General features: G+C 45.5%; 4 protein-coding genes across 4 annotated transcripts; 1 reads left to right on the top strand and 3 right to left on the bottom strand.

Moving 5' to 3' along the window:
- Positions 1–3,423: 3,423 nt before the first annotated feature.
- On the bottom strand, positions 3,424–9,617 carry LOC139554705 (F-actin-capping protein subunit alpha-1). Its single transcript, XM_071367764.1, has 10 exons — positions 9,494–9,617; positions 7,599–7,662; positions 7,427–7,478; positions 7,269–7,332; positions 5,728–5,934; positions 5,556–5,635; positions 5,268–5,346; positions 4,977–5,048; positions 4,598–4,660; positions 3,424–4,481 (listed from the first exon to the last, which is right to left on the bottom strand). Exons 1-10 carry the CDS (start codon positions 9,530–9,532, stop codon positions 4,341–4,343), a joined length of 861 nt encoding a protein of 286 aa, XP_071223865.1. The 5' UTR covers positions 9,533–9,617; the 3' UTR covers positions 3,424–4,340.
- On the top strand, positions 9,618–41,891 carry LOC139554701 (suppressor of tumorigenicity 7 protein-like). Its single transcript, XM_071367750.1, has 15 exons — positions 9,618–9,825; positions 10,640–10,722; positions 10,931–11,090; positions 11,227–11,281; positions 11,804–11,919; positions 12,132–12,210; positions 12,356–12,444; positions 12,569–12,669; positions 13,144–13,258; positions 13,756–13,828; positions 14,067–14,169; positions 19,807–19,957; positions 20,094–20,186; positions 20,308–20,447; positions 39,561–41,891. The coding sequence occupies exons 1-15, from the start codon at positions 9,618–9,620 to the stop codon at positions 39,654–39,656; spliced, it is 1,662 nt and encodes a 553-aa protein (XP_071223851.1). The 3' UTR covers positions 39,657–41,891.
- A 4,538-nt stretch (positions 41,892–46,429) lies between these two features.
- On the bottom strand, positions 46,430–60,895 carry LOC139554688 (protein Wnt-2b-A-like). Its single transcript, XM_071367723.1, has 5 exons — positions 60,168–60,895; positions 55,640–55,860; positions 52,628–52,905; positions 52,059–52,323; positions 46,430–51,198 (listed from the first exon to the last, which is right to left on the bottom strand). Exons 1-5 carry the CDS (start codon positions 60,335–60,337, stop codon positions 50,963–50,965), a joined length of 1,170 nt encoding a protein of 389 aa, XP_071223824.1. The 5' UTR covers positions 60,338–60,895; the 3' UTR covers positions 46,430–50,962.
- Positions 60,896–69,295: 8,400 nt separating this feature from the next.
- Positions 69,296–117,264, bottom strand: LOC139554694 (CTTNBP2 N-terminal-like protein). Its single transcript, XM_071367736.1, has 5 exons — positions 117,151–117,264; positions 107,046–107,153; positions 83,155–83,388; positions 73,293–73,400; positions 69,296–73,197 (listed from the first exon to the last, which is right to left on the bottom strand). The coding sequence occupies exons 2-5, from the start codon at positions 107,142–107,144 to the stop codon at positions 71,911–71,913; spliced, it is 1,728 nt and encodes a 575-aa protein (XP_071223837.1). The 5' UTR covers positions 107,145–107,153; positions 117,151–117,264; the 3' UTR covers positions 69,296–71,910.
- Positions 117,265–125,407: the final 8,143 nt, after the last annotated feature.

A 125,407-nucleotide genomic window follows, 5' to 3' on the forward strand; every position in this document is an offset into this window, starting at 1 on the left:
GCGGCACACAATTGGCCCAGCGTCATCCGGGTTTGGCTGGTGTAGGCCGTCATTGTAAATAAGAATTTGTTCTTAACTGGCTTTCCTAGCTAAATAAAGGTTTTAAAAAGTCCTGTTACTTGAAAGCTGCAGCTCTTACCCTTAAGCTCAGTGAAGATGTTGCCTGTAATCCATGGCTTCTGGTTGAGGTATGTACGTACAGTCACTGTGGGGATGACATCATCAATGCACTTATTGATGAAGAAAGTGACTTATGTGGTGTACTCCTCAATGCCATCAGAAGAATCCCGTAACATATTCCAGTCTGTGCTAGCAAAACAGTCCTGTAGTTTAGCATCTGCTTCATCTGACCACTTTTTTATTGACTGAGTCACTGGTGCTTCTTGCTTTAGTTTTTTCTTGTAAGCAGGAATCAGGAGGATAGAATTATGATCAGATTTGCCAAATGGAGGGCGAGGGAGAGCTTTGTACACATCTCTGTGTGTGGAGTAAAAGTGGTCTAGAGTTTTTTTCCCTCTGGTTGCACATTTAACATGGTGGTAGAAATTAGGTAAAACGGATTTAAGTTTCCCTGCGTTAAAGTCCCCGGGCCACTTGGAGCGCCACCTCTGGATGAGCGTTTTCCTGTTTGCTTATGTGTCAGCGATTGGGTGCAGAGATGTAGCGGAGTCAGGCGCAGGACACAGTTTAGAGTAAAACAACTGAGTTTACTCAATAAAACAAACAAGAAATATTCCAATAAGGAAAATACAAACTAACACTTACAACAACCACTAAGACACCAACAATCACGGACAGAGCAGAAAGGTATGCCAGAGGGTTAAATAAGGAACATGATATGGGAATTGAAACCAGGTGTGTGTAATACAGACAAAACAAAACGAAAATGAAACATGGATCGGTGGTGACTAGAAAGCCGGTGACGTCGACCGCAGAACACCACCCGAGAGGGGCCGACTTCGGCGGAAGTTGTGACATTATGGCCGTATACAGCTCAATGAGTGAGGTCTTAGTGCCAGCATCAGTTTGTGGTGGTAAATAGACAACTACGAAGAATATAGATGAAAACTTTCTTGGTAAATAGTGTGGTCTACAGCTTATCATGACATACTCTACCTCAGGCGAACAAAACCTTGAGACTTCCTTAGATACCGTGCACTAGCTGTTGTTTACAATTATACATAGACCGTCACCCCTTGTCTTACCAGAGGCTGCTGTTCTATCCTGCTGATACAGTGTATAACCCGCCAGCTGTATGTTATTCATGTCGTCGTTCAGCCACGACTCGGTGAAACATAAGATATTAATGTCCCGTAGGTAGGATATACGTGTTTGTAGTTCCTCCTATTTTATTATCCAATGATTATACGTTGGCTAATAGGACCGATGGTAAAGGCAGATTACTCACTCGCCGCTGGATCCTTACAAGGCACCCCGACCTTTGTCCTCTATATCTCCGTCTCTTTCTCCTGTGCATGACGTGGATGAGGACCTTGTTGGGTGTCTGGAGTAAATCCCTCTCATACGACTCATTAAAGAAGATTTCTATGTCCAGAAGCTCTTTTTGGTCATAAGAGACGGTAGCAGCAACATTATGTACAAAAGTTACAAACAATGTGAAAAAGAACGGCAGCCATCCCCTCCGGCACCGTTATAGTGAGTGACATTTTTGGTTTTCTTGCTGGGGAACGTAACACAGACTCAATTACAACCAATTGATTACAGCAATACCTCAAAAATGGAGGCAGTGGGAGAAGGTAGGGAATTGGTCTTTCTGCCCAATACAAAGAATCAAAACTGGCAGAGGAAAAATAATGGCAGAAATAGGACAGTATAACAGTTCCATTTGTGGACCAGGATATGAACCGCTGTGCTATACAGATTGCAAAATAGCTGAGAAGAAAATAAATACACTGATTCCATGGCACAGGATGTATGAGTTGATATATAAACCGACGCAAGATTCAACACTTCGTACAGTTCCTGCTCAGCCCAGTCAAAGCTCTCCTCTGTCCTGGCACCCCCTGAAGCTAGGACAGCAGAGTCCCTGACCATCTTCCAAAAACATCTGAAACCCCACCTCTTCATTTTAAATAATCCCACAGCCCCCCCCAAAAAAAGTGCCTTCCGTGATCTAATACTTGCACTTGACTCTTTCCCCCTACTAGTATGAGGAAAATGTACTTAATATGACTAAGATGTGTGGTTGTCCCACCTAGCAATCTTAAGATGAAAGCACTAATTGTAAATCGCTGTGGATAAGAGTGTCTGCTGAATGACAAACCTTTATGTTAAATAAATATGCTCATCAGTCTTTATTTTCACATTAATTTAATGATAATCCCATCAACTACAGCAGTGGAACTGTGTGTAGAAAATGCTCATAATATCAAGGCGAGACCCAAATGCAGACACAGGAGGCAGATGGTTGGTCTTACAATGTTTATTAATCCAGAGGTAGGCAAGAGAATTGTTGTGGACAGGCAAAAAGGTCAAAACCAGATCAGAGTCCAGGAGGTAAAGAGTGGCAGACAGGCTCGTGGTCAAGGCAGACAGAATGGTCAGGCAGGCAGGTACAAAGTCCAGAAACAGGCAAGGGTAAAACCAGGAGGACTAGAAAAAGGAGAATGCAAAAAGCAGGAGAACGGGAAAACCGCTGGTTGACTTGGAAACATACAAGACGAACTGGCACAGAGAGACAGGGATAAATACACTGGCACAGAGAGACAGGAAACACAGGTATAAATACACTGGGGAAAATAAGTGACACCTGGCGGGGGTGGAGACAATAACGAGGACAGGTGATACTGATCAGGGTGTGACACATAATGCAAATCACTTATGTCTGATCTAAAACATGGAGTTCTAAGTTCTGTGCTTAGTATTCTAAGATAACTGATTGTGTTGTCTGTCACCTCTTGTCCTGTGAATTGTGTTATTTAGTAATATTTCATTTTGAAAACCTAAAATAAAAAATTATACAATCTAAAATGGGCCGTAAATGTTTTCACTAAAGCAGCACAACAGCATGTGAAGATAAGATTTATCCTGCCGGTAAAATGAAGGTATGGTCATATTGAAGCGTTCAGAGAAAGGGACTGAAAGCAGAGAATAATTGTGTTTTTGTCCATCAACACGGTTTTACACATTGGACACAAAATGTACAGACAATGCAGATGAAATATACCGACGCAAAACGTCAAGAGGCGCATTTTAAGGTGCGCTCCATTAAAGTGATATACAATAATCTGTTTCTTTATTCAAATGTCCCTTTTACTTTTTGCTGTGCTAGCCAGCATTTACACACAAATACACATTTGGCACCAAATCAGATTATTTCCCAATCAGCATATTTCTCCATACTGGTAAGTAAAACGCTATTTATGGTTAACGGTTAATGATGACAATAGTTACAGCATAGTATTTGGTGCAACTTCTTTATTCCTTTGAATTATACATGTTCTTACATTTTGTATAAAAAAATATAGCAAAAAGCTGAAGGAAGGCATGTGGGAGGTAAGGAGGAATATAGGTATATTATATATTAAGTTGGCCTCATCACTGATAGTGGATACTGATGGATACTGATGGTGCTCTGCTTGTTTAGGCCTGATTAAACCATTGTACAAGTACATCTCTTTCCAACGGGAAAGCTTGCAGGGGACAGAGCTGATACTTGGGACTTTTTTTTTAGGGGTGTGTGCTAAATTTTGTCATTAAGGAGTATACACCTCACTTGGAGGAGACCTTGGGTTACAGATAAAATATAGGTCATGATTCAATCCAACGACCTGCGCACAGCGATAGGCTTTTAAAGGCAATTTCCCAGACATCACGCAGCGGATGGCAGCTCAGTCAGAAATCGCCTTTAAAGATTAACCACAATGCACCGGGTCGTTTATCTGCATTTGTTTGAATCCCGGCCATAGTGGGTTACGAAATGGGCTGAAACTGATTACTACCTGAGGCCCCCAGACACAAAGTCAACCAAATGAGGGGCATGAGGATATGACTCTGATTTTTTAAGCATCGGTGTGGGAGAGCGAGGTTGACCCATGTAATCCAAACTTTCAGTGTCACTAAAGGCATTTTGTTCAAATGAAAAATTTGCAAATGAGCCAGAGCTAAACAACCCAAAATGTCCTCTTAAAATGAAGCCATCCCTCCTAACGCGCCTGAAGAAAGCATACCAACTCCATACACCAAATCAAACCGTGGCATAATTTAACAAAGACAGAATAGAGTATCATTTTTATTCCCCTTTGATGCCTCTTTTCCTGATTTCCCCTACCCTCTCGGTCTTTGCAGTAACACAGTAACAATGGCCGACACACTGTCCTCTAAGCATTCTGCATCTCCTTGCCAATCTTGTAGCTGAGGATCTTGTTCCAGTCAATCTTGGTGCGGGTGACAGGAAGCTGCCGGCGCAAGGCTTTGAATGTGGTGTCAGACATGGTCTGGTAGTTCTCACTGATGGCCGTCTGGAAAAGGAAAACAAATGTTTAGACTCTTGCCCCCCTCATTGAGGGGAAAAAAATACATTCAACTGATTTATTCCAATTATGCTAATATTACTGTGAGGAAACATGTTGCATACCTGGTATTCATTTTCTGCATCCTCAATGATTTTCACAAACTCCTTTGCAGTCTGAGTCTCACTCTGCCAAAACAAGACAATGAATGCCTTTGACTATTGAATTGCCTGTAAACTTGACAGATTGAAGACCATCTCTCTTTATCATAAAGGACATTTCACTTGTTATTTTACTTCTTCCTACTTCTCATGCACTAATGAACAGCACTAGGGTTGCAACATTCAATACATTTTGGAGGATTCCCGGAATCAGGATGGAATAAGCAGGACATCCGGAATTCTACAACCAGGATTTCTGTAAAACCAGGAAAAGGTTTTACACCCTTCTCCCTTTCAATGCTTATGTTCAGGTCCAAAATATCCTACTGAAAGGGGAACTCACATTTACAGTGAGAGATTCCTGTACTTCCTTGTGGCTGACCAGCTGCACATTTCCATCCTCATAGTAATGCACCTGCAACCACAAGATGGCGGGTGAGGGAGACAATATACCATATGACAAAACAATATCCATTTTCAGTTCATCAATTTAACTTGCATGGGCCTGTGCCCTAGCCTCGTATGAACCATCCTGATCTCGCAAGCTAACATTCTGCAGGCTACCTGTGCCCAACCAGTTGTCTTTGAACAGGCTTTGGTGGACAACCCTTGGCGATGGACACTACTAGCCTACCTGTATTTTGAGGACTCCAACGACTTGAGCTGTAGATTGGGAGATGCTGAACTTCCATTCAGACCTACAACGACCATTCCTGAGAATAGAAATCAAATATTAGTCCTTTCCCAAATTTATAGTGCATTTGCGTTATGTCTAAGGCACTATTATAGACAGAATTACATGTTTAATACAAACAATGAACATACAGTATAATGCTTCAAAATGAACATTTTAGTATACTCATTCCCTGATAAATTAAAGGTTAAATAAATAAATTATTGGTAACCATGAGACTACACTTACCAGAAGTTCTTTGGTTGAAATTGATGACCTTCAATGCAAGCAATTATGGTTTGCTGGCCATCAATAGTTTTCCCATAAACCTGTGATAAATAAAACAAGGTCCTGTCATTGTTTAACATGCTCATCTTAAAGATAACGTTATTTTATCATGCAGGTGAAAGACGGGACGTACAGTGCAGACGCCGCTGGGGTAGTGCTCCTTCACATAGGCCCTCAGGGCGCTGTCACACGCGTCTCTCCAGGGTCTGAGAGCTGCCTCTCCCTCGTGGGGCTGGGGGTCACTGGCCTCCTTCCTCAGGTGGTCGAATTTGAATGACCGCTTGTTGCGGGGGTCAAAGAAACGGCCATTGCCCAGGTCTCCATGCTCTGTGATCAGCACCTGGAGGGGAAATGGATCACAGGAACACAGATACAGTTCCTCAGTTGCTGCACTGATCTTACAGGGATTTTTCTGCCATAATAACTCTTGGGCGGGCCACCTAAGCGTTTTTGCGGGACACCTAAGTCCAAACTGTAAAAATGTTTTTATTTTTTTATTAAATAATATATATATATATATTAATTAGAAAAAAGTTTTTTTTTCAGGATGGAAAAACACTTTCAGTGTGAATTTAAATGACTAAAACCAGATATAAAAGATAATGGACCTATATTTTTTATTATAATATAATATTTGAGAACTAAAACTACCAAGATAAAAGCTAGACAGTCAGTGGAATTGAAATCCAAAAACAATGACTAACAGTATTGATTTTGCTATTATGTCTGAGCAAAGGAACACAGCATTAGCCATGGCAAAATGCACAGGAAAATAACTTTAAATTGCAAAAATCTCTCTCAGTTCCATTGCAGAATATGTAGAATCCCTGGAAATGTGCTTTAAACTGCAAAGATTTATCTTGGCTCCATGGAGAAATTCAGAGAATTCCAGGCTTAAAAACGCTTTATCACCAAGATGGGGGGCATTAAAACTCAAAAATGTTGCTTTCGGCAACCATTGCCATGCCCCCTGCCACGCCCACCATCTAAGCCACCTTTTGATCCAGAAAAAAAACTGTATTTTAATGATGCGTTCAATCTACACTGACTGTAAAAAAAACATTAAGGAACCCTGCTCTTTCCATGAAAAAGACTGACCAGTTGAATCCGGTTTCACTAGGTGAAAGCTATGACCCCTTACTGATGTCACTTGTTAAATCCACTTCAATCATTGTAGATGAAGGGGAGCAGACAGGTTAAAGGATGATTTTTAAGCCTTGAGACAATAGACATGTGTTGTGTATGTGTAAAATTCAGTTGGGGAATGGGCAAGACAAAAGATTTATGTGCCGTTGAACAGGGTATGGTAGTAGGTGCCAGGCGCACCGGTTTGTGTCAAGAACTGCAATGCTGCTGGGTTTTTCACCCGCAACAGTTTCCCGCCGTGTGTATAAAGAATAGTCCACCACCCAAAGGACATCCAGACAACTTGACAAAACTGTGGGAAGCACTGAAGTCAACATGGGCCAGCATCCCTGTGGAATGCTTGACACCTTGTAGAGTCCATGCCCCGGCGAATTGAGGCTGTCCTAAGGGCAAAAGGGGATGGTGCAACGCAATATTAGGAAGGTGTCCTTAATGTTTTTTACACTCAGTGTATATATCACAGTATGAAACCAACAAGACTCAAAACAGCTGGGAAGGAGTCACAGCTCAAATGACTGAGCATCTTACCTGATCATCATACCCTTCAAGTTTGGCAAGGGTGAACTGATCCATGTTGTACTGGGCAAATGCACTGTTTTCCAATGGAGAAAAAAAACAAAATACAGCAAGTTAACACACAAATTTGCACAACAATACAGTAAATAAATCAACAAAATACTACTCACTGTGCTGCACCCTCCCTGAGAAGATTGTCATTGTTGAGCAGTAGCCGCACATCTGAAACCAAGAGATTGCCTTATCAAGAGATTGCCAACGCCTTAACAGACTATATAACAAATCAAGTGTATTGGTAAATAAACAAGCAGTACAAAGAATAAGATTTTTAAGTACACTCACCATTGAAGACTTCATTGAATTCTCCAGGTGGAGCATGGACGACAAAATTAGCCGCAATGCGCACCTGAGGGAAAGAAAATACGAGGTAAATAGGCTACTATCCACTTTTTGGCTAGACAGCTTTTACACCTGAGTGCCAACGGAACATTTTTGGTACTATATGATAAAATGTTTACTCTATTCTACCGAGCCATTTGCTTTATGTTCATATTCTTATCTTTTCTTATTTCTTATTGATGTTGCATTGTCGAGAAGAGACCTGCAAGTATGCATTTCATTGGATGGTGCATACCATGTGTATCCTGTACACACGACTAATAAAACTTGAAAAGATATTGCATATGCAGTATATGAATATTTCTACCACTGATATGAGACCCAGAGAGTGTAATTATGCAGCCAAGTCATTATTACACTGGCCACTAGGGTGAAGCAGAGAGCGGTGACTAACTTGGCTTCCTGACTAGCCTACCTCTGCGCTGCCCACGCCACTCCTTAGACGGCAAGAGCTTTTCTTAGCAGCTGTAATGCATGTGTAAGCATGTGGTGTCAGATCAGAACCAAAAACAGTGAAACGGGGAGGGGGGCTAGGCAATCTTCATTAGGGCTTCCCTGAACCTGAATGTCTAGAGTTGCACTGAAATCAGTACGCAGAACGTCATTATTTTAGGCCCTAATGTATGTTTTCATGTCCAGAAATAGACCCAAAGGTTGTGTGGGTTACACAGCTTAATTCAACAGTAAAAGTATTTTTTGCAACACTTCACTAGGACATTGTAACACTACCAACAGGTTCTGGAACTTCTGGTGTGTGTGTGTGTGCTGTTGCCATACAGTTAGACGCTCCCAAACACTGTTCCTTCCCATGCTAAGTATTGTATTTACAAAATACCTATGCACATTCTACTGGTCTGCACATGTATCTGACCGCATCCCTGCTGTGGGCCTGCCACTGAAGCGGCAGGAATGCTAGACACCAGTAGGCAGCCTCAAACATGTATCTATGTATCCATGCTGCTAACAGCAACTATGGTCAAACCCAAGCTCTCATATTAAGGTTGTTCAGTTTTTGGTGATTCAATCTCAATTGGTTGAAAATGCCCACCATCACTTTTATCGTGTATGACCTTCAGAAGTCTTGTGAATAGGGTTGTATGGATTTGTGAACTTTTTCATTAAATCATGACTTCAATGATTCCTACACCAAATAATTGGTCAATCGAAAGATTGTGTTGTAATGCGTTACAATCAATAGGCCAGGGGCCATCCCAAGACAGAAAATGGGACTATAAAGTATGCCTAATATATTCAGAGTTGTTTCTAGCAGGGTGTGGAGGCTGTTGCAATCAATACAGGAAGTAGTGGCCTTTTCTAGTTAACTAACGTTAGTTAATAATATGTTTTCAGACTAAAGCCATTTGCAAATAACCCATGAACAATTGTATGATCATGTATTGCTAGATAGTAACTACCTGACTCAGGGGGGCAATTGCCATTGTAATGTTAGCTAGCCACCGTGCAAAAGCCCAAATGTGGCAAAGCCCAGCTAAAGTCAGACTTGACAATGCTAAGTACTAGCTAATATTTGGCTAAGGAACATGGCTAACATTTACAAACATTTTAGCTAGCTAGCTAAGCAGTAAGCAAACTGCTTTTTGTGTATGGTATGTTTTAGCATGGTGTATGGAGTTGTATCTAGCTACTGTATCTAACTAGGTGATACAATGTATTCCCGTGTCAGTTTGTTCGCTAACTGTAGCTAGAGTGTAGTGTTAGCTTAGCGAACTAGATGTAGCTTAGCAGACTTTTTTGCGGCCAAATATTTGAGTAAGGACACAAACAACCGAATTTACTAAACGTCGTAAAACAATGAGCAAAGCTTCTCAAGACTATACCTTCTCTTCCTCAGTGAGCTGTTCTTCGAAATCGGCCATCTTGGCTCATGAGACAAACCTCTTCTGATCCACGACTGACTGCAGCCGACAGTGAGGAAGCGGATCTTGACAGTGCCACTGGCACATGATTCCTCTGTTTACAGCACAGCCATCCGTTAAAAACATGGAGGACGAGACCAGCAGTAATCCTCAATCTCTTGGATTTACAGATAAATTAAAATCATGGTTGTCCTGGTCATGGACATACATATGTGCCGTTTGGTTTGCTATGGTTTTAACTATGATCTATGTTCTGCGAAGCCCCTTGAAACTGCAGGACACTCTTACCTCAGGTGAGTTAGCTAACGCTAGCTTTCTAAGAGTGGGCTAGCTAGCGAACGTAATGTAGCTAGCTAGCCAGCCTTCTAACGTTAGCGAGCTAACAAATAGAAATCGAGAGACAGTGGAGGAACTGAACGTTTGACAGGAGGCTGGCTAACTGTATGACAACACATTTCACAAAAACATATCCCAGGTTGGTTTATTTATTGAATGGTAGCGAGACATATGAAATAGCTGATGTGGCTACTAAGCTATCTACGTTAGCTAATTTAGGTAGCTGTTAATGTTACGCTTGTGCATAACTAGCCAGCTAGCTAACATCATTTAAACAATGCATAATGCTAGCTAGAATTGCATTTTTTTTTTAAACTTTATTTAACTAAGCAAGTCGGTTAAGAACAAATTCTCATTTCCAATGACGGCCTAGGAACAGTGGGTTAACTGCCTTGTTCAGGGGCAAAACGACAGATTTTTTCCTTGTCAGCTCGGGGATTCGATCTTGCAACCTTTCGGTTACTAGTCCAACGCTCAAACCACTAGTCTACCTGCCGCCCGCAGAAGTTTATTTGTCAGTGTGTCTATTAGCTTGTTACATAACATTGGCTATATCTTCATCTGTCTATATGGTCATGGTACTTCAACATCACTACTGTAGCTAGCTACAGTACACACCGACTCAGTCAGCATCTGTTAGTGTGGTGGGCTCTGTATGATCGGCAAGCTACTAGCTACCTTCAGAGTTGACAGTCTGAATCTCTGTTAGGCAAGTGTCATTCATTTTTGTGCGATGCGTTTGATCTAACATAGCGTTCATTGTTGTTTCAGCATCTGTGTTCTTGAATACACTGACCCCTAAATTCTATGTGGCACTCACTGGAACATCCTCTCTCATCTCTGGCCTAATCTTGGTGAGTTGTAATGATCACAGAGTTATTTGTAGTTTGATTGTAGACACTACATTTGGAAATGTGGATTTCAAATACCAACACCAAAGGTAGCATGTATTCATTGTACAGTTAGTGCACAATAATGATATGATAATCAAATAAATTGTTTAGAAGATTTGTATACCAGTACATTGCTCTCTGTATGACTGTCCCAATCCCCTGCCCCCAGATATTTGAGTGGTGGTACTTCCGTAAGTATGGAACCTCATTCATCGAGCAGGTGTCTGTTAGCCATCTGCGACCCCTCCTAGGTGGGGTGGAGAGCAGCTCAACCACTGGCCTGTTCTCCTCAGTCAACGGAGAGGCTGAGCCCAGACCCAGTGTCTCAGGTAAACATTCCACCAACTAAAATGTTTCCCCATTTTGCAACAGAAAACTAAAATGGCCGTGGGTTGAATATGTGATTCAGGTTTGCAAGGCCATCAATGTAACTAAGTAATGATACAATGACACTGTCTTTTGCAGAGTGTAAAGTTTGGAGGAATCCATTAAATCTATTCAGAGGAGCAGAATACAGCAGGTAGGATGAGGAGCCACAGAATGTCACTGTCTTCATGTTGTACTTCAGCCTAACACTGTCTTCGTGTTGTACTTCAGCCTAACACTGTCTTCGTGTTGTACTTCAGCCTAACACTGTCTTCGTGTTGTACTTCAGCCTAACACTGTCTTCGTGTTGTACTGCAGCCTAAGACTGTCTTCGTGTTGTACTGCAGCCTAACACTGTCTTCGTGTTGTACTTCAGCCTAACACTGTCTTCGTGTTGTACTTCAGCCTAACACTGTCTTCGTGTTGTACTTCAGCCTAACACTGTCTTCGTGTTGTACTTCAGCCTAACACTGTCTTCGTGTTGTACTTCAGCCTAAGACTGTCTTCGTGTTGTACTTCAGCCTAAGACTGTCTTCGTGTTGTACTGCAGCCTAAGACTGTCTTCGTGTTGTACTTCAGCCTAACACTGTCTTCGTGTTGTACTGCAGCCTAACACTGTCTTCGTGTTGTACTTCAGCCTAACACTGTCTTTGTGTTGTACTGTACCCATCTAAAGGTACACCTGGGTGACTGGAAAGGAGCCTTTGACGTACTACGATATGAACCTGTCTGCTCAAGACCACCAGACTTTCTTCACTGGTGACACTCAGCAAATCAAGGCTGAAGATACTGGTTAGAATCCAAACTTTTTAATCGGAATATCATTGAAAAGTTTTAGCCAAAGTGTAAATGTCTGCGAAGGAATAGAACACTTTAATTATTTTTGAAAGACTGCTTTGGTCCTCATCGGCCTCATTCCTACTCCTGTGTTGATATTTTTCTGGATCCGTCTCTCTGTATTGCATTCAGTACAGTATTTGTTGTCTGGTTCTGGCCTGTTACAGTGATGCAGAAGGCCTGGAGGGAGAGGAATCCCCAAGCCCGGATAAGAGCAGCTTACCAGGCCATAGAGATGAACCACGAGTGAGTTCCACCGTTAACAGTTTCTGTTTAAAAGACTGCATGCTCATTCAGGAAAATCCCAAATTAAGTTTCTCATTCAGTAAAACAAGTATGTATATTCTTATGAACTAGATTGCATAGCAAATGTCTTCCCTGTGGTTTTTAGGTGTGCTGCTGCCTATGTGCTACTGGCAGAGGAGGAAGCCACCACCATCACAGAGGCTGAGAGGCTGTTTAAACAAGCCCTGCGGAGTGGTAAGCGAGAACAGAGAGTACAGGACCCCGTCACAAGCCTCAGGCCTCTGACCCTTAGTTTAAAAGCATTAGTCAGGGATGCAATTGTTATAATTACATTTATTAATTTTCCTCTCTTCCATAGCTGGCAAAGACATCAACTTGCTGGTGTACATCAAACGCAGACTGGCCATGTGTGCACGCAAGCTGGGACGCATCAAGGAGGCAGTGAAAATGATGAGAGATGTGAGTGTTGCCATTTCCTTAATCAGGGGTGTTCAAATCAGGGCCTTGAATTCTGCATTATGGCTGCTTTTCTTTGCTCCCTAGTAACTGATGTCATTGATTGGCTAGAGGGAGTGTTCACACACATGTTGTCCCAGGTCTGAACCAGTCGCTGTTTAGAGAATAGAAGAACAACCAGAAGTATTGTGGAACTGGAGGCCCTGGGGCGCAATCAGCAGGACGCAACGTTTTGGAGCCTTTGGATAGAAATATGCTATGTAGAACAAACATGCCTCTGACATGTAGAATGACAAGGAATCATGACGGCTCTATTAGAATAATTTCCATCTGCAACGTTCATGAATGTTTGACTACTGAATGTAGCCCTGATTTGTCTAGTCCTGTCTTTAGTCCTTTTCTATGCTCCTTTAATAGTGGTTAGTCCTGCCATTTTTTTGATTCCTTCGTTCACTCACTGTTCCTTACTTCTCCCAGTTAATGAAAGAATTCCCACTGTTGGGAATGTTGAATATACATGAAAACCTCCTGGAGGCGCTACTGGAGCTGCAGGCCTACGCTGATGTACAAGCAGTCCTCGCCAAATACGACGGTAAGATATATGCCATGTAGCAGATGCTTTTATCCAAGGCGACAGTAGTGAGTCTGTGGCCGGCAGTGGGAGTGAAAGCCATGATCGTGGTGTTGAAAGCATCATGCTACCAACTGAGCCACGCAGGACCACATCAGCAAAACAGGATTCAAGCCAACTAACTACTACAACTTTGAACCAGTCCTGTGTCACTTTACCCCTACCTACATGTACAAATGACCTTGGCTAACCTGTATCCCTGCACATTGACTCGGTACCGGTACCCCCTGAATATAGCCTTGTTATTGTTTTTTTTACTGTAATTTATGTAGTAAATATTTTCTTAACTCTATTATCTTAACTGCATTGTTGTTTAAGGGCTTGTAAGTAAGCATTTCACATTAAGGTCTACACCTGCTGTATTTGGCTCATGTGACAAATTTGATTTTGATACTCATGATTTCCAGACTCCTCATTTGAGTTTAAAGTGAAATAACCGTCATGTGTTCTCGTTGTAGATATCAGCTTGCCAAAGTCAGCCACTATATGCTACACATCTGCACTGCTGAAAGCACGGGCTGTATCAGAGAAGTATGTCCCTGTGGAAAGACAGAAATGTGATTTAATGTAACATTTTTAAGATATAAACAAACAGTATGATCTATACTTGACATGGATGTATCGGTCTTTATAGGTCAGACTAATCTTTAAGGCTTGTTTGTGTGACATCAAACCCCCTATTTGTGCATGATATTTCCTCCTTAAAGCTGTCCTGACTCCTGTGTCTTACCATGGGTGTGTCTTCTCTCTCTCTTTCTCTATCTATCAGGTTTTCTCCTGAGGCAGCATCCCGGCGGGGCCTGAGCACTGCAGAGATGAACGCTGTGGAGGCTATACACAGAGCCGTGGAGTTTAACCCACATGTGCCAAAGGTCAGTCCAGACCCTCAGTCACAGATCTAGTATCAGTTTACCCAATCCAAATCCTAACCTTAACCATTAGTGGGGAGAAATTTACAGATCTAGGATCATCTTAGCGTATCCTATCTAACTCCAGACCTGAACCAATGGTGGGGTTAACACGACTGATATACGACATTGTCTGTATATACAGTTTGCTTTATTTGAGCAAAGTCTCATATTTTACACACACAGGTGATAGCTATTTAGTTGTCTCTGTACGCCATACTCCTCTTGAATGATGGCTGCAGAGATCAACTTCTCAACCTGAAGCGAGCTGACTTTGCTCCACTGTATTACCTGTAGTGACCTATGTTAGCCAGTGGGTGTCAATATTGCACTGCATAGTAAACGTAGCTGCTGTAGTCAGGACTGGACCTGTGAGCCACTTCTACTCTCTCTGCTGCACAGAAGAACATGGTACCATACACTTAGTGGATTTTACTAAAGGAGACAATATTAGTCTAATTATTATTCCGTTGTCATGGCTATCCATCAGTGGACTAAAGAGTTCATAGTGAGATCTGGGTCGTGTTCAGTATGGCACATTGTAGCAAAATCTTTTGCAATGGAAAATACAAATCTGTGTTATTATTGCACAAGGTCAGGTAGTACATCCCCAGTTTCAAAACGTTTTCTACCTACTGAACAGGAAGTGCACCCTCCCTGATCATGCATCTGTCTGGGCTCTGGGCGACAACAAGGGGCCCCTGCCTCTCTGATGTATCTCCCTGCAGTAGACGGACAGAAACAATTCCTGCACATCTCTTCCCACAGGGATTAGGCTTGGATGTCCCATATTAAAACACACTCTCTCTCACACTCACTCATATGCACACACACACAGATCGCAGTACCCCCTAGAGCAAAATGTAGTCTGTGTGTGTTGTATCCTGTGCGCTCCTTGTGTGTGTGTGTGTGTGTGTGTGTGTGTGTGTGTGTGTGTGTGTGTGTGTGTGTGTGTGTGTGTGTGTGTGTGTGTGTGTGTGTGTGTGTGTGTGTGTGTGTGTGTGTGTGTGTGTGTGTGTGTGTGTGTGTGTGTGTGTGTGTGTGTGTGTGTGTGTGTGAGCTGCAATGTGTGGTAGTCACAGGCAGAGAGGGGGAAACTCAGCTCTTTGATCCAGGCTTTGATGACAGGGCCCTCATCCTGAGTGTCACCCGCCCCCAGGGGCACTGCTGCCCCCCCGCTACGGCGTTGACATACACACAGGGAGGGTCAGACTATAAAGTAGTGATCCCAGAGATAGTTCACATCTACAGTACCTCTGCTTTCAACTGGTGATACCCTAGACCGTTGAGGTAGGAGAGACTAATCTCTTCTATCTGTCAATCTCTGTCCCATTGAAGCAGAGCCTCTCCCTCAGTCTTTCACATGGGCTTCACGTCTCATAATAGACAGGCAGACAGACCGGCTGAGCTCTGAGTCCGAGACACCCCGAGGAGGAGGAACTCAGCTGTGCTGTCAAAATGTCCGCTGACATGCAGCGCTGTTGATGTGATGACCTGTAAAGAGTTGTGTCGGTCGGAGTGTTCTCGGGAGTGAAGCACGTTCTGTGGCCTCACCGTGTCAACTCACCTCATTGACTCCACTAATGTTCTTATAGTGAAAGCTTTTGGCTGTTGTTGACTGAAATTTCGCAGTTAGTGGGATTATTTCCATTTATTTGTGTCAGACCTGTCTTTCTTTATTTATCAAGTTGAGTCCCATTGAGATCTTCTGTATCTCTTTCACAGGGGAGCACTGTCTATGTCGGTCTAAATGGTCAGTGTGTGGACCTGTAGCCGTAGAGCCTGAGGCATGCCTGGCGTGGGCTGTTTTCTGCCCAGCAGCCAGTATTCACACACAGATACCAGTGGTTCACTGGACTGGAGCGAGCTGCTCTGGCTCTGTTGTGGGTGGGCTTCCATTCCCAGCAGCTTCCCCACATTCTCTGCTTCAATCAACGAGTAAGAACCCCCCTCCCCATCCCCCCCAATTCCTTTCTTGCCCTTGGCAACGTGACCCCTCAGCAGCCAGCTAACACCCCCCCCCCCCCCCACCAGCCAGCCAGCCAGCCAGCTAGCCAGCCAGCCCCCCAGCTAGCCAGCTAGCCAGCCTGGGAAGGGCAGTGTAATGAAGGCAAGATTTCTGGGTTTTCTGGTTCAGTGTTAGGGCCAGCATTGCAGCAGGCCCGAAGGGATTATATATGGACATCACGCTACATCACATGAACAGACGGCACTAAATGCTCCACACACCCAGCTGTTTCAGTGGTCAACCGCCAAGCTTGCTCCACCTCTCTTTAGCCTGTCTTTCCCAATCAGTCTCTCTCCCCCCTTTCTTTTTCCCTCTCTCTCATGCGCTCTCTACCCCCTACCCCAAGGTACGGTAGAAAGGTTGAGCAACCGGACTGAGGGCAGCCTGCTGGTCATGTGTTAAGGACACCTGAATGTGTTTTAAATTTAGCACACTCCTGTGGTAACAATTCCTCGCGCCTTTGGAGTGTGCTGCTTTGTGCCTGGTAGCCTGTGTTGTGGCGATGGCCACCTTGGCCTTGTTCAGGATTCAGGGGGATGGAGGCTTCACATAGGTAGTAGCAGGTGTGACACAACACCTGAGACCGAGAGTAGTAGTTATAGACTGACTCTAGTAGGAAGAAGCCTTAGCACAGATCTAGGACCAGCTTCCATTCACCAGACCCTAATCATCGGATGGAACCATTCAAACCTGACCTAAGATCAGTGTCTATGGTCAATATCATTCTCCTATTCGGCATCTGTCCTGTACTGTCCACAGATGCCTGAGGGTGACCTAACATGGTAGATGGCCTCAGAGGTCATCTGTATCCTCACCAGCACCGTGAGCCAATGAGACGATGGCTAAAGGATGTCATTATTGTCGAAGTGTTCCATTGTGCTAAATGCCGAAGATTAAAATCTGAGGGAGGCTTATGAGTTAAACTCCAGTTCATCAGTGTTTCAAGATAAAAGGGGAGTGTCAATGAAACGCAATCTCTTCATCAAAGAGGTGACTGGGGATGGGCTAGGGGGGTGTTACCCACCCTTATGCCAGGCAGTACAGCTGCCAGTCAAATGCTTTGGTTAACATCACCTCTACCCTCTTATTAAACACTGGGATACCTGGGTAAAGGTGCTGTTCGCAGCAGTATAGAGAATGACCAGCACCCGTTTGCAGTATATGCTGACCTACGTTAAAGTCTCAACTTTGGAGAGGACATGAGAGTCGCACGACTTGGCAGTCAAATAAAACACAGCAGTGAGGAGTGGTGTGTGCAGAACACATTTGAACACTTATCCAAGCATACCCATCACCACCACATTCACACTGTAGCCAGCTAGCTACCATCACCTAACTGTCCCTGAGAGAAGAGCAGAGCAGAAGGTTGGGGCTTGTCTCCCTCTCCTGCCCCTGGGTGCGCCCCAGGCGAGCGTGGTGGCTCTGCTCTGGGCGACTCTGGGCTGCTCTGCTCTGGGCTGCTCTGCACTGGGCTGGCTGGTTGGCTGAGCTTGTGACCATGGGGGGGATTAGACAGGATTAGCTTTATGGTAACCTTCCCAAAGTGTCAGACTGAGACTCATAGTCCTGTGAAGCAGGCGGCCTGGGAATCCAGCAGGCCCAACGCCAATGGCCCCCGCGGCCTCCACAGCCCAGGGGACCAGTTCAGAGGGGATTAACGCCTCAGCCACGCCGCCATACACACACACACATTGTCTGCTAAATAACTATGATGTAAATGCCTTTGACCTTAATGTTATCTAATGGTGTTACTTTCGTGTCTCTGTCTAGTTTTTATTAGAGATGAAGAGTGATCCTGTCTCCCTCTGTCTAGTATTTATTAGAGATGAAGAGTCTGATCCTGTCTCCCTCTGTCTAGTATTTATTAGAGATGAAGAGCCTGATCCTGTCTCCCTCTCTGACTGTAGTATTTATTAGAGATGAAGAGCCTGATCCTGTCTCCCTCTGTCTAGTATTTATTAGAGATGAAGAGCCTGATCCTGTCTCCCTCTCTGACTGTAGTATATATTAGAGATGAAGAACCTGATCCTGTCTCCCTCTGTCTAGTATTTATTAGATGAAGAGCCTGATCCTGTCTTCCTCTGTCTAGTATGTATTAGAGATGAAGAGCCTGATCCTGTCTCCCTCTGTCTAGTATTTATTAGAGATGAAGAGTCTGATCCTGTCTCCATCTGTCTAGTATTTATTAGAGATGAAGAGTCTGATCCTGTCTCCATCTGTCTAGTATTTATTAGAGATGAAGAGCCTGATCCCGTCTCCCTCTCTGACTGTAGTATTTATTAGAGATGAAGAGTCTGATCCTGTCTTTATCTGTCTAGTATTTATTAGAGATGAAGAGCCTGATCCTGTCTCCCTCTGTCTAGTATTTATTACAGATGAAGAGTCTGATCCTGTCTCCATCTGTCTAGTTTTTATTAGAGATGAAGAGTCTGATCCTGTCTCCCTCTCTGACTGTAGTATTTATTAGAGATGAAGAGCCTGATCCTGTCTCCCCCTGTCTAGTATTTATTAGAGATGAAGAGTCTGATCCTGTCGCTCTCTGTCTAGTATTTATTAGAGATGAGTCTGATCCTGTCTCTCTCTGTCTAGTATTTATTAGAGATGAAGAGCCTGATCCTGTCTCTCTCTGTCTAGTATTTATTAGAGATGAAGAGCCTGATCCTGTCTCCATCTCTGACTGTAGTATTTATTAGAGATGAAGAGTATGACCCTGTCTCCCTCTGTCTAGTATTTATTAGAGATGAAGAGTCTAATCATGTCTCCCTCTGTCTAGTATTTATTAGAGATGAAGAGCCTGATCCTGTCTCCATCTCTGACTGTAGTATTTATTAGAGATGAAGAGCCTGATCCTGTCTCCCTCTCTGACTGTAGTATTTATTAGAGATGAAGAGCCTGATCCTGTCTCCCTCTGTCTAGTATTTATTAGATGAAGAGTCTAATCATGTCTCCCTCTGTCTAGTATTTATTAGAGATGAACAGCCTGATCCTGTCTCTCTCTGTCTAGTATTTATTAGAGATGAAGAGCCTGATCCTGTCTCCATCTCTGACTGTAGTATTTATTAGAGATGAAGAACCTGATCCTGTCTCCCTCTCTGACTGTAGTATTTATTAGATGAAGAGTCTAATCATGTCTCCCTCTGTCTAGTATTTATTAGAGATGAACAGCCTGATCCTGTCTCCCTCTGTCTAGTATTTATTAGATGAAGAGTCTGATCCTGTCTCCCTCTGTCTAGTATTTATTAGAGATGAAGAGCCTGATCCTGTCTCCATCTGTCTAGTATTTATTAGAGATGAAGAGTCTGATCCTGTCTCCATCTGTCTAGTATTTATTAGAGATGAAGAGTCTGATCCTGTCTCCCTCTGTCTAGTATTTATTAGAGATGAAGAGCCTGATCCTGTCTCTCTCTGTCTAGTATTTATTAGAGATGAAGAGCCTGATCCTGTCTCCCTCTGTCTAGTATTTATTAGAGATGAAGAGCCTGATCCTGTCTCCATCTGTCTAGTATTTATTAGAGATGAAGAGTCTGATCCTGTCTCCCTCTGTCTAGTATTTATTAGAGATGAAGAGTCTGATCCTGTCTCTCTCTGTCTAGTATTTATTAGAGATGAAGAGTCTGATCCTGCCTCCAGAACACATCCTGAAGAGGGGGGACAGCGAGGCGGTGGCCTACGCCTTTTTTCACCTGCAGCATTGGAAGAGGGCCGAGGGAGCCTTAAACCTGCTGCACTGCACCTGGGAAGGCAGTACGTACTAGTTGTAGGACATTGATTGATTGATGAATTAGTGGGTTAATTGATGAATTGGTTGATTTAGTTAAAGGATTATGTACTCGCATTAAAAGTCATAGATGTGTTTTTTTTATGCATTTCTCTCCTGCAGCTTTTCGGATAATTCCCTACCCTCTAGAGAAGGGTCACCTGTTTTACCCCTACCCTGGGTGCACAGAAACAGCAGATCGGGAACTGCTGCCGAGTATGTAGGATAAGTCACTACTATACAGTATACTCAATGCAAAGGTCAATTCTGCTGTCCACTCATGATATGTGCCTCTCTACCCCCACCCCACCTCTCTCACTCTCCTTCTCTTCTGCAGCCTTCCATGAGGTGTCTGTGTACCCGAAGAAAGAGCTTCCCTTCTTCATCCTCTTCACAGCGGGCCTTTGCTCCTTCACTGCCATGCTGGCCATGCTCACACACCAGTTCCCTGAGCTCATGGGCGTCTTTGTCAAAGCAGTAAGTCCTGCACTTCTCTTCCACTGATCCTAGAATAATTGTTTGATATTGGACTGGATCTGTTTAAATTAGAATTTAGAGTTTTAATGGGAACAATTCAATTATTAAGACATGTATGCATGGCTTCAGTGCCTCTCATTGCCAAATACACATAGCATCAGCAATCCAGGGTTTATACACCGTTGGTTGTATGCATGTTATTATGTACTCTGACCCGGTTGACCTCTGGTGTAGTCGCTGCCTCTCGTCTCTGTCAACAACGAGGCTCATGGGATGCCTGGGTCTGGTGGTCGAGGTGCCGGTGTGTTTCACTGCACATTCACTCCCTACACCTCAACTGCTGCTCTCCATTAACTTGTTGTGCACAACAGTTAAGCAATCTAGCCAAAATCTTGTATGATTTAATATCTTATTTCATGGGTCTGTTTTGTCTCCAAGGTTTGAGAATGAAATGTAGCCTAACCATATCCTTTTGTAGATTTCAAGAGTACTGTATGACTTGGCGCAGAATAGGGATGGCACAATTACCGTATAATTGTGTATCTGACAATTATGGATGAAGACCATAATGAAAATAAATAACCGCCATAACCGGTATGAAAAAAAATTAACTGGAACGAGCATCTGACTGACGACGGGATGGCCGGAAATTTGTGCGGTTGAGTCCATTTCCGTGGTAACATGGACTCTTTACAACGTGATGAAAATGTGTTGCTCCTTGCTGAAGCAAGCAAGGTGTTGTAGCAATCAAGTCTTTGGTTTCCTAGGCAACGTCCCCCTCCCTGCAGTCAAGAGTGGAGGGGGGGAAAATGTGCGTCTTAAATAAAAAAAAAAAACAGACAATTATAACGGTGACCTGCGGTCATTTGACTGACAAATAACTGTCCTCCAAAATTCCATGAATGTCACAGCACAGAAGCAGCATCTCCAACTAAGCTCTGTCCCAGCCAGGTAGTTAGTAGTTCAGTTCACTGTATTGGATAGCAGGACTTGAAGACATTTACATTACATTACATTTAAGTCATTTAGCAGACGCTCTTATCCAGAGCGACTTACAAATTGGTGCATTCACCACCATCCAAGGATCAACAGCTAGGAGGGCCACTCTGGGTACTAGTTCAGATCTAGGATAGTAATAGTCTAACAGGCTAGTCTTGCATTGCCAGTTCCAAGTCTCGTGGGAAAGATGGAAATGTTGGTTCAGAACAGGCGAACAACACCTCTGTTCAGCAGCACTGTACTTGGATAGTATATCAGACCTGAGAATGTAGCTTGCTTTGATGATGCCAGTTTTCCACAGAGCCGCACCCTGTCAGGAGGGTCTCCAGGGAATGTGGAGGTTCAGCTTCTGGATGATAGTGCCTGTCACTACGACAACAGGCTAAAGGCATCAGCATGCTTCAGTTAGTCTGGCGCCTAGCTGAACTCGGCTAGCCGAACCCAACGAGTGTTCTCACATACTCCGTAAAAAGACCTTTGCTTGAAAAATGAGAAAAATCTGCATTACTACTGTTTGTCCAGTTTGAGGCGCCATAGCCAGTATACACGTCCTCAAAATATTCAGAATTCATCTAAGATAACTCAAGAAATCTTAGTCGGGCAATTTTACATCTAACTAAGATGTTTAGTGCAGTATTTTTCAATGAATAAACTTGCATGAAAATGAGTCGTGTCACGTTGAATGATAACAGACTTTTGAAAGAATTTTGAAAGAATGTTGTTCATTAAACAGACAAGACACACTTAGGCTACCCTGATCACAGTCAAAACACATATATTTTATAATATGTTAAGAATATAATGAAATATAACAGAATAAAATACAAATCATATTTTTCCCACACAACTTTTGTGTCACGGCAACATTTGGAACCACTGTCATATAAAAAAGTGATATTTTGAAACAAGCCCATGCTTTAAATGTTTTTAAATCCACGTTTCATCTGTTTCCTACCCTCGCATTCGCTTTGTTAGGGAGCAGGCGTAGGGTCTTACATTGAGAATATCATGATACCCATAGAAAATAATAGCAATCTATATTTTGAAAAGCATTTGACTCGTGTTTCTATTCCACATCTCTGCAGGCTTTTGGAGTTGCCTTTACGAGATCGAGCAAAATAATAGGCCTACACTTGATTAAGACTACATTATTGCATGCTAAATGGTTCTGATCAGCGATAGATGAGTAAACAAATAGATGAGCTACCACCTCCACTTGTTTGCCAGCCAGAAAATTAACCAAATATACAGATGCAGAATCAGTTAAAAAAAAATCCCATTGATTGATTAAGACAAGTACAGGCTTTTGGTCGCGTGTAGGCCTAGGCTACTAAGCGGCTGTGAGTGAAGTGAAAAACAATCCACTTGTTAAACTACATAACATGCTGACAAAATGTTTTGATCAGTGCTAATGAATGAGCCAACTCGACATTTCCACAGCCTAATTGTAGCCTAACCTATATCCAAACAGAGATTCAGTAAAAATACAAATCTGACATTGATTGATTTATCAAGATGACTCTCCACGCTTGTCTAAAAGCAGCAGGAAATGGTGCTGAAATAGTGAACACACTGGCAGGCTATTGCTTCAAATGTATTATAACATGTGGATGACTTTGGGAGATTCATTACACAACAATTTGCCTTCCACTTGCATTCGCCTACTTCATTCCTTCCACTTGCATTCGCCTACTTCATTCCTTCCACTTGCATTCGCCTACTTCATTCCTTCCACTTGCATTCGCCTACTTCATTCCTTCCACTTGCATTCGCCTACTTCATTCCAATATTTACGTCAACCAGTGATATTTATTCCCCAAGTAATTATTTATGGATCCATCCAGTTGTGGTTAAGAAAACAGTGCAAGTGTTGGACTATGCGAAGAGACGGGTGAAGTGACATGCCTTGCAAAGTTTAGAACTGGCAGGAGGATAGTAGTAGCGGGCGCTGCCTAGCAACCATCAAGAGCTTAAGAGCGTAGTTAGTGCGTGCCAATGCCGCCTCAGCATTACGAATACATTTCATACTAGGCCGTAGGCAGAACTTTACAACAGTCATGACTAGGTTGGTTGCTGGAAATACACTGAACAAAAATATAAATGCAACATGCAACAATTTCATAAGGAAATCAGTCAATTTAAATAAATTCATTAGGCCTTAATCTATGAATTTCGCATGACTGGGCAGGGGCACAGCCATGGGTGGGCCCGGGAGGGCAAAGTCCACCCACTGGGGAGCCAGGCCAAGCCAATCAGAATGAGTTTTAGCCCCACAAAAGGGCTTTATTACAGGCAGAAATTCTCATCAGCTGTCCGGATAACTGGTCTCAGACGATCCCGCAGGTGAAGAAGCCGGATGTGGAGATCCTGGGCTGGCGTAGTTACACGTAGTCTGCGGTTGTGAGGCCGGTTGGACGTACTGCCAAATTCTCTAAAACGATGTTGGAGAGGCGGCTTATGGTAGAGAAATGAAGAACATTAAATTCTCTGGCAACATCTCTGGTGGACATTCCATTCTAGTCAACATGCCGATTGCGCGCTCCCTCAGCTTGAGACATCTGTGGCATTGTGTTGTGGGGCAAAACTGCACATTTTAGTGGCCTTTTATTGTCCCCAACACAAGGTGCACTTGATATACCACACCTGTCAGGTGGATGGATTATCTTGGCAAAAGAGAAATGCTCACTAACAGGTATGTAAACAAATTTGTGCACAAAACTGGAGAGAAATGTTTTTTTGTGGGTATGGAAAATCTCTGGGATATTTTACTTCAGCTCATGAAACATGAGACCAACATGTTTTGATGTATGTGATTTAGTCCCATTCTTATGTATTCATAAGACACGTGTGGCACTCTGTTTCTGTTTTTAGCTTCTTTGGCTAGGCCCTCTCTCACACTAGGCTAATCCTCTGTTTACAGTGGCCCTGTTTATTAGCTCTCACTTTACACAGCAGGGCTATTAGCCTGGGTAAAAGCAAGCCCTCAGAGACCGTCTCATGCTCAGACTTTTGTTATGGGAAAGGCTACCTCTAGATAGTGGAGAGCCTGGTTTTTACATCACGGCGGAGAGTCTGGTTTTTACAGCGCGGCGGAGAGCCTGGTTTGTGTAAGGGCCAGATAGAGGCACTACATGAAAGCCTCAGAGGCTGGAGGGAAGAACGGCCAGGCCCCCACCATTCTCTGAGGTTAACCTCCCCCTGGCTCCCTCTTATTCACTCCTATTCCCACTACATGTAATCTACTCCTAGTCACACTACATGGTAGGCATAGCTGTCCTCAACTAGGACTGGGCGGTATACCGTATTTTACTATATACCGGTATTGATGCACGGACCGGTTTGGGTTTTTACTTTACCTTCTATAACAAATGTTTGGTTTGTTAAATGTGATATGCCATGTGTAACGTCCATTTTTATTGTTTACACTGCTACAACTTAGACCGCTGCGCCACTCGGGAGCCCTAAGGCACTGCATCTCAGTGCTAGAGGCGTCACTACAGACCCTGGTTCGATTCCAGGCTGAATCACAACCGGCCGTGATTAGGAGTCCCATAGGGCGGCGCACAATTTGCCCAGCATTGTCTGGGTTAGGGGAGGGTTTGGACGGGGTAGGCCGTCATTGTAAAAATGTTTTACTTAACTGACTTGCCTAGTAATAAAGGTTAAATAAAAAACATTTAAAAAAGAATAGCTCTCCATGCCGCTTTCCTCACATACTTAGCCCCGCCCCCTATCACTCAAGGAGCGCATTTGTTGTTGCTTGACCACCAGACACCTGCGTTCAGTCTGCATCGTCAATGAAGCACATGCAACAATTTTGGTGACATTTGCTTAATATAAATCCACAAGCGTTCTATAATTACACGTTGTTTCTTACATCTGCAAACATCTAGTTTGTCTTTTCTTAGCTAAGCTAAATCGTGTTAGCCGCTAATTCTAATCGTTAGTTAGCTGGCTAGCTAGCTAATAAATGTACTGAGTCAGAGCAAACGTAGCTAGATAATACAGACAAAGATTATAGTGTCCCCTAGGAAACATTGATGATCACGTTGGTTCCTACCCTGTCACAATAACTCCTGCCTGGCATTTTCATTCATTGTCATGTCAAACAACACTGTATTCAAAGTGCCCACTATTATATTCTAACTACAGAATTAGAATGATCATTCTATTTCCATGATTCCTACAGTTCACCCAAGTGTTTTGACCTAAATCGCAAGTCAAATTGCAATTGCAATATTTGGTTAAAAATAAGGCCTAGTTTTTCCCCCCATATCGTGCAGCCCTACATGGCAGTGTGAAAATTACCTAAAATAAGTGCAGTAAATGCAAAAATTTATGGAAATGCAGGAAATTGAATTGAACAGTATAAAACAATCAGAATGGAGAAAGACCCATTTGAAATCACTTAGAATGTATGTGTTGCCACCCTAGGGTCACACTACTCATAAAGCAAGTTTAGAACTTTTATTATTTAAAAAAACAAAAAATACCATCATACTGTCAAAGAAAGGGCTACCTATTCTGTAGATCATTGGTGGCAGTTGGTCAGTAGAGACTAGCCTAATTCAATGTGTGCTTTGTAACTCTCTCCATCTTATGGAGGATGGATGTTGTTTTCAGTCTTCAGACTACAGTGGCTTGCGAAAGTATTCACCCCCCTTGGCATTTTCCCTATCTTTGTTGCCTTACAACCTGGAATTAAAAATAGATTTTGGGGGGGTTTGTATCATTTGATTTACACAACATGCCTACCACTTTGAAGATCCATTTTTTTAAATTGTGAAACAAACAAGAAATAAGCCAAAAAAACTGAACTTGAGCGTGCGTAACTGTTCCCCCCCCCCCCCCAAGTTAATACTTTGTAGAGCCATCTTTTGCAGCAATTACAGCTGCAAGTCTCTTGGGGTATGTCTCTATAAGCTTGGCACATCTAGCCACTGGGATTTTTGCCCATTCTTCAAGGCAAAACTGCTCCAGCTCCTTCAAGTTGGATGGGTTCCTTTGGTAGACAGCAATCTTTAAGTCATACCACAGATTCTCAATTGGATTGAGGTCTGGGCTTTGACTAGGCCATTCCAAGACATTTAAATGTTTCCTCTTAAACCACTCCAGTGTTGCTTTAGCAGTATGCTTAGAGTCCTGCTGGAAGGTGAACCTTCGTCCCAGTCTCAAATCTCTGGAAGACCGAAACAGGTTTCCCTCAAGAATTTCCCTGTATTTATCACCATCCATCATTCCTTCAATTCTGACCAGTTTCCCAGTCCCTGCCGATGAAAATCATCCCCACAGCATGATGTGTCCACCACCATGCTTCACTGGTTGGATGGTGTTCTTGGGGAGATGTGAGGTGTTGGGTTTGCACCAGACATAGCGTTTTCCTTGATGGCCAAAAGTTAAATTTTAGTCTCATCTGACCAGAGTACCTTCTTCCATATGTTTGGGGAATCTCCCACATGCCTTTTGGTGAACACCAAACATGTTTGCTTATTTTTTTCTTGAAGCAATGGCTTTTTTATGGCCACTCTTCCGTAAAGCCCAGCTCTGTGGAGTGTACGGCTTAAAGTGGTCCTATGGACAGGTAATCCAATCTCCGCCGTGGAGCCATGCAGCTCCTTCAGGGTTATCTTTGGTCTCTTTGTTGCCTCACTGATTAATGCCCTCCTTGCCTGGTCTGTGAGTTTTGGTGGGCGGCCCTATCTTGGCAGGTTTGTTGTGGTGCCATATTCTTTAAATTTTTTAAGAATGGATTTAATGGTGCTCTGTGGGATGTTCAAAGTTTTTGATATTTTTTATAACCCAACCCTGATCTGTACTTCTCCACAACTTTGTCCCTGACCTGTTTGGAGAGCTCTTTGGTCTTCATGGTGCCCCTCGCTTAGTGGTGTTGCAGACTCTGGGGCCTTTCAGAACAGGTGTATATATACTGAGATCATGTGACAGATCATGTGGCACTTATATTGCACACAGGTGGACTTTATTTAACTAATTATGTGACTTCTGAAGCTAATTGGTTGCACCAGATCTTATTTAGGGGCTTCATAGCAAAGGGGGTGAATACATATGCATGCACCACTTTTCTGTTTTTTATTTCATATAATCTAATTTTTTTACATTTTCACTTCACCAAATTCAACTATTTTGTGTATGTCCATTACATTAAATAAAAAATAAATTTAAATTACATGTTGTAATGCAACAAAATAGAAAAAACGCCAAGGGGGATGAATACTTTTGCAAGGCACTGTAGGTGACTGAGTGATATGACGAAAGAGAAAGTTGTTTCTTTGTAAATCTTATCTGATTGAGTGTCTTTAAACACTTTGAAACATCTGACTCCTCGTCACTACACACGGTTCTGTTTGCGTCTGGGTGGACGTGTCTGTAGATTTCTGATTATTGAAATGTTTACCAAGAGACGTGTTTTTATAAACACAAGCAAATAGTTGGCCAAAATACACTTCAACAAGGAATGTATGAAGACCACACTCCAGATGAAAACTTGCAGTCACAACTTTGCAGTCTATAATGTTGTCTACCTGAATGTGAAAAACAATGATCAATTGGGCTGATATCTTAAAACCATAATCAATTAAGCTGATATCTTAAAACTATGATCAATTAAGCTGATATCTTAAAACCATGATCAATTAAGCTGATATCTTAAAACAATGATCAATTGGGAAGATATGTTGAAGCCTTGATTAATTAAGCTGATATCTTAAAACCATGATCAATTGGGTTGATATGTTAGCGTGAATTATAGACATTATACATTCCAGTTGTTATTCTAGGCATAAAGACTAGCCTATGTTATCATATTGTGTGGTGTCGTCGCTGTATTTTGCACAATTTCCTAATTACAGTCCTCTACTTCATTAAGGATTGTGTGTGTAGGCTTGGGCGGTATACCGTGTATATACCGTATACCGAGGTATTTTGAAATACCGTCAGACAGTATGATTTTCAATACCGTTTGGGGTGCCCTAAAGCTTGAGGGGTCCGTGCTACGCCCTTGCTTAACTATCTTAGGTGTGCCAAATAAATTATCTCCAACTCAGGGCTCCAGCTATGCGTTTGGTCACTACACACTGTTCTGCTTGTGTCTGGGTGGACGTGTCTGTAGACCTGGAACTATTGAAATGTTTACCAAAAGGCTTGTTTTTATAAACGCAAGCAAATAGTTGGCCAAAATACACTTCAGCAAGGAATGTGTGAAGACCACACTCAAGATGAAAATTTGCAGTCACAACTTTTCAGTCTATAATGTTGTCTACCTGAATGTGAAAAACCATGCTCAATTGGGCCGATATGTTAACATGAAGTATAGACGTTATACATTCCTATTGTTGTACTAGGCATAAAGAATAGCCTATGTTATCATATTGTGTGGTGTTGTCGCTGTAGGTTGAGACTGTATTTTGCACAATTTCCTCTACTTCATTAAGAAGTGTGTGTATATGTTAGGCTTGGGCAGTATACCATATACATTTTGAAATACCAACGGTATGATTTTCAATACCGTTTGGGGCACCCTAAAGCTTGGGGGGGGGGGGGGGGGGGGTGCTACACCCTACCTTTAAATGATTTGGCAAATCTAAGATAGTTATCTCCAGCTCAGGGCTCCAGCTATGCATTTGCTTTGCTAACTTGCTAGCTAAGTGACTCTCTTGCAAAATCCAGCTTCTTGGTTACAGTAGAGACAATCAATCCCCTCCTGGATGAAGATCCTTACTGCTTAAATTTGCTTTGTGAGTAAAAAAAATCTGTAAAAATGTTTGGAAATAAACAGCGGCCCTTGTGTGCGCTGCCGGTAATACCGTATACCCATGGGACTTCCCCCATAACATTTTAATAATGATAATGAAACCTACAATTCTACACTGTTGCTTAAGAAAATAACAATTTTATTTTGGGGGGGGGGGGGGGGGGTTTGCCTCAATAAATAATATTGAAAAAGGGTTTTAATGACTAGATTACTAATCTCCTCTCCTGAAAATCCCACCCCCAATAATTCATTGACAGGTGTGAAACCCTACCAACTCTGTGACTCTCAAAAATATCCTGCTCCTCCCCTGACAATCCCATCCACAGTGATCGATTGATAGGCCAAACTGTTAAGAATGTGGCCAGGATAAAAAAAAAATTGCAATGAGGAAATAACTCATGGTGTGATTGTGGTAACGCACAGGAACACAAATCCTTTTGTTTTTCCGATCTGGAATATTTCACCATCAAATGCCGAGCACATTACCTCCCGAGATCATTTTATTCTGTTATCGTCACGGTCGTGCATATCTCCCCCCCCCCCCCAAGGAACTAGACTGGACTTTGTGCAAACTGGAAACTGCATATCCTGAGGCCGCATTTATAGTAGCTGGGGACTAATAAAGGAAATAAGAGGAAAAAGTTAACAAAATTTTATCAACACATCTCCTGTGCTACTCGCTCATCGAGCACTCATGACCATTGCTACTCCCCCTTCTGGGATGGCTATAAGGCATTGCCCCCCCCCCCCCCCCCCCCTTTCCTTCGGCAAATCAGATCACGCATCCATTTTGCTCCTCCCCTCCTATAGCCAGAAACTTAAACAGGAAGTACTAGTGGTAAGATACTGTTCAACGTTGGTCTGAGCAATCGTAATCTATGCTTCAAGATTATTTTGATCATGCGAACTAGGAAATCATCCAGGCTGCCTTTTGAGAATTGTATTGATGTACACATTGACTCGGGGACTGAGTTCATCAAGAAGTGCATAGAGGATGTTTCCACTGTCTTGATTAGGACCAAAAAACGTGGATAGATGGCAACATTCGTGCAAAACTGAAAACGCGAACCACTGCATTTAACCACTGCAAGGTGACTGGGAACATGGAAGTGTACAAACAGACCAGCTATGCCCTCCATAAAGCAATCCGAGGCGCAACAACAGGGACAAAGTGGAGTCGCAATTCAAAGGCTTGGACACGAGACGTATGAGGCAGGGACTCCAGACAATCACAGATTATAAAGGGACAAGCTAAACACCACTTTCGCCCGCTTCAAGGAAAACTCAGAGCCGCCAACGTGGGCCGCCGCCACTCACAAGGACTGTGTTCTCGTTCTCCGTGGCCGACATGAGTATGACATTTATTGCATGTTAACCCTCACAGGGCTGCCTTCCCAAGCCGCGTCCTCAGCGCATGTGCAGACCAGCTGGCTGGAGTGTTTACGGACCTATTCAATCTTTCATGATCTTGTCTGTTGTCCCCACTTGCTTCAAGATGTCTAACATTGTTCCTGTACCCAAGATAAGCGACAGTCATTTAGTTCAGTTACCATCACCCTATAGCACTTACTCCTGTCATCATGAAGTGCTTTGAGAGGCTAGTTAATGTTCGATCCCAGGCTGTGTCACAACCGGCCGTGACCGGGAGTCACATAGGGTTGCGTCCGGGTTAGGGGAGGGTTTGGCCGGGGGAGCGTTACTTGGCTCATCGCGCTCTAGCAACTCCTTGTGGCGGTCCGGGCGCCTACTGGCTGACTTCGGTCGTCAGTTGAACGGTGTTTCCTCCGACACATTGTTGCGGCTGGCTTCCAGGTTAAGTGGGCGAGTGTTAAGAAGCGCAGTTAGCCGGCTCATGTTTCAAAGGATGCATGACTCGACCTTCACTTCTGCCGAGCCTGTTGGGGAGTTGTAGTGATGAGACAAGATCGTAATTGGATATCATGAAATTGGGGAGAAAAAGGGGGGTAAAATACACACAAAAAATCAGAATGCTGTTCATTGACTACTCAGCCTTCAACACCATAGTGCTAGCTCATCACTCAGCTCAGGGCCCTGGGTCTGAACCCCGCCCTGTGCAACTGGATCCTGGACTTCCTGACGGGCCAACCCCAGTTGGTGAAGGTAGGCAACAACACCTCTGCCACATTGATCCTCAAAACAGGGGCCCTACACGAGTGCATGCTCAGCCCCCTCCTGTACTCCCTTTTCACCCATGACTGCGTGTCCACGCACGTCTCCAACTCAATCATCAAGTTTGCTGACGACACAACCGTGGTAGGCCTGATTACCAACAATGACGAGACAGCCTACAGGGAGGAGGTGAGGGCCCTGGCGGAGTGGTACCAGGAAAAGAACGTCAACAAAACGAAATACCTGATCTTGGACTTCAGGAGACAGCAGGGAGAGCACACCCCCATCCACAACAACGGGGCCGCAGTGGAAAGGGTGAAAATCTTTAAGTTCCTCTGCGTGCCCATCACTGACAACCTAAAATGGTCCATCCACACAGACAGTGGTGAAGAAGGCTTAACAGTGCCTCTTCAACCTTGGCCCCTAAAACCCTCACACACTTCTACAGATGCACCTTTGAGAGGATCCTGTTGGGCTGTATCACCGCCTGGTACGTTAATTTCACCATCCGCAACCGCAGGGTTCTCCTGGAGAGAGTGGTGCGGTCAGCCCAACGCATCACCGGGGGCGCATTGCCTTCCTTCCAGGTCATATACAGCTCCTTGTGTCACAGGAAGGCCAAGAAGATCATCAAGGACCTCAGCCACTTTGGCCACGGTCTGTTCACCATACTACCATCTAGAAGGAGGAGACCGTACAGGTGCATCAAAGCTGGGACAGAGAGAAGCTGTTTTTCAGTCTATCTCAGGCCATCCGACTGTTAAATAGTCACCACTAGCCAGCCTCTGCCCAGTACCTTGCCCTGAACTTAGTCACTGTTACTAGCTGGCTACCACTCGGTATTCTGCTCTGCACCTTAGAGACTGCTGCCCTACAGTTTTTCTTCCTTTAAAAGTTATGACCGTTAGTGGTAGATGGTGGCATTCTGTCATTGCACCACACTATCACAAGGGGGAGTTAGAACGCTGATCTATCGGTAGTCTAAACTGTGGCAATTAATGGAGGTGTTTTCGATCTGAGAGTCTCCTCTGGCACTAGAGTTTTCAAAAAATAGCAAAGGTGGGCTTTTGGTTTCTCTCCCTCTTAAAACAGAAATAAATAACAAACTGGCTTTATTGACAAATTAGTAAGAATGTCTCACCCCATGTTCAAAAATGACCTTTTAACCTTTATTCAGATTACAGTTGCTCACTTGAAACAAAATCATCTCCAAAATATCGTTATTTTTTAAACAAGCCTTAGAAAGTTGGTTGCAAAAAAAAAGTGAGGAACTTGCCTGTCGGCCCTGCATTAAAGACTAAAATTGGTTAAAGAAAATTGTGATAAATAAAAAATATATACCAGTTTCATTTAAGGACCAAAAAATTGACAGCAGTGCCATTATAGATATTTTCAATGTACCGATTCCATGGCATATGGTTTATGAATTGACATGCAATTTTCCGCTCCTCATGAAAGCCCTAATATTAAAAACAGTCAAATGCATGCTCTCCGTCGCCCACACGCACTTTAAACATTTGGATAATAAAGCATTTAAAGGCTAACATTAGTTGATTTTAGTACTTCTGACTGCCAAAATTCTTACTCCACCCATACCTTTTGGACTTTTAAACATTCCCTGAAGGCATGGATTATTATAACCTACTGCAGGCCTAAAACCTATGGGTGCAAACAACGTTTCCATGATGGGCTATTAGCAGGACACGTTCTTTACAAAAGGATAGCTCAGGCTAGGTGTGAAAAAAATAAAAAATAACTTGCAATGTAGTAAGTACTCTAAAGTTTTACGTTTCTAACTACAAAAATCATGCAACTGCAAAATGTCGGGTAAAGCATATACTGTACAGTATTTCTTCATCAACATCTTAATGCTTTCGTTAATAAAATAATGATAAAAATACTCTTTCAAAATGTAGATGTTTATTTAAACTATCAGCAGGATAATAGACTCTTGCGGAGTTTAGGGACTTTAAATATATTAATGGATCCATAACGAATTACTATGGGAATAAATATCACTGAATGACATTACATGGGGTCTGGTCTTGATAAATCTATCATGGGCCTATTTATATAATGAATATGAATTCAGAGGGCAGAAATGATTAAATATTAAAGCATTAGACCTCTCACTAAAGGCGTCAGTCATACAAAAGTAATACTTAAATCCGAACTGGTTTTGCAGTTTGTCACGAATCATTGGGTCGAAACTACAGAACAGTACAAAACAAGAGAACACACATGGTTAATGTTCTGGAAATAAATAGAAAATATAATTTAAAAAAATATATATATATACAATCTCTTACAGAGCCTTTCCATAAGTCCACTCAAGTTTCTTCAACTGTGATTCCAGATTGCCTTTGCCGATCGCTCATCATCTTCAACAATCAGTGAGTCGATGGCTTGAATAGTCTCGCTGGAAATGGGATACCACGGTAGATGCTGTGTTTTTGGTTGGTGGCCAATATATTAAAAACAGTCACATGCAATTGTGATTTCAATCGCTTTATTGTTTAACTATTTAAGGCTCCTTTCACCTCTGGAGTTCTTTTAAGAATAAAGTCGGCTAATGAAGGCAACAAATTGTTGCTTACTGGAACACCCAAAGTGAAGTCAACTATTTCAGCACTGTTTCGAGCTTTTAGGATTATTTAGGATTATTTTGCCCTTTATTCGAAGTCACTTAGTACCCTACTCCCGACCGGTCACGTTGTACAGCGTCAACTTTTGAAAGCCAGTCACCACTTCCCCCCCACCCCCCCATGTTAAAACTTGTTCTCTCTTTCCTATTCTCCTATTTTCTTCTCGCTAAATAAAATGTACTGTAGTTGCCCAGATACTTCCCACCTTTCCCTCAGCTATACATCCATGGCTCTTCCTATAACATCTGCCTCCATCTAATCCTTGTTTAGTTTTACTGAATCAGGCGCTGTCTGTCAGATGTATAATTTTTTGTTTTTCTTGGAATAGAAACACCATTATATTAATCAAATTAATTAAGCTAAATTCCTTAAAATCAATCCCATATACTATGTTTTTACAAAAAAAGGTTTTAAATTCTCTAGTACAGCCAGTATTAAAAACAGTCAAATGCTGCTCAAAGATGCCCTCTGGTGGTCAAACTAGCACTAACTAGCATTAATGGCAACAATGGCTGACACTTAAATAACATGCCATAGAATTCTGCGGCAGCCCGCAAGCTGTGCTGCAGTACGAATCACTGTATGTACATAGTCATTGAACACTGGTCACTTTAATTATGTTTACATACTGTTTTACCCACTTCATACAGTGCATTTGGAAAGTTACAGCCTTATTAAAAAATGTATCAAATTAGATTTTTTCCCCCTATCAATCTACACACAATACCGCATAATGACAAAGCAAAAACAGGTTTTTAGAAATGTTTGCAAATGTATTACAAATTTTAAAAAACTGAACACATTTACATAACCAAGAAGGCTTGAATACTTATGACTCTACAAGCTTGGCACACCTGTATTTGGGGAGTTTCTCCCATTTTTCTCTGCAGATCGTCTCAAGATCTGTCAGGTTGGATAAGGAGCGTCGCTGCACAGCTATTTTCAGGTCTCTCCAGAGATGTTTGATCGTGTTCAAGTCCTGGCTCATGATCGTGTTCAAGTCCCGGCTCTGGCTGAGCCACTCCTGCGTTGTCTTGGCTGTGTGCTTAGTGTCATTGTCCTGTTGGAAAGTTAATCTTTTGCCCCAGGTACTGAGAACTCTGGAGCAGGTTTTCATTAAGGATCTCTCTGTACTTTGTTCTGTTCATCTTTCCCTCTATCCTGAATAGTCTCCCAGTCCCTGCCTCTGAAAAACATCCCCACAGCATGATGCCGCCACCACCATGCTTCACCGTAAGGATGGTGCCAGGTTTCCTCCAGACGTAACGCTTGGCATTCAGGTCAAATAGTTCAATCTTGGTTTCATCAGACCAGAGAATCTTGTTTCTCATGGTCTGAGAGTCCTTTAGGTGACTTTTGACAAACTCCAAGTGGGCTGTCATGTGCCTTTTTAATGAGGAGTGGCTTCTGTCTGGCCACTCTACCATAAAGGCCTGATTGGTGGAGTGCTACAGAGAAGGGTGTCCTTCTGGACAGTTCTCCCATCTCCACAGAAGAACTCTGGAGCTCTGTCAGAGTGACCATCGAGTTGGTCTCCTCCCTGACCAAGGCCCTTCTCCCCGATTGCTCAGTTTGGCCGGGCGGCCAGCTCTAGGAAGAGTCTTGGTGGTTCCAAACTTCTTCCATTTAAGAATGATGGAGGACACTGTGTTCTTGGGGACCTTCACTGCTGAAGAAATGTTTTGGTACCCTTCCCCATATCTGTGCCGCGACACAATCCTGTCTCGGAGCTCTACGTGCAATTCCTTTTTTATATAGACAGGTGCGTTGCGTGCCTTTCCAAATCATGTCCAATCAATTGAATAGGTGGACTCCAATCAAGTTGTAGAAACATCTCAAGGATGATCAATGGAAACAGGATGCACCTGAGCTCAATATCAAATCTCTTAGCAAAGGGTCTGAATACCTATGTAAATAAGGTATTTCTTATTTTGAAGTTTTATACATTTGCTAAAAAATCTATTTAAAAAAACGTTTTTGCTTTGTCATACTGGGGGTATCGTGTGTAGATTGATGTGGGAAACATTTAATTGAATACATTTTAGAATAAGGCTGTAACGTAACAAAATGTAGAATAAGGGAAGGGGGTCCGAATACTTTCCGAATACGCTGTATGTAAAGTTCCTTCAGAAATTCACACCCCTTGACTTTTTTCACATTTAGTTGTTTTACAGCCTGAGTGTAAAATGTATTATTTTGAGATATTTTCTGACAATACACCTTAATGTCAAAGTGGAATTATGTTTTAATTTTTTTTTTTTTTTTTTACAAATGTATAACTTAAATGCTGAAATATCTTTTAGTCAATAGGTATTCAACCCTTTTCTTATGGCAACTACAAAAAAAAATAGGAGAATGGGCTTACGTCACAAGTTGCATGGACTCACTGTGTGCAATAATAGTGTTTAACATGATTTTTGAATGAATACTTCAGTCGATCAGTGAATTTCAAACACAGATTCAACCACAAAGACAAGGGAGGTTTTCCAATGACTCGCAAAGAAGGGCACCAATTGGTAGATTAAAAAAAGAGCAGACCTTGAATAGCCCTTTGAGCATGGTGAAGTTATCAATTACACTTTGGATGGTGTATCAATACACCCAGTCACAATAAAGATACAGGCGTCCTTCCTAACTCAGGATTAAAAAGAAACGGAATGGAGCTAAGCACAAAATACTAGAGGAAAATCTGGGTCAGTATGCTTTCCAGCAGACTCTGGGAGATGAATTCACCTTTCAGTAGGAAGATAAGCCAAATCTACGCTGGAGTTGCTTACCAAGAAGACAGTGAATGTTCCTGAGTGGCCGAGCTACAGTTTTGACTTAAATCTGCTTGAAAATCTATGGCAAGACCTGCAAATGGTTGTCTAACAATGATCAACAACCAATTTGAACTGTGAAGTTTATTATAAATAAATACATTTAGTCACCGAATCTGCAATAGAAAGAATAAAATGTAGCTCCTGTAATATGGGTCATATTTGAGCAGTTTGAGATCGAGCAGGGGTCTCCAACCTTTTTTCTTTAGGTAATTAAATTAGGCCATTATTTTAATTAGGCCATTAAATACTAAAACATTTTTTCACAAGCTACTCATTTACAGCCTGCATATTTTGTTATTGTGTAGGCCTAATTTGATGAATAGAAACAAAGTAATGTAATTGCGTTTTGGTTTTTAGAGCCATGCATTTTTTATTCATTACTGATTTTATGAATCATTGCTACAGTTATGATGTGTATATAGTGCCATTTCTGTTGTTTTATGTATTACCATTTTCATTGTTTTATTTTTACTTAGTATCCGAGCTCCAACATGTAGGACTAAGATGTTTACTGTACCCTGCAATCACACCTGCAATCCTGTATATGTGACTATTAAACACTGAATCTGAATTATGAGAACAAAAATCTTTCTACTGCAGCCTACCTTGAGAATCTTGGCTTTTTTAAGATGAGTGAAAATTAAACGGTTTTACGTTTGAACAAATCTGTAGCCTGCAACTATCAACAACAAAAAAAAGTGGCCTTTTTGAACAACAACCACTGTGAGTAGAATATAAACAGAATAATCATGAAAAGTCTGAGTATTAACAAAAGTGTAGTCTCAGCAAGCCCATTAATTGATGTTTCGCTTTAACTCCGACATGGACTTTTTATGGTGCCATTGTTTGAAGCACTGTCCCCATGAACATGTTTAAATTTAACTTGTCTCAGCACCAACATATTTGATGAGAAGAGGGTCTAAATTGCTTATTTGGTCGAAATTAGTTACCAAACCAAGCAGAGCTGTTTTATCGTGATACAAATATCCTGTGCTTTTTCATTTGGGCATAGGTGCATATAGACAAAGCTTGGCTACATTGTAACGCTGAAACGGCCACAGTGCGCTGGCTTATGGGGCTCACCCAGGAAATGATACAATGAAAATGATATTTAACAACACCATAGGACCAAACACTCTGACATGAAACAACAATACAAATGAAACGACAGCGCAACAAAATAGATAGAAATAAATATTTAGCAGGTCATATTGAACACCAGCGGTGTAACTAGTGCTTTGTAACTTTACTGAACCATCACAGAGCACGCAGGAGTGAAGACTTTCTATTGGTCAATACCATTCATCTTGAGGCGACGAGGAGTGGGTTCAAATTGTATTATTATAGTTTTTAAAATTATTTAACCATTATTTAACTAGGCAAGTCAGTCAAGAATAAATTCTTATTTACAATGACGGCCTACCCCGGCCAAACCTGGACCAATTGTGCGCCGCCCTATGGGACTCCCGATCATGGTCGGATGTGATAAAACCTGGATTTGAACCAAGGACTGTAGTGACATCTCTTGCACTGAGATGCAGTGCCTTAGACCGCTGCGCTACTCGGGAGCCCAAAATGCAATCTGTTAAATATTATACAGTGTCCTATATAAAATGGACATATCTATTTTAATACAGACTACTTTAAAACATTACTAATCATTGAAAATGACATTACCCAATACATCATGATCATTTTCTGGTAAAAAAGTGAGGGTACAAAAACATACGTTTGCCACCCTATTTTGAAAGTGTGGGTCCAGCTGCTCCATTGCTCAGGCACCTATACGTATACCCCAGTATGGTACAAGAATGGTATGAACATCTGGATACCACCCAGCCCTAGTTTGTGTATCTATTAAGTGAGGGTTAGAACTGGAGAAGAGAGACCCATCACATGACATGCTTGGCCATAGTTCCACATACTAGAACAATGCTGTGGCCTTGCTTCCCATATCCTGTCAAAACCATCTGTTCACCTCGCGAATGTATTGCTTCATAAACACAAAGTGTTGTTTATGGTGGATTGAACTATTGGGGTTGAACATTTTTCAGATGTGTGATCGTGGATGATTTCTATTTGTTTAAGCTGGAGAGGGAGAGGCCTCAGCAAGGGTTATGGGTCTCCTCTCTCTACTTGCTTATTTGTTTTCGGAGAGCATTTTATAGAATTACACCTGGGTCCAGAGTGTAGTAGTGATACAAGCTCTGGTGTTCAGCCTTAGATGAAGGGTACATTCTAATGTGCCCCCTGCCCTCAATACAAGTCACCATGCTTCTGCTGGTAGTGTCACTTTCATTTATCCTCCCTATATATAACCTTAATTTAACTAGGCAAGTCAGTTAAGAACAAATTCTTATTTACAATGACGGCCTAACCCAGACAAACCCAGACGACGCTGGGCCAATTGTGCGCCACCCTATGGGACTCCCAATCACGACTGGATGTGATGCAGCCTGGATTCAAAACAGGGACTGCAGTGACACCTCTTGCACTGAGATGCAGTGCCTTAGACCGCTGCGCCATTCGGGAGCCCAACTATATAATGCTCTAAATACCACAATTCATGTTGTTAAATTCAAAAGAATACAACATAAAAATTGCTGACACCATTCAAACCAATGAGGGTTCAGAATTGGCCAATTCTCAGAATCTTATTTTTTGCATATAGAACCGTATATCTCCATCTGTGGATGGGTTGTAGGCTATTGAAAGTGGTGTATTGAAATGACTTTGTTTTGTTCCTCAGTTCTTCAGCACCCTCTTCACACCCCTGGGTTTCTTCGCAGACAAGATGGAGAGCTTCATGCCGTCCAGTTTCTGGCATCAGCTGACTCGAATCTGACCCCATCTCACACACGTACACATACACACCCCTCAGACACCAACACTCCAAAACTACAGACAGAAATGTTTGCTCTCCTGTCTTCAGCGTGCACACATACTTGTTGTTTTGGTACTGATTATGTTGGCCAAGTCTTGTATCAACATCCAGACGCAACTCAGAGATGCATCTGCTGAAGAAGCCAGGTTTTTAAAGTAAACATTTACCAGATATTCACGCAGTTATTCGTTTATTATTATTATAGGAACTTGAAGTTATGTTGAGTTATACAGAACGGTAAATAGAAAGTATTTCAACCTACATTTTACTGCCAAGTCCCACCTCTAAATTAGGTCTATCTCTTACAGTTCTGAATTAAATGCTGAAACAATAAATGTATTATTAGTTCATGGTTCATTATTGTGAAGGCTAACACTACAGTTCATGGAAGTAGTATCCCTCTGTTCTAGTTAGGGTTGCAAAATTCCAGGAACTTTTGATAAATTCCCTGATTTTCCTGAGATCCTGGTTGTAGAATTCCAGATTTCCTCCTTATTCCCCTACTGATTCTGGGAATCCTCCAACTGGGATTTTGGGAAAAACATGGAATTTATTGAAAGTTCCCGAAATTTTGCAACTCTAGTTCTCGTGTTGCTATTCATAATATCTGGCCAAATGTATTGTCTGTTAGCTGGTGCAGCAAGAGACAAATGGATATATATATATAGAAAAGCATACTAGAAGGCCTGTTTTCCACGATCGCATGTCTGAACAGACACATTAATGTTCACTAGAATAAGGTAGAGCCATGTATTTAGAGAGTTGGGACATTGTGGTTTTTGCTTTATGATGCATTGACATGAGACAACAATACATGGCAGCCATGTTAGCGGCCCATTTACATTACATGGGAAATATGTCTATAATGCTATGTAACAATGTCTAGAATTAGAACAATATAATTTTTAAAAATCTAAATACATGGCTCTGGAATAAGGTATGTGTGTTATGCCAGTTCAGATGGGTTAAAACAAAGCATAGCCTTTATGGTACATAGTCATCCTATGGGGCTAAGTTTAAGTCTGTGAGACCTTCTAAAAACAGATCCTTGATTTACTGCTTCACTCTGTCTGTAGTGTATACAACGCCTGCAGTGTTTTGCCAGTTGTTGCTACAGCATGCCACCTCCGCGCTATATCACTGGCAACCTGCGCCCCCTCAAACGTAGCATAAACATTTAAGTGGGATTATGACCGGTTACGGCATGGGTAGTCATGGCATCACTCACAGCCAATCACATAACTGAACGCTGCGTTTCCAGGTCCTCCTCTATGAGTTGTAGTCAACTCGTATTGCTCAGGTGTAATCAGCCAATCACAACAGGACGCTTTGTTTGAATCGCTGTGTGATTTCACCGTAGCCTCAACAGCAAATACTCTGAACCATGATCTAAGACTAGTCAATAACCTACAGTATATATTGTGGCAGGACTCGATATTTGATCATGAATATCATAAAGGGCATTTTGTTCCTCACTGGCTCAACAGACAGATTGGATTTAAGCGGCTTGATGAAATTAAAAGCTATTTCTCACAATACTCCCAGATATGTATTGTATTGATGAACCAATGTTTCGACACACAGTGAATTCAGAGCCTGCTCATTCATTTGCTAATTCCTTCAACTGTATTATGTATTTTAGCATACATAAACCCAATTATGAGTAAAGATGGCAGCAAGAGCTGACTGTTTATTGGTTGCTGGTAGTGCATTGCATCCAGGGCCGGACTAATGCATTTTGGGCCTCAGGGCCCCAAAAAATATATATTTTGGGAGGAGAATACAGCTAACTTTCTGCATTTCAACATGTGCCGTTTTATAATGCAATTCTACACATTTTGTTACGTGCCCGTTCGGTAATCTGGCCCTGTTTGAATAATGTGATATTTGTGCACTGTGCTTGGACAGCACTTATAATTGGTTTGCTACTTTCATTCAATTTATGTGTCAGAGCCATCAACACTCCTACCTGGCTATACTGTGCAATATCTGGGTGTAATTACTGAACACTATTTTAATTCCATACTGTTGGATTATATTTGGGATAGTCCAGAATAACAAGATGAAATGCTGAAGACAGGAGTCCTAATATTTGAGTTAGATAGCTCACAATAAATTGGTTCTTGAATGTAAATCTAATGCGTTTGTGTTTGAATTTTTGTTGTACTTTGCGAACAAATAAATGTAAAAAACAGATTCAAGACTGATTTGTATGTTTTGGGGGTGTGGCCTAGGCCCTATGGTTTACCTTAGACCGGGGATGCCCAACCCTCTTCCTGGAGATCCACTGTCATGTAGGTTTCCAGTCCAACCCTAATATAGCATATCTGATTCAGCTAGTTAAGGTCTTGTTGAGCAGCTAAGTAGAATCAGGTGTGTTAAATTAGGGTTGGACTGGAAACCCACAGGACGGTATATCTCCAGGAAGAGGGTTGGGCAGCCCTGCCCTAGACAGTGAACATACATGTAAGACAAGCTGAGAGTACCTACATTATACGTCCTTACCATTTCGCTATATTTGGTGTTTGGATGAAAACCAGCTTTGACATTATGACCCACATCAATGTTCCCTTTCCCCCACACCGCGAAAGAGAGCCCATCTCCTAACACTAGACCAGCGGTTGTTCAACTGTTATATTTACATTTATACTTGCAGTTTGGTGCTTAGAGGAAGTTGGCCACTTATTGAAGTTGTATCAGGTCCAGGGGTTTGTGACAGTTACTAATGATGATGTTTGTGTTTGAACCAACAAACTGCTGGTGAACGTTCCTCAGACTCTGGGGCCGTGACAACAACAGCAGGGACAAAACACTCTCATCGGTCCCCTATAAAGATACACAAACAGCCACTTTGTCTTTGTCAGTAGAGATACACAGAGACTTATAGAGAGTGGTTACCATGACTCATTGGCTTGGAGCATGGTGCTTGGGTTAGGGTTAGTGCTTGCAACACCAAAGTGGGGGGTTTGAAACAACCCTTATCCCCTCTAGGTATTTGTGTATATCTGAAGGGATTGGGTAAGCATTACTACACAATCCCACTTCACACTCCATACCCCCAGATGGCAGTAGCTATACTGTTAAAGCTACTGTTCTCTATACTCTCAAAGCTACTGTTCTCTATACTCTCAAAGCTACTGTTCTCTATACTCTCAAAGCTACTATTCTCTATACTCTCAAAACTACAAAACTAGTTTGGGACTTGTGGAGGCTATGTGGTGGGATAGAGATGGACGTTTGGTGTGCTCCTGCACACGGAGACTGGATGGACTGATGTGGGACCCAAGTCCCTTTGATGAAGCTCATCATTTATTGTATATACCTGGTATCACCTCATCTACAAACCAAACAATACAGGAGCTGGCTGGCTTAGTCAACTCTGTTAATCAGAGGTCAGAAGCTGGAGAGGAGAGGGTAAGCTGACTATCTCGGGGTAGACAGACTGAGGCATATAAGATAAACCACTAGCCTGGTCCCAGATCTGTATGTACTTTAGCAAATTCTTGTCTGTTGCATATGTAGGCTATACAACAATAGTGAGAGGTGTTAGTTTAATACAGATCTGGGGCCAGGCTAATAATCCACCAAATGGCAGGGAGAATAAAACCCTTGTCACACTACTGAGTCAAACAAAGGTGGCCTCGTTTCACATTCACTAGAGTTGCTGGAACCGTACTGGAAGAGACAGAAGAAATCTGAGCCAGCACAGTGCGGTTCAGGTTAATCTCTCGTAGACAGACTACGTCAACATAAATGGTACACAGATCTGTCATGATACAACGGCATGCGTGAGATAACCAGCAGCATTAGTCGTGAGATAACCAGCAGCATTAGTCATGAGATAACCAGCAGCATTAGTCGTGAGATAACCAGCAGCATTAGTCGTGAGATAACCAACAGCATTAGTCGTGAGATAACCAACAGCATTAGTCGTGAGATAACCAGCAGCATTAGTCATGAGATAACCAACAGCATTAGTCGTGAGATAACAGCAGCATTAGTCGTGAGATAACCAGCAGCATTAGTCGTGAGATAACCAGCAGAATTAGTCGTGAGATGACCAGCAGCATTAGTCGTGAGATAACCAGCAGCATTAGTTGTGAGATAACCAGCAGCATTAGTCGTGAGATGACCAGCAGCATTAGTCGTGAGATAACCAGCAGCATTAGTCGTGAGATAACCAGCAGCATTAGTCGTGAGATAACCAGCAGCATTAGTCGTGAGATAACCAGCAGCATTAGTCGTGAGATAACCAGCAGCATTAGTCGTGAGATAACCAGCAGCATTAGTCGTGAGATGACCAGCAGCATTAGTCGTGAGATAACCAACAGCATTAGTCGTGAGATAACCAGCAGCATTAGTCGTGAGATAACCAGCAGCATTAGTCGTGAGATAACCAGCAGCATTAGTCGTGAGATAACCAGCAGCATTAGTCGTGAGATAACCAGCAGTATTAGTCGTGAGATAACCAGCAGCATTAGTCGTGAGATAACCAACAGCGTTAGTCGTGAGATAACCAGCAGCGTTAGTCGTGAGATAACCAGCAGCATTAGTCGTGAGATAACCAGCAGCATTAGTCGTGAGATAACCAGCAGCATTAGTCGTGAGATGACCAGCAGCATTAGTCGTGAGATAACCAACAGCATTAGTCGTGAGATAACCAGCAGTATTAGTCGTGAGATAACCAGCAGCATTAGTCGTGAGATAACCAGCAGCATTAGTCGTGAGATAACCAGCAGCATTAGTCGTGAGATAACCAGCAGCATTAGTCGTGAGATAACCAGCAGTATTAGTCGTGAGATAACCAGCAGCATTAGTCGTGAGATAACCAGTAGCATTAGTCGTGAGATAACCAACAGCGTTAGTCGTGAGATAACCAGCAGCGTTAGTCGTGAGATAACCAGCAGCGTTAGTCGTGAGATAACCAGCAGCGTTAGTCGTGAGATAACCAGCAGCATTAGTCGTGAGATAACCAGCAGCGTTAGTCGTGAGATAACCAGCAGCATTAGTCGTGAGATAACCAGCAGCATTAGTCGTGAGATAACCAGCAGCATTAGTCGTGAGATAACCAGCAGCATTAGTCGTGAGATAACCAGCAGCGTTAGTCGTGAGATAACCAGCAGCTTTAGTCGTGAGATAACCAGCAGCATTAGTCGTGAGATAACCAGCAGCATTAGTCGTGAGATAACCAGCAGCGTTAGTTCCGGTTCTTTGGACCATTCACTATTTCACAGGTGTTAATATCTTTTGAATTTCGGAAGGGGAGGGGCTATTTGGCCTATAGACTTGCCCGTAACTTGCGAAGAGAGAGGGTGGAGCTCCTCGTTCCAGTTCCGATCTCTTCTCGGCCCAGAACATAATTGAGCATCTGACTAATTACACAAGACTTTAGTTCTAGGTCGAGCAAGATTTGGCCTGGGTCAGCACATTCGTGTAAAAAGGGTTGGCCTATAACTGAGCAGGCGCTATCTTTGTATCCATCTTCTGTTCATCCTCTCTACAGCAACAGACAGTTACACAAAAACTTGGCGAGAGACGCATTCTTGACAGTTGACTCACTAGATAAGGGTTTTCATGTGTTAATCCTCTGCCGCCAGCCCGGTAATCTCACCCGGACAGCGAACGTGTTAATAGACCATGAACCTCGCCTGGGAACTTTGCCATACATGTCCCTGAAGGTCACGTATATATATTACAATTAACTCCCCTTTAAATCTGCCCCAGGGACCTATCACTGGCACTGACCCTAAGCCTGCTGCTATGCTGCGCTGTTGTGAACTGCGGTCGGCTCGGACAGACAGGTAAGTAGCAAGCACATGGCTCAACCAAACACTGACCCACCACCCAACTCTAAAGCAGCCCCCTAGATCGCAACGCAGTGGGACCAGGTGTGGGATGTGTATTGACTATGTATGGGTTTACGACAATATGCTATGATTCATATCGTGTTGAATTTATGACAGATTTGGCAAGGAGTGCATATTGAACCGCAGAGGCCCCCAGTAACTTTTTGTAGTAAATAAATAGAAATTACAATAATTCATACTGATAAAGATGTGTTTGCATGTAAACTAACTGTTGTATGATTTAAGAAGTTAATACACTACGATACTTATTTATTTTTATTGTGTCACTGAGTGCATTGAGGTCTTCCACCCTCAACTTTCTTTCCACTGGGACAATTTTAGAATGATCATCCTGTCACTAAATAGATGCCCATTAGATATCACTATGATGGAAGGAGAATGCAGGCAGTGACAAGCTGGTTATTTTAAAAGACTGATGTGAGAAAGGCAGGTGTTTCCTGTTCCATGTTCACTATATGAGATTTGGCAGGACATTTCCACAAGGACACAGCTGCACTGCCCTTTAAAAAGATTTACAGACCAATAAAAGCTTTTTTCGAAAGTGATTAATATGACTAATCATTTTACAATAATGCTCTGTGTAAAGAAAACAGTCTGCATAATATCCCCTGGTTTATACAGTCTATGAAATAGAGAAATAATTCCAACTTCTGGCATTGGTGAGGAGTACTCTGTTGTAATTGGAGGGCCTTCACCACGGATTTGGCGAGTGCTGAGTCTGGCGCTGACAGTAGGAGGATTATTTACCTATCTTCATTTAATGAATTACTCAAGAACAGTGTGGAGTAGCCTACATTCAGTGAACATCAGCTCCTGTATCTCAGTGACATGGGCAGCAATAGGAGGATGGAAGAAATCTGATGTGAATGACAGAAGGAACAACAAGGTTTAATATAGAACAAGTGTGGTATTTTTGGGTCTTACCCAAGGTGACAATAACCCTTCAACTAACATTATAAATACAACTTGGCCCACCACTCCCAACCATTCGAGAACATTGCATTAAAATTATATCAGTTACCATTTACACTTGAAAATGTTGATATTTTTAACATAAACTGACACCTCATTCAGCGTAAAAAGTAGTTATGATCATCACATGGATTTTACTGCTTTTGTTCAATCTTGTGTTCCATGTTGTTCAATCTTTGTACCATTTGTCCAGTCTCCAATGGCCTGACTCTACTGGCCCAATAGTCCTACATGCACTTCTGAATGTTGATTTGAATGTTAAATTCTGGTTCTCAGCTCCTCTACGTTGTGTAAAATCATGGCCTAGTTTCAGAAAGTACTTAATTTCCCCCAGATCGGTCAGAACAACTTGTAGCCTACAACACAACCCTGAAAGTGAACTGGCTGTAGAGTTGCATACGGATGCAGAATACATTTGCCCCAAAGTGAGAATGATAACTTGGGAGATTCAAGTATTTAGACCTTTACTTTTTCCACATTTTGTTACCTTACAGCCTTATTCTAAAATGTATCAAGTTCTCACAATACCCCATAAAGACAAAGTAAAAACAGGTTGTTAGAATTTTTTGCAAATGTATTACAAATAAAAACCTGGAATATTACATTTACATAAGTATTTAGACACCTTTACTCAGTACTTTGTTGAAGCACCTTTGGCAGCAATTACAGCCTTGAGTGTTCTTGGGTACGACCTTACAAGCTTGGCACATCTGTATTTGGGGAGTTTCTCCCATTCTTCTCTGCAGATCCTCTCGAGCTTTGACAGGTTGCACAGCTATTTTCAGATCTCTCCAGAGATCTTTGATCGGGTTCAAGTCCGTGCTCTGGCTGGGCCACTCAAGGACATTCAGAAACTTGTCTTGGCTGTGTGCTTAGGGTCGTTGTCCTGTTGGAAGGTGAACCTTCGCCCCAGTCTGAGGTCCTGAGCGCCCTGGAGCAGGTTTTCATCAAGGATCTCTCTGTACTTTGCTCCATTCATCTTTCCCTTGATCCTGATTAGTCTCCCAGTCCCTGCTGCTGAAAAACATCCCCAAAGCATGATGCTGCCACCACCATGCTTCACCGTAAGGATGGTGTCAGGTTTCCTTCAGACGTGACACTTGGCATTCAGGCCAAATAGTTCAATCTTGGTTTCATCAGACCAGAGATTCTTGTTTCTCATTGTCTGAGAGTCCTTTAGGTGCCTTTTGGCAAACTCCAAGCGGGCAGTCATGTGTCTTTAACTGAGGAGTGGCTTCCGTCTGTCCACTCTACCATAAAGGTCTGATTGGTGGAGTGCTGCAGAGATGGTTGTCCTTCTGGAAGGTTCTCCCATCTCCACAGAGGAACTCTGGAGCTCTGTCAGAGTGACCATTGGGTTCATGGTCACCTCCCTGACCATGGCGCTTCTCCCCTGATTGCTCAGTATGGTCATGCGGCCAGCCCTAGGAAGAGGCTTGGTGGTTCCAAACTTCTTCCATTTAAGAATGATGGAGGCCACTGTGTTCTTGGGGACCTTCAATACTGCAGACATTTTTTGGTACACTTCCCCAGATCTGTGCCACGACAAAATCCTGTCTCGGAGTTCTACGGACAATTCCTTCAACCTCAGAGCTTGGGACCTTATATAGACAGGTGTGTGCCTTTCCCAATCATGTCCAATCAATTTAATTTACCACAGGTGGATTCCAATCAAGTTGTAGAAACATCTCAAGAATGATCAATGGAAACAAGATGCATCTGAGCCTAATTTCAAGTCTCATAGCAAAAGGTCTGAATACTTATGTAAAAATGGTATTTCTGTTTTTTATTTGTAATACATTTTCAAACATTTATAAAAACCTGTTTTCACTTTGTCATTATGGGGTATTGTGTAGATTGATGAGCATTTTTTTTGATTTCATCCATTTTAGAATAAGGCTGTAACGTAACAAAATGTGAAAAAAGACAAGGGGTCTGAATACTTTCTGAATATACAGTAGAAGCTAGCAGCTTCAGTAATTGGAAACCAGTGATAAATAATAAGAGATGACAGCTCCCATCCATCACACCGTATACATTTAGGAACACGTACAATAATAGATTGATAGCACATACTGTAAGAGTACCTGTCACACTGAAGAGAGAGGAGACATACTATCCATCTCAGTCGACAACGTTTGTTTCACTTAACTCTTGTAACAGAAACATTTGTTTAAATGAATTTAGCTACAGTAACAGTCAGCATTTTGGACACCTACTCATACCAGGGTTTTTCTTTATTTTTGCTATTTTCTACATTGTACAATAATAGTGAAGACATCAAAACTATGAAGTAACACATATGGAATCATGTAGTAAGCAAAAAATTGTTAAACAAATCAAAATATATTTTATATTTGAGATTCTTCAAAGTAGCCACCCTTTGCCTTTATGACAGCTTTGCACACTCTTGGCATTCTCTCAACTAGCTTAATGAGGTAGTCACCTGGAATGCATTTCAATTAACAGGTGTGCCTTGTTAAATGTTAATTTGTGGAATTTCTTTCCTTCTTAATGCGTTTGAGCCAATCAGTTGTGTTGTGACAAGGTAGGGATGATATACAGAAGATAGCCATATTTGGTAAAAGACCAAGTCCATATTATGGCAAGAACAGCTCAAATAAGCAAAGAGTCCATTAGTTTAAGACATGAAGGTCAGTCAATCCGTGCAGTTGCAAGACCATCAAGCGCTATGATGAAACTGGCTCTCATGAGGACCACCACAGGAAAGGAAGACCCAGAGTTACCTCTGCTGCAGATGATAAGTTCATTAGAGTTACCAGCTTCAGAAATTGCAGCCCAAATAAATGCTTCACAGAGTTCAAGTAACAGACACATCTCAACATCAACTATTCCGAAGAGACTGTGTGAATCAGGACTTCATAGTCGAATTGCTGAAAAGAAACCACTACTAAAGGACACCAATGATAAGATGAGACTTGCTTGGGCCAAGAAACACGAGCAATGGACATTAGACCGGTGGAAATCTGTCCTTTGGTCTGATGAGTCCAAATTTGATATTTTTGGTTCCATTTGCCATGTCTTTGTGAGACGCAGAGTAGGTGAACGGATTATCTCTGCATGTGTGGTTCCTACCATGAAGCATGGAGAAAGAGGTGTGATGGTGTGGGGGTGCATTACTGGTGACGCTGTCTGTGATTTATTTAGAATTCAAGGCACACTTAACCAGCATGGCTACCACAGCATTCTGCAGCGATACGCCATCCCATCTGGTTTGCGTTTAGTGGGACTATCATTTGTTTTTCAACAGGACAGTGACTCAACACTCCTACAGGTTGTGTAAGGGCTATTTGACCATTAGGTGGAGAGTGATGGAGTGCTGCATCAGATTACCTGGCCTCCACAATCACCCGACCTCAACCCAATTGAGATGGTTTGGGATGAGTTGAACCGCAGAGTGAAGGAAAAGCAGCCAACAAGTGCTCAGCATATGTGGGAACTCCTTCAAGACTGTTGGAAAAGCATTCCAGGTGAAGCTGGTTGAGAGAATGGCAAGAGTGTGCAAAGCTGTCATCAAGGCAAAGGGTGGCAACTCAAATATAAAATATATTTATATTTGTTTAAAACCTTTTTGGTTACTACATGATTCCATATGTGTTATTTAATAGTTTTGATGTCTTCACTATTATTCTACAATGTAGAAAATAGTAAAAATAAAGAAAAACCCTTGAATGAGTAGGTGTGTCCAAACTTTTGACTGCTACTTTACATTAGTGTCTATAGAGCAGCTCTCTGGCCCGCGGTAAACGTTGATCGTAAGACTTTCTGCTGTACATCCATCCCAATGCACTTTACCAGTAGGGTAAGGCATGATGTCCACCTTTTTTAAATATTTCTTTTACTCCTAACAACTGAATACAAGTCAGTCTTTCCATTATATCAAGCAGAGTACAATTTCAGTTCTTCATCTCTTTCTATTGACAGACCAATGAAACACTGAACAAAGTGATCACAGATTTAGAAAGAGAACATAGTCTTAAACAAAGCAAAAAAACAACAACACATACACCACCCAACAATCCTAACTCAATCTCTGGTGTGCTCACAGTACAATGTCCTGTTCTGCATTTCCACAACAGATACTGTGTGAATGAATGTCTGTAGAAAAATAGTGTCCTCGACACCTTGGAAGCAGCACACGATCAACACAAACAAACAAAAACATAAATAGGAACTATCCCCTCTCCCAGCCCAACCATTCTCTTAGACAGCCTTCCCACAGAACAGTCCCATACAGTACTGCACCATACAAACCAAGTTGGGATACGGCGCCTTGGGAAAGGTTCTTTAGGATGTCACTTTATAAGGGGCTGTCAGAGGTAATGGAGGTCCGAAAGGAGTCAGGGGTAGGAAATACATATCCCACAATGCAGTTGGCCACTGCTATGTCCTTTGAAAGAATGGGCCTCAGCGTCTGGTTTGGTCCAGCCAATCGGGTCGCCTGTGGGGCTTACAGGTGTGAACGTCCACAGTGTTCTCACAGTCCTTACACTCCACGGCGCAACACCACTTGAACTTGCACTCGCACTTGGTGACTCGCTTGGCGCGCATTGTGTCGTAGCCCCGTCCGCAACACATGACCTCGCAGCTGTCTGTGCCTCTAGAAGACTTGTTGCAGACTCTCCCTGCCGTTCCCAGGGAGCCTTTGGAGAGGGCACAAGACAGACGCCATGGTTAAAGACAAGCCGGCCCGTGAGTGAAGGGGTGTGAGAATGGGTGTGAGTGGAGGTTTTCCCCTTGAGCATTTGGGAGTGGAGCTTAATAGGGACCAGAGAAGGATTTAAAAAATTACCCTGTTGTATCCTTAGGGTGTGAATTCCTATACAATAGAGATTAGCGGAGAAGAGAGCTATAAGCCCTTTAAAATCAGCCCTGCTGCACCTTGAAGTAGTCTAGGGGCGTAGTGTAGCTTCTCTTCTTACTTAACATCAGTTCACTACGTGTCAACCTATAACCATAGGCCTAACAGAGATGAGGATGATACCAGTAACACACAATACATCCAAAGTATCATAACCAGAGCCTGTTAGCTGTTCTAGAGCTCTATGGACGCTCTGCTGAAGTGATGGGACATGAGGGGCGTGAGAAACAGAGATTACCAAGGCAGAGAAAACACAGTTGGAATTAGAGAGAAGTTAAAGGTCAAATAATTGAACTCTAAGCTATGCAGGTATGCAGGCCTTCGGCAGATGAGTCTGGTATTCTCATAGACGTATTTGAGGAGTAGGCCGCTGTATTATCTACCTTCTGGGTAACAGTCTTGACTCAGAGCAACTAGGTTTCTGATGGCAAAATATACGTTTGGTGATAAGTACTAGAATAACATCAATCAAACTATGTATGACTAAATGTGATATTATTCCGAATCATATACTCAAATTTTTGCATAAAGAGATTTCCTCTTAGCCATTGCTAAAACATCTGTGTTTTTCTCTGTCAGGTCATGTGTTGAAGAAAAACTCCTGGCCCTACCTAACACCCTTAACTGCTTGAGTTGACCCACCTGCTGCTCTGTCCATGAGGCAGTAATCAGGGGAGTTTTCTACATACACCAGCTCATTCTTGGTGGTTCCCTTGAAGTCCTTGTCAGCCACCATGAACCCGGTGCCATCCTGGTTCATGGTCACCTCGATGGCCGTGTTGTACTTCTTCCGGAGGTAGTCCCCGGTCCTCCGGAAGTCCGACATGGCCAGCCAGCAGGTTCTAAGGGCACAGGAGCCGCTGACGCCATGACACTTGCACTCCAGTTTCATAAAGCGCTTCACTGCCTGAAATCGAAATGGTTGGATAATGTCATTGGTGGTTAAGACACAGGCTCACTTGTGACCAACCCAGTACACTCACTATTCACGTCTAGAGCATTTACAGAATGTCTGTTCAACAGTGGCTTGAATTTTACCAGCAATGTCGGTTCCATTGTAGTAACCATGTTGTTACACAGTAGTTATAGCATGCTCTGTTAGTTGAAAGGGACTGCCTGTCAGCCAGTTAGCTGTGTGTATCAAGTCCAGATGCATCACAGTGCACATTCCAAAAAGTATAATGCCCCTTATCCCCTACGCCATTGCTCACCATTCGTCCACAGCGGTTGTTGTGTAGATTCATCAGTGCCCGAGCGTCCTTCACCATCTTTTCTCTGGCATCAACAAAGGTCTTGGTGAACTTGATGCCATAGTTGATGTTGTCGCTGCAGCCGCCCCAGTCAAATTCGCCCCTGTCGTCACTAGCCTGGCCCCGCTTTTGGGCGTCGCAGCTGCAGATCTTGAGGTCCCCCTGGCTGCAGGCCCTGGTAATTGCATAGACCACGCCTGCCGAGGAGATGGCGTACACAAACGCTGCCTCCCGGCTACCTGGGGTGATATGATGGAGGAGATTATGTGTTAGAAGATGCCATCGTTAGATAGCCTCTGTTAAGGTCGGGGAAGGGAGGGGCAGATGTGTTCCCATAGCTGAGGGAAGTAGTGGTGCTGCAGCACCCCCAGAATTTTTAACAAATAATAATAACTTTATTTTGTTTTTTCTTTGTTTTTTGGGGGGTCAAAACAAAGTCAGTCTTAAACAGGCAAAACAAAGTCAGTCTTAAACAGGCAAAACAAAGTCAGTCTTAAACAGGCGGTTACACTATACTAGCAGAGTTTGTTTTGTTGTAGTAATCATGTCGTTACACTGTAGTTACATCAGTCTAGAGCCAACTTCATGCTTTGAACACTAACATATGCCCAACTGAAAGCTTTCGACTTGCATAGTCCAGATGACATTGCACAGAAACAAACATGCCTATATTTGATTAAAATCTGTTTGTGTGCACTATATCCCATGCAATCTGAATTTAAACAGTGTCTACGGTCCTTGGAACTTGGGCATGTTTGCCTCTGTACAATGTTCCTGTACAATCCGTCCATGTACAGCAGGCCTATGGTGGATAGCTAGAACAAAGAAACATGGCTACCAGCAGCCCATTTAAGGTGCCTCTCGTTTTCACCCTTTAATTTGCACAGATGGCAGCTTTCTCAGTCACTAGGTATCTTTTCATCTGAGAGGAGAGCAGATTCAGGGTTATTTGGTCTGCTTTTCCCACCCACCTCTAGTTTTCATTCCTCCTCACGCAATGAACCAGAACACAGGCGATATGTCAGGGAGCACGGCTTTGTCTGCCTGCCAGAAACATCTACCCAAATATTTACATCTCCTATTACTGTTTAGACATCACCATGTGGATCTCTCTGTCTGCTACCTGTCTTCAGAGAATACCAACTTTCTGCAACTCTCCTCATTCTTGGAGAAGGTGAAACTATTACTGAACAAAAATATAAACACAACATAATCCCATTTTTCATGAGATGAAATAAAAGATTCCAGAAATGATCGATACACACAAAAAGCGTATTTCTCTTAAATGTTGTGCACAAATTTGTTTACATCCCTGTTAGTGAGCATTACTTCTTTGTCAAGATAATACATCCACCTGACAGGTGTGGAATATCGAGAAGCTGATTAAACAGCATGATCATTATACAGGTGCACCTTGTATAGGGGACAATAAAAGGCCACTCTAAAATGTCCAGTTTTGTCACACAACACAATGCCACAGATGTCTCAAGATTTGAGGGAGCGTGCAATTGGCATGCTGACTGCAGGAATGTCCAACAGAGCTGATGCCAGATAATTGAATGTTCATTTCTCTACCATAAGCCGCCTCCATCTTTTTACAGAATTTGGCAGTATATCCAACCGGCCTCACAACCACAGATCACGCCAGCCCAGGACCTCCACATCTGGCTTCTTCACCTGCGGGATCGTCTGAGACCAGCCACCTGGACAGCTGATGAAACTGAGGAGTATTAAATACTAGTTTCATCAGGTGTCCAGTCAGTTAATTGAAATAAATAAATTAGGCCCTAATCTATGGATTTCACATGACTGGGCAGAGACACAGCACTTGGGAGCCAGGTCCACCCACTGGGGAGCCAGGCCCAGCCAATCATAATGAGTTGTCCCCACAAAAGGGCTTTATTGCAGACAGAACCCTTGCACGATTATCTATTTCTTCTAAAAGAAGTTGAAATGTAAAAAACTTTTGATGTTCACATTTTTTTGTATTTGTTTGATTTACACAGAACCAAGAAATGAATTGGAGATTTTTCACTTCATAGTAAAAAATTGTGAAATTATTAAAAATTCAAATTCATTGGGTTGGAGGCAAGTTATCTCGTTTACTATGTAATTTATCTCACCTGTGGTAAGTTGCAGGTGCTTACAGGGTAAAAACAGCCATTCCATTGAAAAGATAAAACAGAACATTCTGCTATATTGCACTCAATTGTAAAGTACAAGGGGTGCCAATATATTTGACCGCATCTGTACATAGAGATGATAAACTGTTGTATGAAGTGTTGAACTGTGATATGTATATAACATGCATATACCCTTAAAGGGAAATTTCACACCATCAACATATGTGAAATATCATGTTTTTATGTTTTGTAAAAAAAAAAAGATAGAGGAAGATCTGTGTTTGCAATGACATCAACCAATTAGTAGACATTAACAGGACAATTAGTAGACAATTAGTAGGCAATTAGTAGGCAACGACTCCTCATAATTGGTAAAAATCACACGATGCACACCAATGATGTCATTGGAAAAACACATATTCCACATATTTTTTACTAAAAAACATAGAAATGTGCCATTTTCACGTATGTTGATGTTAGAGTGGTGCTGGAGATGATGAACATGAAGTTGAACATTGTTGGACATTTCCCTTTAAGGCTGGGATGTCTGTAAGTCTAAAAGGAAACTGAGCGGTCCCGTTATAGTTCTGTAATAGTCTACAACAATCCATCACTTTTATGTACTGTATCAAATTCATGTAGTGAATGTTACATCCAAGATTCAAGTGGTTGAATACTAAACCTCTTAACACACACACACACACACACACACACACACACACACACACACACACACACACACACACACACACACACACACACACACACACACACACACACACACACACACACACACACACACATGGAAACACACACACGCAGACGCAAACACGGACACACACAGACTTACTGCGCAGCATGACCCTGCCAAAGACAGTGTGGTCTCGGTCCAGCGTGCTGCAGTTCCAGCGATGGTGGCGGAACTGGTGCTGGCACTCGCGGATCCACTCCTTGGCACCCTCCCCAATAGACTGCATGAGGTCCGGGTGGCGCTGGCACAGCTGGCGCTGCTTGTTCACCAGGCCTGGAATGTTGTCACAGATCACCCGTGCACCCAGGGCTCCAATGTACCTGCAGATCAGATAGACAGGTGCACTGTCAGTGGGAGGCCAGGGAAACTTCCAGGGACGATTATTATGCAAACACAAATGTGTTTTTATCTAGTTTTCTTTGTATATTGTGAAGTCAGGTCCAGTCAGATGCGTGACAAGCTATATTCTTCAAGAATCAATGGGTATTCATCGTCAGTTTAATTGACTATTGGACAGCAGGAATTCTTGCACAGTGTGCATTTAACCATTCTGTCGCGCTTCATTGTAATCCCATGCTGTGAAACATGCCATAAAAGTGTTATGAAATGTGAGATCTTCAGAAGAACTTTCACAGACAGGGAAGAGTCCACACAGTTAACTAAGAGTGACCCCTGACCACTGAGACTGGAATAGGAACACAGAGTGCAGTGACGCAGCCATACAGTGTGACATGGTCTCGTATAAGTCACCCATCTCCTATAAGACTCCAGTCTCCTATCAGACTCCAGTCTCCTTTAAGTCTCCAGTCTCATAAAGTCTCCTACAAGACTCCAGTCTCCTATCAGACTCCAGTCTCCTTTAAGTCTCCAGTCTCCTATAAATCTCCAGTCTCCTATAAGTCTCCTAAAAGACTCCAGTCTCCTATCAGACTCCAGTCTCCTATAAGACTCCAGTCTCCTATCAGACTCCAGTCTCCTATAAGACGCCAGTATCCTATAAATCTCCTACAAGACTCCAGTCTCCTATCAGACTCCAGTCTCCTATAAGCCTCCAGTCTCCTATAAGACTCCAGTCTCCTATAAGACTCCAGTCTCCTATCAGACTCCAGTCTCCTTTAATCTCCAGCCTCCTACAAGACTCCAGACTCCTATCAGACTCCAGTCTCCTATAAGTCTCCAGTCTCCTATACGACTCCAGTCTCCTATCAGACTCCAGTCTCCTATCAGACTCCAGTCTCCTATCAGACTCCAGTCTCCTTTAAGTCTCCAGTCTCCTACAAGACTCCAGTCTCCTATCAGACTGCAGTCTCATATCAGACTCCAGTCTCCTTTAAGTATCCAGTCTCCTATAAGTCTCCTACAAGACTCCAGTCTCCTACAAGACTCCAGTCTCCTATCAGACTCCAGTCTCATATCAGACTCCAGTCTCCTATAAGTTTCCAGTCTCCTATAAGTATCCTACAAGACTCCAGTCTCCTATCAGACTCCAGTCTCCTTTAAGTCTCCAGTCTCCTATCAGACTCCAGTCTCCTATAAGTCTCCAGTCTCCTATAACACTCCAGTCTCCTATCAGACTCCAGTCTCCTATCAGACTCCAGTCTCCTATCAGACTCCAGTCTCCTTTAATATCCAGTCTCTTGCAAGACTCCAGTCTCCTATCAGACTCCAGTCTCCTATAAGACTTCAGTCTCCTATAAGACTCCAGTCTCCTATCAGACTCCAGTCTCCTATCAGACTCCAGTCTCCTATAAGTCTCCAGTCTCCTATAAGACTCCAGTCTCCTATAAGTCTCCAGTCTTCTATAAGTCTCCAGTCTCCTATAAGACTCCAGTCTCTTATAAGACTCCAGTCTCCTATCAGACTTCAGTCTCCTATCAGACTCCAGTCTCCTTTAATCTCCAGTCTCTTGCAAGACTCCAGTCTCCTATCAGACTCCAGTCTCCTATAAAACTCCAGTCTCCTATAAGTTTCCAGTCTCCTACAAGACTCCAGTCTCCTATCAGATTCCAGTCTCCTTTAAGTATCCAGTCTCCTATAAGTCTCCTACAAGACTCCAGTCTCCTATCAGACTCCAGTCTCCTACAAGACTCCAGTCTCCTATCAGACTCCAGTCTCCTATAAAACTCCAGTCTCCTATAAGTTTCCAGTCTCCTATAAGTCTCCTACAAGACTCCAGTCTCCTATAAGTTTCCAGTCTCCTATAAGTCTCCTACAAGACTCCAGTCTCCTATCAGATTCCAGTCTCCTTTAAGTATCCAGTCTCCTATAAGTCTCCTACAAGACTCCAGTCTCCTATCAGACTCCAGTCTCCTATCAGACTCCAGTCTCCTATAAGTCTCCAGTCTCCTATAAGACTCCAGTCTCCTATCAGACTCCAGTCTCCTATAAGTCTCCAGTCTCCTATAAGACTCCAGTCTCCTAAAAAACTCCAGTCTCCTATCAGACTCCAGTCTCTTATCAGACTCCAGTCTCCTATCAGACTCCAGTCTCCTATAAGACTCCTGTCTCCTATAAGTTCCCAGTCTTCTATAAGTCTCCGGTCTCCTTTAAGTCTCCAGTCTCCTACAAGACTCCAGTCTCATATAAGTCTCCAGTCTCCTATAAGTCTCCAGTCTCCTATAAGTCTCCAGTCTCCTATAAGTATCCTATAAGTATCATATAAGTCGCCAGTCTGTTTTAAGTGTCCGGTCTCCTATAAGCCTCCGGTCTCCTATAAGTCTCCGGTCTCCTATATGTTTCCGGTCTCCTTTAAGTGTCCGGTCTCCTACAAGTCGCTAGTCTCCTACAAGTCGCCAGTCTCCTATAAGTCTCCAGTCTCCTATAAGTATCCTATAAGTATCCTATAAGTCTCCAGTCTCCTATAAGACTCCAGTCTCCTATCAGACTCCAGTCTCCTATAAGTCTCCAGTCTCATATAAGTATCCTATAAGTATCCTATAAGTCGCCAGTCTCCTATAAGTATCCAGTCTCCTATAAGTCCCCAGTCTCCTATGAGTGACCAGTCTGATATAAGTCGCCAGTCTCCTATAAGCTGGCATGCTCCTCTAACTTTCCCGCTCCCTACGATGACCGAACATCATTAATGCCAGGCTTAATCACAGCTACATTATGTGTCGTGACACTGAGACAGCAACAGAAAAGGGTTTCCATTCCAGTTATGGCTGTCCCTGTCCCTTCCCCCCAACAATCTGCCTTCGTTCCCTGCTGCCAGAGCATGAGCAGGAAAGCAGAGCAGAGACACAGTGTTTATTCTCTCCATAGAGAGAGTAGAGAGCTGAGCCAAAAGACCCTGACTGTTTCTACGCCTCATACGTAGTTTGGAGGGAGGACAATCAGTCCAGAACACCAGAGAACACGTTGCTGCTTATCTGAATGATCACGATTATGATGAGAAAAGAAACTGGACTATATAAATCATATTTAGAATCTGGGTCTGGAGAGAGCTACCATGTCTCCCCGCTCTGCCTCACTTCACTGTTTTAATTACACACACTGCCTTATTTTTATTCAGTCATACAATACCTCAGTGTTGTTTACATAAAATAATTTTTTGAGTTGAGCCCATTTGAATTATTTAACTAGTTCAACTATAAAAACAGAATAGAAAATGAAGATTTTGCCCCTAGCCGAAAGCTGATTTATCATGTTTTGCGCAGTAAGATTGGAGTGTTGGAGGTAGGCACTTCCTTTATACACCCTGGGTTCTTATCCTCAAGAGAAATCATCAAGGAACACTTTTTCATGCACCACTGCCTGCATCTGCCATTTCCAATATGCAAGATTGATAGTGGAAAGTCCCTCAGTCCATGTATCTTCATGAACACAGTGTGCTGTTGTTTGTTTTGATGTTTTAAAACTCCAATCCACACACATCCCCCCTGTGGCTGTTTGAATTGGAGTTGGCTGCGATCTCTTTACAGGTTCCAGCAGGGTATAAGTCTAATTCTAAGGTGTGATGGAGGTATAGACTTCAAAGGGTGTATTGAGTTAAACTATTATTGCCACATAATAGTGATATAGCCTATCATTTAGTGTTTGTTATTGTTCCCATCTCCTGCATCCCGAGGATAATTCAAATATCTCAAGACATAATTAGCAATCTCAGGCTTGGGATAAACATAGACATGAACTCAGGTTTCAGTGAAAAGCAAATGTAGCCTACTCAGAATATACTCTTACAAAATGTATTATTATTATTACAGAATTTTTGATTGTATGCCTAAACCATTTCCCTAAAACCTTCATTGAAATCCAAACATGCTTTACATTTGATCTTGACTTTGTTCAAGACGTTTTGCATATTTAATGATGAGTTTATAATGATGTCTTTATTTCTTACATTCATATTTATCCATTATATATGCATTAGGCAATATGATTTCTCCCCACTTATATTTTCGACTCCTAAATAGCCAAAATAAATAGGGCTAGCTTTTGCAAGGTCTTGGAATATTCTAGAATTAGCTCATTAAGAAGACAACTGGTCATCCCAAACCACTGGAAACTCAGATCTAATCTTGGATATCAATGACAGAGCTCTCCTAGACATAAATTAAAGATGTAATCTTGGATAGAAACGATATGATTATTTCAGCAGGATCAAGCGCACATGAAAGAAAGCACTCACCACCAGGAAGAATCCACTCTAGGCGTGAAGATGAGAAGCAGCAGAATAAAGGTAAAATATAGCCTTGAGGTTGAGTTGGAGGAGTGTCGGGATATTGTCCCATTTCGAGACCTAGCCCTGGTCCTGGAATATCCTCGGGGTTTGAAGAAACAAAACATTTCTATGTTCATGAACAGAAGGCATACAATATAAAATGAAGAATACAAGTCCTGGGCGATGGTTTGGTGTTCATAATTGGGTGAAAACCTGCCTATCTATAGAAGTTGAACAATTCTATCCATCTTGTTTCAAAAGGCTAATTTGATATCTTGTCAGTTCATTAAAGCCATTGTTTGTCTCTGATTTATTCGAGACGAGGCTACGCTCATCAACAGTCAGTCTGGTAAAAGTAAATCGAATGAAGACAAATCTTCTGAGAAACTGTCACAAATGTCCAGCCAGATGTTCGGGTTGCCAACGATAACACTTTTCCTCGTTGTTGCGTATTGTTTTTGTAGCCTAGGCTATTTGTTTGACATTCGACGTGAATAACAGGTGAAGCTGAAGAAGTTGCAAACCCAAACACAGGTATCACAGACTGAAAAAAGATGGCACTGAAACCACTGCTTGTCCCTGGTAGGTAAAGTCAGTCACTCATCTGTCCGAGGATGAGACAGATAGCTACGCCGCGGTCTTCTTCTCAGTCGGGACTGAAGATGCGCCGCAGGACAAAACACTGCACCACCACGTCAGCTGTCCATGCCCCCCTTTTGTTAGACAATTACAAACACCGGTATGTGCACGGTGAGGTCAGGGACGTTATATTTAGATGTCGACAAGTAAAAGTTATCTACCTTACATAGCCGTTTAAATATTGATGATATTTAAACGATTCAAATTGTATTAGTCACATACACATGGTTAGCAGAAGTTAATGCGAGTGTAGCGAAATGCTTGTACTTCTAGTTCCAACAGTGCAGTAATATCTAACAAGTAATCTAAACAATTCCCTACAACTACCTAATACACACAAATCTATAACAGTAATCTAACAATTCCCCAACAACTACCTAATACACACAAATCTAAAGGGGGTGACTCCTCATTGATTGATGATAAAGCGTCTCGATGTGCCCTATGAAGAAAATGATCTAAGTACTTTTTCATCTCAATGACTTTTCATTAGGTTAACTAAGTCATATGGAAATAATTCAATGAATGAATGGAACTATTTGTTTATGTGCCCAGGCTAGAATTGACCATGCATAAAAGAAGAGCTCCCTTTCTTTGCGCGTTCTATAACCAATAATAAAATGCCTATGTTTTGGCTCCAACCAAATTAAAACTATAGAAATGAGTTCAGTAATTTATGGATGGATGAAAGTGGTGAAATTCTAGTTTCATGTTGTTTGGTGTTGGTGTCCTTTTCATCCCATTGCCTTTCATTTCCTTTGCCACTATTTTCCTCATGAAACACAACCTAATATATCAAATACATTTCTATGTGTGTTATACAAATACATAGCAATCTAAGAAACAACCCAAAACTGTAATATATTTCACTGCTTACATATGCATTATGGTGTTGTGTTAAGCCCATAAAAACCACTACTATGAGGACCACATGGTGTGATGGCTGGGACCACACAATCTGTAGTTTATTTTAGGAGATGACATTGCACACTGCTTAGGCCTATGAAATGTATCTGAAATTACCAATTAAACAGAAATGACTGAATAAACAGACCGTTATTGACAGTGTATTTTAAGGCAGTTAGTGCACATGCAAGAGCTTAAACAAGGCACACAGGGTGGCCGTGAGCTTTCCAATGAGGTGAATATTAACCATAAGTCTCATCGGTAACTACTCTCATCTCTTGATTTTCTTGAGATGACATCAACTTGTCTCATCTAGATGTTTTACATATGGCACATAGCATTGTAAGCTATGATGTGGGAGTAAAACAGGTATGTGTCTGGAGTTTCATTGTGTCAGCACAGCCAGCGCTGGAGAAAGTTTTGCTTGGGGCACCTTCAACTATGAGAGGTCAAGCTTTCATGCTTTGACACATCATTAACTAGGAACTTGGTATCTCCATAGAGATAGACTGAAAGGCCTCATAATCTGTCCGGGGGGGGGGGGGCTGTTTCAGCACATGCCTTGCCTGGCCTGGTTGGCTGTTACACCACATGCTTGGCCTGGCCTGGCCTGGTTGGCTGTTTCAGCACATGCTTGGCCTGGCCTGGCCTGGCCTGGTTAGCTGTTTCAGCACATGCTTGGCCTGGCCTGGCCTGGCCTGGTTAGCTGTTTCAGCACATGCTTGGCCTGGCCTGGCCTGGTTAGCTGTTTCAGCACATGCTTGGCCTGGCTTGACCTGGTTGGCTGTTTCAGTACATGGCCTGGCCTGGCCTGCCATTGGATCCCAGCTGGATGCCTTTGAGAGTGATAGGTTGTCACCACGGGGTGGCAGGTAATCTAGTGGTTAAGAGCACTGGGCCAGTAACCAAAAGGCCGATGGTTTGAATCCTTGAGCCAGCGAGGTGGAAAAATCTGCCGTTCTTTCTGCCCTTGAGCAAGACAGTTAACCGCCAACAACAACTGCTCCCAGGCGTCGATGACGTGGATTAAGGCAGCCCACCGAACATTCAGAGGGGCTGGGTTAACTGCGGAAGACACATTCAGTTGTGCAACTGACTAAGTTTTCCCTTCACTATCAGACCATAGTCTACTACAAAGAACGGAGTACATTGTCTCTCAAATATATGATTTTTGTGTACAAAAATAAACCCTAACCCATACAGTAACCTCACCTATATAACCTTCAACCTTTAGAGAAAATACCTTATGGATCACTTATCAATTGTGAGGATAAAGTAAGTGTTTTCCTTTGTAGCATGGTCATCTTGATAACTCTTGAGAAGAGACCGTGAGTGTATTTATTTGAAGAGCAGGAGATCATAAAGGTTGAGAGGGAAAAAACAAGAGAAGTTGAACCTTAAGGCCAGGAAAATGTATGTCCTGGGTGTGTATATAGAATAAGAAATGTATGTACTGGGTGTGTATATAGAATAAGAAAGGTATGTACTGGGTGTGTATATAGAATAAGAAATGTATGTACTGGGTGTCCATATAGAATAAGAAATGTATGTACTGGGTCTGCATATAGAATAAGAAATGTATGTCCTGGGTGTGTATATAGAATAAGAAATGTATGTACTGGGTGTCCATATAGAATAAGAAATGTATGTACTGGGTCTGCATATAGAATAAGAAATGTATGTACTGGGTGTCCATATAGAATAAGAAATGTATGTACTGGGTCTGCATATAGAATAAGAAATGTATGTACTGGGTGTCCATATAGAATAAGAAATGTATGTACTGGGTCTGCATATAGAATAAGAAATGTATGTACTGGGTCTGCATATAGAATAAGAAATGTATGTACTGGGTGTCCATATAGAATAAGAAATGTATGTACTGGGTGTGTATATAGAATAAGAAATGTATGTACTGGGTGTGTATATAGAAGAAGAGCAGAAGCTCTGTCGCTGCCGGCCTGCTGTACTCAGTTAGGTCTGGTCATGAAAAACTCAACCTGACCTTCAGGTCAGATCCATGGACTTCTCTTGACTTACAGCCACTTACCTGTCAAACAAACACCCAGCGGCCGACTCAATACTCAACATCACAGTTTAGGTTCACAGCATATTTTTATTCAATGGAAGTGCATGGTATCTTACTGTCACTACAGACATGACTCTGGCCTGATAGTATTCATCAGCTCGTCTGGCTAAAGTGGAAACAAAGAGCTATGTTCAAGGACACTCCTGGCCTTGTACTTATCACAGTTCATTTGTAGTTGCTAGGTGCTATGTGTGAGCAGCTAGGGAAGAGGCTGCTGGACAATGGGAGCATGTGTGAATGTGTTGGGTCATAATAATCAGCACAAACCCAGGAGCATTAGTCAGAGACCTAAGTAAAGGTCAAACAACAATACAGCAGCTGCATAAAATGACCAACACATAGACAGCGGAGGTGGTTCTGGGAGTGGTCTAAAATGACCAACACATGAACAGTGGAGGTGGTTCTGGGAGTGGTCTAAAATGACCAACACATAGACAGTGGAGGTGGTTCTGGGAGTGGTCTAAAATTACCAACACATAGACAGTGGTGGTTCTGGGAGTGGTCTAAAATGACCAACACATAGACAGCGGAGGTGGTTCTGGGAGTGTCTAAAATGACCAACACATGAACAGTGGAGATGGTTCTGGGAGTGGTCTAAAATGACCAACACATGGACAGTGGAGGTGGTTCTGGGAGTGGTCTAAAATGACCAACACATGGACAGTGGAGGTGGTTCTGGGAGTGGTCTAAAATGACCAACACATAGACAGCGGAGGTGGTTCTGGGAGTGGTCTAAAATGACCAACACATAGACAGTGGAGGTGGTTCTGGGAGTGGTCTAAAATGACCAACACATGGACAGTGGAGGTGGTTCTGGGAGTGGTCTAAAATGACCAACACATGGACAGTGGAGGTGGTTCTGGGAGTGGTCTAAAATGACCAACACATAGACAGTGGAGGTGGTTCTGGGAGTGGTCTAAAATGACCAACACATGAACAGTGGAGGTGGTTCTGGGAGTGGTCTAAAATGACCAACACATAGACAGTGGAGGTGGTTCTGGGAGTGGTCTAAAATGACCAACACATGAACAGTGGAGGTGGTTCTGGGAGTGGTCTAAAATGACCAACACATGGACAGTGGAGGTGGTTCTGGGAGTGGTCTAAAATGACCAACACATGAACAGTGGAGTGGGTTCTGGGAGTGGTCTAAAATGACCAACACATAGACAGTGGAGGTGGTTCTGGGAGTGGTCTAAAATGACCAACACATGAACAGTGGAGGTGGTTCTAGGAGTGGTCTAAAATGACCAACACATAGACAGCGGAGGTGGTTCTGGGAGTGGTCTAAAATGACCAACACATAGACAGTGGAGGTGGTTCTGGGAGTGGTCTAAAATGACCAACACATAGACAGTGGAGGTGGTTCTGGGAGTGGTCTAAAATGACCAACACATAGACAGTGGAGGTGGTTCTGGGAGTGGTCTAAAATGACCAACACATGAACAGTGGAGGTGGTTCTGGGAGTGGTCTAAAATGACCAACACATGGACAGTGGAGGTGGTTCTGGGAGTGGTCTAAAATGACCAACACATAGACAGTGGAGGTGGTTCTGGGAGTGGTCTAAAATGACCAACACATAGACAGTGGAGGTGATTCTGGGAGTGGTCTAAAATGACCAACACATGAACAGTGGAGGTGGTTCTGGGAGTGGTCTAAAATGACCAACACATGGACAGTGGAGGTGGTTCTGGGAGTGGTCTAAAATGACCAACACATAGACAGTGGAGAAGGTTCTGGGAGTGGTCTAAAATGACCAACACATGGACAGTGGAGGTGGTTCTGGGAGTGGTCTAAAATGACCAACACATAGACAGTGGAGGTGGTTCTGGGAGTGGTCTAAAATGACCAACACATGGACAGTGGAGGTGGTTCTGGGAGTGGTCTAAAATGACCAACACATGGACAGTGGAGGTGGTTCTGGGAGTGGTCTAAAATGACCAACACATAGACAGTGGAGGTGGTTCTGGGAGTGGTCTAAAATGACCAACACATGGACAGTGGAGGTGGTTCTGGGAGTGGTCTAAAATGACCAACACATGGACAGTGTAGGTGGTTCTGGGAGTGGTCTAAAATGACCAACACATGAACAGTGGAGGTGGTTCTGGGAGTGGTCTAAAATGACCAACACATAGACAGTGGAGGTGGTTCTGGGAGTGGTCTAAAATGACCAACACATGAACAGTGGAGGTGGTTCTGGGAGTGGTCTAAAATGACCAACACATAGACAGTGGAGGTGGTTCTGGGAGTGGTCTAAAATGACCAACACATGAACAGTGGAGGTGGTTCTGGGAGTGGTCTAAAATGACCAACACATGGACAGTGGAGGTGGTTCTGGGAGTGGTCTAAAATGACCAACACATAGACAGTGGAGATGGTTCTGGGAGTGGTCTAAAATGACCAACACATGGACAGTGGAGATGGTTCTGGGAGTGGTCTAAAATGACCAACACATGAACAGTGGAGATGGTTCTGGGAGTGGTCTAAAATGACCAACACATGGACAGTGGAGGTGGTTCTGGGAGTGGTCTAAAATGACCAACACATAGACAGTGGAGGTGGTTCTGGGAGTGGTCTAAAATGACCAACACATGAACAGTGGAGGTGGTTCTGGGAGTGGTCTAAAATGACCAACACATGGACAGTGTAGGTGGTTCTGGGAGTGGTCTAAAATGACCAACACATAGACAGTGGAGGTGGTTCTGGGAGTGGTCTAAAATGACCAACACATGGACAGTGGAGGTGGTTCTGGGAGTGTCTAAAATGACCAACACATGAACAGTGGAGGTGGTTCTGGGAGTGGTCTAAAATGACCAACACATGGACAGTGGAGAAGGTTCTGGGAGTGGTCTAAAATGACCAACACATGGACAGTGGAGGTGGTTCTGGGAGTGGTCTAAAATGACCAACACATAGACAGTGGAGGTGGTTCTGGGAGTGGTCTAAAATGACCAACACATGGACAGTGGAGGTGGTTCTGGGAGTGGTCTAAAATGACCAACACATGGACAGTGGAGGTGGTTCTGGGAGTGGTCTAAAATGACCAACACATAGACAGCGGAGGGGCAGCATGTTCCTCTCTTGGGAGTGAGGGGAGCAGGGGGATTCAGAAGCCTAATTAAATTATTGTCTGCTTAATTATATGACATGACACATCACAGTTGTTTTTGGCCTAACAAATCTTTTTATTCTAAAACACAGAGCATACATGCTTCACTGTACATAAAAAAAGATGTGTCTACCCACAGCTACTGGCTAAGCTTGAAGTGTTTGTCCTTCCTTTGGTTACATCACAGCCAGACCCAGGCTGCGGTGTCCTCAATCCATGTGACCCTGTCTTTCTTTACCTCCCGGACGGGCTGTAGATTTTACAGTGACAACTCTATAACAAATTGCTTTACAGGAAGCAGGTGATGGGCCAGTGGGCCCCCTGTCTAGAACGCTCCAGCTGTGGACTCTGAGCGCTCAGCACCATGCCACAATGCGACCATTCCTCCTATTCTGGGCCAGGCTCATGGTCCAGGCTAATTTTGGACAGGAGGACAGTGGCAGGGGAGAGACTGTCCCATCAGATGTCTGTCCTGGCCTGGATGACGACATGGCAACATAGCCAGCCACTACCGCATGTCACTTCCTTCGGCCTGTTAATAGATCTCCTCTTACAGGGTCGGGACAGTGCGAACAGTCACTCAGGATATTTTGTGGTTGGAGGTCTGTGAAGGGGTTGTAAATTCTCTCTGTAAATCACAATGGCTAATGTGTTCACCTTGACCTCTCTGGCGTGAATTTTGTTCACACCTTGTCCGACACACCTACCGGTAGTTGAGGATGATATCATATCACATCCTACTAACTACACCATGTCTTATTACTGTACCTTGCTACAGTATGTCCCTTGGCTCTCTCATGCTGTACCACAACGATTTACAGCATAGTCTGTTGTAGAACCTCCTGGTTGTGGTGGTAACAGACATAGTGCTATTCTAGTGCTATTTTTACTTAAAGAACCACTTTCTTTTCTAAAAAAAAGTGCTTCATTAGCAAACTAGTCTTAGAGGACAGTAAAATGTCTCTAGGTCAAGTGATGGGCTGGCATCAGACATGGGAGCTTAGTCTGCCTCCGCTCTGGCCTTCAGCTGCCCTCAGCCCGGGCCGGCAGATAGGACCTGCCTGAGCCCTAGCCTGTCACAGCAGCTCAGATGTGGCCACTCACAGCTCATCATCCAGGGACTGTGTTTACTGAGAGAGCTTTGCTGGAGGCCAGACATGTCTGTGTTGGCCTCGCAATGCGGCCCTGCTGTCCCACACAGGAATGTTAATGAGGTGAGTGGAGCAGGGGAGGTGACCCACTCTGTTCCAATGCAGGCAGGAGAGGAGAGGAGGAGCTGCTGAGAAACGGGTCTGCTACCCCGGTCGGTTGGTCAGCGCACGCTGACCTGCTCCACACTCCATAAGGTCACTCACTCTGAAATGACTTAACTTTGGCTTCAGATACCGGGCCATAGTAAGGAACATGTTGGACCATATAGGAGACATGTTAAATATGAGCAACGGAGTGATGGGTTACTAATGGACTGACTTTGGATGAGACAGAAATTGTATACATCTACTTCACTGTAACATTTCGAACTACAGATTGTATGAAACAAGTTGAAAAAAAATTACACTATTTCAATTGAAAAGTTTGTGGTCATACTCAAATCCTTAAAAAACGTAGGTGCTGGGCTAATAAAGAATACATGTGAAGAACAGAAAATATTCACCGCTTGAATTGGGAGCATAAACAGTGTAGAGGCCTTCCTGTTCTTCATTTTATTTGCAATTTCACAACAGCTGGTGGCTGCCTTTGTGCTACTCTTGATTGAGTCAACACCCAAAAGACGAACACATACCAGAAGAATACAACATGCATGTTTTGGGTTGAAGCATCAGTGCCTTATTCATGGGAAAGTTGTAAGTGGTGTGGTAATTACAACTTTACATATTTTATTTTCATTTAACCTTTATTTAACTTTAACCAGAGCTGTTAAGTCCAATCCTTTTCTGTTGGCTGTCATTAGAGCGAGCGCCATTCATTGTGTGTGTATTAGAGGTGTGTGTACACAGTGATTTTCCAGTGTTATCTGTTGACTGTGGGCTTTATACCAGAGACAGCGAGCGTGAGTACCTTTGCCTGCTACATAATGAAACAGTGACACCTGGTGGATAGGACCACAAACAGTGGGATTCAAAAGAGGAACAATTTCAATTGCATGCATTTCCATGATTCCTCACATACTCTCTCCTCACCTCCTTCTCAAAATCCATTGGATCAGAAGGTTAGAGTTCCCGCCCCTATGACTTTCTCATCCAATGGGTTTTGTGAATGACACGAGGAGAGAGGACGCAAGGAATCAAGAAAATGCAATGGAGATTCTCTCATAGACCAGAAGAAAGCAATGGACAACCAGTAAAAACAGGAAAGCATGGTCAGATCTTTTAATGTGCGTTGGAAACTACCAGACCAGGGTTATTGATCAATAGATATATAAATAGATACAGTGAGGGCGAGGAAGTGAGCGGACTCATTTTATATCCATCATGGATAATACTGTAACAAATCATATGATTAGCATGGTATAAAAAATCATTAACATTCAATCATATGCATGGAAGTTTAAAAGGTTATGCAATGCAGTACAATACATAATAATCTGAGTACTGTAAAATAGAATTGTGCTGTGAATTGCGCTGTATATACATACACTACATGGGCAAAAAGTACCTGCTCGTCGAACATCTCATTCCAAAATCATGGGCATTAATATGGAGTTGGGCCATATTTGTTTTTGCTAAGAAGCAATTTTTAGTTTCTATTTGAACATTTTAATTGAAAACAATCACAGTAAGGTACTTAAATGTCACCCAGTAATTCATTGATATTGAGATAAAAATGTCTGCATTGGACCTTTAAGATCATATTCAATGAAATGAACAGCAAATGCAAGCAGAAATCATTACGTGACAATACTACAATATATTACATTTTTATGATGTATAATACTTTGATATTTTCCCCCACAACTACCCCATCATCATTGCCAGAATAGCTATGGGGTAAATAACACAAGTTATAGTACAGTAAATTCTATGTAATATTATAACTATAATATAATACTTGATTGTCTTACTAAACCATGTAGCAATGCTGATTACCAGTCCTGACAGCCAAGTGATATACTAAGGTAACATTTAATGCTGATGTACCATATAAAAACCAAATTAACCATTGGTATGAGAGAAAATATATATTTTTTATAGTAATTACTATACACATAATACATGATATTAATAATAATACTGTATACATTATACATATTGTCAACTGATCAAGACTTGAAGATACAGAATGTTAAAATCATGTGCCACGTTAGGAAATATAATGGGTTTATAGGCCGCCCAGTTTCATTATTAAACTCTGAAGTTCAGGATAAACTCTCTTATTTTATTCAGTATTTCCAGAACAACAAAGTAGGCTAAATCCAAATCCTGATTTAGAGATATGCATATTTCCTAACTCAATTTCAGAAGCTGTATTATAAGCAGTGTTGCACTCAATTCAGAATGTAATTGAGAATGTCTCATAAATTCCAATACAATTACTGAATTTGAATTGAATTTGAATTGAAGTAGTCAACAGGATACAGAATTTAAATTTAAATTTGAATGAAAGGAAATAGAATTGAATTCAGGGAAATGCAATGCAATTCAAATGCCTATTCTATATTGGGTGTAGTCCATACAAATATACTGTACATCTTGTACATCAAACATGTCATTATATACATGAATATATTATTGAAACAATTGATTTTCAGGACAAACTGTATTTCATTAATCACTTAAATGTTGTTAAATATTGAGAAAATACTACATTTCCCAGAATGCATTAGTATATCCATCAAGTTGACCCTGAGGCCTTCAAATAGAAGCCAAACAAATGAAATGCTTGGAGGAAATATAATAGGCTATTCTAAGCACAGAGGTGAAGAAAGTATATGAACACTGTTTCCAGAGAAAAGTGATATATTATTTGGTATCTGGAAATGTGACCTGTCAGATTCAATGAAACTCTCATGTTCTATGACTGAGTGGAATTTCTTTGAATTGTACTGAATTAAATTCCACTTCCTGTCACTCCCTCAAATTCTACATCTTGTGGGGTGTGGCCAATTCAATTTCAATTTCAACTCATGAGTTGAATGGGAGTCAATTCCAACATTCTGAATTGAGCCCAACCCTGATTATAAGTAGTGCAGAGAGAGAGATTTGATTGGCCCATGACTGTACGAAGCAACTGACATGCATTTTTGCCTGTTTTTCACCATTTTACTGAATAAACTTATGCTATTATTATTATTATTATTATTATTATTTCTTATTATTGTTATTTTATTTACTACGATTCAGAAAGCAAAAAAATGATACGTACAAATATATCTACAGTGAGTGTACAAAACATTAGGAACACCTGCTCATTCCATGACATAGACTGACCAGGTGAATCCATGTTAAAGCTATGATCCCTTATTGATGTCACTTGTTAAATTCACTTAAATTAGTGTACATGAAGGGGAGGAGGCAAGTTAAAGCAGGATGTTTTAGCCTTGAGACAATTGAGACATGGACAGGGTGAATGGGCAAGACAAAAGGTTTAAGTGCCTTTGAATGGGGTACAAGAACTGCAACGCTGCTGGGTTTTTCACGCTCAAATGTTTCCCGTGTGTATCAAGAATGGTCCAAAGGACATCCAGCCAGCTTGATACAACTGTGGGAAGCATTGGACACCTTGTAGAGTCCATGTCCCAACAAATTGAGGCGGTTCTGAGGGCTAAAAGAGGGTGCAACTCAATATTAGGAAGGTGTTCCTAATGTTTTGCCAACTCAGTGTATAGCGCTATAGAAGAATGAAATGGACCGCATGTGAAAAAATCCAATCAACGCAGTTAACTTGACAGTGGTTTGGAGCGTCTCTCTGCATACAAACGTGTGAGCAGTGTAAAATAACACAGCGCTAGTAGCACCCAGTAGCAGGCTAGACTAGCTGGTGGAGGACACCACCATATCCAGCTCTTTAACATTCTCCTGGCTGCTGGTGAGACCACAGCTTCCAGACAGCTCAGGGAAGTGGTTGGCTCTGGTACCAGGGATGGGCGACGCTGGAGACTGGGCCAGAGCAGGCTTCTTAGGGGGGATGGGGGGCGGGTTGCCCCTCTCTGCTCGGGGGATGGTAGGTGAGCGGACCCCCAGAGGCAGAGCAGCACCAGAGGCCCTGGGGATGACAGGGGAGGAGGGGGCCAGGGCCAGGTTACGGTAGTCAGTGCCAAAGGGAGAACTGTTGGGTGGCGGAGGTTTGGCCCCCTGCTGGACTGTGAAGCGGGACAGGACCTGGGTGACGGTGCTGCGGGCCAGCTGCTTGGCCGGGCTGTGGACAGGGACAGAGACGGGCTCAGGGGATGGGCTGGGGGTTGGGGACAGGTCTCTGGGGGAGTGAGGCAGGCTACCACCCCCTCCTCCACCCTGCTGCTGCTGTTGCTGCTCTGGGTCAGTGTGGCCCTGAAACTTGTGGCGAGCAGCGTGGAAGCGATGGTTGATGCCTACCTGGTAGGAGGACTGGTAGCTGGGGCTGGTGGCCAGCTGAGGAGAGGAGCATGGGGAGGAGATGACAGAGGAGGGCCCCGTGCTGCAGGGGGATAGAATCTTGGTCAGGAGGGCAGGGGACCCCAGGACAGAGCTGCTGTTCTCACTCCAGTTGTCCTGGCCCAAACTGTCTGGAAGGGCTGGCACCTGCTCCTCTCTGGGGCAGTCATGGTGCCCGTTGACTTTAGGTTCCTCAGTCTCGCCCCCTTCTGCCTGGCTGGGGTGTGGGGGTGGTGGTGGTGACCCTCCACTGGTGTCCACATGATATTCTCTCCTCTCATCCTCAGCTCCCCTCTCTCCCTGCAGCTCTCTCTTCAGGGCCTCCACCTGCTCCCGCAGCTGGCAGCACTGGGCCTCCTCTTTCTTGAGCCGGGAGCGGAGCTGCTCCCTCTCCGTATCGAACTCAGCCAGCTGCTCCTCCACCCTGGCCTCTATCTGCAGGGCCCTCCTCCTCTCTTCCTGCAGCTCAGCCCTCAGGGCAAGGACTTCTCCCTGCTCCTTCTCCAGCCTACGGCCTGCCCCAGCCAGGCGGTGGCCCTCCTCCAGGGCCCGCTGGCTGGCCCACTTGCACTCCTTGGCCAGGGCAGAGGAGAGCTGCTTATGCTGCACCCGCTCCTCCTCCAGCTGCTCCAGGACCTTCTTCTGTTCCTTCTCCAGACGACACAACTGGCCTCGCTCAAACTCCAGCTAAAGGCACAGAATAGAGTAGAATAGGTTACAATGGATAAAAACTAAATAGCCCATAGCAGTTATCATCACTCAGATATTAATGTTAACTTTACCTGTTGCAAGAGGCGTTCCCTCTCCTTTTCCAGGAGGCAAGTGACATCATCGCCCTCGGCTGTGTCCTCTGCATGCCTTCTCCTCTCTTCCTGCAGATCTGCAATGGCCTGACACAACCCCAGGGGGGAGACAGAGACACAGAAATGATCCGTTCTCAGGTTAGGATATTCTGCTCACTAAATACTTCCCTGAGTCAAGGTGGAAAATAACCCCTCCTGATTAGTTATGCTTTGGTAGCCAGCTAGTTCATCTTTAATCTAATCAAGAGTGGCAGGGTTGGCATCTAAACCCCAGTCTCATAGCCAGTCTCAACCCCAGTCCCAGCTGCAGCCCCAGCTCCAGTCTCAACCCCAGTCCCAGCTGCAGCCCCAGCTCCAGCCCCAGTCCCAGCTGCAGCTCCAGCTCCAGTCCCAACCCCAGTCCCAGCTGCAGCCCCAGTCCCAAACCCAGTCCCAGCTCCAGCTCCAGTCCCAAACCCAGTCCCAGCTGCAGCTCCAGCTCCAGTCCCAACCCCAGTCCCAGCTGCAGCCCCAGTCCCAACCCCAGTCCCAGCTGCAGCTCCAGCTCCAGTCTCAACCCCAGTCCCAGCTGCAGCCCCAGCTCCAGTCCCAACCCCAGTCCCAGCTGCAGCTCCAGCTCCAGTCCCAACCCCAGTCCCAGCTGCAGCCCCAGTCCCAAACCCAGTCCCAGCTCCAGTCCCAACCCCAGTCCCAGCTGCAGCCCCAGTCTCAACCCCAGTCCCAGCTGCAGCCCCAGCTCCAGTCCCAACCCCAGTCCCAGCTGCAGCCCCAGCCCCAGCTCCAGTCCCAACCCCAGTCCCAGCTGCAGCCCCAGCTCCAGTCCCAACCCCAGTCCCAGCTGCAGCCCCAGTCCCAGCTGCAGTCCCAGCTCCAGTCCCAACCCCAGTCCCAGCTCCAGTCCCAAACCCAGTCCCAGCTCCAGTCCCAAACCCAGTCCCAGCTGCAGCCCCAGTCTCAACCCCAGTCCCAGCTGCAGCCCCAGCTCCAGTCCCAACCCCAGTCCCAGCTCCAGTCCCAAACCCAGTCCCAGCTCCAGTCCCAGCTCCAGTCCCAAACCCAGTCCCAGCTGCAGCCCCAGCTCCAGTCCCAACCCCAGTCCCAGTCCCAACCCCAGTCCCAGCTGCAGTCCCAGCTCCAGTCCCAACCCCAGTCCCAGCTGCAGCCCCAGTCCCAAACCCAGTCCCAGCTGCAGCCCCAGCTCCAGTCCCAACCCCAGTCCCAGCTGCAGCCCCAGTCTCAACCCCAGTCCCAGCTGCAGTCCCAGCTCCAGTCCCAACCCCAGTCCCAGCTGCAGCCCCAGTCCCAAACCCAGTCCCAGCTGCAGCCCCAGCTCCAGTCCCAACCCCAGTCCCAGCTGCAGCCCCAGTCTCAACCCCAGTCCCAGCTGCAGCCCCAGCTTCAGTCCCAAACCCAGTCCCAGCTGCAGTCCCAGCTCCAGTCCCAACCCCAGTCCCAGCTGCAGCCCCAGCTCCTGGCCCAACCCCAGTCCCAGCTGCAGCCCCAGCTCCAGTCCCAACCCCAGTCCCAGCTGCAGCCCCAGCTCCTGTCCCAACCCCAGTCCCAGATGCAGCCCCAGTCTCAACCCCAGTCCCAGCTGCAGTCCCAACCCCAGTCCCAGCTGCAGCTCAGCTCCAGCTCCAGTCCCAACCCCAGTCCCAGCTGCAGCCCCAGTCCCAAACCCAGTCCCAGCTCCAGCTCCAGTCCCAAACCCAGTCCCAGCTGCAGCCCCAGTCTCAACCCCAGTCCCAGCTGCAGCCCCAGCTCCAGTCCCAACCCCAGTCCCAGCTGCAGCCCCAGCTCCAGTCCCAACCCCAGTCCCAGCTGCAGCCCCAGCTCCAGTCCCAACCCCAGTCCCAGCTGCAGCCCCAGTCCCAACCCCAGTCCCAGCTGCAGTCCCAGCTCCAGTCCCAACCCCAGTCCCAGCTCCAGCTCCAGTCCCAAACCCAGTCCCAGCTCCAGTCCCAAACCCAGTCCCAGCTGCAGCCCCAGTCTCAACCCGTCCCAGCTGCAGCCCCAGCTCCAGTCCCAACCCCAGTCCCAGCTCCAGTCCCAAACCCAGTCCCATCTCCAGTCCCAAACCCAGTCCCAAACCCAGTCCCAGCTGCAGCCCCAGCTCCAGTCCCAACCCCAGTCCCAGCTGCAGCCCCAGTCCCAACCCCAGTCCCAGCTGCAGTCCCAGCTCCAGTCCCAACCCCAGTCCCAGCTGCAGCTGCAGCCCCAGTCCCAAACCCAGTCCCAGCTGCAGCCCCAGCTCCAGTCCCAACCCCAGTCCCAGCTGCAGCCCCAGTCTCAACCCCAGTCCCAAACCCAGTCCCAGCTGCAGCTCCAGCTCCAGTCCCAACCCCAGTCCCAGCTGCAGCCCCAGCTCCAGTCCCAACCCCAGTCCCAGCTCCAGTCCCAGCTCCAGTCCCAAACCCAGTCCCAGCTCCAGTCCCAAACCCAGTCCCAGCTGCAGCCCCAGCTCCTGTCCCAACCCCAGTCCCAGATGCAGCCCCAGTCTCAACCCCAGTCCCAAACCCAGTCCCAGCTGCAGCTCCAGCTCCAGTCCCAACCCCAGTCCCAGCTGCAGCCCCAGTCTCAACCCCAGTCCCAGCTCCAGCTCCAGTCCCAACCACAGTCCCAGCTGCAGCCCCAGCTCCTGTCCCAACCCCAGTCCCAGATGCAGCCCCAGTCTCAACCCCAGTCCCAGCTGCAGTCCCAACCCCAGTCCCAGCTGCAGCTCCAGTCCCAACCCCAGTCCCAGCTGCAGCCCCAGTCCCAAACCCAGTCCCAGCTCCAGCTCCAGTCCCAAACCCAGTCCCAGCTGCAGCCCCAGTCTCAACCCCAGTCCCAGCTGCAGCCCCAGCTCCAGTCCCAACCCCAGTCCCAGCTGCAGCCCCAGCTCCAGTCCCAACCCCAGTCCCAGCTGCAGCCCCAGCTCCAGTCCCAACCCCAGTCCCAGCTGCAGCCCCAGTCCCAACCCCAGTCCCAGCTGCAGTCCCAGCTCCAGTCCCAACCCCAGTCCCAGCTCCAGTCCCAAACCCAGTCCCAGCTCCAGTCCCAAACCCAGTCCCAGCTGCAGCCCCAGTCTCAACCCCAGTCCCAGCTGCAGCCCCAGCTCCAGTCCCAACCCCAGTCCCAGCTCCAGTCCCAAACCCAGTCCCATCTCCAGTCCCAAACCCAGTCCCAAACCCAGTCCCAGCTGCAGCCCCAGCTCCAGTCCCAACCCCAGTCCCAGCTGCAGCCCCAGTCCCAACCCCAGTCCCAGCTGCAGTCCCAGCTCCAGTCCCAACCCCAGTCCCAGCTGCAGCCCCAGTCCCAAACCCAGTCCCAGCTGCAGCCCCAGTCCCAACCCCAGTCCCAGCTGCAGCCCCAGTCTCAACCCCAGTCCCAGCTGCAGTCCCAACCCCAGTCCCAGCTGCAGCTCCAGTCCCAACCCCAGTCCCAGCTGCAGTCCCAGCTCCAGTCCCAACCCCAGTCCCAGCTGCAGCCCCAGTCCCAAACCCAGTCCCAGCTGCAGCCCCAGTCCCAACCCCAGTCCCAGCTGCAGCCCCAGTCTCAACCCCAGTCCCAGCTGCAGCTCCAGCTCCAGTCCCAAACCCAGTCCCAAACCCAGTCCCAGCTGCAGTCCCAGCTCCAGTCCCAACCCCAGTCCCAGCTGCAGCCCCAGCTCCTGTCCCAACCCCAGTCCCAGCTGCAGCCCCAGCTCCAGTCCCAACCCCAGTCCCAGCTGCAGCCCCAGCTCCTGTCCCAACCCCAGTCCCAGATGCAGCCCCAGTCTCAACCCCAGTCCAAGCTGCAGTCCCAACCCCAGTCCCAGCTGCAGCTCCAGCTCCAGTCCCAACCCCAGTCCCAGCTGCAGCTGCCCCCAGTCCCAAACCCAGTCCCAGCTCCAGCTCCAGTCCCAAACCCAGTCCCAGCTGCAGCCCCAGTCCCAGCTGCAGCCCCAGCTCCTGTCCCAACCCCAGTCCCAGATGCAGCCCCAGTCTCAACCCCAGTCCCAGCTGCAGTCCCAACCCCAGTCCCAGCTGCAGCTCCAGCTCCAGTCCCAACCCCAGTCCCAGCTGCAGCCCCAGTCCCAAACCCAGTCCCAGCTCCAGCTCCAGTCCCAAACCCAGTCCCAGCTGCAGCCCCAGTCTCAACCCCAGTCCCAGCTGCAGCCCCAGCTCCAGTCCCAACCCCAGTCCCAGCTGCAGCCCCAGCTCCAGTCCCAACCCCAGTCCCAGCTGCAGCCCCAGCTCCAGTCCCAACCCCAGTCCCAGCTGCAGCCCCAGTCCCAACCCCAGTCCCAGCTGCAGTACCAGCTCCAGTCCCAACCCCAGTCCCAGCTCCAGTCCCAAACCCAGTCCCAGCTCCAGTCCCAAACCCAGTCCCAGCTGCAGCCCCAGTCTCAACCCCAGTCCCAGCTGCAGCCCCAGCTCCAGTCCCAACCCCAGTCCCAGCTCCAGTCCCAGCTCCAGTCCCAAACCCAGTCCCAGCTCCAGTCCCAAACCCAGTCCCAGCTGCAGCCCCAGCTCCAGTCCCAACCCCAGTCCCAGCTGCAGCCCCAGTCCCAACCCCAGTCCCAGCTGCAGTCCCAACCCCAGTCCCAGCTGCAGCTCCAGCTCCAGTCCCAACCCCAGTCCCAGCTGCAGCCCCAGTCCCAAACCCAGTCCCAGCTGCAGCCCCAGTCCCAAACCCAGCTCCAGCTCCAGTCCCAAACCCAGTCCCAGCTGCAGCCCCAGCTCCAGTCCCAAACCCAGTCCCAGCTGCAGCCCCAGTCTCAACCCCAGTCCCAGCTGCAGCCCCAGCTCCAGTCCCAACCCCAGTCCCAGCTGCAGCCCCAGCTCCAGTCCCAACCCCAGTCCCAGCTGCAGCCCCAGCTCCAGTCCCAACCCCAAACCCCAGCTGCAGCCCCAGTCCCAACCCCAGTCCCAGCTGCAGCCCCAGCTCCAGCTCCAGTCCCAACCCCAGTCCCAGCTGCAGTCCCAACTCCAGTCCCAACCCCAGTCCCAGCTCCAGTCCCAAACCCAGTCCCAGCTCCAGTCCCAAACCCAGTCCCAGCTGCAGCCCCAGTCTCAACCCCAGTCCCAGCTGCAGCTCCAGTCCCAACCCCAGTCCCAGCTGCAGCCCCAGCTCCAGTCCCAAACCCAGTCCCAGCTCCAGTCCCAGCTCCAGTCCCAAACCCAGTCCCAGCTGCAGCCCCAGCTCCAGTCCCAACCCCAGTCCCAGCTGCAGTCCCAGCTCCAGTCCCAACCCCAGTCCCAGCTGCAGCCCCAGTCCCAAACCCAGTCCCAGCTGCAACCCCAGCTCCAGTCCCAACCCCAGTCCCAGCTGCAGTCCCAGCTCCAGTCCCAACCCCAGTCCCAGCTGCAGCCCCAGTCCCAAACCCAGTCCCAGCTGCAGTCCCAGCTCCAGTCCCAACCCCAGTCCCAGCTGCAGCCCCAGTCTCAACCCCAGTCCCAGCTGCAGCCCCAGCTCCAGTCCCAAACCCAGTCCCAAACCCAGTCCCAGCTGCAGTCCCAGCTCCAGTCCCAACCCCAGTCCCAGCTGCAGCCCCAGCTCCAGTCCCAAACCCAGTCCCAGCTCCAGTCCCAAACCCAGTCCCAGCTCCAGTCCCAAACCCAGTCCCAGCTGCAGTCCCAGCTCCAGTCCCAACCCCAGTCCCAGCTGCAGCCCCAGTCCCAAACCCAGTCCCAGCTGCAGTCCCAGCTCCAGTCCCAACCCCAGTCCCAGCTGCAGCCCCAGTCTCAACCCCAGTCCCAGCTGCAACCCCAGCTCCAGTCCCAAACCCAGTCCCAGCTGCAGTCCCAGCTCCAGTCCCAACCCCAGTCCCAGCTGCAGCCCCAGCTCCAGTCCCAAACCCAGTCCCAGCTCCAGTCCCAAACCCAGTCCCAGCTCCAGTCCCAAACCCAGTCCCAGCTGCAGCCCCAGCTCCAGTCCCAACCCCAGTCCCAGCTGCAGTCCCAGCTCCAGTCTCAACCCCAGTCCCAGCTGCAGCCCCAGTCCCAAACCCAGTCCCAGCTGCAGCCCCAGCTCCAGTCCCAACCCCAGTCCCAGCTGCAGTCCCAGCTCCAGTCCCAACCCCAGTCCCAGCTGCAGCCCCAGTCCCAAGCCCAGTCCCAGCTGCAGTCCCAGCTCCAGTCCAAACCCCAGTCCCAGCTGCAGCCCCAGTCTCAACCCCAGTCCCAGCTGCAGCCCCAGCTCCAGTCCCAAACCCAGTCCCAAACCCAGTCCCAGCTGCAGTCCCAGCTCCAGTCCCAACCCCAGTCCCAGCTGCAGTCCCAGCTCCAGTCCCAAACCCAGTCCCAGCTGCAGCCCCAGCTCCTGTCCCAACCCCAGTCCCAGATGCAGCCCCAGTCTCAACCCCAGTCCCAGCTGCAGTCCCAACCCCAGTCCCAGCTGCAGCTCCAGCTCCAGCTCCAGTCCCAACCCCAGTCCCAGCTGCAGCCCCAGTCCCAAACCCAGTCCCAGCTCCAGCTCCAGTCCCAAACCCAGTCCCAGCTGCAGCCCCAGTCTCAACCCCAGTCCCAGCTGCAGCCCCAGCTCCAGTCCCAACCCCAGTCCCAGCTGCAGCCCCAGCTCCAGTCCCAACCCCAGTCCCAGCTGCAGCCCCAGCTCCAGTCCCAACCCCAGTCCCAGCTGCAGCCCCAGTCCCAGCTGCAGTCCCAGCTCCAGTCCCAACCCCAGTCCCAGCTCCAGTCCCAAACCCAGTCCCAGCTGCAGCCCCAGTCTCAACCCCAGTCCCAGCTGCAGCCCCAGCTCCAGTCCCAACCCCAGTCCCAGCTCCAGTCCCAAACCCAGTCCCATCTCCAGTCCCAAACCCAGTCCCAAACCCAGTCCCAGCTGCAGCCCCAGCTGCAGCCCCAGCTCCAGTCCCAACCCCAGTCCCAGCTGCAGCTGCAGCCCCAGTCCCAACCCCAGTCCCAGCTGCAGTCCCAGCTCCAGTCCCAACCCCAGTCCCAGCTGCAGCCCCAGTCCCAAACCCAGTCCCAGCTGCAGCTGCAGCCCCAGTCCCAACCCCAGTCCCAGCTGCAGCCCCAGTCTCAACCCCAGTCCCAGCTGCAGCTCCAGCTCCAGTCCCAAACCCAGTCCCAAACCCAGTCCCAGCTGCAGTCCCAGCTCCAGTCCCAACCCCAGTCCCAGCTGCAGCCCCAGCTCCTGTCCCAACCCCAGTCCCAGCTGCAGCCCCAGCTCCAGTCCCAACCCCAGTCCCAGCTGCAGCCCCAGCTCCTGTCCCAACCCCAGTCCCAGATGCAGCCCCAGTCTCAACCCCAGTCCCAGCTGCAGTCCCAACCCCAGTCCCAGCTGCAGCTCCAGCTCCAGTCCCAACCCCAGTCCCAGCTGCAGCCCCAGTCCCAAACCCAGTCCCAGCTCCAGCTCCAGTCCCAAACCCAGTCCCAGCTGCAGCCCCAGTCTCAACCCCAGTCCCAGCTGCAGCCCCAGCTCCAGTCCCAACCCCAGTCCCAGCTGCAGCCCCAGCTCCAGTCCCAACCCCAGTCCCAGCTGCAGCCCCAGCTCCAGTCCCAACCCCAGTCCCAGCTGCAGCCCCAGTCCCAACCCCAGTCCCAGCTGCAGTCCCAGCTCCAGTCCCAACCCCAGTCCCAGCTCCAGTCCCAAACCCAGTCCCAGCTCCAGTCCCAAACCCAGTCCCAGCTGCAGCCCCAGTCTCAACCCCAGTCCCAGCTGCAGCCCCAGCTCCAGTCCCAACCCCAGTCCCAGCTCCAGTCCCAGCTCCAGTCCCAAACCCAGTCCCAGCTCCAGTCCCAAACCCAGTCCCAGCTGCAGCCCCAGCTCCAGTCCCAACCCCAGTCCCAGCTGCAGCCCCAGTCCCAACCCCAGTCCCAGCTGCAGTCCCAACCCCAGTCCCAGCTGCAGCTCCAGCTCCAGTCCCAACCCCAGTCCCAGCTGCAGCCCCAGTCCCAAACCCAGTCCCAGCTGCAGCCCCAGTCCCAAACCCAGTCCCAGCTCCAGCTCCAGTCCCAAACCCAGTCCCAGCTGCAGCCCCAGCTCCAGTCCCAAACCCAGTCCCAGCTGCAGCCCCAGTCTCAACCCCAGTCCCAGCTGCAGCCCCAGCTCCAGTCCCAACCCCAGTCCCAGCTGCAGCCCCAGCTCCAGTCCCAACCCCAGTCCCAGCTGCAGCCCCAGCTCCAGTCCCAAACCCCAGCTGCAGCCCCAGTCCCAACCCCAGTCCCAGCTGCAGCCCCAGCCCCAGCTCCAGTCCCAACCCCAGTCCCAGCTGCAGTCCCAACTCCAGTCCCAACCCCAGGCCCAGCTCCAGTCCCAAACCCAGTCCCAGCTCCAGTCCCAAACCCAGTCCCAGCTGCAGCCCCAGTCTCAACCCCAGTCCCAGCTGCAGCTCCAGTCCCAACCCCAGTCCCAGCTGCAGCCCCAGCTCCAGTCCCAAACCCAGTCCCAGCTCCAGTCCCAGCTCCAGTCCCAAACCCAGTCACAGCTGCAGCCCCAGCTCCAGTCCCAACCCCAGTCCCAGCTGCAGTCCCAGCTCCAGTCCCAACCCCAGTCCCAGCTGCAGCCCCAGTCCCAAACCCAGTCCCAGCTGCAACCCCAGCTCCAGTCCCAACCCCAGTCCCAGCTGCAGTCCCAGCTCCAGTCCCAACCCCAGTCCCAGCTGCAGCCCCAGTCCCAAACCCAGTCCCAGCTGCAGTCCCAGCTCCAGTCCCAACCCCAGTCCCAGCTGCAGCCCCAGTCTCAACCCCAGTCCCAGCTGCAGCCCCAGCTCCAGTCCCAAACCCAGTCCCAAACCCAGTCCCAGCTGCAGTCCCAGCTCCAGTCCCAACCCCAGTCCCAGCTGCAGCCCCAGCTCCAGTCCCAAACCCAGTCCCAGCTCCAGTCCCAAACCCAGTCCCAGCTCCAGTCCCAAACCCAGTCCCAGCTGCAGCCCCAGCTCCAGTCCCAACCCCAGTCCCAGCTGCAGTCCCAGCTCCAGTCCCAACCCCAGTCCCAGCTGCAGCCCCAGTCCCAAACCCAGTCCCAGCTGCAGTCCCAGCTCCAGTCCCAACCCCAGTCCCAGCTGCAGCCCCAGTCTCAACCCCAGTCCCAGCTGCAGCCCCAGCTCCAGTCCCAAACCCAGTCCCAGCTGCAGTCCCAGCTCCAGTCCCAACCCCAGTCCCAGCTGCAGCCCCAGCTCCAGTCCCAAACCCAGTCCCAGCTCCAGTCCCAAACCCAGTCCCAGCTCCAGTCCCAAACCCAGTCCCAGCTGCAGTCCCAGCTCCAGTCCAAACCCCAGTCCCAGCTGCAGCCCCAGTCTCAACCCCAGTCCCAGTCCCAGCTGCAGCCCAAACCCCAGTCCCAGCTGCAGCCCCAGTCCCAAACCAAGTCCCAGCTGCAGTCCCAGCTCCAGTCTCAACCCCAGTCCCAGCTGCAGCCCCAGTCCCAAACCCAGCCCCAGCTCCAGTCCCAAACCCAGTCCCAAACCCAGTCCCAGCTGCAGTCCCAGCTCCAGTCCCAACCCCAGTCCCAGCTGCAGTCCCAGCTCCAGTCCCAACCCCAGTCCCAGCTGCAGCCCCAGCTCCTGTCCCAAACCCAGTCCCAGCTGCAGTCCCAGCTCCAGTCCCAACCCCAGTCCCAGCTGCAGTCCCAGCTCCAGTCCCAACCCCAGTCCCAGCTGCAGTCCCAGCTCCAGTCCCAACCCCAGTCCCAACCCCAGTCCCAGCTGCAGCCCCAGCTCCTGTCCCAAACCCAGTCCCAGCTGCAGTCCCAGCTCCAGTCCCAACCCCAGTCCCAGCTCCAGTCCCAGCTCCAGTCCCAACCCCAGTCCCAGCTGCAGCCCCAGCTCCAGTCCCAACCCCAGTCCCAGCTGCAGCCCCAGTTCCAGTCCCAAACCCATCTTCATCCACTGCCCAAGCGCCAGCCCCAGACCTACCTTCCTGTGCCTGCTCTCAGCTGCAGCTAGTTGGGCCAGCATCTTCTCCTGCATCTTCCTGCAGTGGGTGACCACCAGCTTGAGTACAGCCAAGGGGCTGAAGCATGCTGCAGCCTGGTGGTACCCAGAGCTCTGCCGTCCCAAGGCATCGCTGTCCCTCTGCAGAGCCAGGAACGGGTCGCTCAGGTTGTACTTCCCATACCGCTCTTCCACGTAGGTGTCTCTGTGCTGGGCCTGAGGAAGCAGAGGAGGGTTGAGAGACACTGGTGTAGACTGTAAGTGTGTCAACATGGGCTATATGGTGTAGACTGTAAGTGTGTCAACATGGGCTATATGGTGTAGACTGTAAGTGTGTCAACATGGGCTATATGGTGTAGACTGTAAGTGTGTCAACATGGGCTATATGGTGTAGACTGTAAGTGTGTCAACATGGGCTATATGGTGTAGACTGTAAGTGTGTCAACATGGGCTATATGGTGTAGACTGTAAGTGTGTCAACATGGGCTATATGGTGTAGACTGTAAGTGTGTCAACATGGGCTATATGGTGTAGACTGTAAGTGTGTCAACATGGGCTATATGGTGTAGACTGTAAGTGTGTCAACATGGGCTATATGGTGTAGACTGTAAGTGTGTCAACATGGGCTATATGGTGTAGACTGTAAGTGTGTCAACATGGGCTATATGGTGTAGACTGTAAGTGTGTCAACATGGGCTATATGGTGTAGACTGTAAGTGTGTCAACATGGGCTATATGGTGTAGACTGTAAGTGTGTCAACATGGGCTATATGGTGTAGACTGTAAGTGTGTCAACATGGGCTATATGGTGTAGACTGTAAGTGTGTCAACATGGGCTATATGGTGTAGACTGTAAGTGTGTCAACATGGGCTATATGGTGTAGACTGTAAGTGTGTCAACATGGGCTATATGGTGTAGACTGTAGGTGTGTCAACATGGGCTATATGGTGTAGACTGTAAGTGTGTCAACATGGGCTATATGGTGTAGACTGTAAATGTGTCAACATGGGCTATATGGTGTAGACTGTAAGTGTGTCAACATGGGCTATATGGTGTAGACTGTATGTGTGTCAACATGGGCTATATGGTGTAGACTGTAAGTGTGTCAACATGGGCTATATGGTGTAGACTGTATGTTTGTCAACATGGGCTATATGGTGTAGACTGTAAGTGTGTCAACATGGGCTATATGGTGTAGACTGTAAGTGTGTCAACATGGGCTATATGGTGTAGACTGTAAGTGTGTCAACATGGGCTATATGGTGTAGACTGTAAGTGTGTCAACATGGGCTATATGGTGTAGACTGTAAGTGTGTCAACATGGGCTATATGGTGTAGACTGTAAGTGTGTCAACATGGGCTATATGGTGTAGACTGTAAGTGTGTCAACATGGGCTATATGGTGTAGACTGTAAGTGTGTCAACATGGGCTATATGGTGTAGACTGTAAGTGTGTCAACATGGGCTATATGGTGTAGACTGTAAGTGTGTCAACATGGGCTATATGGTGTAGACTGTATGTGTGTCAACATGGGCTATATGGTGTAGACTGTATGTTTGTCAACATGGGCTATATGGTGTAGACTGTAAGAGTGTCAACATGGGCTATATGGTGTAGACTGTAAGTGTGTCAACATGGGCTATATGGTGTAGACTGTAAGTGTGTCAACATGGGCTATATGGTGTAGACTGTAAGTGTGTCAACATGGGCTATATGGTGTAGACTGTAAGTGTGTCAACATGGGCTATATGGTGTAGACTGTAAGTGTGTCAACATGGGCTATATGGTGTAGACTGTAAGTGTGTCAACATGGGCTATATGGTGTAGACTGTAAGTGTGTCAACATGGGCTATATGGTGTAGACTGTAAGTGTGTCAACATGGGCTATATGGTGTAGACTGTAAGTGTGTCAACATGGGCTATATGGTGTAGACTGTATGTGTGTCAACATGGGCTATATGGTGTAGACTGTAAGTGTGTCAACATGGGCTATATGGTGTAGACTGTAAGTGTGTCAACATGGGCTATATGGTGTAGACTGTATGTGTGTCAACATGGGCTATATGGTGTAGACTGTATGTTTGTCAACATGGGCTATATGGTGTAGACTGTAAGTGTGTCAACATGGGCTATATGGTGTAGACTGTATGTTTGTCAACATGGGCTATATGGTGTAGACTGTAAGTGTGTCAACATGGGCTATATGGTGTAGACTGTAAGTGTGTCAACATGGGCTATATGGTGTAGACTGTATGTGTGTCAACATGGGCTATATGGTGTAGACTGTAAGTGTGTCAACATGGGCTATATGGTGTAGACTGTATGTTTGTCAACATGGGCTATATGGTGTAGACTGTATGTGTGTTAACATGGGCTATATGGTGTAGACTGTATGTTTGTCAACATGGGCTATATGGTGTAGACTGTATGTTTGTCAACATGGGCTATATGGTGTAGACTGTATGTGTGTCAACATGGGCTATATGGTGTAGACTGTAAGTGTGTCAACATGGGCTATATGGTGTAGACTGTATGTGTGTCAACATGGGCTATATGGTGTAGACTGTAAGTGTGTCAACATGGGCTATATGGTGTAGACTGTATGTGTGTCAACATGGGCTATATGGTGTAGACTGTAAGTGTGTCAACATGGGCTATATGGTGTAGACTGTAAGTGTGTCAACATGGGCTATATGGTGTAGACTGTATGTGTGTCAACATGGGCTATATGGTGTAGACTGTATGTGTGTCAACATGGGCTATATGGTGTAGACTGTAAGTGTGTCAACATGGGCTATATGGTGTAGACTGTAAGTGTGTCAACATGGGCTATATGGTGTAGACTGTAAGTGTGTCAACATGGGCTATATGGTGTAGACTGTAAGTGTGTCAACATGGGCTATATGGTGTAGACTGTAAGTGTGTCAACATGGGCTATATGGTGTAGACTGTAAGTGTGTCAACATGGGCTATATGGTGTAGACTGTAAGTGTGTCAACATGGGCTATATGGTGTAGACTGTAAGTGTGTCAACATGGGCTATATGGTGTAGACTGTAAGTGTGTCAACATGGGCTATATGGTGTAGACTGTAAGTGTGTCAACATGGGCTATATGGTGTAGACTGTAAGTGTGTCAACATGGGCTATATGGTGTAGACTGTATGTGTGTCAACATCGGCTATATGGTGTAGACTGTAAGTGTGTCAACATGGGCTATATGGTGTAGACTGTAAGTGTGTCAACATGGGCTATATGGTGTAGACTGTATGTGTGTCAACATGGGCTATATGGTGTAGACTGTATGTTTGTCAACATGGGCTATATGGTGTAGACTGTAAGTGTGTCAACATGGGCTATATGGTGTAGACTGTAAGTGTGTCAACATGGGCTATATGGTGTAGACTGTAAGTGTGTCAACATGGGCTATATGGTGTAGACTGTAAGTGTGTCAACATGGGCTATATGGTGTAGACTGTATGTGTGTCAACATGGGCTATATGGTGTAGACTGTAAGTGTGTCAACATGGGCTATATGGTGTAGACTGTATGTGTGTCAACATGGGCTATATGGTGTAGACTGTATGTTTGTCAACATGGGCTATATGGTGTAGACTGTATGTTTGTCAACATGGGCTATATGGTGTAGACTGTATGTTTGTCAACATGGGCTATATGGTGTAGACTGTATGTTTGTCAACATGGGCTATATGGTGTAGACTGTATGTGTGTCAACATGGGCTATATGGTGTAGACTGTAAGTGTGTCAACATGGGCTATATGGTGTAGACTGTATGTGTGTCAACATGGGCTATATGGTGTAGACTGTATGTTTGTCAACATGGGCTATATGGTGTAGACTGTATGTGTGTCAACATGGGCTATATGGTGTAGACTGTATGTTTGTCAACATGGGCTATATGGTGTAGACTGTATGTTTGTCAACATGGGCTATATGGTGTAGACTGTAAGTGTGTCAACATGGGCTATATGGTGTAGACTGTATGTTTGTCAACATGGGCTATATGGTGTAGACTGTATGTGTGTCAACATGGGCTATATGGTGTAGACTGTATGTGTGTCAACATGGGCTATATGGTGTAGACTGTATGTGTGTCAACATGGGCTATATGGTGTAGACTGTATGTGTGTCAACATGGGCTATATGGTGTAGACTGTATGTGTGTCAACATGGGCTATATGGTGTAGACTGTATGTTTGTCAACATGGGCTATATGGTGTAGACTGTATGTGTGTCAACATGGGCTATATGGTGTAGACTGTAAGTGTGTCAACATGGGCTATATGGTCTAGACTGTAAGTGTGTCAACATGGGCTATATGGTGTAGACTGTATGTTTGTCAACATGGGCTATATGGTGTAGACTGTATGTTTGTCAACATGGGCTATATGGTGTAGACTGTATGTTTGTCAACATGGGCTATATGGTGTAGACTGTATGTTTGTCAACATGGGCTATATGGTGTAGACTGTATGTTTGTCAACATGGGCTATATGGTGTAGACTGTATGTTTGTCAACATGGGCTATATGGTGTAGACTGTATGTTTGTCAACATGGGCTATATGGTGTAGACTGTATGTTTGTCAACATGGGCTATATGGTGTAGACTGTATGTTTGTCAACATGGGCTATATGGTGTAGACTGTAAGTGTGTCAACATGGGCTATATGGTGTAGACTGTATGTTTGTCAACATGGGCTATATGGTGTAGACTGTATGTTTGTCAACATGGGCTATATGGTGTAGACTGTATGTTTGTCAACATGGGCTATATGGTGTAGACTGTATGTTTGTCAACATGGGCTATATGGTGTAGACTGTAAGTGTGTCAACATGGGCTATATGGTGTAGACTGTATGTTTGTCAACATGGGCTATATGGTGTAGACTGTATGTTTGTCAACATGGGCTATATGGTGTAGACTGTATGTTTGTCAACATGGGCTATATGGTGTAGACTGTAAGTGTGTCAACATGGGCTATATGGTGTAGACTGTAAGTGTGTCAACATGGGCTATATGATGTAGACTGTATGTTTGTCAACATGGGCTATATGGTGTAGACTGTATGTTTGTCAACATGGGCTATATGGTGTAGACTGTATGTTTGTCAACATGGGCTATATGGTGTAGACTGTAAGTGTGTCAACATGGGCTATATGGTGTAGACTGTATGTTTGTCAACATGGGCTATATGGTGTAGACTGTATGTTTGTCAACATGGGCTATATGGTGTAGGATGATGGTTGTTATTGTTCAGTCAGCTCTTACTGTAACGCTCATTTAAGATTCTACCTAAATAAACACACTCTTTACTGGAGATATTTTACATTTTTGTAACTATGTAAGAAAATCAACCAATCTCATCATCAGACACTCGCTAACTAGCACTATAAACATGTACTATGCACAAGTTTAACCTGGCTTCCCAGTAACTTTAAAATACATAATCTGTTTCTTTTTCAGTTTCTACATGCTGCTCTTTTTCTCCCTTCAGGCCTGCTGCAGGAATCTTCCCTCCACTCCACTGCCCGCTAAACAGGAAGTCAGCCAGAGCTGCAAACATTACATGCCAAGAGAAACATCAACCATATTTTCTATGGGGGTGGGGATTCCTATCCCTACCAGAAAGATGGGGAGAGGGGGGGGAGAGAGAGCAGGAGAGAAAGAGGAAGAGCAGGCAAAAGAGGAAGGAGTAGAGAGAGCGAGGGAGAGGGGGAGTAGGAGGAGAGCGAGAGGGGGGAGGGAGTAGGAGGAGAGAGAGAGGAGAGAGGGAGTAGAAGGAGAGAGAGGGAGTAGGAGGAGAGAGAGGGAGTAGGAGGAGAGAGAGGGAGTAGGCGGAGAGAGAGAGAGGGAGAGAGGGAGTAGGAGGAGAGAGAGAGGAGAGAGAGGGAGAGAGAGGGGGAGAGAGGGAGCAGGCAAAAGAGGATATGACAGTAGAGAGAGAGGAAGAAGCAACAGATGGTGTCTGTCTTCAGTCAGAGCGTTTACAGGGTTTGGGACAGCTGTGACTGCTGCTGGGGCCAGGGCCAGGGCTGACTAGACCTCTGTTTTACTCTACCAGTGCATGGGGAACAATGGGAGTCTAGGCGACTTCAGCGACTGCTTCTGAGCTGCAGTGAACCTAGGAAGAGTCAATATAGTGGTTGTAGGGAAACAAGGCACTGGTCTAGTAACAAAGAGGATCAATGGCTGATCACCAGGGATGGCCATTCTTATCTGCTGAGGTTTCTGCTGGGCAGGCTTTTGCTTTTTTTTGCTTTTTTTACACAACTTAACTAGTCAAACTCTTCAAGATTATTAGCTAGTAGAGTCAGGCATGTATCTGCTGGGCTGGACCCCAAAAAAGCCAATGTCATTTCTAATATCTATCCATTGGGATCAGAGGAGGATGGTAGGAGGAGCTGTAGCTCATTGTAATATCTGGAATGGTATAATTGGTACGGTATCAAACATATGGAAACCACACAGGGACTCAATACCCTGGTCCTGAATCTGACCAATGACTCAATACCCTGGTCCTGTATCTGACCAATGACTCAATACCCTGGTCCTGTATCTGACCAATGACTCAATACCCTGGTCCTGAATCTGACCAATGACTCAATACCCTGGTCCTGAATCTGAATCTGACCAATGACTCAATACCCTGGTCCTGTATCTGACCAATGACTCAATACCCTGGTCCTGTATCTGACCAATGACTCAATACCCTGGTCCTGAATCTGACCAATGACTCAATACCCTGGTCCTGAATCTGAATCTGACCAATGACTCAATACCCTGGTCCTGAATCTGATCAATGACTCAATACCCTGGTCCTGTATCTGACCAATGACTCAATACCCTGGTCCTGAATCTGACCAATGACTCAATACCCTGGTCCTGCATCTGACCAATGACTCAATACCCTGGTCCTGTATCTGACCAATGACTCAATACCCTGGTCCTGTATCTGACTAATGACTCAATAGCTTGGTCCTGTATCTGACCAATGACTCAATACCCTGGTCCTGTATCTGACCAATGACCCAATACCCTGTTCCTGACCAATGACCCAATACCCTGGTCCTGTATCTGACCAATGACTCAAAACCCTGGTCCTGTATCTGACCAATGACTCAATACCCTGGTCCTGTATCTGACCAATGACTCAATACCCTGGTCCTGAATCTGACCAATGACTCAATATCCTGGTCCTGAATCTGACCAATGACTCAATACCCTGGTCCTGTATCTGACCAATGACTCAATACCCTGGTCCTGTATCTGACCAATGACTCAATACCCTGGTCCTGTATCTGACCAATGACTCAATACCCGGTCCTGTATCTGACCAATTACTCAATACCCTGGTCCTGTATCTGACCAATGACTCAATACCCTGGTCCTGTATCTGACCAATGACTCAATAGCTTGGTCCTGTATCTGACCAATGACTCAATACCCTGGTCCTGTATTTGACCAATGACTCAATACCCTGGTCCTGTATCTGACCAATGACTCAATACCCGGTCCTGTATCTGACCAATGACTCAATACCCTGGTCCTGTATCTGACCAATGACTCAATACCCTGGTCCTGTATCTGACCAATGACTCAATAGCTTGGTCCTGTATCTGACCAATGACTCAATACCCTGGTCCTGTATCTGACCAATGACCCAATACCCTGTTCCTGACCAATGACCCAATACCCTGGTCCTGTATCTGACCAATGACTCAATACCCTGGTCCTGTATCTGACATGTGTGACCCAGGAGAGAGGGTGAACAATCCTCACTCTCCCACATTACAATACAACAATCCAGTGAAGCTCCCCACGCCAAGCGCCAAGCCTGGTCCTCACACCTAGCACCAAGCCTGGTCCCCGCACCAAGCGCCAAGCCTGGTCCTCACACCAAGCACCAAGCCTGGTCCCCGCACCAAGCGCCAAGCCTGGTCCTCACACCAAGCACCAAGCCTGGTCCACACACCAAGCAAAGCCTGGTTCCCGCACCAAGCGCCAAGCCTGGTCCCCGCACTAAGCGCCAAGCCTGGTCCCCGCACAAAGCGCCAAGCATGGTCCCCGCCCCAAGCGCCAAGCCTGGTCCCCGCACCAAGCGCCAAGCCTGGTCCCCGCACCAAGCGCCAAGCCTGGTCCCCGCACAAAGCGCCAAGCCTGGTCCCTGCACCAAGCGCCAAGCCTGGTCCTCACACCAAGCACCAAGCCTGGTCCACACACCAAGCAAAGCCTGGTTCCCGCACCAAGCGCCAAGCCTGGTCCCCGCACCAAGCGCCAAGCCTGGTCCCCGCACCAAGCGCCAAGCCTGGTCCCCGCACAAAGCGCCAAGCATGGTCCCCGCCCCAAGCGCCAAGCCTGGTCCCCGCACCAAGCGCCAAGCCTGGTCCCCGCACCAAGCGCTAAGCCTGGTCCCCGCACCAAGCGCCAAGCCTGGTCCCCGCACCAAGCGCCAAGCCTGGTTCCCGCACTAAGCGCCAAGCCTAGTTCCCGCACTAAGCGCCAAGCCTGGTTCCCGCACCAAGCGCCAAGCCTGGTCCCCGCACCAAGCGCCAAGCCTGGTCCTCACACCAAGCACCAAGCCTGGTCCCCGCACCAAGCGCCAAGCCTGGTCCCCGCACCAAGCGCCAAGCCTGGTCCCCGCACCAAGCGCCAAGCCTGGTCCCCGCACCAAGCAAAGCCTGGTTCCCGCACCAAGCGCCAAGCCTGGTCCCCGCGCCAAGCGCCAAGCCTGGTCCCCGCGCCAAGCGCCAAGCCTGGTCCCCGCGCCAAGCGCCAAGCCTGGTCCCCGCGCCAAGCGCCAAGCCTGGTCCCCGCGCCAAGCGCCAAGCCTGGTCCCCGCGCCAAGCGCCAAGCCTGGTTCCCGCGCCAAGCCTAGTTCCCGCACTAAGCGCCAAGCCTGGTTCCCGCACCAAGCGCCAAGCCTGGTCCCCGCACCAAGCGCCAAGCCTGGTCCCTGCACCAAGCGCCAAGCCTGGTCCCTGCACCAAGCGCCAAGCCTGGTTCCAGAGCTGTATGTGCTGTAGCTAACTAAGGGCTGGATTCAATCCGTATCGCCAAAGTATCACCGAAGATCCACGTTAAAATGAAAAGGTAATTTCCGATTGATCCGACATATGCAGCGTTTACCGTGAATGCAGTCTCTGCGACTGCGGGAACATTGAACATTGCTTTTAATTGTCAATCGCGCTACAATGCGAATCTTCAGCACTACGGATTGAATGAGTCTTCCGACCGTTGTTGTCATCCATTCAGGCCTTGTCTGTTCCAGCTCTCAACAGGGACTGCTCTGACACCTGTCACCTCTCATAGAGTAAAGAAGGAGTACACACATGCACACAAACACACACACATACATACACACACACATACGAAGCACAGGGAGGAGGTTTGGAGTTCCAGTGGTGCAATTGAGGAGGAGTACTGACATAAAACACATTCCTGAAGTAGCTTATGTTTAACAGCCAGGTCAACCAATGCTTATTCAGTCATTCCTGCACTAATGTGGCGCTGCTAACATGCTAACATGCCCAAAAGTAGGCAGTCATATTTTGTGCTTCTTACAGTAACCAGGGAAAGTATTTTTCCCCCGCTGTGTGTCAAATATGGGCATCGCTAGGGTTGCCACAGCATAAGGAGAAGCAGGCAAGATGAGTCATGGATGTGTACTGGTTAACAGTGAGCAAAGCTTTAGCCATCATCAAATATTGTATAAACAGAGCACAGAAATATCTGTTATATAATCACATTAACCCAAATTCATTTCCCAGCAAACCATGCTATTATAAGAAATGAGGAACAAGACGGGAACAAAACAAACTTAACAAACCTTAACCCTTAAGACTAAATGGAAATAGGAAAACACCCTGTGGCTGACAGTGACACACCACCATACAGTAGGTTTCCACATGGCAGCTTGTGGCTGCTCTGGAGAACCACGTACTGAATAGTTCTCCTGCCTGTAGTATGAGACTGAGTGCCCTGAGCAATGAGACTTGTTCACACGATCTCTTGCTTGAAATGTTGGTGAGAGTTCATATGCTACCTGACACACAATTCTTTCACACAGTTATTTGACACACTTAAATCTGTTGAAAACCAAAAGATGAAAAGCTGCTCAGTGGTCGAGCCCTCTAGTCTAAGCCTTTCTCACTTTGAGTAACTATGGGATCCATTGTATTGTTGTTCATTTTTCTTTCAAGTGAGGGCAAGAAGGGATTTCATATTCCAGTGTACAATACTGAGGTTATCTCAGAACTTGTCAGTGATTGGGTGCAGAGATGTAGCGGAGTCAGGTGCAGGACACCCGATTTTGAGCAACACAACGGAGTTTACTCAAAAATCAATCAAAGTTCCAAATAGGAACATACATACACACTAGCACATACAACAACCACTAAAGACACCAACAATCACGGACAGAACAGAAATGTAAGCCAGAGGGTTAAATAAGGAACATGATAAGGGAATTGAAACCAGGTGTGTGTAATACAGACAAAACAAAACGAAACTGAAACATGTGGTGGTGGTGGTGGTGACTAGAAAGCCGGTGACGTCGACCGCCGAACACCACCCGAACAAGGAGAAGGGCCGACTTCGGCGGAAGTCGTGACAGAACTAAATCTTGTGTTTGCAGGCCACAAGAGACTACTGCTGAGGCAACCAAGGATTGAGTTAAAACTATAAATTTTACCCCCTTTTCTCCCCAATTTTCGTGGTATCCAATCGCTAGTAATTACTATCTTGTCTCATCGCTACAATTCCCGTATGGGCTCGGGAGAGAGGAAGGTCGAAAGCCATGCGTCCTCCGAAGCACAACCCAACCAAGCCGCACTGCTTCTTAACACAGCGCGCCTCCAACCCGGAAGCCAGCCGCACCAATGTGTCGGAGGAAACACCTTGTACCTGGCCCCCTTGGTTAGCGCGCACTGCGCCCGGCCCGCCACAGGAGTCGCTGGAGCGCGATGAGACAAGGATATCCCTACCGGCCAAACCCTCCCTAACCCGGACGACGCTAGGCCAATTGTGCGTCGCCCCACGGACCTCCCGGTCGCGGCCGGCTGCGACAGAGCCTGGGCGCGAACCCAGAGACTCTGGTGGCGCAGCTAGCGCTGCGATGCAGTGCCCTAGACCACTGCGCCACCCGGGAGGCCTCACAAAACAATTTTGACATAAATAGTTACATTCATGAGTTTTATTAACGAGTGTCAATAAAAAAAGAAGGTCCGCCAAAGCAAAAACCTGATAAAGCAAACATGTATATGAAGGCTGTAAGTACAGAAATTGTTTGCTCACTGTGAAATGAATATCCAACTAGTCAGTGCCAACTGTGTGGAGTTTGGAGTTTGTGACAGCAACTTTGTGAGCTTATTACAGTATTATAGACACTATGTCCTGGGATTTCCTACGATCTTCTATGTAGAAGAACCCCTTACCTTCTAACGACTCTTGTGTACCTTGTGAGTGTCATAGAGCAAAACGTGAGTGTTCGTGACAGTCTCAGCTTTTAATAGTTTGTAGCTCAAACCATTCCGTTTGTAGCTCAAACCATTCAGACTCGGCCCCGGGCCCCTTTGGGATCTCCTTTGTCTCACAAACACTGCTCTAGCTCAGCCTCCGTCGATCACACAGACAAATGGTTGGTATCTACGGATACAGAAGAAATTGACGAGTCCAACAACCCAGAAGTCTGTAGCTCAATATTTTAAAAGGATTAGCAGTCAAAAATACGCCGGCGTTACGGTGGGACTCATTGGGTTAACAGACCACGGTGACTTAGTGTTAGTGAAGCCACACATTCTCACCGCTCCAGTTAAGGCCTTTCTTTATTTGTTATCTTCAATACTCCCTGCTCACATAGAGTCATCTTCCACCCACCCATCACACTGCAGTAGTCATCTTCCACCCACCCATCAGACTGCAGTAGTCATCTTCCACCCACCCATCACACTGCAGTAGTCATCTCTCATCCACCCATCACACTGCAGTAGTCATCTTCCATCCACCCATCACACTACAGTAGTCATCTTCCATCCATCCACCCATCACACTGCAGTAGTCATCTGGCATCCACCCATCACACTACAGTAGTCATCTTCCATCCACCCATCACACTGCAGTAGTCATCTTCCATCCATCCACCCATCACAGTGCAGTAGTCATCTTCCATCCACCCATCAGACTGCAGTAGTCATCTTCCATCCACCCATCACACTGCAGTAGTCATCTGGCATCCACCCATCACACTACAGTAGTCATCTTCCATCCACCCATCACACTGCAGTAGTCATCTTCCATCCATCCACCCATCACAGTGCAGTAGTCATCTTCCATCCACCCATCAGACTGCAGTAGTCATCTTCCATCCACCCATCACACTGCAGTAGTCATCTTCCATCCACCCATCACAGTGCAGTAGTCATCTTCCATCCACCCATCACACTGCAGTAGTCATCTTCCATCCACCCATCACACTGCAGTAGTCATCTTCCATCCACCCATCACACTGCAGTAGTCATCTTCCATCCACCCATCAGACTGCAGTAGTCGTCTGGCATCTACCCATCACACTGCAGTAGTCATCTTCCATCCACCCATCACACTGCAGTAGTCATCTGGCATCCACCCATCACACTACAGTAGTCATCTTCCATCCACCCATCACACTGCAGTAGTCATCTTCCATCCATCCACCCATCACAGTGCAGTAGTCATCTTCCATCCACCCATCAGACTGCAGTAGTCATCTTCCATCCACCCATCACACTGCAGTAGTCATCTTCCATCCACCCATCACACTGCAGTAGTCATCTTCCATCCACCCATCACACTGCAGTAGTCATCTTCCATCCACCCATCACACTGCAGTAGTCATCTTCCATCCACCCATCAGACTGCAGTAGTCGTCTGGCATCTACCCATCACACTGCAGTAGTCATCTTCCATCCACCCATCACACTGCAGTAGTCATCTTCCACCCACCCATCACACTGCAGTAGTCATCTTCCATCCACCCATCACACTGCAGTAGTCATCTTCCATCCACCCATCACACTACAGTAGTCATCTTCCATCTACCCATCACACTGCAGTAGTCATCTTCCATCCATCCACCCATCACAGTGCAGTAGTTATCTGGCATCTACCCATCACACTGCAGTAGTCATCTTCCATCCATCTACCCATCACACTGCAGTAGTCATCTTCCATCCATCCACCCATCACACTGCAGTAGTCATCTTCCATCCATCCACCCATCACACTGCAGTAGTCATCTTCCACCCACCCATCACACTGCAGTAGTTATCTTCCACTAACCCATCACACTGCAGTAGTCATCTTCCATCCACCCATCACAGTGCAGTAGTCATCTTCCATCTACCCACCACACTGCAGTAGTCATCTTCCATCCACCCATCACAGTGCAGTAGTCATCTTCCATCCACCCACCACACTGCAGTAGTCATCTTCCATCCACCCATCACACTGCAGTAGTCATTTTCCATCCACCCATCACACTGCAGTAGTCATCTTCCATCCACCCATCACACTGCAGTAGTCATCTTCCATCCACCCATCACACTGCAGTAGTCGTCTGGCATCTACCCATCACACTGCAGTAGTCATCTTCCATCCACCCATCACAGTGCAGTAGTCATCTTCCATCTACCCACCACACTGCAGTAGTCATCTTTTATCCACCCATCAGACTGCAGTAGTCATCTTCCATCCACCCATCACAGTGCAGTAGTCATCTTCCATCCACCCACCACACTGCAGTAGTCATCTTCCATCTACCCACCAGACTGCAGTAGTCATCTTCCATCCACCCATCACAGTGCAGTAGTCATCTTCCATCCACCCACCACACTGCAGTAGTCATCTTCCATCCACCCATCACACTGCAGTAGTCATCTTCCATCCACCCATCACACTGCAGTAGTCGTCTGGCATCTACCCATCACACTGCAGTAGTCATCTTCCATCCACCCATCACAGTGCAGTAGTCATCTTCCATCTACCCATCACACTGCAGTAGTCATCTTCCATCCACCCATCACAGTGCAGTAGTCATCTTCCATCTACCCATCACACTGCAGTAGTCATCTTCCATCCACCCACCACACTGCAGTAGTCATCTTCCACCCACCCATCACACTGCAGTAGTCATCTTCCATCCACCCATCACACTGCAGTAGTCATCTTCCACCCACCCATCACACTGCAGTAGTCATCTTCCATCCACCCATCACACTGCAGTAGTCATCTTCCATCCATCCACCCATCACACTGCGGTAGTCATCTTCCATCCATCCACCCACCACACTGCAGTAGTCATCTTCCATCCACCCACCACACTGCAGTAGTCATCTTCCACCCACCCATCACACTGCAGTAGTCATCTTCCATCCACCCACCACACTGCAGTAGTCATCTTCCACCCACCCATCACACTGCAGTAGTCATCTTCCATCCACCCATCACACTGCAGTAGTCATCTTCCATCCACCCATCACACTGCAGTAGTCATCTTCCACCCACCCATCACACTGCAGTAGTCATCTTCCATCCATCCACCCATCACACTGCGGTAGTCATCTTCCATCCATCCATCACACTGCAGTAGTCATCTTCCATCCACCCATCACACTGCAGTAGTCATCTTCCATCCACCCATCACACTGCAGTAGTCATCTTCCATCCACCCATCACACTGCAGTAGTCATCTGGCATCCACCCATCACACTGCAGTAGTCATCTTCCATCCACCCATCACACTGCAGTAGTCATCTTCCATCCATCCACCCATCACACTGCAGTAGTCATCTTCCATCCACCCATCACACTGCAGTAGTCATCTTCCATCCACCCATCACACTGCAGTAGTCATCTTCCATCCACCCATCACACTGCAGTAGTCATCTTCCATCCACCCATCACACTGCAGTAGTCATCTTCCACCCACCCATCACACTGCAGTAGTCATCTTCCATCCACCCACCCATCAGACTGCAGTAGTCATCTTCCATCCACCCATCACACTGCAGTAGTCATCTTCCATCCACCCATCACACTGCAGTAGTCATCTTCCACCCACCCATCACACTGCAGTAGTCATCTTCCATCCATCCACCCATCACACTGCGGTAGTCATCTTCCATCCATCCATCACACTGCAGTAGTCATCTTCCATCCACCCATCACACTGCAGTAGTCATCTTCCATCCATCCACCCATCACACTGCGGTAGTCATCTTCCACCCACCCATCACACTGCAGTAGTCATCTTCCATCCACCCATCACACTGCAGTAGTCATCTTCCATCCACCCATCACACTGCAGTAGTCATCTTCCACCCACCCATCACACTGCAGTAGTCATCTTCCATCCATCCACCCATCACACTGCGGTAGTCATCTTCCATCCATCCCATCACACTGCAGTAGTCATCTTCCATCCACCCATCACAGTGCAGTAGTCATCTTCCATCCCATCCACCCATCACACTGCTGCAGTAGTCATCTTCCATCCACCCATCACACTGCAGTAGTCATCTTCCATCCACCCATCACACTGCAGTAGTCATCATCTCCCACCTCTACCCATCACACTGCAGTAGTCATCTTCCATCCACCCATCACACTGCAGTAGTCATCTTCCATCCATCCACCCATCACACTGCGAGTAGTCATCTTCCATCCATCCACCCATCCACACTGCAGTAGTTCATCTTCCATCCACCCATCACACTGCAGTAGTCATCTTCCATCCATCCATCACACTGCAGTAGTCATCTTCCATCCACCCACCACACTGCAGTAGTCATCTTCCACCCACCCATCACACTGCAGTAGTCATCTTCCATCCACCCATCACACTGCAGTAGTCATCTTCCATCCACCCATCACACTGCAGTAGTCATCTTCCATCCACCCATCACACTGCAGTAGTCATCTTCCATCCATCCACCCATCACACTGCGGTAGTCATCTTCCATCCATCCACCCACCACACTGCAGTAGTCATCTTCCATCCACCCACCACACTGCAGTAGTCATCTTCCATCCATCCACCCATCACACTGCAGTAGTCATCTTCCATCCACCCATCACACTGCAGTAGTCATCTTCCACCCACCCATCACACTGCAGTAGTCATCTTCCATCCATCCACCCATCACACTGCGGTAGTCATCTTCCATCCATCCATCACACTGCAGTAGTCATCTTCCATCCACCCATCACACTGCAGTAGTCATCTTCCATCCATCCACCCATCACACTGCGGTAGTCATCTTCCATCCATCCACCCATCACACTGCAGTAGTCATCTTCCATCCATCCACCCATCACACTGCGGTAGTCATCTTCCATCCACCCATCACACTGCAGTAGTCATCTTCCATCCACCCATCACACTGCAGTAGTCATCTTCCATCCACCCATCACACTGCAGTAGTCATCTTCCACCCACCCATCACACTGCAGTAGTCATCTTCCATCCATCCACCCATCACACTGCGGTAGTCATCTTCCATCCACCCATCACACTGCAGTAGTCATCTTCCATCCACCCATCACACTGCAGTAGTCATCTTCCATCCACCCATCACACTGCAGTAGTCATCTTCCATCCACCCATCACACTGCAGTAGTCATCTTCCACCCACCCATCACACTGCAGTAGTCATCTTCCATCCACCCATCACACTGCAGTAGTCATCTTCCATCCATCCACCCATCACACTGCGGTAGTCATCTTCCATCCATCCACCCACCACACTGCAGTAGTCATCTTCCATCCACCCACCACACTGCAGTAGTCATCTTCCACCCACCCATCACACTGCAGTAGTCATCTTCCATCCACCCATCACACTGCAGTAGTCATCTTCCATCCACCCATCACACTGCAGTAGTCATCTTCCACCCACCCATTACACTGCAGTAGTCATCTTCCATCCATCCACCCATCACACTGCGGTAGTCATCTTCCATCCATCCATCACACTGCAGTAGTCATCTTCCATCCACCCATCACACTGCAGTAGTCATCTTCCATCCATCCACCCATCACACTGCGGTAGTCATCTTCCACCCACCCATCACACTGCAGTAGTCATCTTCCATCCACCCATCACACTGCAGTAGTCATCTTCCATCCACCCATCACACTGCAGTAGTCATCTTCCACCCACCCATCACACTGCAGTAGTCATCTTCCATCCATCCACCCATCACACTGCGGTAGTCATCTTCCATCCATCCATCACACTGCAGTAGTCATCTTCCATCCACCCATCACACTGCAGTAGTCATCTTCCATCCATCCACCCATCACACTGCGGTAGTCATCTTCCACCCACCCATCACACTGCAGTAGTCATCTTCCATCCATCCACCAATCACACTGCGGTAGTCATCTTCCATCCACCCATCACACTGCAGTAGTCATCTTCCATCCATCCATCACACTGGAGTAGTCATCTTCCACCCACCCATCACACTGCAGTAGTCATCTTCCATCCATCCACCCATCACACTGCGGTAGTCATCTTCCATCCATCCACCCACCACACTGCAGTAGTCATCTTCCATCCACCCACCACACTGCAGTAGTCATCCTCCACCCACCCATCACACTGCAGTAGTCATCTTCCATCCACCCATCACACTGCAGTAGTCATCTTCCATCCACCCATCACACTGCAGTAGTCATCTTCCATCCACCCATCACACTGCAGTAGTCATCTTCCATCCACCCATCACACTGCAGTAGTCATCTTCCATCCATCCACCCATCACACTGCGTTAGTCATCTTCCATCCATCCACCCACCACACTGCAGTAGTCATCTTCCATCCACCCACCACACTGCAGTAGTCACCTTCCACCCACCCATCACACTGCAGTAGTCATCTTCCATCCACCCATCACACTGCAGTAGTCATCTTCCATCCACCCATCACACTGCAGTAGTCATCTTCCATCCACCCATCACACTGCAGTAGTCATCTTCCATCCACCCATCACACTGCAGTAGTCATCTTCCATCCACCCATCACACTGCAGTAGTCATCTTCCATCCACCCATCACACTGCAGTAGTCATCTTCCACCCACCCATCACACTGCAGTAGTCATCTTCCATCCACCCATCACACTGCAGTAGTCATCTTCCATCCACCCATCACACTGCAGTAGTCATCTTCCACCCACCCATCACACTGCAGTAGTCATTTTCCATCCATCCACCCATCACACTGCGGTAGTCATCTTCCATCCATCCACCACACTGCAGTAGTCATCTTCCATCCACCCATCACACTGCAGTAGTCATCTTCCATCCATCCACCCATCACACTGCGGTAGTCATCTTCCATCCATCCACCCATCACACTGCAGTAGTCATCTTCCATCCATCCACCCATCACACTGCGGTAGTCATCTTCCATCCACCCATCACACTGCAGTAGTCATCTTCCATCCACCCATCACACTGCAGTAGTCATCTTCCACCCACCCATCACACTGCAGTAGTCATCTTCCATCCATCCACCCATCACACTGCGGTAGTCATCTTCCATCCATCTACCCACCACACTGCAGTAGTCATCTTCCATCCACCCACCACACTGCAGTAGTCATCTTCCACCCACCCATCACACTGCAGTAGTCATCTTCCATCCACCCATCACACTGCAGTAGTCATCTTCCATCCACCCATCACACTGCAGTAGTCATCTTCCACCCACCCATCACACTGCAGTAGTCATCTTCCATCCATCCACCCACCACACTGCAGTAGTCATCTTCCACCCACCCATCACACTGCAGTAGTCATCTTCCATCCACCCACCACACTGCAGTAGTCATCTTCCACCCACCCATCACACTGCAGTAGTCATCTTCCATCCACCCATCACACTGCAGTAGTCATCTTCCACCCACCCATCACACTGCAGTAGTCATCTTCCATCCACCCATCACAGTGCAGTAGTCATCTTCCATCCACCCATCACACTGCAGTAGTCATCTTCCATCTACCCATCACACTGCAGTAGTCATCTTCCATCCACCCATCAGACTGCAGTAGTCATCTTCCACCCACCCATCACACTGCAGTAGTCATCTGCCATCTACCCATCACACTGCAGTAGTCATCTTCCATCCACCCATCACACTGCAGTAGTCATCTGCCATCTACCCATCACACTGCAGTAGTCATCTTCCATCCACCCATCAGACTGCAGTAGTCATCTTCCATCCACCTAGCAGGGCGCACTAAATTGCCTTGCCTTAGATGGCCAGTGCCCAGTAGATGTGTGGAATGAGGTCTAGACACAACACAAGAATGCTCTACGGGGGTCCTTAAATTCTGACATTTCTGTTCACCTGGATATGGTATAGTTTATTGTATTACCCAGGTTACTTTGTAATGTACTCAGTACTCAATACAACATATTAGGATGAGCTCAGAAGTCTAGGCAGATGTGAATTCTGTTGTTGTCTATATGCCACATTTTGTACAGTATGTGAATGAGTAGAATATGTGGATTAATAGCCAGAGACAATCCTCAGACTGCAGAGAGATAAACGATCATCTTTCCACTGCCAGACAGCCTTTCATCCCAGGCACATGGACATACATTAGCTTAAGTGGCTAGCGTTGTGGCAGTACATCCTGGCTACTAAAGTAGAGCTCCTTCCCTGGTTGGCTAAAGGAGCTCTCATCAATTAAGGTCAGGTTAAATCATGGGAGGTCAGGTAATGAGTATCTGTCTTGTCTTCAGCCGTCCTGTATATATACTACAGTAACACTAGAAGCCTGCTTAGAGAGTCTATTAGGTAAAGGTTAACTCTGCTCTCGAACCACTGTCCAAGATTATGGACTACTAACCTGGCCATTTTACATCCGCTACTCCTGTGAAGCATGAAACCGAAAGCGGTGGAGTGGACAGTTTGGAGGCAGACAGGATGTTGACGGTTCACCTCAGTGAGATCATTTTATTTACAATATTTACAGATGCAGGATGACTTGACCAATAAACGTAGTACAAAAATAACAAACTTGGCGTGACATAAAGACTTGGATGAATCAAAGATATTCTCTGCAACAATAAACTGTTCAGGCATTTAACTATGATGCCTCTCACTGGACACAGGTGAAGTTCCACTCTAGCTACCTGTTACCTGCCCAACGTATCTCCCAGGTGTAGCTCCACTCTAGCTACCTGTTATCTCCCAGCTGTAGCTCCACTCTAGCTACCTGTTACCTCTCAGGTGTTGCTCCACTCTAGCTACCTGTTATCTCCCAGGTGTAGCTCCACTCTAGCTACCTGTTATCTCCCAGCTGTAGCTCCACTCTAGCTACCTGTTACCTCTCAGGTGTTGCTCCACTCTAGCTACCTGTTATCTCCCAGCTGTAGCTCCACTCTAGCTACCTGTTACCTCTCAGGTGTTGCTCCACTCTAGCTACCTGTTATCGCCCAGGTGTAGCTTCACTCTAGCTCCACTCTAGCTACCTGTTATCGCCCAGGTGTAGCTCCACTCTAGCTACCTGTTATCGCCCAGGTCTAGCTCCACTCTAGCTACCTGTTATCGCCCACGTGTAGCTCCACTCTAGCTACCTGTTACCTCTCAGGTGTAGCTCCACTCTAGCTACCTGTTACCTCTCAGGTGTAGCTTCAATCTAGCTACCTGTTACCTCTCAGGTGTAGCTTCACTCTAGCTACCTGTTATCGCCCAGGTGTAGCTTCACTCTAGCTACCTGTTACCTGCTATCTCCTAGGTGTAGCTCCACTCCAGCTACTGGTTACCTGCCCAACCTGCTATCTCCCAGATGTAGCTCCTGTAATGCCCAACGCAGGAGATGAGAAGCAGGTACAGGGGGTGAACAATTTAATATAGACGAACATGCAACGAGACAGTAACAGCGTCTGGACATAAACACGACACGACAAACAATGCTAATACAGAGAACAACACAGAGGAGCAGACATATATGCAGGGGCAGTCAACAAAGTGAGGGAGTCCAGGTGAGTCCAATGAACACAGCTGCGTGTAATGATGGTAACAGGTGCGTATGATGACGGGGGGAGTGGGAGCAGGCATGACAGTACCCCTCCCGCCCTCTAGGGGTGCAACCCGGCGACCCTCCTGGGCGAGCCGAATGAGAAGCCCCATGCGGCGTAGAAGCCCCATGGGCCGGCTGAAGCATGATGTGGGATGGGAACCTGCCGAGCCAACCGAGGAAAGGAAACCTCTCGAGCCAGCTAGGGCGTGACAGCCCAACGAGCCAGCTTAGGCACCCCCAGTTCCATCGGTGGCGGCCCCCTGGACATAAACACGACACGACAAACAGTGCTACTACAGAGAACAACACAGAGGAGCAGACATATATGCAGGGGCAGTCAACAAAGTGAGGGAGTCCAGGTGAGTCCAATGAACACAGCTGCACGTATTGATTGTAACAGGTGCTGACGGGTATGATGACGGGTAGCCTGGCGCCCTCGAGCGCCAGGAAGGGGGAGCAGGAGCAGGCGTGACAGCTCCACTCGATCTACCTGTTACCTACCTAACCTGCTATCTCCCAGGTATAGCTCCACTCTAGCTACTTGTTAAAATCAAATCACATTTTATTTGTCACATGCTCTTACTGTGAAATGCTTACTTACAAGCCCTTAAACAACAACGCAGTTCAAGAAAGAGTTAAGAAAATATTTACTCAATAAACTAAAGTAAAACTAGCAAAATAAAAAATAAAAAGTAACACAATAAAAATAATGAGGCTATATACAAGGGGAGTCAATGTGCGGGGATACAGGTTAGACAAGTTATTTTGTAGTAGGTAGTAGCATGTAGGTAGGGGTAAAGTGACTATGCATAGATAATAAACAGCGAGTAACAGCAGTGTAAAAAACAATTGGGGAGGGGGGGGGTATTGGGGGGGTGTCAATGTAAATAGTCTGGGTGGCCATTTGATTAATTGTTCAGCAGTCTTATGGCTTGGGGGTAGAAGCTGCTAAGGAGCCTTTTGGTCCTAGACTTGGCACTCCGGTACCAATTTCCGTGCGGTAGCAGAGAGAACAGTCTATGACTTTGGTGACTGAAGTCTATGACCATTTTTTGGGGCCTTCCTCTGACACCGTCTAGTACATAGGTCCTGGATGGTAGGAGGCTTGGTCCCAGTGATGTACTGGGCCGTACGAACTACCCTCTGTAGCGCCTTACAGTCAGATGCCGAGCAGTTGCCATACCAGGTGGTGATGCAACCGGTCAGGATAATCTCGATGGTGCAGCTGTATAACTTTTTGAGGACCTGGGGACCCATGCATAATCTTTTCAGTCTCCTGAGGGGGAAAAGGTGTTGATGTGCCCTCTTCATGACTGTCTTTGCGTGTTTGGACCATGACAATTCGTTGGTGATGTGGACACCAAATAACTTGAAACTCTCGACCCGCTCCACTACAGCCCCATCGATGTTAATGGGGGCCTGTTCGGCCCGCCTTTTCCTGTAGTCCACGATCAGCTCCTTTGTCTTGCTCACATTGAGGGAGAGGTTGTTGTCCTGGCACCACACTGTCTCTGACCTCCTCCCTATAGGCTGTCTCATCATTGTCGGTGATCAGGCCTACCACTGGTGTGTCGTCAGCAAACTTAATGATGGTGTTGGAGTCGTGTTTGACTACGCAGTCGTGGGTGAACAGGGCGTACAGGAGGGGACAAAGCACGCACCCCTGAGAGGCCCCAGTGTAGAGAATCAGCATGACAGATGTGTTCTTGCCTACCCTTACCACCTGGGGGCGGTCCGTCAGGAAGTCCAGGATCCAGTTGCAGAGGAAGGTGTTTAGTCTCATGGTCCTTAGCTTAGTGATGAGCTTTGTGTTGAACGCTGAGCTATAGTCAATGAACAGCATTCTTACATACTTTTGTCCAGGTGGGAAAAGGCAGTGTGGAGTGCAACTGAGATAGCATCAACTGTGGATCTGTTGGGGCGTTATGCGAATTGGAATGGGTCTAGTGTTTCCGGGATAATGGTGTTGATGTGAGCCATGACCAGCCTTCCAAAGCACTTCATGGTTACCGACGTGAGTGCTACGGGGTGGTAAACATTTAGGCAGGTTACCTTCGCTTCCTTGGGCACAGGGACTATGGTGGTCTGCTTGAAACATGTAGGTATTACAGACTCAGTCAGGGAAAGGTTGAAAATGTCAGTGAAGACACTTGCCAGTTGATCCACGCATGCTTTGAGTACACATCCTGGTAATCCATCTGGCCCCGCAGCTTTGTGAATGTTGACCTGTTTAAAGGTCTTGCTCACATCGGCTACCAAAGAGCGTGATCACACAGTCATCCGGAACGGCTGGTGCTCTCATGCGTGCTTCAGTGTTGCTTGCCTTGAAGCGAGCATAAAAGGCATTTAGCTTGTCTGGTAGGCTCGCGTTACTGGGCAGCTTGTGGCTGGGTTTCCCTTTGTAGTCTGTAATAGTTTTCAAGCCCTGCCGCATCCGACGAGCATCAGAGCCGGTGTAGTAGGATACTTGTTACCTGCCCAACCTGCAATCTCCCAGGTGTCGCTCCACTCTAGCTACCTGTTACCTGCCCAACCTGCTATCTCTCAGGTAGTCCTCTTGTCAGTAAACAGAATGCGCAACTCCAACCAATGTTCTCATTTGTTTCATGCGCTTCGTGGAAACTCCTCGGACATAAGTGTAAATCATAGTTATATCTCTATGCCTAAGACCTCACATTATAGTCAATGGGTGGCATCATTGAGGGGCATTGGGGCCCTGCCTGGAAATGAAACAAGGGAAAAGAGAGAGGAGAAGGGGGGAGAAGGATAACTCTTACCCTGAGGGCCTCAATGACCAGGTCACGGGCCTCCAGCTCTCCTTCCAGAACACTGAACAGCATCAGCAGCTCTGGGTTGCTCAGGCTCTCCATGTTCATCTGGGACTCCTATGGGCATGCCGGGGAGAGGAGCTGGGTCAGTACCATGACATACACTGTCAATACATTATAATATAACAACACGGAAGTTATGTGCATGAGATGAAAATGTTTTTTTTTTGCTTTGCGTATGAACAAGATATTTGGATATGATGGCCAATACTAGAGGTCGACCGATTAATCGGAATGGCCGATTAATTAGGGCCGATTTCAAGTTTTCATAACAATCGTAAATCGGTATTTTTGGATGCCAATTTGCACGTTTTCTTTTTTTTACACCTTTATTTAACTAGGCAAGTAGGTTAAGAACACATTCTTATTTTCAATGACGGCCTAGGAACGGTGGTTTAACTGCCTTGTTCAGGGACAGAACAACAGATGTTTACCTTGTCAGCTCGGGGATTCAATCTTGCAACCTTACAGGTAACTAGTCCAACGCTCTAACCACCTGCTTTACATTGCACTCCACGAGGAGCCTGGGTGTTACACAAATGCAGTAAGAAGCCAAGGTAAGTTGCTAGCTAGCATTAAACGTATCTTATAAAAAAACAATCAATAAATCATAATCACTAGTTAACTACACATGGTTGATGATATTACTAGTTTATCTAGCGTGTCCTGCGTTGCATAAAATCGATGTGCATTCGCGAAAAAGGACTGTCGTTGCTCCAACGTGTACCTAACCATAAACATCAATGCCTTTCTTAAAATCAATACACAAGTATATATTTTTAAACGTGCATATTTAGTTAATATTGCCTGCTAACATCAATTTCTTTTAACTAGGGAAATGGTGTCACTTCTCTTGCAACAGAGTCAGGGTATATGCAGCAGTTTGGGCCGCCTGGCTCGTTGCGAACTGTGTGAAGACTATTTCTTCCTAACAAAGACAGCCAACTTCGCCAAACGGGGGATGATTTAACAAAAGCGCATTTGTGAAAAAAGCACAATCGTTGCACGACTGTACCTAACTATAAACATCAATGCCTTGCTTAAAATCAATACACAGAAGTATATATTTTTAAACCTGCATAGCTGCATTTAGCTAAAAGAAATCCAGGCTAGCAGGCAATATTAACCAGGTGAAATTGTGTCAATTCTCTTGCGTTCGTTGCACGCAGAGTTAGGGTATATGCAACAGTTTAGGCCGCCTGGCTCGTTGCGAACTAATTTGCCAGGATTTGACGTAATTATGACATAACATTGAAGGTTGTGCAATGTAACAGGAATATTTAGACTTATGGATGCCACCCGTTAGATAAAATACAGAACGGTTCTGTATATCACTGAAAGAATAAACGTTTTGTTTTCGAGATGATAGTTTCCGGATTCGACCATATTAATGACCTAAGGCTCGTATTTCTGTGTGTTATTATGTTATAATTAAGTCTATGATTTGATAGAGCAGTCTGACTGAGCGATGGTAGGCACCAGCAGTCTCGTAAGCATTCATTCAAACAGCACTTTCGTGCGTTTTGCCAGCACCTCTTCGCTGTGCTTCAAGCAATGCGCTGTTTATGACTTCAAGCCTATCAACTCCCGAGATTAGGCTGATGTAACTGATGTGAAATGGCTAGCTAGTTAGCGGGGTGCGCGCTAATAGCGTTTCAAACGTCACTCGCTCTGAGACTTGGAGTAGTTGTTCCCCTTGCTTTGCATGGGTAACGCTGCTTCGAGGGTGGCTGTTGTCGATGTGTTCCTGGTTTCGAGACCAGGTAGGATCGAGGAGAGGGACGGAAGCTATACTGTTACACTGGGAATACTAAAGTGCCTATAAGAACATCCAATAGTCAAAGGTATATGAAATACAAATCGTATGGAGAGAAATAGTCCTATAATTCCTATAATAACTACAACCTAAAACTTCTTACCTGGGAATATTGAAGACTCATGTTAAAAGGAACTGCCATCTTTCATATGTTCTCATGTTCTGAGCAAGGAACTTAAACATTAGCTTTCTTACATGGCACATATTGCTCTTTTACTTTCTTCTCCAAAGAAAGTTTTTCTTTGTTTTTGCATTATTTAAACCAAATTGAACATGTTTCATTATTTATTTGAGGCTAAATTGATTTTATTGATGAATTATATTAAGTTAAAATAAGTGTTCATTCAGTATTGTTGTAATTGTCATTATTACAAATAAATAAAAAAAATCGGCCGATTAATCGGTACCGGCTTTTTTTTGGCCCTCCAATAATCGGTATCGGCGTTGAAAAATCCTAATCGGTCGACCTCTAGCCAATACTGTACTTAAGTTAAAGCACCCTTGAATCCTGTGGGTCATTGTGGATCACTATAGATTTTGAATAAACTTTTAACAGTGCAGAAATGAGCACAAATCTGGCAAAGACTTGGATATCAGGCAACATTTCAATCTAAGAGGTCCACTATTTAAACACTGGATGCATTTACCAGGCCCAGTACCTTCGTTAATAAAAGCTGAAAGCTTTGTTAAACTGAGAGAAAAGCACTGCATTTGCCATTCACTCTCATGGTTCACTTGTCTTTGTGAGGACCTTGTGAACGTCATACATGTGGAGACAAATGCCTCACACACACTCAAATGTATGTAGTTCTGTCCTTGAGCTGTTCTTGTCTATTGATGTTTTGTATTATGTCATTCTGTATTATGTTTCATGTTTTGTGTGGACCCCGGGAAGAGTAGCTGCTGCTTTTGCAACAGATAATGGGGATCCTAATAAAATACAGAGACGGAAACTCTTCAGTCCCAATCCGTATATATACAGATTTTTCACATAGTTGCCGAAAAGATATTAAGTAACTGACAATGAGCTGTTTGCCCTCATTCATTCCCATATTCGTTCATATCGAGACTCAACAAGTTGTGCTTTGGGATCCTCTCTCCCTCCAACTTTTGTTTGGACCCCTTTAGAATTAGTGGTTAAAAGTCAGGGGAGAGAATTTTTGAGATGTGTTGTGGTGTCTTTGAAGGCTCCATGCATTCTTTACTTGGTGCAGCTGCCCTGGGTCTGTTGACAACACTGTGGTATCCACACCTCAAACATACAACCACACTCTGGCAGGCCAACAAATGCAGGCTAGGCTTTGGAATCACTGTAGTTCATTCAGTATCACACTAAGCAATTGGATCCTTAAAAGAGTTTACAGAAACTCATGGTGAGCTCATTGGGATAATATTAGTAAGTTGGAAAGAGACCGTCAGACTTGACAAAATAACACAAAATAATAGTGTATTGGTCGCGCACTGAAATTTGCAGATGTTATCGCAGGTGCAGCTAAATGCTTGTGTTTCTAGCTCCAACAGTGCAGTAATACCTAGCAACACAAAACAATACACACAAAATCCAAAAAGAAAAAAGAAAGAAATTAGTCCAGAATATAAATATAAATCATTAGGAACACCTGCTCTTTCCATGCATAGACTGACCAGGTGAATCCAGGTGAAAGCTATGATCCCTTATTGATGTCACTTGTTAAATCCACTTTAATCAGTGTAGATGAATTGGAGGAGACAGGTTTAAAAATTATTTTTAAGCCTTGAGGCAATTGAGACATGGATTGTGTATGTGTGCCATTCAGAGGGTAACTGGGCAAGGCAAAAGATTCAAGTGCCTTAGAACGGGGTATGGTAGTAGGTGCCAGGCGCACCGGTTTGTGCCAAGAACTGCAATGCTGCTGGGTGTTTCACGCTCAAAAATGTGTGTATTAAGAATGGTCCACCACTCAAAGGACATCCAGCCAACTTGACACAACTGTGGGATGCATTGGAGTCAATATGGGCCAGCACCCCTGTGGAACTCCCTGACGAAGTGTGTGTGTGTGTGTGTGTGTGTGTGTGTGTGTGTGTGTGTGTGTGTGTGTGTGTGTGTGTGTGTGTGTGTGTGTGTGTGTGTGTGTGTGTACGTGTATGTGTATGTGTGTGTGTGTGTGTGTGTATATTCTTTTTCTTCTATTTTCTACATAGAAGAATAATAGTATGGACATCAAATCTATGAAATAACACACATGGAATCATGTAGTAATTAAAAAAGTTTTAAACAAATCAAAATATATGTTCTATTTTAGATTATTCAAAGTAGCCACCCTTTGCCTTGATGACAGCTTTGCACACTCTTGGAATCCGGGTTTCAACTGTACCCGGCAAATGGCAGGCAGCGTGAATGGCGTCGTGTGGGAGAGCGGTTTGCTGATGTCAAAGTTATGAACTATTTTTGAACTATTTGAAATTGTTGCATGTTGCGTTTATATTTTTGTTCAGTGTATATAATGTAGGGCTGACCCCTGGTCGATTTTTTGATTGATAGGCTGTTGGTCGACCAAGATTTTTTTAGTCGAGCAGTGGCAAATGTATATATAAAAAAATGTATGGCACATGAGACACCAGTCTGATTCACACCTGTCTCCATTACACCAGTATCACCAGTAGTACATTTACCATTAATTACCATCATTTATCATCTACAATGTTTGTTTGGCTATGGTAATTTCTGTTAATGCATTCAATATATTATTATTATTAGATCTTACCGTTGACATTGTAGGAGTGGACACGTTGTTTGCAGAGCGCAAGTAAACAAAGTCTGTTTTTACATCCATTGAGAATGACAGTAGTTCCTCAATGTATTTGAAAAATCTTTCCAGCTCTCTCCCTTTTGATAACCACTCAGCATGAAAGGGGAAAAAATGTCCGGCTCTGATCCGGTGGAATCGTCATAAAATAGGCCTGCCTGATTACTTGTCCACACGGAAAACTCTGGAGAATATTTTATACAATGTTGCAAGTTGGCTAGCAGAGCTTCTGGCCAGACCAAGTTGATACAATGTTTAAAGTTCCTTGCAGACAAGCCATGTGTAGCCAATGTGATATATTTTCCACCTGCGGGCTGCAATGTTTTTTTATTTGTTGGCTTTATGTACAGTGGCAAGAAAAAGTATGTGAACCCTTTGGAATTACCTAGATTTCTGCATAAATCTGTCATTAATTTTTATCTGATCTTCATCTAAGTCACAACAATAGACAAACACAGTGTGCTTAAACTAATAACACACAAATTATTGTATTTACAAAAGTATCTCTAAAAGCCTTAATGTTCATCAGTCCACGGTAAGACAAATTGTCCATAAATGGAGAAAGTTCAGCACTGTTGCTACTCTCACTAGGAGTGGCCGTCCTGCAAAGATGACTGCCAGAGCACAGCGCAGAATGCTCAATGAGGTTAAGAAGAATTCTAGAGTGTCAGCTAAAGATTTACAGAAATCTCTGGAACATGCTAACATCTTTGTTGACGAGTCTACAATACGTAAAACACTAAACAAGAATGGTGTTCATGGGAGGACACCACAGAAGAAGCCACTGCTGTCCAAGAAAAACATTGCTGCACGTCTGAGGTTCGAAAAAGAGCAAGTGGATGTTCCACAGCGCTACTGGCAAAATATTCTGTGGACAGATGAAACTACAGTTGAGTTGTTTGGAAGGAACACACAACACTATGTGTGGAGAAAAAAAGGCACAGCACACCAAAATCAAAACCTCACCCAACTGTAAAGTATGGTGGATGGAGCATCATGGTTTTTGCCATGATAGCAAGCCCTAGACAGCTTGCTATCATCGATGTAAAAATGAATTCCCAAGTTTATCAAGACATGTTAAAGGAGAATGTAAAGCTATCTGTCCACCAATTGAAGCTCAACAGAAGTTGGGTGATGCAACAGTACAACGATCCAAAACACAGAAGTAAATCAACAACAGAATGGCTTCAACAGAAGAAAATACGCCTTCTGGAGTGGCCCAGTCAGAGTCCTGACCTCAACCCGATTGAGATACTGTGGCATGACCTCAAGAGCGGTTCACACCAGACATCCTAAGAATATTGCTGAACTGAAACAGTTTTGCAAAGATGAATGGTCCAAAATTCCTCCTGACCGTTGTGCTGGTTTAATCCGCAACTACAGAAAATGTTTGGTTGAGGTTATTGCTGCCAAAGGAGGGTCAACCAGTTATTAAATCCAAGGGTTCACATACATTTTCCACCCTACACTGTGAATGTTTACACGGTGTGTTCAATAAAGACATGAAAACATAGAATTGTTTGTGTGTCATTAGTTTTAGCAGACTGTGTTCATCTACTGTTGTGAAGATGAAGATCAGATCAAATTTTATGATCAATTTATGCAGAAATCCAGGTAATTCCAAAGGGTTCACATACTTTTTCTTGCCACTGTAGACTATTTTTACATATTGGCTGTCACGTCCTGACCTTAGTTCCTTTTTTATCTCTATTTTAGTTTGGTCAGGGCGTGAGTTGGGGTGGGCATTCTATGTTCTTTTTCTATGTCGTTGTGTTTCTATGTGTTTGGCCTGGTATGGTTCCCAATCAGAGGCAGCTGTCTATCGTTGTCTCTGATTGGGAGCCATACTTAGGTAGCCTCTTTTCCTACTATGATTTGTGGGTAGTTGTTTTCTGTCTTTGTATTAGTTACCAGACGGAACTGTTTCGGTTGGTCTTTGTTTGTTTATTTTGTATTTTAGTGTTCAGTGCATTTTAATAAAATGACGAACACTTACCACGCTGCACATTGGTCCGATCCTTCCTACTCCTCCTCAGACGAAGAGGAGATCCGTGACATTGGCAATGGCAATAGAAGTTACTTTTAGATTTGTAAAATTTTAAATGAGATCGAATGTTGATTAACCACATGATATTGATTTTGAGATATGAAAACTTTATTAAAAATGAAATGAAACTGTTCCATGATAAAGTGCATATGAAAATCATGACTGACACACAGATCAGTAGAAAGGGTACGATAATTTGGCACTCCAAATGGAAAAGGTTTCTGACCGCTGGTATAGCCTATTGGTGGAGCAAGAGCCAACTTCAGGAGCGTAAGAGCCAGTTTATGCTTGATCCGAAAATGTGATCGAAAGCATCGTATGGATGGTGTGATGCAATTGCGAAGACTCCGGAGGCATGCAGAGGCCAAATTGAGCTCCGTATCACATCGCTGTGCGCCTCTAAAAATGTTTAACAATGAGGAGGGCACTTATAGCTCTGGATTGACATGATTGGTTGACGGTAGGTGAGGGCGGGATGTCCTGTATAAACACAAACCCACTTCCTTTGACAACTTCCTTCACAACAGTTCTGCGCTGCTCGGTGAAGTGCAAGAAGTATGAATGTCCTGACTTCTGCAGAGGCCGCATCACCCTAAATGCTGCACGGCCAATGCAGACGGCAGAATGACCACGCAACGCCTTTAACGGCCGAATCTGCGAAGCCCAGCAGCAGAGGGCAGCGGGAGAGGGCAGTGGGAGAGGAGGGTCGGGAACAGGTTTTTTTCTTCTGGTTAGTCAATATTGATCTCTGGTTCCTTCTTTAGTACTTTGTGTGTCTTCATTTTTAATTGCAGTGCTTAAAGCATCAGACAAGCTCAGTAACCTAGATGATTTTATTCAAACATAGGGTGTGTCTATATATGGAAAATACATGTTTTAAAATTTCAACCAATCGATTGGTCGAAAGTCAGACGACTCTCAGTCGACCAAGATTTGTTTTAGTCGGGGACAGCCCTAATATAATGGTGTGTAAAGACAGTATATGAATAGAAAAGGTATCTACAGCAGTAGTTATATAGGATGATCCTTGAAAATATTTTATTTTATATGCTGATGAACCTATGTTCATCAGTTGTTCCAGTTGTTCCTGCCCAGGAAAAACACCTAATCAATTCCTAAACAATAGTGTCACCTCCCCCAATCAGCATTCCCATATCTGATTATCCACGGCAAAAGCAGAAGACCTAATACCCTCCATATAATCTGCCTGCCTCAGTCTCTCGACTTTATTAGTCCCCCAGCTCCGACCACTAAGCATTCAGCAGGCCTGCTCCTATATGAGTTCTGTGGTCGCTCAGTAGAATTTTCCACATCGTGAAGTCATCAGGAGGGGCCAGCCGGAGCTTAGAGTGTTGCATAATGAGATGGGAGCCCAGGGGGCTTTGATTGTGAGCTGCTACTGTACAGCATCATGGGGGCTATGAAGCTCTCCCAGCATCCCAATAACTAGACTCTTGAAATATCTGAATGGACATAGTCTGACTCTAGACTTTACGGGGTATGAATCAATTCACTTTTCTGAGCTCTGGGACAGTAGCAAAGGATGCATCAGCAGAAATAGCATGGCTTGATCTGAATCTAATCACACAAAGTTATTACTCTAATACATTATGGTTCATTCTGGCAGTTTCATCCCAGATCCAAGCACACACTGTACTGTAAAATATCTATGATCTGTAGATGTGTCTTCTCCAGACCCTCATGGCTTGGTTTGTGTTCTGACCACATGGCTAGCATGCCAATTGAAATCCCCACCTCCTTCAGTCTGCTTTTACAGCCTCGCTAATTTCACAGCCGCTTGTAACCTGTCTGAAAATGTGTTCTTATTGTATTTGAAACACGTTAGGCCAGATATAGCCTACATGTGATTTTCACACGTTAGTCAACACCACCTGTTCATTTAAAAATATTTTTTTCTAATTCCCTGTTCTTGAAAACACATGACTGAAAGTACGCTCACTAGTAATGTATTATTCAAATATATAGCATGGGCATGTTATTGAACGCATGGGAAATCCAAATATTCCCACACTCGTTCATTTCCGCTTCCTAAAGAAATGCCTGCGTCTATAATCCCTTTTATCCTTGTTTGTTTTAAGCCTAGTCAGCCATGTTCCCCATGTAACAAACTTCTGCCTGAACCTCGGAGGCTCTCTGTCTGTCTGTCTGTCCACCCCCCCCCCCTGTCTCTCTCCCTCTCTCTTTCTCTCTCATAGCACACAAGTAGCAGATGCCAGGGGCTAATTAGTGAAATCCCTTTGGCCTGCTGCACACTGTCTGAATGACTCAGTCAGTCACTGCGGGTCACAACAGACAACTCCTTGTATAAAGAGACGTATCAAGAGACTCGATCAGATTACAAAGTGATAACCGACATTAATTTTTTAAGTCTACATCATGCTGTCTGTGTGGGGTGTGCTGTGCAATAATTTGATTTTCAGTATCATGTCAGTACTATTACAAATAAAAAATACCTTTTACAAAGTCATTATTATTCATTGATTTCCTACTGGTTTATTCCCATAAAGTCTGATCTAATTTCAGACCTTACATTGACAGCTTAATGAAAAACGAGCTACCCATCTGTGATACATCAAAACTATTGGATAAGATAGGCGTGTAGTCTTGTCTAGGCGTGTGCTCTTGTCTATTTGTTGGCACAATGTTACAACGTAAAATGCTAGTGTGTGATGTTATATATGTTATATAAACATCACCAGACAATAAATAGACAAGACTGTAGAAGAGACTTGTTCAATCACATCATATACAGTAGCCTGGATCCCATCATATAGCCTGGTTCCCATCATATAGCCTGGTTCACGTCATATAGCCTGGTTCCCGTCATAAAGCCTGGTTCACGTCATATAGCCTGGTTCACGTCATATAGCCTGGTTCACGTCATATAGCCTGGTTCACGTCATATAGCCAGGTTCCCGTCATATAGCCTGCTTCACGTCATATAGCCTGGGTCACGTCATATAGCCTGGTTCATATCAGTACATTAAGGACAGACTAGTATGTCTGCCAAATCAGGATACATAAAACAGAGAAACCAGAATAAAGCATGAATCAAATATGATGGGATATTTATATTAGCCAATCTTTGATTATAGGCTATCATTCAGGATATTTTAGAACTTACCCAAGTCATTCAGATAAATCTGAAAGTGTAAAAACATTGAAGACGCTATAAAACCCCTCTACGTTTAGTTCAGGTACTGAGCATCAATGTTCATTCATTCTATGTTTTACTTCTCTCAGTTTAATTGTAAAGGCTACTGAGGATAAGCCATAGTCATATAAGGACAAACAATTATAGGAGTTATTACAACGTAGCTGTGCAGATTCGAGTGTCTGGCCAATTATAATAATATAAAAGTTTATCTTCGACATTCAACATACCTTCTATGTCTCTTCAATGCCTTTGTAAACGCCAACATGAACTTTAACAATTGTCAAAGATTGTCTTGCGTCTTCAGCTTTCGATAGCGGAAGAACTCATATGTGACATGTCCGCCAGCCTATAGGCAAGGCCGAATTCAGATTGTTGACCTATAAGATTAGTCTTGTCTACCTCAGACGCAGAGTCAGGGAAAGGAAGCTGTCGCATGGGTTTTGGAATTTGGACGAATTTCTTTGTGTAGACTTTTTTTCGGCAAATCTTTGCCTCTTTCAAAGGTCTTGATTTGTTAATTTCCTGTATATTTCACGTTGCGTTAATTTACCTTATATCTTACAAACTGTGGTGCTTCACTTGAAAATACTATTTTGGTTTTACTCTCAAGAGTGTTTAGTTGTCACGCATACGTTTTGAGTTCGCATTGTCAGCACACAAAAATATTGAAATATGCAAGGTATGTTGTGATTTTTATCAAATAGCAAGGACTGCGCCGAGATCATGGAAATTCACGTTTACAGAGTATTCTATTATAGGCTACTGCAATTTAGACTCAGTTCAAATAGGCTGTCATAATGTTTCCATAATAACATAACACTTTATTCTTAACTGTCCCAAAATATGCACTTAAAATATACTTCAATAATCCTATATAACAAAATTAGGTTATCAGTTTAATCATGAGTTTTATAAAGTGATCTGATAAAGAGTCAATTATTGTTATTGTTATTTTATTGCTATTGTTATTTTTATTTAAGGTGGACAACTCACATTAGTTTATATCTGACTTTATAAACCAGTTGATCATTAGGGCTATACCCAATTATCATTGGCTATACCCCCACACATTCATTTGTTTCCCATACAAACATAACATTAAAATCCCTGGGATTCTTAGCAGGATTAGTAGGGATTACAGTTGTCTGCTGATCCTCTCAGATAATCCTACCTGTTGTTACTACACGGCACCTGGTGGGTCGAGACAATACGATTCTGGTGTTTTTAAGATTTAAGATAATTGTCTTCACTGAACCTAAAATCCCTAGCTGTGGTTCAGACTTCAGATCCTGTCTGGTTTTGTGATTTCTGTCCCAGTACGTCATCATCTCACCTGGCTGAGATAGAACAAAAAACAGTCAACAGAGCAGTCGCTCCAAATGCAGGTGTTGACTTGCCCGTGACGAGAGATGCATTCTTCTCTGTGACTTCAGACAGGATTGTCTCACACATCAAACCATGTGTGATGTCTTACTCATCAGCCTTTGGCTACTAACTATGTCTTCTCTGGGTCTAAGGCACTGTGCTAGAGGGGTCACTACAGACCCTGGTTCGATTCCAGGCTGTATCACAACTGGCCGTGATTGGGAGGACCAAAGGACGGTGCACAATAACTGACTTGCCTGGTTAAATAAAGGTTAAATAAACAATGTTATTTCAATATCCTCTCATCAGAAAGTTTGATTAGTGACTGGAAATGCTTCTTAACATTAGGAAAACAATACAGTGAGGTACTCTTTAACAATAGGGAACATATTATTGCAGGTCTATGCTATGATGGTTCTTATTCACACAAAAGCATACACCCAGTGAATTGTATGCACTAAACTTTTTTCCAACCTCGTTTATCTCAAGCACCTCTGTTGCCTATTGCAATACACTATATTTGCCAGTAGAGAACAGTGTTGTGTTATTCAAGCCAAGTCAACGAATGGCCTTCATGCCAATAGGGGCTCTTCCATAGAACCCTGTAGGCTTTTCCACCTATCACCAGTAAACACAAGTTACAGTACTACATTTTATGGGGGGGGGGGGATAACCACAGGACACTAAAGTCAAAGCAATGCTGACCCTTTTAAAGTATATAACTTAGTTATATGTATATATACAGGTGAAGTCGGAAGTTTACATACACTTCGGTTGGAGCCATTAAAACTCGTTTTTCAAACACTCCACAAATTTCTTGTGAACAAACTAGTTTTGGCAAGTCGGTTAGGACATCTACTTGGTGCATGACACAAGTAATGTTTCCAACAATTGTTTACAGACAGAGTATTTCATTTATAATTCACTGTATCACAATTCCAGTGGGTCAGAAGTTTACATACACTAAGTTGACTGTGCCTTTAAACAGCTTGGAAAATTCCAGAAAATGATGTCATGGCTTTAGAAGCTTCTGATAGGCTAATTGACGTAATTTGAGTCAATTGGGGGTGTACCTGTGGATTTATTTCAAACTCAGTGACTCTTTGCTTGACATCATGGGAAAATCAAAAGAAATCAGCCAAGACCTCAGAAACAAAATTGCAGACCTCCACAAGTCTGGTTCATCCTTGGGAGCAATTTTCAAATGCCTGAAGGTACCACGTTCATCTGTACAAACAACAGTACGCAAGTATAAACACCATGGGACCACGCAGCTGTCATACCGCTCAGGAAGGAGATGCGTTCTATCTCCTAGAGATGAACGTACTTTGGTGCGAAAAATGAAAATCAATCCCAGAACAGCAAAGGACCTTGTGAAGATGCTGGAGGAAACAGGTACAAAAGTATCTATATCCACAGTAAAACTCCCATATTGACATAACCTGAAAGGCCGCTCAGCAAGGAAGAAGCCAATGCTCCAAAACCGCCATTAAAAAGCCAGACTACGGTTTGCAACTGCACATGGGGACAAAGATCGTTCTTTTTGGAGAAATGTCCGGTCTGATGAAACAAAAATAGAACTGTTTGGCCATAATGACCATCATTATGTTTGGAGGAAAAAGGGGGAGGCTTGCAAGCCGAAGAACACCATCCCAACCGTGAAGCACTGGGGTGGCAGCATCATTTTATGGGGGTGCTTTGCTGCAGGAGGGACTGGTGCACTTCACAAAATAGATGGCATCATGAGGAAGGACAATTATGTGGATATATTGAAGCAACATATTGGAGTGGCCATCACAAAGCCCTGACCTCAATCCCATATGACTTTTGTCGGCAGAACTAAAAAAGTGTGTGAGCATGGAGGTCTACAAACAGGGCGGCAGATGGCCTAGTGGTTAGAGCGTTGGACTGGTTACAGAAACGTTGCAAGATCAAATCCCTGAGCTGACAAGGTAAGAATCTATTGATCTTCCCCTGAATAAGGCAGTTAACCCACTGTTCCTAGGCTGTCATCAAAAATAAGAATTTGTTCTTATCTGACTTGCCTAGTTAAATAAAGGTAACATTTTTTTTAAACTGGCTCTGTCAGATGGAATGGGCCAAAATTCACCCAATTTATTGTGGGAAGTTTGTGGAAGGCTACCCGAAACGTTTGCCCCAAGTTAAACAATTTGAAGGAAACGCTACCAAATACTAATTGAGTGTATGTAACCTTCTGACCCACTGGAAATGTGATGAAATAAATAAATCATACTCTCTACTATTATTCTGACATTTCACATTCTCAAAATAAAGTGGTGAGCCTAACTGACCTAAGACGGAATTATGAAAAACTGAGTTTAAAAGTATTTGGCTAAGGTGTATGTAAACTTCCAACTTCAACTGTAAGTCATCATATAAGTAGTGTAAGAGAGCGGCTTTGTGGAGCGATAGGTAACGATGCTTCAAGGGAGTCTGTTGTTTATGTGTGCAGAGGGTCAATGGTTCAAGCCCAGATTGGGGAGAGGAGAGGGACAGAAACAGTACTGTTAGACTAGTCCTAACCTTAACTCTTATTCTAACCTTAGCAAGCTTTTGCTTATCAACATATAATTGTTAATAGTATGACCATCTGTAGAGCATGTCTGTAGAGCATCTACAGCTGGACTATCCAGACTATCCAAATAAAGTGTGACTCAAATTTCACTATAAATACAAAAGCACCCCTTCAAATGAGTGAATTTGGCTATTTCAGTCACACCCGTTGCTGACAGGTGTATAACATCGATCACACAGCCATGCAATCGCCATAGACAAACATTGGCAATAGAATGGCCTTACCGTCATAAGATGCCACCTTTCCAACAAGTCAGTTTGTCAAATTTCTGCCCTGCTAGAGTTGCCCCGGACAATTGTAAGTGTTGTTATTGTGAAGTGGAAAAGTCTAGGAGTAAAAACGGCTCAGCCACGAAGTGGTAGGCCACACAAGCTTACAGAACGGGACCGCCGAGTGGTGAAGCACGTAGCGCGTAAAAATCGTCTGTCCTCGGTTGCAACACTCACTACCGAGTTCCAAACTGCCTCTGGAAGCAACAGAAAAATAACTGTTCGAAGGGAGCTTCATGAAATGGGTTTCTATGGCCGAGCAGCCACTCAGCCTAAGATCACCATGCCAATGCCAAGCGTCAGCTGGAGTAGTGTAAAGCTCGCCACCATTGGACTCTGGAGCAGTGCAAACGTGTTCTCTGGAGTGATGAATCAGGCTTTACCATCTGGCAGTCCAACGGACGAATCCGGGTTTTGCAGATGCCAGGAGAACGCTACCAGCCCCAATGCATAGGGCCAACTAAAGTTTGATGGAGGACAAATAATAGTCTGGGGCTGTTTTTCACGATTTGGGATAGGCCCCTTAGTTCCAGTGAAGGGAAATCTTAACGCTACAGCATACAATGACATTCTAGATGATTCTGTCCTTCCAACTTTGTGGCAACAGTTTGGGGAAGGCCTTTTCAGCATGACAATGCCCCTGTGTACAAAGCAAGGTTTGTCGAGATCGGTGTGGAAGAACTTGACTGGTGACTGGCCTGCACAGAGCCCTGACCTCAACTCCATCGAACACCTTTGGGATGAATTGGAACGTCGACTGCGAGCCAGGCCTAATCGCCCAACATCAGTGCCCGACCTCACTAATGCTCTTGTGGCTGAATCTAAGCAAGTCCCCTCATCTAGTGGAAAGCCTTACCAGAAGAGTGGAGGCTGTTATAGCAGCAAAGGGGGGACCAACTCCATATTAATGTCCATGATTTTGGAATGAGATGTTCGATGAGCAGGTGTCCACATACTTTTGGTCATGTAGTGTAGATAGCCAATGATACCCTCATTCCAATGAAATCCTCCCAAAAAGTTTTACATTACTGCGACAATACTGAATAATCAAAGTGGAATGTAACTTGAAGGTTAGACACAAGACAAGATATTCAGAGTAAAAAGCTCTGTTAGAATTGTGTGGTGTCAGCATCGCATAGCGGTTCTCTTTTTTCTTCTTCTTTCATTTGAAACTCTGAAACTTTTCCTCCCCTCTACTTATTTCCACTGACGTTATTGCTGAGAGAGGTGTTTTCATGTTCGTAAACATTCTCCTCAAGGTGTGCTGGCTGGCCTTCAGTCAAACCCAGAAGCAAACTTTACGTAGAACATTGACTGTGGATTCCAGTTGTCAGATTAAGCTGAAAATAAGATTGGGCTCCAATGATGTTTGAGGTCACACTTTTTCTTGGACCCTCAAGCTTGGATGAACAAATGTATTTGGTATGCATGGACAAAACGTAATGGATGTACAATCGACTAGACTAAACAAATTAGTTAATGGCAATTCCACGGTAACAGCATGACGCTGAGACTCACTTTTTCACTTTAAAATGTATGCTGTGTGCTCTACTGTACTGTGCTCTACTGTACTGTGCTCTACTGTACTGTGCTCTACTGTACTGTGCTCTACTGTACTGTGCTCTACTGAACTGTGCTGTGCTCTACTGTGCTGTGCTCTACTGTGCTGTGCTCTACTGTACTGTGCTGTGCTCTACTGTACTCTACTGTGCTCTACTGAACTGTACTGTGCTCTACTGTACTGTGCTGTACTCTACTGTACTCTACTGTGCTCTACTGTTCTGTACTCTACTGTGCTCTACTGAACTGTGCTGTGCTCTACTGTACTGTGCTGTACTCTACTGTACTCTACTGTGCTCTACTGTTCTGTACTCTACTGTGCTCTACTGTGCTGTGCTCTACTGTTCTGTACTGCACTCTACTGTGCTCTACTGCACTGCACTCTACTGTATTGTACTGTGCTCTGCTCTACTGCAACAGTGGTTTGTGACTATTATAATTACCCATTGTGGCCAATTCAATTGCAATCATTCTGTTACAGATTTTTCGGTCACTCTGTTACCGATTTGTTACCGATTCAATTAGTAATTCATAAACAAAACTGTTATCAGTAAAAACACTATAACTAATTGGTAGGTCTACCTTTACTTGTTACTTCTGTGAATCTTCATAATCAGAAATTTGAAAATATCTTAAAGATATCTGAGTTTTTGGTAATAGAATGACAAGAAAACGCAAATAATTTCTGCAAAACTAAATCTAAGTGTTGATATTAGTTGGCAGGGGCCTTTACTTCAACATTATTGTGTTTTGATGTATTTGTAGTACCTTTTAAACCCATTTTCCATCTGTAGGACCAGAAATCGAAGCCTTTGCTTATTTCTAATTTTTAGGGTTGAAAAACATACCTATGCCTTCATTTCCCCCAAATCTAGACTCTTTAAGGGCTCTCCACAGGGATTTCACAGTATGCGCAAACGGGGCTCTGTTTTATATATATTTTTATTTAGCCTTCATTTAACTGGGCAAGTCAGTTAAGAACAAATTCTTATTTACAATGACGGCCTAGGAGCAGTGGCTTAACTGCCTTGTACAGGGGCAGAACAACAGCTGACCTTGTCAGCTCGGGGATTGTACAGGGGCAGAACAACAGCTGACCTTGTCAGCTCGGGGATTCAACCTAGCAACCTTTCGGTTACTGGCCCAACACTCTAACCACTAGTCTAACAGTGCCACATTTAAAAAGAAAAAGCTGCAGATCCATCCGCTGCAGATCCATCCGCTGCAGATCCATCCGCTGCAGATCCATCCGCTGCAGATCCATTGTGTAGACTGTGTGGAGACCTTAGCTTTCATTTGACACCAAATTTGATATGCTCCTACAAACGTTGCATGTTGGTGCTCAAAGGTCCTTTTACATGGAAATGGCCTTAATGGAATGGCTGGTCCTTACACTATCATCAGTATGATACAACCTTGAATCAGAATAAGGCTAAAATACACATAGCCCCTTGATAATTCTATAAATACATTTTAATATCACACTCCAGAAGGTCAAGTGACTCTGGATGAGAACCAGCATTCCACACAGGAATGATCTCCCTTCTCTCTTTCACCTCTGCATTCCACACAGGAATGATCTCCCTCCTCTCTCTTTCACCTCTGCATTCCACACAGGAATGATCTCCCTCCTCTCTCTTTCACCTCTGCATTCCACACAGGAATGATCTCCCTCCTCTCTCTTTCACCTCTGCATTCCACACAGGAATGATCTCCCTCCTCTCTCTTTCACCTCTGCATTCCACACAGGAATGATCTCCCTCCTCTCTGTTCCACCTCTGCATTCCACACAGGAATGATCTCCCTCCTCTCTCTTTCACCTCTGCATTCCACACAGGAATGATCTCCCTCCTCTCTGTTCCACCTCTGCATTCCACACAGGAATGATCTCCCTCCTCTCTGTTCCACCTCTGCATTCCACACAGGAATGATCTCCCTCCTCTCTCTTTCACCTTTGCATTCCATACAGGAATGATCTCCCTCCTCTCTTTCACCTTTGCATTCCACACAGGAATGATCTCCCTCCTCTCTGTTCCACCTCTGCGTTACCCTACTCATTAAAATACTGCATTCTTCCTAACGCTTAAATTACTTTTTCATATCCATTTCACACCTGGTGCTCCAGTCAAAACCCAACGACACACACACACATTCACTCACACACACACAGTGCAGGCAGTGTTGATCAGAGGAGCGGAGGTGAAAGGCTGTAAATATTGCATCAGCGTCTTGGCAACCCCTCGCCAATCTAAGGCCTAATCTGCGGCTGTTATCGGCATCTGTTGCTTGGCACCCAGATCTGTAGGGTATCTTTCACTCTGTCTGTCTGACTCCCCGTAAAGAGGACATAACGGTGTAGGATGATGTAACCCTTCAGCAACCCCTCCTGAGTCACACTTAGACAGCTACACCTCCAACCACGCACCAGCAGGGTTTTTTACCATATCAGACTGCTTGAAGAAAGTGATTCTGGGTAATTGATTTGTTTCAGCTGTACAGTCACGTGATGTGCAAATTGCCTCGCCGCTTGGCCTTTGAGAGTGATAGTGCACTTATTTATATTTGTATACCTCGTGAGGGCTTATTTATCACGGGTGTCAGTGTGTCACTGCAAACAAGGTACAAGTACTGCCAATGTATTTTTTTTCACCTATCATTGAAATATACTGTAAAATAGTAATAATTTAACCTTTA

This window comes from Salvelinus alpinus, chromosome 2 (genome assembly GCF_045679555.1).
Source record: "Salvelinus alpinus chromosome 2, SLU_Salpinus.1, whole genome shotgun sequence".
Classification (NCBI taxonomy): domain Eukaryota; kingdom Metazoa; phylum Chordata; class Actinopteri; order Salmoniformes; family Salmonidae; genus Salvelinus; species Salvelinus alpinus.

Bases quoted from the DNA above. Each gene is read 5' to 3' on its own strand.
- LOC139554701 (XM_071367750.1), top strand. From the start codon at position 9,618: ATGATTCCTCTGTTTACAGCACAGCCATCCGTTAAAAACATGGAGGAC. The intron at 11,282-11,803 runs GTAGGATGAGGA...ACCCATCTAAAG, and splicing joins AGAGGAGCAGAATACAGCAG to GTACACCTGGGTGACTGGAA. The intron at 12,211-12,355 runs GTGAGTTCCACC...TGTGGTTTTTAG, and splicing joins GCCATAGAGATGAACCACGA to GTGTGCTGCTGCCTATGTGC.
- LOC139554688 (XM_071367723.1), bottom strand. From the start codon at position 60,337: ATGAACATAGAAATGTTTTGTTTCTTCAAACCCCGAGGATATTCCAGG. The intron at 55,861-60,167 runs GTGAGTGCTTTC...TCTGATCTGCAG, and splicing joins AGAGTGGATTCTTCCTGGTG to GTACATTGGAGCCCTGGGTG. The intron at 52,324-52,627 runs GTGAGCAATGGC...TTTCGATTTCAG, and splicing joins ACAACCGCTGTGGACGAATG to GCAGTGAAGCGCTTTATGAA.
- LOC139554705 (XM_071367764.1), bottom strand. From the start codon at position 9,532: ATGGCCGATTTCGAAGAACAGCTCACTGAGGAAGAGAAG. The intron at 7,479-7,598 runs GTGAGTGTACTT...TCTTGGTTTCAG, and splicing joins ATTCAATGAAGTCTTCAATG to ATGTGCGGCTACTGCTCAAC. The intron at 4,661-4,976 runs GTGAGTTCCCCT...TTGTTTTGGCAG, and splicing joins AGGAATCTCTCACTGTAAAT to AGTGAGACTCAGACTGCAAA.
- LOC139554694 (XM_071367736.1), bottom strand. From the start codon at position 107,144: ATGAACATGGAGAGCCTGAGCAACCCAGAGCTGCTGATGCTGTTCAGT. The intron at 73,401-83,154 runs GTAGGTCTGGGG...GGGTTGTGTCAG, and splicing joins CTGAGAGCAGGCACAGGAAG to GCCATTGCAGATCTGCAGGA. The intron at 73,198-73,292 runs GTAAAGTTAACA...CTGTGCCTTTAG, and splicing joins GGGAACGCCTCTTGCAACAG to CTGGAGTTTGAGCGAGGCCA.